This window comes from Melanaphis sacchari, unplaced genomic scaffold (assembly GCF_002803265.2).
Source record: "Melanaphis sacchari strain LSU unplaced genomic scaffold, SCAv2.0 Contig0_pilon_pilon, whole genome shotgun sequence".
NCBI lineage: Eukaryota > Metazoa > Arthropoda > Insecta > Hemiptera > Aphididae > Melanaphis > Melanaphis sacchari.
The window spans coordinates 11,357,099-11,468,030 of NW_020270366.1; the positions used below are offsets into that span (position 1 = coordinate 11,357,099).

At 27.5% G+C, this 110,932-nt stretch overlaps 6 protein-coding genes across 6 annotated transcripts; 3 read left to right on the top strand and 3 right to left on the bottom strand.

The window, feature by feature from the left end:
- The first annotated feature begins 1,133 nt into the window (after nt 1-1,133).
- On the top strand, nt 1,134-3,989 carry LOC112595574 (zinc finger protein 664-like). The gene is made up of 3 exons (XM_025340828.1): nt 1,134-1,627; nt 2,575-2,714; nt 2,911-3,989. Exons 1-3 carry the CDS (start codon nt 1,385-1,387, stop codon nt 3,872-3,874), a joined length of 1,347 nt encoding a protein of 448 aa, XP_025196613.1. The 5' UTR covers nt 1,134-1,384; the 3' UTR covers nt 3,875-3,989.
- A 632-nt stretch (nt 3,990-4,621) lies between these two features.
- LOC112595584 (ubiquitin carboxyl-terminal hydrolase 4-like) lies at nt 4,622-9,555 on the bottom strand. The gene is made up of 10 exons (XM_025340841.1): nt 8,708-9,555; nt 7,486-8,449; nt 7,325-7,418; nt 7,084-7,259; nt 6,872-7,000; nt 5,999-6,654; nt 5,407-5,523; nt 5,216-5,343; nt 5,008-5,151; nt 4,622-4,936 (listed from the first exon to the last, which is right to left on the bottom strand). Exons 1-10 carry the CDS (start codon nt 8,932-8,934, stop codon nt 4,899-4,901), a joined length of 2,673 nt encoding a protein of 890 aa, XP_025196626.1. The 5' UTR covers nt 8,935-9,555; the 3' UTR covers nt 4,622-4,898.
- Nucleotides 9,556-10,082: 527 nt separating this feature from the next.
- LOC112599472 lies at nt 10,083-10,940 on the top strand (the record flags this gene model as incomplete). Its single annotated transcript, XM_025346393.1, has 2 exons — nt 10,083-10,098; nt 10,243-10,940. Coding segments are annotated over exons 1-2 (714 nt in total), but the record flags the coding sequence as incomplete, so codon positions are not given.
- A 1,451-nt stretch (nt 10,941-12,391) lies between these two features.
- On the bottom strand, nt 12,392-19,120 carry LOC112595588 (exocyst complex component 1). Its single transcript, XM_025340854.1, has 15 exons — nt 18,886-19,120; nt 17,437-17,523; nt 17,281-17,376; nt 17,064-17,178; nt 16,839-16,993; nt 16,360-16,587; nt 16,055-16,297; nt 14,947-15,178; nt 14,382-14,611; nt 13,822-14,006; nt 13,527-13,737; nt 13,287-13,440; nt 13,082-13,227; nt 12,783-12,977; nt 12,392-12,612 (listed from the first exon to the last, which is right to left on the bottom strand). Exons 1-15 carry the CDS (start codon nt 19,045-19,047, stop codon nt 12,460-12,462), a joined length of 2,592 nt encoding a protein of 863 aa, XP_025196639.1. The 5' UTR covers nt 19,048-19,120; the 3' UTR covers nt 12,392-12,459.
- Nucleotides 19,121-27,125: 8,005 nt separating this feature from the next.
- Nucleotides 27,126-83,825, bottom strand: LOC112591095 (neuron navigator 3). The gene is made up of 35 exons (XM_025334757.1): nt 83,730-83,825; nt 82,010-82,127; nt 81,062-81,114; nt 68,057-68,262; nt 67,549-67,646; nt 65,364-65,484; nt 65,169-65,290; nt 64,972-65,080; nt 64,744-64,900; nt 64,432-64,677; nt 64,213-64,372; nt 63,830-63,913; nt 63,625-63,730; nt 56,933-57,010; nt 56,599-56,674; nt 56,360-56,538; nt 56,174-56,298; nt 55,928-56,106; nt 55,641-55,854; nt 55,428-55,581; nt 55,273-55,299; nt 54,834-55,084; nt 54,582-54,742; nt 32,999-33,082; nt 32,717-32,864; nt 32,479-32,621; nt 32,021-32,214; nt 31,778-31,946; nt 31,575-31,692; nt 31,312-31,511; nt 30,969-31,216; nt 30,437-30,583; nt 29,934-30,364; nt 29,583-29,854; nt 27,126-27,230 (listed from the first exon to the last, which is right to left on the bottom strand). The coding sequence occupies exons 1-35, from the start codon at nt 83,823-83,825 to the stop codon at nt 27,126-27,128; spliced, it is 5,379 nt and encodes a 1,792-aa protein (XP_025190542.1).
- On the top strand, nt 50,979-54,316 carry LOC112591101 (nardilysin-like). Its single transcript, XM_025334770.1, has 2 exons — nt 50,979-51,654; nt 51,715-54,316. Exons 1-2 carry the CDS (start codon nt 51,056-51,058, stop codon nt 54,083-54,085), a joined length of 2,970 nt encoding a protein of 989 aa, XP_025190555.1. The 5' UTR covers nt 50,979-51,055; the 3' UTR covers nt 54,086-54,316.
- Nucleotides 83,826-110,932: the final 27,107 nt, after the last annotated feature.

Here is a 110,932-nt window from a genome sequence, read left to right on the forward strand (position 1 = left end):
AACTGACACAATTACCTAAAGAAAAAACAATTAGTAGGTTGCTGAGTAGGAACAGCACCGCAGCTTTCTTTGTTATCACACTGACATTCTACAGGGCAAGATAGTCGGTCTCTTTTTTTAAATAAACTAAATCTTATTTCAATAATTCTAAAATGATATCTTCATCAAATATCACTTCTACATTTCAACCATTTCTACAATTCAAGCCGCAAAGTTTTCAGAGGCGTAATTGCAGCATCACTCATATCCAACGTTTCAACAACGAATAAACCTACTTCTTCTTATACTTTTGTCGCTAAATAAGCTAACAACGAAACGATTCTCTCGGTATATAAAGATTCAATAATCGCATTTAATCATTTCCAATTTCATGTATTAAACCTGTTGTCAAAGCTGGAAAGTAAAAAATAATATAAGGCAAATCCAACCACGTCACTTTTGCTCTCAAACTTAAAATATGTCCTCTAATTGCATTTAACAACGTCCGAATTTCAACCTCATTTATTGCAAAATACTTCGATGTCACATCGATAAAAAATCTATTATAGTATAAGCTCATCATAACCAGATCGCCAAGCTTAAACTAAAATACGTTTTCGTATCCTCAAATGTTTCCTAAACTCAAAATTAATTTTTTCACTACACATTAAAATTAAACTTAACCTTTATAATAAATACTCTATGCGATAAGCATTTTTTATGTACTGCGTAAAAATCAAACATACATAAACCAAATACAAATGACTCAAACCAAAATGTTTCGTTTAACAACAAAAATCCTTTCTACATCTCAAATAAAACACTACACTAGCACACATATTTAAAAAATAAAAATGAATATAATATAAAAAAAAAACTGATTATCAACCCTAACACACATTACTACGATCCATTATCCGATCACATCCGAGTATGCTAGCAAAAAAAAAAAAAAAAAAAAAAATAAAATAAAAACATTTGAATATTTCATGTGCGCGGGACGGACGTCCGTGGAGGAAAGAATCAAATCGAACTCGCCGACAACTTTGATGGCCCAACCCACACGAAAGCCGTCGCGCCTATCGCATAACAACTTTAAGACTCTGCGGCCTGCAGCAGCTGTGACGTTATCACGCGCGGTGGCGGTGGAGGTGGTACCCGTTATCAGGTCGGCCGTCAGTCGCCGTCGTCTTGTAAACAACGCGAGCTACGACTGCCGAACTAGAGCAAATGAACGGGAAAAATCAGGAAATCAAGCGATGCTCATTGCCCAGCGCTACTGGCGACGACCGCTGACGACGATCGACATCACATTGCGTCCAGTTGTGACGACGACGCTTCGGTGTTGACCACGTCCGCGACGGTGGCGGTCAATGTCAATGTGACCGGCGGCGGCGACAACGACATGGAGCTGACCAAAGTGTGCCGGCTGTGCCTGTCTGCGGTCGACTGGCCCGTCAGCGTTTTTGACGAACTGGCCGACAAGATAGCCCAATGCCTGAATATCCACATATCCCGCACTGACCAGCTGCCCAAACACGTGTGCGTCAAGTGCAAAGATACCGTCAACGAGTTCTACGCGTATTATACCAACGCGGTCGAGTGCCAGAAACAGCTCGATCAGCTGGCTGACGTCCAGCAGAACATGGTAAGCCGAGCTCATGGCTGGTGCGAACCGTCAGAGTTGCCTTGCGACTGTCTGCTCACAGTCACCAGGCCAATGGTCTTGTTCATATATATTTTAACCACGATCATTAACTCTAATTGCATTAAGTTTTTGATTATTGCTCTGTTTCAACTTTCATTTTTCTCATTTAATTCGTTATTTTTTTCATCGTGTTACTTGAGTAGGTGTACAAGTGATTAAGCCCTTTGTCAACCTGATTTATTCATTCTAAACTATTGATATTTGATATTAATTGATTTTTTTTTTTTTTTAAAGGTGTGTCCATTATCTAACAATGGTCTTTGATAATTAGATAAAATTTATTTCATGAAAACAATTACATGATGTTATTAGAAACAAATTTCTCACATCAATTTATTGACAGAAAAGGTTAATTAGATTTAGGTTAACATGTTTTTAAAAGTTATCTAAAAAAATATTAGATACCCTTAAATATAGTAGGCACAGAAATATTGATAAACAAAATATATTAGGTGCATTATAGATCTGATTATAAAGTTTTATTATTTTAATCTAGTTCTAATATTAATTTATTTAGTTCTAAATATAGTTATACTATCTGACTAATAAATACTTAAATAATGATTGCACAGATCGATTATTTAGCCTACTTTTTACACACTGCTTAACTTATTGTACCTAATAACATTTTATCTTATGTATGTGTTTGTATTTTGTCAGATGTCAACTATTTGTATAAATAATTATTTACAAAATAAATACATTTTCATTTTCAATTCTTCTAAAAAAAAATTTCCATAAAATCCATAATCTACCACAGTAAATATAATTAAATATTATAATATAATAAAAAAAAAAATTAGTAAATTTCACGAAAGATATTTTAATGACAATTCGAGTATTTAATATTTACATTTAATTAATTAAAATGTCTTTATAATCAACAGGCTTCCAGTAGTTTTGAACCTGTGGTGACCATTAATTATGATCAAAATACAGAATACAAATCTGAGTACAACGAACCAGAGAGTTGGTCTGAAAGTAATCAATCAGAAATCGAAACAAAAGACACGGTGAAAATAGATCCGTAAGTTCACTCTTTAGTAATATGCTGCTTTCTAAAATTATTGATCATAATTTATAACATCAGGTATTAATGTAGTAGAAGTTGCTTGTTTGATATGCTATCTAATTAAATATGTACATTCTTAATCTCATAAACAAATAAAATTGTATTACCTGTCATAAATTCATTACATTTATTAATTTATTGTTTTATACAGCACTGAGGAAATCGATGACGACCAAAGATCAGATAGGACTAAAACACCTCGTAGGGTTAAAATAAAATTTTTCAAATGCAGAAAATGTGAAGAATCTTTTAATACTAAACACGCATTAAAAGATCATCAAAATGATGCACATCCGCATTCTGTATATAAGTGCAATTGTTGTGATAAAACATTCGACACAATGTGTGCACGGCAAAAGCACAAAAAAGAAGAACATCCGAGTGTCACTTATTCGTGCGACACATGTGATTATCGTACACCCTATAAAAGTCGAATGCAATATCACGAAAATAGACATAAAAAAGTCTACAGTGTATTCTGTGATACATGCCAAGCCGGTTTTTTTAATAAAGATGAATTAGCTACGCATGAAATTAAAAACCATGGTGCCGAGCCATACCAATGTGATCGTTGCAGCAAATTATGCACGTCAAAGACCAATTTATACAGTCATATGAAAGTACATACAACATCAGCTGAATCAGTTAGCTACCAATGCGAAACCTGTGGGAAAGCGTTTAGACGTATAGGCAGTTACAGACGACACATTCAATCACATTTAGGCCTAAAATTCGAATGCTCCTATTGTAATAAGCTACTGAGTTCAGCACACCATCTGAAACTTCATGTGCGTATACATACTGGTGAGAAAAATCACGTGTGCGAAATGTGTGGCAAAGCATTTACAGTTAGCAAGTACCTAGTTGAACATAAAAGAATACATACAGGTGAGCGACCATTCAAATGCGACTTGTGTTCTAAAGGTTTTACTCAGAAGACGTCTTTACGTATACATACCAGATGGCATACTGGAGACCGACCATATAAATGTGAAGTATGCGACGATAGATTTGTAATCAACACATTTTTGCAAAGGCACATTAAAAAACACCATCCTGACCTTGTAGAACCTGTACAACAAGACCCATGCGCTAACTCTCTTCAAACTTTATGAAGTGTTATTTTAAGGATATTATTTCACTTTTTTTTATGAAATTATTTCTCCATTGTTAATACATATATAATTAACTATATTATTGTAATACACTACTTTTAATAAATTATATAAATACAAAAAAAAAAAAAAATGCTAAGTTAAATAATTTTAATCTTATAGACTTCATTATCTTTCAACTATCTGTATTATATATATATTTTTTTTTTTTTGTAAAAGTGATTATTTATATACATCTATATATATATATATATATATAATTTAGATATTGGCAAGAGAAATAACCAATTAGATTTCATCTTTCATTTGTTAAAAATACACCCAACCACGAATAAACAAATGATGCAATAAGAATCCATTATAATTTGTTTTTTGTTTGATTGATACACATGTAATTTTTAAGAAGAAATTTTACCTTAACTTATGAATTTATGCCTATAAAATTTTTCATTTTTAAGTAAAAAATAATAGTAATTTGTGTTACTAACACATTATTATCAACTGTTATAAGATAACGATAAACAAAAAAACTTGTACAATAAGAACAACTGGCAAACAAATGTATGAACCTTTCTAAGATGTATTATAGAAATATAACTTTTAAGTTAGTGTCATTCAAAGTAACTGATTTAACTTTTATAAACATTATATTATGCACATTCCAACCTTTGTCAATGACAACTAAATAATAATACTATTCATATAGTAAAAAATTAATTCATACAAAATAACATAAAGTTTACTCCATTAAAAAATTTACATATACACATTTTAGAAAGGAATTTTTTCACAAGGGTACTAAAAAAATAATAAATAATTACTAGAAAAAATAATAATTACTAGAAAAAAATAATAATATAAGTAACATCAACAGTAATGAGAATTAAGGACAAGACTTTCAAGATTAAATTTAGCTAGTCCTTTACCTTAAAAATATTCTTTTGTTTAGATCGATAAACATAAGAAAATTATAAAATAGCAATTACTTTTTTATAGATTCTTATTTTATTATTTAAAAATAACTTCATAGTCCTGAGGAATCGGCATCATCATCAGGTAATCCTGTAATAAGATTAAAATATTATTTATGTCATCATATAAAATCAGATAATATGTACAGAAAAACTAAATACCTTGTTTCTTATAGAACAAAATATATGCATTACAATAGTCTTCTTGTCCAGGTATTGTTTTAGTGGCTGATTCGTCATTATAATAATACCATTCTTCTGACTCCACGTGTTTAGTATAAGATGTATAGTGACCCATAGAAGTACCTTAAACAACAGAAATAAATTAATAGATATATTTAATTCAAAATAAAAAATTAATATAACATACTTCCTGTATGACAAACACAAGCATACAAATCATATACTATGTCTTGTTTTATGTCCAATATCAATCCATCTAAAGGAAATACTACACTATCTTGTAATTTTATTCCCCAATTTTCATGAAAAACAAATCTAAAATGATAAAATACCTATTAAATTTATTTTTAAGCATAATTAAATAATATTTTTTTTTACCTTTTTAAGTATACAATGAGACATCTAGGATACTTGGATATAGACAATGTTTTAGTGGCACGCTGATTCTTTTTGCAGAACGGACACCACCAAGGATTATTATCATCTAATAGTTCACTATAAATCAAAACCATTTAATTAATTAATTTAATCTATACTACATACCAGGGTGGCAACATTTTTTTATACAAAAATCTATTAAGAATATAATATTTTCCCTTTTGAAAGCTATAAAGTACATAATTTTTAAGGGGGGGGGGAGGTTACTAAATATAAAATATATTTTAACAAAGAGATCAACTGTAATAGTCTGCAATTGACCATTTGGCATACCATAGTATAAAGAGTAAAGAATATTAATGTTGAATAACATGAATAACAACAATCTGTTAAAAAATTCTTATTTTAAAATATAAAACTGATGAATCAATTATAATTAATAGATAGATAAAGTTAATAAACTTGTCTATCACCACTCTAGCTGTATTAAAAAGTAATTATTCCATGTAATGAAATAGATCAAATAGATTTAACCTTAATTCAGCACTAATATATATAATTTTCTATTAAAAAAATATAATAAAATTATTACCTTTGGCAAAAAGCATTAATACAGTCATATATTGAAAGAGGTTTATTTGATCGCATTTGTTCAGTAGACCCTGGATGTAATGTAGTGTCTAGCAAATATATATCTACAAAATCTTCAAAGGTAACAGCTAGTGTATCACCGCTACGAAACTTGATTATACCATCTTTGGGAATAACACAGCCGCCACAATGTACATCCCACATGCATCTAGAGCACATGGTCCCCTGACCATCAACTAAAGATAGTGAGAACTCTTCAGTGTATGGGTGAAGTTTGGCCACTTCAACATAAAGTACTTCAGCAGGAACTTCACTTGGTAAACGAACCAATGCAGGCCGACCAATTAAATTTTTTCCATCAGCTTGTTTAAACACGATTGGAATAGTCAAACGTCGTATAGCTTGATTTGTATTACCAGCAGGTTGTTCAATTGGAATTAAATCCACCTTAGGGTCTATTCTCACTCTACAAACAGGACAGTCCATTTGATCTTTTTCTCCACTAGAATGAAAACAACTTGATTTAATGCATTCTTCACATAATACACAAGTGCAATCTTTGATATCTTTGTGGAGTACCATATCAGGTTTATACTCTAAGCATATGGTACAAATATCTCCTTGTTCAATAGTTCCAGAGTCTATATCCATTGGTTCCTAGAATAACATAGATATTTTTAAGAAATACAAATCATAACACTTAGAATTCTGTATATTTTAATGAAGACTAAATAATGCTAAAAGGTAGATCATACAACTTTAATATTATTCAATACATTAGATTTAATTTACTAACCACTTAAAAAAAAACTACATGGGTACCTATTGGCTATTTTATACTAAATAAACTAATTATATAATAAAATGTACTTACAATTTGAGTGTTTCCTTCAATTAATACTTCAGTATCACCATTCACGAGGTCCAAACTAATTTCCAACACTTCAAATGCATACAAGTCACGATTATTAGAATCAACACTTCTCACTTGATGGTCATCACTCTAGTTAAATATATTGTTTAATAATAATTACTAAATCAATTAAATAATATTATCACAAATTTAGTATTTCCCAATAAACTTACTAATATTTTTGAAATATGTCTATTAAAAACTTCGGCTACAACCAACATATCAGGGTTTTTATCTTCACCTATCAAATTTACCAACTCACTTTTAACCTTTTTAATATCATCCTGTTTATTAACAGTAATCAAGTATTTCATTGGTGGATTATGTGTAGCACTAACAAATGTTACATCTAATAAAATAAAAAATTAAGCATTAGCATATCAAATAACACTATGATAACTATACTAATCTTACACATTTGTTGTTGAGTAGCATATGGTAGAGGTACAGATAGATACATGAAAGGCTCATGCATAACAGACACATAATTACATTCAAGACAAGTAACCTAAAATAATAATGTTTAATCAAAATATAATTATAACTATTGCTTTATAATATAATTTGTTACTTACAGAACTTTCAAATTGTCCTTGAAATATTTTATTGATAATGGACTCTTGTTGAACACGTTTTTCAAGAACAGTAGATCCTATCGAATCAGCTTCAACAAGTTCTGATTTAGATATTTTATTGTCATCTAATTTTACACGCTTTAAATCCATAAGTCTTGAATCAGATGAGGAATCACAACATATTTCTCTTTTTCCATTCAACAAATCATTAATTTGTACTTTGGCTTTCAGAAGATCAGGTTCACAAGAAGATATGGTACCATCGCTTGGTGACACAAGAATGTCAGAGTCACAATTATTCACTTTCTGTGTCATGAAGTCTTGATTGAAAAGGTCACTTATATTTTGAGGTATTTCATAATCAGACGAACTAATAACAAATTCATCAACTTCACGTGGTAATAGTTTTCTGGGATTTGGAGACTTACGAGTTTTACGTGATGTCACTTTGCTGTGTTTGGCAAAATGCAACAACAGTTCATCATTTAGACTGTCTAATAAAAGAGCCAAGAATTCTTGACAATCATGCTGGCTGCAATCTCGAAACTGTGCGTATCGTTTTCCCAACACATATTTGAACTGATGTGGATTAATAACACTGTACTGTCCATGCCAAAAACGTTTAGCAAGATCAGAAAACTGTCCAATTAATGTGTCTTCAGATCCATCATTGTCAAAGCCCAAAAAATATGATACAAGACTCTCTGTAGATAAGAGAGCTTGTAAGCCAGCACTCATAAAACACGTATTACCAAGATTTCGAAGACCACAAACACCAATTTCAGCAGTTGGATCAGATAAATCAGCATCAGCGGAAAAAATTGTGCTCAACCCTAATACTGGTGATTCAGCTCTAGGAACAGTTTGAATACTATTGAACTCTTCAAAATCACTAGGACCTGGAAGTGCAATAGGAAAACTTGAGTTTGTTGAAGTAGGAAAACATGATGCTGAATCTTCACTCCTAAAAAACAGTAAAAAATTCTTTTAACTCATAGTTGTCATTTTCTGTTATACTATTCTACAAACATCTATTCCATTAATTTTGAACATAAAAATATACTTAAGTGACATTTAATCTACTAGTTTATATATAAATCAGCATCAAAATAAAAATTTATCAGTACAAGTTTTTCAATTATAAACCTAAAAGAGTTTAATTATAATATAATATTTGTTGTTGAAAAGTATAATTTGAATCAACAGGTTTTTGATGACTCACCATGAACTGTCAATAGTCATCATCTGCGATGGTTCGTTGTTGCGCAGATAAGTGTCGCTGTCTGTGATTTCAGACAGTTCGGGCAATGTTTTTGGCAGTTCTTTTTCAAGGTTTTCGGCTAAGAAAGCTGAATCACCAAAACTTTCCTTATCGTCTGCTCTCAAGTAATCGTACCGGTTACTGTGCAACGAACTCAGTATGGACGTGTCAACTTCAGAGGTTTCCATAAGTCAATCAGTCTACGTCTGGTTTATTATGAAAGATATTTTTGAAAAAAAAAGTTTTTAATCCGCAACTGTCTTCTCTCTGCTACTGAAGGCGTCGTCACCCGTCCTAGTTCGGCGCAAGTATACTTTCTCGCCTCTCGGATTATATCGGATGCGGGTCGTCGTCGTCGTCGTCGTCTGTTTCGTCCAGCAAAATATGATAGAATTTGGTCGTTAATACGTGCCAAGCTGATTATCGTCGTGTAGTTTGCTACGTTACACCATAGATGCACTCGAATAGTTCGCAGAAAAACTGACCAACGAACTTATGCGACTAAGAAATTCTGACGTGCGTTTTAACAAGTAACATTAACGTTTCGGATATCAGCAAAACGCGCGATAGCATTGCCGCCACGAAATAATTAACACCAAAACCCAGAACGGAATAAGAAATATTTACGCGATTAATCACACTGAGAGTTGTTTGTTTAAAATTCTGAATTAAGATCTCTGATCGTTCCGGTACGATTTGCGGTGAATACTAAATAGTAAATAGTAAATACTGAACAAAATCGGTGGACACTGGACGGTGATCAGTAGCTTGTTTCTTTTCCCCAAAATTTTCTTGGTTATGCGGTTTCAGAGCGGCAACACACCGGGACCGGGTTTGGTATAGACCAAGTTCACATTATCTATTATCTATTGGTAGTAAGTGCACTCATATTTAACCCATTCTATGGTATGCGCTACCTCCCACTCAACAGCATAGTAGCATCAGCTGTGGTCAGTACTCAGTAAGTTGTAACGTCCTTGTTCGATTATTAATGGGTATTGGATATTGCCATAGACATATAATAGAATAGACCGCGAACCACACATATTACATGTAGAAATTATAGAAGCCAACATATGTGCGAGTGAGAAAGACTCTAAAGAGGTTTTCTCATGGAAAAAAAAACTATTTACTCCATGGCAAAATAATGGTGATAGTGATATTATCATTTTTTTACCATAACAAATAACAATAAACAATAACAAATTGTCGATGAACATATTCTGGTTCTTACGTGAACAGTGAGTTTTTTAGTTGCCTATTGAGCCTTTTTATTTTGATCATTTTGATATAATGGTTCAAAAATGTTATAGTTGTGGTTCTGCTAAGACAGACAATGTCAAACTTCACGGGTAAATATTTTTTTATTCATAATACAGGATGATTCTTTTATCAAAAACTTAATTTTTTCTAAAAAACTTAAAAAACTAACTTTTTATTAAAAAAACTTAAAAAACTAACTTTTTTTATTAAAAAACTTAAAAAATATTAGGGAGGTTTCAATAATAATCCCACTGTAGCACAGTTTGAAGCTGCATACAAATCCATTATAATCAATGCTGAAGTTAAATGTCCATCGACTGCCAACGCTTTAGCATTAGACGACACAAGTATTCTAAGAATATCAAGCGCTCCACCAAAAAAAGAAGATGAGCAATCTGAAATGCTAGATTTGTTATGTGCTGCAGGAACTGAAATAATTGAAACAGAAGATATATTAGACATTTATGAGCACAGAAATTACCTTAATGATGTTGTAACATACATAGCAGGATTTGTTGTTTACAAAATAAAGAAGAAAATTCTATGTACAGTTTGTGAAAAATCTTTGGGAACAAAAGAATCGGGACCTGCTCTAATTGGACGTAAAAATAGAGGTGGTTTAATTATACCGAATCCAGATATCATTGAAATTTGTAAAATAGCTGAACGTGTAATTCGTGGATACCAAAGAATTGATGGGTCAAACGTTGTAAAGAGGATTACAATTGAATGTATGAGAAAGATTAATATTAATAAATATTTTATCTCATTATCAAATCATTTTCTCGAACAAGAACCCTTCAATAATCATCTCCTACAGCTGTTAAAACTAATTATGCACATTTATATTACACTAAGACTTCATCATATTAATTCATCAACAAATTCAATAGATCAAAAAATTAGAACATTCTACACAAAATTAATACTTTTTAAACATCAATAAAATATCATAAAATTAACATAAAATTAACATATTGTTTTACCTTTTTTTTTGTTATTATACCATTTGTACAAAACACATATTATAATATATTAATTGTAATTTGTAATAATTTGTATATTATATACTTTAAAATTTAAAATGTTTAAATTATAAATATATTTTTTTTAAACTTGTAAATTGTCATTGTGTCTAATTAATAATTAGTAATTTTTATATATATTATCTACATCGTGATTCCGCCTCATAATATAATTCAACTGGAAAAAAAAACAGTTTTATTAACTCATCCATGAGAAAACCTCTTATGGTTCTTTCTCTCTCGCACATATCTTGGCTTTGTAGTTCTCTTTCTATTCGCGGTCTATTCTATTATATGTCTATGGATATTGCCGATATTCACGATATTGGATAATGGATGGACATTGGGCACAGTAATATGTGTATGTGCAATAATGAATATTTGAATTTTAATAATTTTATGTTTATATTTATTGTATTTGTATGTAACTATATTGTAAACCGTATTTATAAAAATATTAAATATTTAAGTTTTTATTTCACTGATGATAAGGCTTTGCGGTACATCAACAGAATATATGTATAAGACCCAACGCAATTGATTTGAAGTTTTGCGCAATCTATTTATTATTCAATCTAATCTCAATACAACGTATTTCTTACAGTTTATAGTGTTTATACTTTATTTGCATCGTTCGATGTCCGCGACACGGGCATACCGGCCATATCTACTTTAATCTGTAGCCAGCATCTGATTGTGGACCACAATCAATTATTATCAATTTATCACCGTACTATATGTCACAGTACGTAAATCGAATAAATGGTACATGCTACAAAATGTCCGTTTGCCATCCGAACGTGGCACGTGTTCAACGTGCACATTCAGACATTGTTAATACGAATACAACAATGTTTACATTACTCATTAGGTGCTCTTAAGTTTTGAATATATATATAGATAAATCATAAGCAATATTTTATTTTTACAATAAATTATTGAATGATATACGAGTACATAATTTTTTTCTTGCAACGTTTTGCGCATCTTTATTAGTTTTGCTTATGCCATATGATATAATGGAGAAAATACATTGGCTGTTTATTGTTCAGTCTGTCGGATCGATTAAAAATGTGCTCTGCACTGCATAAAAATCCTGTGCAAGCTAATATACGTTTGTATCGTTATATAAAAAAAAAAAAATATTAGTAATATTTTTTATAGCTACAGATAAAATATAAATAATAAATATATAATTATAATAATTTTAAAATCATTAGTTACATAATTTCATTGCATATATATATATATATATATATATATATAGATAAGGCTTCTGAACATAATGTAACAAAATTGTTATTTCAAAATTCAAATCCTAATTAATTATAAATTATAAACATAAATAAGGTGAAATTAAAATTTATAAGATAATAATACAATGGATAACAAATTTATACATGTTATAGGTTTGATTAAAATATTTTAATGGGATCTAGCAATTTCTGAGAAATACTGTAATAGATCTTCAATGGAAAATTCCAATGAAATCATGGAACCAGGATAGCACCTTTGAATTAAGTCTTCAATATATTTATATTGTTGAATGAATTCTTCTTGCATAGCTCTCCAAACCACCTGAAAGAAAATGATAATAAAATATAGATCAACAAATGTTTATTTTATCAATAAAAAAACAAAATTAGATTTTTTTGGAATTGGACATACTGATTAATTAACAGTATAAAATATACTAAAGCATATATTAAAATTATATTGTAAATTCAATAACAATTAAAAATTATTACTTGTAGTAAATTTTCTTCTTCACTAAGGTGTTTTTCTACTTTTTTATACAAATGATCTAAGCCTTTTTTCACCTCTCGTCCATGGTATTCCTTAGTTACTTTCCTTAATTCTTGTTTACTGAAAGCTACTTGATAACCTACTTCTGATTCTTTAATACCTTGTGCTACCTTAGCTTGCACACCTTCAAAGAACAACTAAATATAAAACAAAGTGTTAAAAATGATTAACTATATAAATACAAAATTAACTTTTAATAGCTTAAAATGTATACTATAATCTATAAATTGATTATACTTGCATTCAGTTTTTCAAGTGGTCTACCAAAATAACGTGTTACATAAGCACTTAATGCTTCACTATATTTTTGTTTTGCATCTTTTCTGAATTGATCCAATATACCAATTTTTAATTGAGACAGCAATGCATACAAATGATGGAAATTTTCTAGACCACGAATTGACTATTAATATTAATTTAGTTACATTTTTTTTTATAGATCTTACCCATTCTGATTACTTCAGCAGGGGTCTTAGGATGTTCACTAGCAATTGAATGAATAGTTTCAAACATTACAATTAAAAGTTTAACATACCATTTATCTAAATCAGTTCGACGCTCAGTTCCTTTAAATATTTGTTCAGCTGTTTTAGCAAAATACTACAACAATAAATAAAATTATACAGCAACTTTAACATAAGATAAGTCAAATTATCAATAAAAATGACAAGTAATATTATATTTACCTCAAAGTTAGCGACAAATGGAAGTATACCACATTTAGACTTTTTAATAATTCTTACATCTTGAATTGATTTTAAGTGTGCGTGCATGAGTTTATCGTAATTTCTTTTTACATGAACTAATGCAGACCCATAAGTCATACTTAAAAAGGAGCCAGTATCATTAGCAGACATAACATGGCGACCTAATCTTACTAAAACAGCCATTGAATAACTAAAATAATATATATATATATAATATGTATTGTATTCATTCTTTATTTTAATTAAAACAAAAAAGATTTATAATCATAGTTACGTGCTATCCATTCTTTCATGATATTGAATAAATCCAATCAACTCTGGTTCTATACAAGCAAAAATTTCACCCATCATTTTTCTAACTTCTTCATTTATTTTTTTTTCAATTTTAGTCTTTGGTAAAGACGGTAATATTTCTTGGTTTGATTTTACATCTGCTCCATCCAAGGTTGTTTGGGTATTCTAAGTACAAAAGTAATAATATCACAAATTAAAGAATAACAATACGTAAAATAAAAATATAAATTATATTTTACAAATGTTTATAAATTAAATAATACTATATTTATCTATATTTGAAACATAATTCTAAAGATAGATTAAAATGTTTTAGTTTTGTCAATTTTTTTTGTAAGGTATTCTAGTTATAGTACTGTACAAAACTTAAATTTGAACAAAAATCTTGATTTATGCATTGCAATTGTTTAGTTAACAAATTTAATCAAACATCTCAAAATGTATTTAAATTTCTTTAAAATAAAAATTTCAACTTAATTTTTAATATTCATTATAAACTAAAACTAAACTAAATAAGAAATAGTATCATCAATTATATACTTTGGTAGTAGAGCAGAGTATATCCAATTGAAAAAATGAAACACAAAAATTTTGTTCAGATAAACAAATTGGTTCAAGTTCAGAAAGAACTGTTTCCAATACTTGGTCAAATCTTTGTCGTTCTTGAGCATCACTTTCTTGAGTCCAAAATTCTTTGTCTACACCTAATAACCAATCTGATGGTGGACCAGTTGACTTTCTAATATCTTCTTTGGAATTAGATAAATGACCTAAGATCAAAACCATTAAACAATACATTATTTGGATGAAATTTTATCATATTTAAAAGTTTTTCAAAGACTAAAATATCAAATTAATTTATTTTCCTAAGAATAATTTATCTAATTTAAATAAATAATTTTTATAAATATTAATTGTTTAATATATCTTTTAAATTATACTTGAAGTTAATACTTACTTAAAGAATAAAATATACTAAATAATAAGTTATATAAAAATTAAATTAAAGTCAAAAAAATTTATGGCAATCGAACTATAAAATAATAAATAATTATAGTAACTAATTTTTTTGTGAACGTAAATTAAATAAATAATTTTAAATTACCAGCATTTATACGCAATTTTGCATCTTCTAAAAATAATTTTATATCTCTTTCATAAAGTTTAGATAAAGATGAAGTATAAACTTTATTAAGTGCCATAAATGATTTTCGATCCATAGCTTTACACCAATGCATGAGTTCTGTATAAGCAGCAAGTTCACGATGCAATGAAGTATGTTTCATGATTGTCAATTCATTATTTGAGTTTCTTTTTGTTTCTCCAATATCATTTCCCTAAAAATTAAGAGTATATACTATTTTATAATATTATATATATACATTATACATATAAAAAAAATATTTACTGAAAGAATATTTTTATTTTTTTTAGTGTGTATGTTAAATATTTGTATTTTGTTTTATTTTTATTATTTGATTAATTTTTCATTAAAATGATGATTTTATTTCTTTATTGATTTGTTTAAACCATAAAATTTATAATTTTCGATTTATGTTACAAATTCTTATTGATTGAAAGGACACTCATACCTAAATGTATTATCTCCGTATAAAAAATTTACAATGTAGTAAATTTTAAATTTTAAAATAATTGTAACTTGCTTAAATATTAAAATATTTATAAAAGCCCTCTATTTAATAATTTTACCTTTAAATGTTATAATAAATCAATTCATTCTAATTTTAAGAATAACAGTAAAATTAATCATTGTGAATATAAAATTTATTATACTGTATGTTTGTAAATACAAAACAACACACGTTAGTAAAAATTTAAACTGAACTATGTGCAAAATGCCCTCTGTGTTTCAGTCACACACTTCGCATTTTAAAAAAATGCCTTGATAAAGAAACCACATTATTCACTAGGCTGAACAATATTTCACTAGGGGACAATTGAAATTCTCAAATTACTCAATCTAACAAAATAAACCATTTTAATATAATATGTCTAATTACCTATCAATGGTTTTAAAAAATATTGGAATCTATTACGCCACACTTTATACATAGTATACATAAAATATAAAACTATTTAAATTTATTAAATGTATTTACAAGTTGGCTGTTTTTTCTCCAATTTCTACCCCTACATCTATATAATATATAAATGTGTATATATAATAATTTATTATTTATTTTCAAACATACCATGTGAATAAACAAATTATTAAGATGTCTAGAAAGAATCTGAGAAAATTTTGCTTTCCATTTTTCAAACCGTCTTCTTTGTTCCTGTATTGCTTTTAACCGAACTAAAGCTGGATGAATTTGAGCATTCATAACTGCTTGTAATTCTTTTGCAGCCTCAATAGCATCTCGTAATCCAGTTGATGTAGTTAAATCAGCATCAGTTAATGCTAATTGATGTTTTGGAGAGAGTTCTAATTGATGCTATTAATTGAATATTTATTTTCAAAAAAATGTTTGGATAAAAGTGATTTATTAGTACTTACAATTACTTTTTGAAGTTCATTAAGTAATTTTTCGTTATTTTTATTAGCTGTTTGAATATTAGCATTTTTCTGATCCATCTTATCAATAGTATCTCGCACATGTCTTAAGGTTTCATCATACATATCTAAAGCTGATTCAACCTTTTCAATTTCTTGAATAGCAGTTTCTAATTGATCCATTAATTTTGTGACTTGCGGTTCTGAAGCAAGAACACTTTGTACATTCTCCTATATTTTAAAATAATTAAATTTTATAACTAAAAAATATTTCATCAAATAATATTAATGACCTTAAATAATCAGGCCTAAATAAAAATGCTTTTATTATAAATGCTTAAAAATATATTGGTCTTTAATGTCTCTTGTAACATTATGCTTTATTACCAATGATCAGCACCATTTAAAAGCAGCCCACAAAAATTTGATATAGTATTACTCAGGTATATTATTACGCTAATTAAAAATAACTAATTACTTACACCATCAAGAGCCATTAATTGAGTGGCTAACATATCAGTAAATGCTTTAGCATCCTTAGCAGCAAATCCACATTCTTTCATTAATAACTCTAGATCTTGTTCTTCTTTTTCTGATAGAGGCTGAAAATCTTCAGCACTAATAATAGGCGATACAGCTACACAATAGAATGTTTAATAAAAAAACTAATTAAAAAAATTATAATATATTTTAATTATAATGCATACCTAGAGAGAGTTTTGATTTACGATCAGCTGGTAGAACAACTAAATCGCCAGATGTCCAGTCAAGAGGTAAATTTTTGAATTCAGGTTTTTTGTCAAATACATAGCTTGCACATTGCTAAAATAATAATTAAATCTTAATAACTACTGTTATAATACATTACAAATCACATTCATTATTTATTAGATATAAAATATTATCTACATAAATTCTAACTACCTTCCATAAAGAAATCAAAAATATTTTACGCTCTTGATTATTAGTTGCTACCCATTTATATGGTTTATCTAATGTCAATTCTATTTCTAAACAATCCTATAACAATAAAAATAATATATTATATTAAAAGTACAAATATATGGAGTATGTTAGTACCTGAGATGAAGTTTTGCCATCAACAGTAATCAATTCATTTAATGACCATATTCTTTTTTTTTTCACAACTTTATTATCAAATTTTATCTGCAAAATAAAATAAAGTTTGTAATATGATGCAAAATTGTATACATACATAAAACAATTTTGTACATTGATACTGTAAAGTTTAATATTGATTTCATATTTAAGTGTATACAACACATATATTTATATAAATACTTTTTTTTTTTTTAACATTTATTTGAATATATACAATCTGTAATAGTAGTTACAATAAGCATATGAGCTGAAAAGTACAGTTGGCAGTGAAATCATGAGGGGAGTAGCTACCCAACAGTAACACTCAACTATATAAATACTAATACTTTTTAAACAAACTACAAGTGTTTATATTGTTTATAATATAATATAGTCTGTATACAACCATTGTACTCTCAAATTTATATTTATGTTTCATTGATCATTAAATTTTGATAGAATGCAATTAATTTTAATAAGTATATACTTAAAAATGTATAATAATAAATTAATATTTTTGATTCAAGATAAATTTAATATGTTTAATAATTATGTTACTATAGTTGCTTTAGTATCTATCATCACAATTTGAGTCAGTAATGTGCTCCAATCAATAATAACAAGGATTGTTTTTGGTAGATAATTAATACTTAGGGAGTTTAAAAGAAAATAATTTCAGTGTTTACCAAATAATTGGGAAAAATAAAAATAAATTAGGGGAAAAGATCATTTTTATGCAAAACAAATTTTAAAAAAATCAAGTTTATTACTTTTTTTTTATGATTCAAAAATGAATAACAATAAACACATTCTATATACCTGATGTTTTTGTCAAATATATTATATTTTAATATTTTTAAGAAGAAAATTCTAATTATTTTGTACCGTTTTGAGCTATATGTCTTTTAAAATTTTAAAATCTTTAGTTTTATTTCATATACATTTTTTGTTTACAATTAAAATAACAAAATTTAGTAAAATTAAACAAAAATTATATAGTTAAAAGTGCATACAATTTTTTATATCTTTTTTTTTTCCGTTTTAAACCAACATCAGAGAAGGATCATTAATATTATATAGCTTTTAATCTTTTTATAATTATTATCCCTATATAATATGAATGAATTTTTTTTATACTGCAATAAATTTAACATTTTATACAGAAAAATATATTGGATATTAATAGAAATAGAAATATTATATACTTAAAAGATAAATCCTTGAAAAATAGACTAACATTGAAAATTGTATTTTGTATACAATAACTTATTATTGAATTCAATTTTAACACGTAAATTAAAGTTACTTATTCAATGATAATGTATAACCTTACTAACTATTATACATAAGTAACTTTCCAATTTTTTTGTTTGAAAAAAGGATAATTTATAAAAATGTATCATCAGCAATGAATAAATTATTGCTAACCTGATGAATATAGATATTCGAAGGAGGTTCCTTGGTGTCTGATAGACACAAGTATCCAAATTTCTTTTTTTTTGAATCATTACTAACACCGACAAATGCCAATAGTTTTTGATCACATTGATCGAATATTTCTTGTTGTAATATCTGTCGAGCAGTAGCCATTTTATAATTTGACACTACGCGTATGATCTAAAAACTATAAATATGTTATTTAATTTTAATTTTGTCCTCAACTAAACAACTTATTAGTTATTACAACAAAATAAAAAATTATTTTATATTAATGTATATTAATTATAGTAGGTACTACAACTATAGTAGTACAGTAAAGTTATAGTGAACTAAACAATTTTATCACAGAATTGATAAAATTTCAACTGATTACTGGTTTAATGATAACACATTGAATTGAATTCACTAAAATAAATAAAATTGATAATAAATGCATAACCAATGAGGTACATAAAAATTAAAAATAGTAATCATAATTCATAACATTCATAACATAAATAAACATAATTATTAATCATTAATTCCGAGTTGCATGAATATCACTAAATATTTTATGAAAATGAACCAACAATGAGCTAATGGCCCTAATGATTCTGTGACCTGTTCAAGATCTAGAGTAATATTTACACTATAAAAGATATTACCTAATTCACAATAAACCATTTTTTAGGGGAATAAATCTTATGCAGTGGTATTAAGCTCTCATAACCTCATATTAATCATATTGCATTTAAAAAATCGAAGAATTGAAAAAAAAATAGTCTAAATTACAAAAAAAAGTTTAAAAACAAGTTATGTTATCCCTACTTTAAAAACTATGACGAAAATGGTGTTTCTATAATTTATTAATACTAAAATATCTTACCGCCCTTAAGAGGACGTCGTACCCGCATATGTTGTCTCCGTCTTACAAATGCGTAACATGGCAAATAGTACTCTCAGAAGATCACGTTTAGCTCCTTCAGCTTGAAAATTAGAATGAATTGACCTCTTTTGAAATTTAAAAGTGAAATTATTATCTAGGGCATCTCATAGGCTTTTTATTATATTTTAATTTTAAAGCAAGTTATGAGTATTTTAAAATTGTAAATTGCTTGCACGTCTTAAAACACACATAACTCGCTTTAAAATTAAAATATAATAAAAAGCCTATGAGATGCCCTAGATAATAATCTCACTTTTAAATTTCAAAAGAGGTCAATTCATTCTAATTTTCAAGCTGAAGGAGCTAAACGTGATCTTCTGAGAGTACTATTTGCCATGTTACGCATTTGTAAGACGGAGACAACATATGCGGGTACAACGTCCTCTTAAGTAGATATAGGTAGTAGGTACCTATACAATATACAATAGGTACATTTATTATCAAAGTTGTATTATTCTTGTTTGTTTAAAATAGCTAGAGTCTATTGTCTATAGTATACCTACCTACCAATGCACCATAGACTAAATGAAATAAACAAAAATAGTAATTCCATCTATTCTATAATTTTAAGCTTTTAATGTCTTTTGCCATCAAAAATAAATAATTTTAAATTCAAATACTATTCGAGACTGACATTGTAAATTTGGTACATCGTTATGAAAAGATTGTTAATTGCAGAAAGTATCAGAAAACTTAGATTATGGTGGAAGTATGTAGGTCAAATAAATAAAGATATTAAAAATGCCCATTCGGCTTTACACGTATGTGATGAAACAATATTTCAAATTCTACGAAAACTTCTAATTATTCTTGTTACTTTACCAATTACCAGTAACGACAGCCACTCTCGAAAAGACTTTTTCAACTCTTCGCTATCTCAAAATCTATCTACGAAATACAACCGGAGAATCTCACTTAAACAAATTAGTAATGTTAAATATTTATCGGGTTATTGAAATCTCAACAGACGTTGTACTTGATGAATAGATAATAAAAAGCATCAAGACGAATTAATATTAAGTTGTAAAATGTTACTTTGTTAGACCATAAAATATACATTTTTTAAAATTTAATTTTACTATATGACCTTTAAATATATAGAGAATACAATTTTATAAACATTTTTTATCCACATATAAGTATATAAACGGTAACCTCTCTCCCCCCCTATAAACAAATTCTGTGTACGCCACTGCTACTTACTAAATACTAATAATAGTGTTTGGAGGGAAGCCTCCTGTATTGTGTCGTTCAGGTTGATATGCGTATAATTAATTCATTAATCGTTAGTGATGTATTTAAGATATGGCCAATATTTTGATTTTTGAATATCATAAAAATATAAAACTTAATACATCCGTCATCCATCATTTACCCAGGTAACTAATACATATAACTATTAACCGCGGTATAGTTCCGTTGGTGTCAGAACTAACATGTTTGTAACTTTGTAAGCGTTTCATGGAATAATGTATAGAAAAAATTTAATTAATCCTTTCAAAGTTTTGGAACATTTAAGACTATATGATTTTTAATACTTCATCACGATTCACGATACGTTAATGTACGTTGTAAATTTAAACTTGAACAGTCTATTCAAATTAAATTCAACTAGCGCAACAGTCATGTTTGAATATTATAGTATGTCATTCATAATATTTATTAATATTACTAGATTTTATTTGTATAATAATTAATAATAAAGAAATAAATATTGAATAATTGATATATAAAAAAATTACATACCTATTATAGGTACTGATTCATTGAAAATTTAATTAGTTCAAAACTTTGCAAAAATATGTTGGAAATACGCTTCTTTTTATTCCAAAAACGGGATTTCTCATGGTTGGAGATGTTTTCATATTTCTTTTTTTACTTGAACAAAATTGTACAAAAATTATATTTTAGGTACTGTCTAGGTTTGGTGTTAAAAATTGAAAATGGCAGTGATGGACAAATTAAGCTCCTAATATATACAATATATACCTGCTAAACTATGTATATTAAATAATATATGTACTATAATGATATGTCACTAAATAGATAAATTAAGTTCAATTATTCAAAAACAAAACAATTTAATGTATTATAATCTATATTTTATAGGCTATAATTTATAGATATAGAATATAATGAATATCTATTACTGGATCGTTAAAAGGCCACAAATATATTTTACATTCTATATTCTATAATATTTATTTGACTTCATTAATAAATAATTAAAAAACATATCCGTCACGCCGTCACGGCATCATTAATGTATATACATGTACAATAATATTTACTCCTTAAAATAAATACTTTATAAGTAGTTTATATTAAATATTATATAACATATTAAGTATTACTTATTAGACATTTGTATTATTTAATATTTACTAAAGGACATAGGACTGTATATTAATTATAAGCCCACACAATTAGAATGTATGAATTTAATTTGATAAGCATAATGAAATGTTAAATCTAAAGTGGTCTGCTGGTTTTGCGTTTAGGCATTTACTTACTTTTTTTTCCACTAAATTAATTTTAATTTTTATAATTGAATTAGCTAATCAACATGAGAGTTTAGTGAAGTGTAACAAAAAAATGTGTAGAGAGTAAAAAATGTTAGAAATTGCAATTAATTTAATTATTCAAAAAAAAAAAAAAAATGTATTTTTTTTTTCTTAAGTTGACAACGTTCAATTGATATACTAAAAAATTAAATACAAATTCGCATTCACAAATAGCAATAGAACAGTTAACATTTACAGGGAATTTAGTATAAACTATTTTTACAAATAACAAAATTGAAAGATTAAAATTGTTTATATTTTCAAATTGCAAATACATTTAATATTAAACAAAATATTAAGAAAGTGTATTTATTTTTAAGTTTTATTCGTAATAAAATTATCATTTTATGTAAACATATTATAAAATTGTATTTTATGCATCAAACAATAACCTCATGGTAAGTTACAAAAAATGTTTTGACTCCTAAATTTGAGTGTGCTAGATACTGTGTTTTGCTAGTACTATTTATAGTACCTAAAATTGAATATTTATATGTAATAATTAATACAAAATATGGTAATGATTTCTCTAGTGCATTTTAAGTACCTTATTATAAAAATATATAATATACCTAATTATCTTTAGATGAAACTGAGTTAGTATCCTTGATGTTGAATAAAGATGAATTTATACTATACATCACACAACAATGTAATAAAAATGATTGCTGTACACCGCTTGAACCAATTATATGGGCAATACATTTTAATATTCCTAAATTCCAAAGATTACCATTATTAGAAAATATATTACTTCGAAGTACGGCATACATAAAAAAAAATTATAGCTTTCTACCAGATAAACAAATAGCCGGAAAAACATATGAAGCTTTAGGAATACCTACAGTTTGTGGTGAACCAGATAAGTAAGTACTGTTTTAGTTATTATTATTTATTTATTTATAATAGTATATACCACACAGCTTTTATAAGCAACAACCAGTAATGCAATTTAAGTAAGTAAATAAAATGTTATATATATAATAGGTAATTAATAATTAGATTGAAACTGCTTAAAAAAAAAGTAAGGGTTCAAATTGGCTAGTAACATCAAGGAATAGAGTAGTTGGTTTTTGTCATAGTAAAAATTGAAGATTTTGATGTAAAATCAAACAAAATGATTTGTGGTGTGAGAAGGTAGGTCCTATTTTAAAATATAATAAAGAATGAGTATTATCAGGTTATGAGTTATGATGAGCTTCTATTTTCTTAATGAAAATGGAACATCATTACGTCCAAGTATTCCATAGTACAAATTGTATCACTTTGTAGCCTAAAATTGTAATTTTAAACGTTAGAAAAAAAAAGTTCAAATTTAAATTAACAAATTCTATACCTTTCTTCTGTAAATTATAACCTTTCTTCTAATTTCCGATATTTAGTTTTCGTCTTGGTTGGCCGATTGCAATATTTTTGTGCTATAGGGCCAAGCTCAAGTTTATTTGCAAATGTTTTAGCTTTTTGATAAAAATAAATATGTTTGGTTTTGGTCAACCAACAGCTTTATTAAGCACTGCATGCCATTTATACATTTTGATTTCTACATAAAAATGATTTTTGTATTTTGTGATCCTACAATTTGTTGGTGAGTTGAGATTTTTTCCATTTTTACCAGAAACCGGTTTTTGCGTCGGCAAAACGAGTAGTCGACGAATCGGGCCTGAATCATGGATTGATATTTAGTAATATTGAATCGACATTTAAATTCTTAGCCTAACTCACTAATCTATTTAGACCATTTAAGAGAACATAATTTTTAGAATTAATACGAAGGAACATTTTTATATCATCAGCAAATCGTAAGAAATCGTATAAATCTGGTGGGCGGTGAACACTAATAATAAAAAAGGAATGGTAGGGAGGATAGTCATTTTGAGGTATACAGAAGACACATTTGTATTAATTATATGATTACATATTTACATGTAGCCTATGTAAGCAGGTAATATAGATAAAACTATAAAGATATTAGGATGATAAAAAAATGAGGTTAACTAAAAAAATATTGTAAGTCAACATTATATTCTATTGTATTATTTGCATTGAATTGAAAAAAAACTCAATACAATTTGGGTTTCCTATAAAAATTATTTAAGTAATATGGTATTATGTAACCTATATATATTTTTTAAGTATTTATTAAAATGTTTGTTGATAACTAAAATAATATTTAATTCAATAAATGCCGATTAATTATTATTATACAATTTAAAATAATTGTTGATTAATAATTTTACCTATTTTTAGATATTTCTTAAATGCTTACAAAAAGTACAAGCCATATTATCCTGTAAGGTATCCGAAAAACGAAAAAAAATTATTATTATGCAATGTTGTTCGTCAATTAGTAGGAATTAAACCTGGTATCTACTTTTAATATATTTTATTTGAATAACTTTGTTACAAAGCCATAAGGATATAACATAAATTACCTTTTTAGGTACAAAATGTAATAGTGTAAATTCTACAGCATCTACAGTAAACCTGGAAATAATTTGTAGTACTCCAAATACTAAAAATGTACACAGTTTCGAAGTTGACCCATTGCTAAGTCCAATAAAAACACAAATTCAAGAAGAAAATCATAATTTGCCAACTAATTTATATCGTAATAATGACAGTGTCTTAATACATAACATCACAAAAAATAATATTGTTCTAGATAATAAACAAATAGTGACATTAAAAAAAATATCAGAACTTAGTGGCATAGAAATGTTAAATACTTCACAACAAACATTATCAAGTATACAAAATAGAGACATATCGAAATTTAATTACTTAAACAATAAAATACAATTTATTAGTGAGGACCCCTATTACTTTCAACATGAAAATTATATTTCAAAGTCCAATAATACTTATTTAAATAACGTGTCAAGTCAAGAAGAATCACATAACAGTAAAAAAATAAAAAATATCAATACAACTACAAATTCGATTTATTTTGAAAACAATCTAAAAAAAAGTGCTAATGTACTAAAACAAAGTTTGAGCGAAAAGATTAAAAAAAATATTTCACTCTTCAAAAAGAAAAAGAAAAAACAAATTAAATATAATATTGAGAAATCAGAATCGTGGACTAGAATCAATGAAACTTTCAAAGATTTTTTGTTTTCTGATTTTGATAAGACATCACAAACACAAATAATAGTAAACCATAATAAAAGTAAGAATATGCATCATAATACAATAGAAGATTCAAGTTTAGAGTATTATAATACTGAAGAAAACAATTTGAACAGTTGGATTGTGGAATCACAGAGTAAAAATAGAGAAGAGGATAGCATATCAAGCATTAATTCTTCAACCAAATCCTCTAATAAACTAAATGATTATGATCATAAAATATATGAACCAAGTATTATTCATTCAAGTTTACCCTCATTTAGTGACATTAGCATTTTTTCATCAAATTCAACAATAAATTCTGATAAATTAGTTTCTATTCAACAGAACTTTATAAACTGGTCACAAGATAATTCCAATACAATTAATTTTGTAGAAGATTACACAAAGCAAAACAATGATACTGCAGTATTCAACAACACACTTTCAGAGGATATAATTCACTTAATAAAAAAATATGTGGTTAGTAATGATTAATTAACATTATTACAATATATTCAGATTTTCATTATTTAATTTTATATCATTTTTCATCAGCAAATAACATATCAGAACAAATATTCTGATATGTATATCAAATAATAATGCAAGTATAAACATTATTATAATTTTATTTTTTATTTGTTTGATGTTATTAAATAGTTAAACATCAAATCTAAGAACAATTTGGAATAAAATATTAGGAAAACTATATTACACAGGAATCATATTAAAAAGTATAACCATCATATTTCTGATAGTATAAACTAGAAGTATAATTTATTTTACTTTTATTAACAAATAAAAATTTGTACTAAATGATATATATAAAAAAAAACATATTAATACAGAATAATATTGTTTATAAATACAAAAGCAATTTTAATATTAACAATAACAGTTTATTAAGCAAGGTAATTATCTACAGTTTTATTTATTAACAAGTAATAATAAGCAAATAAACTATAGTAAGAAAGCACCAGGAAATTTAGATTTAGTAAACAATTTTATAATTGTTTTCTTAACAACTAATAAAGATGTTTTATTTTTCATTTTAATATCTGGAAACAATAGACTAGCAAAATTAATCAATTAAAGAGTTGTAATCAATACAAACATTTAGGTTGATTTTAAAGGGAAAAATTATTGTGTATTTAAATTATTAGAAAAGTACATTTTCGGACGGTTTGTATAAAATAATGTATTTAAATATACAAATAATGTAATATTTTTTGAATTGTCAAATTTGTTTTAAAAATAACCATGACCGTCTTTGAGCATGTTGTATCTGTATTTTGTTTATTATAATAAAAATGTATTTAAAAACTTAAAAGGCAGTCATATAGTCTTTTGAAAACAAAATGTATTGTCTGTACCAAACGGAAATATTAAAAATATAAAAATAAATTAGTTTGTATAAAATGTTGAGCTTAGAAATGTATAATTTTTTTTTTCATTTTTAAGAAACAATAAATTACCACTTATTGGGGCATTTAGATTTATTATTATTATTTGGTAAACATAATGTCTTTAGGACTTGATTACCAAAAAGTAATACATTTTGGTAAACACAATTTAAAAACTATAATAAATAAAATAAAATCACAAATAAATATATTTTATGAGTACATTCACAGTGTTGCCAAAGTTCCATTACTATTAGGCAAGCTAATGTCAGTGTCATTTTGAGGACTAGAGTAATTTGCAGCTTCTCGAAGAGTCATTAACATATTTAACTAAATTAAAAAAAAAATACAATTATTAATATCAACTTGATTAAAAATTATGAATTATATACGAGGCGTGTCCCCATGGGCGCCCATAGGTAATATTTTAGGGGGAGGGGGGGGGTCAAAATAAAAATTTTTTTGAATGTAAGATAATAAAGATTTAATGTTATTTTTCACTTTTAAATGTATACACTATACATGCATGTTATATTTTTATTTGTATATATAGTGTATTAATAATAATTGCCATACAAATAAATAAATAAATAAATAATAATTTTAATAAGTATATAAAAAAATAGAAATTAAATAATATAATTAAGTATACTATTCGGTATCAGTAAATAAGAACTGTAAATTTCTTCGTTTTATTCCAAACATATTAATGACATCCTGAATGAAAGTATCCTTGTTTGCGTTAGGTTAAAATATTTATAGTACCTATATTGTGATCTTTATAGATTTACCACAAATTATCTGCGATAAATAATTTTACGTATAGGTTATATACGGACTTCAGAATACGACTTATCTATGATGTTAATATACGATAACAATGAGTATATTTTTATATTTATTTCATATCTTAAAAGTGATCTCAACAAATAATTTGCCTCGGTAATAAGGTAATATTGTGGTAATATTTTTTTTCCAGGGGGAGGGGGGCAAGTGCCTATGCGGGTCCCAAAAGTAAGGTCTCCATGCTCCTAGAGCTATAAATAAATAAATTTTTCAAAATTTGGTAACGCTGTTGTATAGTGTCAGTCGTACCCTTTCCAACGAAAGGCGGCTTAAGTAGATCTGATGTTTAGTTTGCGTCTGACACGCGTTTAAGGTGAATGTTTCTATGTCGGCCGCCGCCACCTCTATTCCCGTGTATGCTCAATGCGAACTTCGCGCCGTTATTCGTTTTTCGCTTTCAACAGGTGAAACACCAATATCCATTCATCGAAAACTTTGTCAAACATATGGTACGAGTTGCATGTCTTTAAAAAATGTTAGAAAGTGGTGTAGAAAATTTTCAGGAGGTCGGACAGAAGTTCATGATGAACAAAGAAGTGGAAGACCTTCGATTTCAGATGAGTTGAAAGAACAAATTGAAAGAGAGCTTCATGAAGATCGACGAGTGACGGTTCGAGATCTCGAACAAAGATTTGAGTTGTCAAAAAGCACCATTCAAAGGTTTTTTAATGATATGGGCTATCACAAATGTTGTGCTCGACGGGTGCCTAAAATGTTGACCGAGGACCATAAGCGCTAACACATTGAGACTTCTCCAGAATTTTTGTCTCGTTATGCCGAACAAGGAGAGGTTTTTTTAGACTCCATAGTAACGGGTGATGAGACATGGGTTTACCATTTCACCCCTGAGTCCAAACAACAGTCACTAGAGTGGAGACATTCTCGCTCACCGAAAAAAAAGAAAGTTTAAAGTGACGCAATCTACTCGAAAAATCATGGCCACTGTTTTTTGGGACAGGAAAGGAGTTCTGTTGATTGAGTTTATGCCAACTGGGACAACCATTAATGCAGCTTCATATTGTGAGATTTTGAAAAAACTTCGCAGAGCCATCCAAAATCGAAGACGAGGCATGCTGACGAAGGGTGTTTGTCTATTGCATGACAATGCCCGACCCCACGTTGCCCATGACACAAAAGCACTCTTGGAAAAGTTTGGTTGGGATGTGATCTTCCATTCCCCTTATAGTCCAGATCTTGTCCCGTCCGACTACCATTTATTCTTGAACTTAAAGAAACATTTGGGAGGGAAACGGTTAGAGAAAGATGAAGAAGACAGAAGTCACCACCCAATACCTAAATAAGGAGCTGGTGGCGAGTTTCTATGAGGCTGGCATACAAAAACTTCCAGTGCGCCTTGAAAAATGCATCCAAGTAAATGGCGATTATGTGGAAAAATAATTCATAAGTACTGTATATATAACCATGTAAAAAATATTTTGAATAAAGCTTATTTCGATTATTATAATTATGGAGACCTTACTTTTGGGACACGCCTCGTATGTGTGATAAACTGAGCTGGAACTTTATGTATTTGAATTTATGATTGTATGTGTCAAAAATTTATGTGAAAAATATTTATACTTTTAAGTCGATAATAAGATCATGTAATACTTGATCTTAAATAATTAAGAAAACATTAAATAGAGGTATATGTTTCTATAATGCACTTTAACTTAAAATGTATTAACTTAAATTTAATGTATGCTTTTTTTAAATATTATATTTTAAAAGTAAATAACATTATTAATGCACGCACATGTGCATAATATGTATAAATGAAATAATTTTAAACACATTAAGTCCTTGCTACTATAATAAATAATTATTCAACTATACCAATGGATCATTATCCTGTTCTATATCGTAACCAACATCTTCTGGTCGTATTCTAATGAACGTTTCTATGGTTTTGTGCACTGCATTAGACCAAGGATATGACTGAATGACAAATGAAGCTGGGTCTTTCCATGCTGCTCTTTTTCCATACAATCTAATGCCTTCACGAATCATGTCCATTATATAAGGAACTAAAGAATAGTTCCATAAATCTGAAAACCACATTTGAGATGTTTCTAAATCCATTGGACACGAAACAAACAAAATAGGTCCTAAAACGTATAAAAAAAAAAAAAAAATTAGATATACATCATTTGTAGAAATAATATAATCTATTCTTGTGAAAACCACCTAGTGTAACTTCAGATGAACTATGGATCTCAAGCAACTGATTCAAATGGTTTCTAACTTCAGGAATCCATTCTACAATACGTTTTAGCTGCGCATTCCTTTGGCCAAGTCGACATTCATGTTCTACTAGTTTACGTCTCAAATGACGACCAAGGAATCCTTTCATTGGTTCCATGTGGTTGGCACAAAGTACCCATCTAAAATTGTGATGTAATTGGAGACTAGTTGTTGAACATGTTGACTGGTTAATAGTTCCTATTATATAAGGACATTTTGGACTTTGAAAACCATTGAACACATCTGGTAAGGACAATGCTTTATGTAAATTGTCTAAGATCACAACACAAGGAATTTGAGAAGAATCACTATCTGCTTGATCTGATATTTCAGACAAATATTGTTGCAAATTTTTATTATTTGTCTCATCAACACTAAAACAATATTTTAAATAATTTTTATACACTGCAAAATATATTACAATTACTAATAATAATAGGTCTAACCTAAAAGTGACTATAGTTGAAGAATTACACTCTTTTCCCATTTTCATTACTAGGAACTCGGCAAGTTTATTCGATAAATAAGACTTCCCAGTACCACTAGGTCCACATAATATTATTCTATGATGTTCACTTAATAAAGAAACATATCTAAAAAATAAAATACAGAATTATTTTTCTTTTTTATAAATGTTTTTAAATTAGTAAAATACTTATATAAATAAAAAATTTTCTTCAAATTCCAATAAATGAAATTTAAATATAACATAATAAGAAGGGATAACTAACCCAGAGCCTTGGATAATTTATGGCCAGTGAGATTTACCATACTTTTACAAAATATGTTTATTTATATTGGGTCCAAATCTAATAGGGCTGTATAACTTTATATGTGGTCACCATAGGATTATAATATATTTTCCTAAGTTGGCCCACAAGATCATTTGGATTGGCCACTGCTAGTAAATAGCAAATGTATAAAAAAAAATTTCTTTTTATATAAGTATTTTTTTATTCAATTAAATGCAATTAGTACCTCTGGAGAATACTTTTTGGTATGAGAGTATCAAACGCTAAAGCGTCTAAACTTCCTGAATGCATGGCACCTTTGAGACAAATAGAAATATTAGAACCATTAGTCATACATTCGTATGGAGACTTATCAGGAGATTTATATTCTTTTGTGTTTGATATATATCGTGTTATATCTTCAACATGATAGCTCCATATTGAATCAACACAAAGTCCCAGTTTAGTCATTGGATCAATACGTTCCAAATAATCCTTAAAACAAATCAAATGATAACAGTTTAATATAATAATCAAAAATGAAAGAAAGAAGGATATTATTATATTAGTAATAAATATATAATTCTTACTTTGAATCCTTTAACAACAAGGTGATCAACCATATCCCATTTTGATTTTGGTGAAATGGGTAATGAAGATATTATGCACGTTTTAGTCTTATTTTCTTTATACTTGTTGTAACTGCCATGACTACCAAGAAACACGTTAAGTTGGACCAACATGGCATCTGAATCTAATGAAGGTAATAACGCTTCTGTTCCTTCATCACCTAATAAAAAACATCACATAATAACATGCACAAATTTTAAATATTTATCATTTAAATATTTACTTTGAGTGTGATTTGATATAGGTGGAGACTGTAAAGAACTACAACTAGATTGAAGGGATTGATTTGTTACAATTTTTTGTAGTCTCTCATTGTCTTGCTTTAGGTTCAACATTTCATCCTGTAAAAATAATTTCAATATCAAAATAATATACTCACAAGAAAAAAGCGAAAACAATATCAAGAGTTATTATAATGTTATATACCCTCATTTTAATCACTGTGTCCTTTAAGGATTCAAGTTGATGTGCTGAACTCAAAGCTTCTAATCTAATGTCGGTAAGAACGAGATCTTTTTCTCTAAGCTGTTTTCTCAGTTGCTCCACCATTTCTGGACTTGAGTCTTGTTCAGCACGATCGCAATCGTACAAACTCCTAGAAATGTCGATAAAAAAAAAAAACGCAATAAGTATAAATATTGATTAAAAAAAAAAATCTGAAGCACGCACGTCGTAGATGAATGACTCTTAAATCCCAATCCGTTCGTATGTGGAGTATTGAGCATCGGTGATGACGGTGCAGACATGTCAGATAGAAAAGCGCTCTGGTGGTTTCGAGCGATGTGAGCTTCTTCGGCATCTGACAACGAGTTGCTGCGATTCTTTTTAGATCGTGAAAACGCCTTGCTAAATGAGCTGCGCAACTAAAATTTTCAATAGAAAAATAAAATGCATAAGTTATTATAAATCATACTATCCGCCCGTTGCGTTTATTTTCACAGTTCAAAATCGGACGGACGGTGTCAAAACAAAACAGAAAAACCAATCCCGAGCAAAATTTATATATTGGTCTATTATGACTTAAGAGTGCTGAAAAAAAAAAATAAAACCATGTATGTAGAAGAAAAGGGGGAGAATTTCTTAAATTATTTTAACACCGATCATCGATTAAAATCTAGTCATCATACGGATATGTTTGGCCGTACCCATCCTCTTTTCTTCTTCTTGTCGGCCTCGGATTGCTGTGCCGAACTGGACGCACTGCACGCCGACGACAAGGAATTCAAACTTGAAACCGAATCTGTCGACAGTTGACGTGAAATGTTATTACCTATAAAGACGATAGACGGGGGGATAGTTACACGATATAGACAATTTTGGTGGTTAATACTTAATACGGATGGCCGAAAAAAACGAGTAATTTACCAGTGCTAGAATCGGCGACGGAATTGATCGTGTGCCGCCTTTGGTGGTTGTTACTGCTGCCGCCGCCGTTTGGATGGTTTCCCGAATCGGCGGTGCTCTGTTTCCTCAACATCTCGACCGTTTGACGGAGTTCGTGTAGCTCGTGATCCTATAACCAGAAAAGCATACGGTTCAACCATTAATAATAATTAATAATAAACTTGTTTTTTTAAATTTTATTACTTGAATATTAAATTTATCAGAATTTATAGAGAGGGTTGAAAATAAATGAAATATATTTACCTTTTTCTCGGCCGTGGCTGTCAATTGTTGCAGCCTCTGAGTCATGTTAGATAAAGACTGTTCGAATGCAGACACAACGTGCGCCTAGAACAATCATAATTCTTTAATGAGCGCAAATGCGATTATAATTTATAACAATAATACACTCTCTTTAGTTATTACACAAAGAATAAGAACATCACTCGCAATTAGCGGATTATAAACATAGGGTTGTAGTGTATTTAATTTTTACGAAACGTGAACGGTAGTATTTCTGCATAATATTATAATTCGAAAATAAAAAGCGTACCAAAAATCCAACCCAATTTCAATGAATACCATCATATAACATGTACCCATATCGCAAACATTAATATTGTTTGAACCTTATTATTGAGTAAATGTCTTAAAGTAGGTAAATTAATGTAATTTATTTCCATGTAAAAGCTGAATATAATTATATTGATTGTCAACAAAATATTAAGAATGTACCTGTAGTTTGAATGATGTAAACCGTAACATATTACATGATAATATGTATACGAATATGTTTATGTATTATTAAAAATTAAATAGATAAGCATTTATCGAATTATAATAATATAATAACTGGAATTTGAAAAACAAATTATTCGATATTAATAATATTTTAATTCTGGAAAAAAAATATTTTTGTACACCATTCACGATTAAAGTAACAACTAGGCTTTATCAGGTTTATCATTTAAAAGCAAATCGTAGCAATCACATTCGAAATCATCGTTTAGCCGAAAACAACGATCAATGTTTTAATTTTTATTCGTTCCAGTTGCATTCACTTTCAACGAGAACTGATATTATACACGTTGACGATGATTATTATTTGTACTGTCGAATTTATACAGCGAGTAGACAATTCATAAACAATATATAAGTCAAAAATATGCCAAATCACAATATATTATAATATTATTTCACGATGAATACTACAACTGAAGAAATCGAGGAAAACTAAAAAATTGTCGTTAAGTCTTCATCGCACACAATTGCAATTGGTGACTTACTACTATAATTAACAGTTATTACCGGTTGATTTTATTCACATACAACTATACGAATAGACTTCTATCGTCGTATAGCAGTGTAACACCTTACATTAAACGAACGTGAAAGACCTCAATTTTTTTCAAGTCAAGAAAATTACAGGGCACAGACAGAATAGATCAACGTTTCTCAAGCTGTGGGTCGTCGGTCAATTGTTGGCGAGTCGCGAACAATTCTTTAAAAAATACAGATTCCAAGAAATGTATGTTAAATTAATATTAAATATATCATTATTAATAAAAGTATATTTGTAAAAATACATTGATTATAAACCTATGGAATAATAAAAATAATAATTTAAACCTAATAAACAAATTTTGTTAAAAAAAATTGAAATATATTATATTATATTATTTTAAATTAAATTTTTTTTTATTTAACTACTTTTTGAAAAGTGAAACCATATGGGCCACTAAAGATTTTTCGGGGGAAATTTAGGTCGCGATACTAAAAAGATTGAGGACCGCTGGAATAGATCATAGTTTATAGTGTTTATACGTCAAGTTGATAAATATAGTCTACATCGACTATACATTGCACACGACACACATGATAATGAATAATGATCATACGAATCGTCAACATCGAACAAAAATACAACGGTGTATCAGTACGTTATAATATGATAACGTTAAAATCATTATTAATGATACGTTTAATCTAAAAAAAGGCATTGCGAATAATCAAATGCCACAAAATAAATAAACATTTTTGACAGAAGCAACCGAATTCAGGCAAATAAAACAAATTGTCGCACCTGGAAGACTTCGGTTTTATATATACACTGGGTACACATTTTTATACAATTTTTGTACACAATTGTGTACACATTTTTTTAAATTGTTAAACCATACACAGAGTGATTGCAGAGAACAACATAATTTGACTAATTTGAGACTATACAGAGAGCGATAGACTATGTTATTTATAAATCATGTAACAACATATTATGCATAATAAGTAATAACTTATTTATATAATGGAATTGATTTGATATACTAACATAGTAAAAGAAAATAAATACCAACGGTTATGTATATAATATATAAATCTAAAAAACTAAAAATTTGGTTTTATTTAAAACGTGGCAAGTATATTTTTTACCGATTAGGTGGCACACGGACGCGGTCGTTAGTAGGTACGGAATATGAATTATAATATTGACGATGCATGGCAGTATATCACACATCATTTTTTAACCGAAAATTATTATTTACAGTATGTCAGTATAATACTATAATACGCGATGTAAGTTTCGAGGGACGACAGAGCTCTGGCATGAAAACACAAAGTGCAACTGTGTTCTACCATCGAATATTATAACATTAGAGAGTATAATATCATTACTATAATGTGTAATAAAATAATAATAATTTTCGTCCATTACAAAATATCAGACCTATCTTCGAACACCGCCCCAAAGCAGAGCACTTGAACCGCATCTCTATTTTTAAAGCACTACTCTTGACGGCTGCGTTTATGTATAATAATTTATAATAATATGTACAAAATATTTATAATATAAACTATATAAGTACTGTACTTCTATATTTTATAACATAATTATACACATATCGTAAGATGAAAACGTTTTTATCACTGTTTTATAATATTTTATCAAATACCGTAGTGAGTATAACAACTACATAGCACATATAAATAATAAGATTTTGGTTTAGTCGTCGTTATTCCGTTACTCGTTAGCATGAAAATAGTTCCACATGCGTACAAATTTTAGCCGGTGATGTGGTCGATGAAGTCGATAAATGTAAATGGAGAGGAAGTCTCAGCCGTTCCTAGTACAATTAATATACCTAATAACTGTAATCTATGTATATAATTCAAATACCACTCGCTCATCGCTACTTCTTAAAAATGGAATGTATCGATATATCTGATATATTTCATTAGGTATAATATTGAATTAACATAGCTTTATATACTATATAGAATCTATATATTATAGATAGTAATGGAATCGAATGGGGATTATTCCTCATCAATATCGTTGATATTAATAATCATAGAAGAACACACACACACACTATAAATTATAATACATAAAACTATTTTGGAAGGGATACGAAATTTTTCGTAATCATCATATTACTCCTGCTGCGGTAGCACACAATTAACCACAACATACGAACCCGAATTCCAGATGACCGACCATCGACGTGTCTAGATTCTCCGGACGCAATCAATCGTTTCTTTCGAGTGGTTAAATATTATTATATCATACGTAGCTAGTGTTGATCGAGTAACACGAAAAATAAAACGAATAAGATATTGCATTGACAGAACAAATACGCTAGAATTGGAAAAATATTTGCCCAGAAAGTGAGTAGGGTGACAAAAAACCTAAAATCCAATACTAAATTTGAAATAGATACAAGTAATATAATTATATAGATGTGAATTGGCAAGTTTATGTACACGGTTCTATACAATGAAACTTAATCACAAAAAAATAATAATAAACAACATTCCGTTGCACAAGTGGAGTAATAGAAAAATATTTTTATTATTTATATAATATGCATTGTTGATCGTTCAGAATCCAAAACAAATCGGACCGACACTATATCACACTGTCAATCATTCGTGACGGAAGACAGACAAAAATCGGTACGAATAGTTTTACAATATGCGCACACACAGGAAATATATGTACCTACCTATAATACTACATGCGCATAGAACATTATAGATTTTTAACCAGCAAAGAGGCATTTTCACAATAGTTTATGCAAATTTAGTATTATACGATAGAGTTTCGACGTCCACGAGTCAAAGCAAATATACTTATACGACACACAACTGTTTTTGTTTTTAAAACACCCACTCGTCACATACTGTAATTACACAAACATCGAACATCGTGCAGCGATACGCGGAAAAAAATAAAAAACGAGACTAGTCTAAACTCTCGCAAAAGTAAAAACATCGTCACAGCAGTATTATGCGTACACAATGCACAGTACATACACATACCAATTCATCGACAGAGGTATTCCCACAACAATCCTGGGGTCCCTCTATTTATTACTGAACTATAATATTTACCTAATGATAAAAACATTTAAAAAAATTCCACTCCAACACTATAGATCACCCACATCCCCCAATATCTAATATTTCTTTCATGACTCTCCGGGATAACAGCCCTCACACCGCTACTCAAAATGGAATTGGCCACGCGGCCTCCTAAACAAATAAAAATGTATACATATAAATGTAATCAAATCCAATCAAGCTGACGCAGTGTTACTGAACGAACCCTCCCATCATAGCATCCGAAGTTTTTACAGTAATCTCACACAGACATTAACCATTGTTTCATTTCACGTATCGTAAATTTCCTTTATTTACTTTTAGTAAAAAAAATAATACCTTATTAAAAAAGTTTTCTCCGAAATTGTTCACATATACACTCGTCAATTATCAACCACAAAATATTAAATACGCCATAGTTGTAATCGTTGTAAACAATGTAAACATATTGCTTTAATAAATCCGTTCAGGTGCAGCAATAATTTAACATGTACAGTACGCTAAATTGTCGTCTATTGATCTATTCGTGCGTTGTTACCATATTACGAGCGAGGAATATTGATAGAAATAGGCATTTTGTTCTTTAAGAAGAATCGTGAGTGAACTGCATTAAATTAAAAATACACTGTCGGCGTAAGTCGCGCGGTGCCTCTTTGATCCGGGACACCGGTGGCCGCCGACCAATTAGATCGCGCACATCCCTCGGTATTCAGACATTTCATTGACTTCGATTTTTTATCACTGACAACAGCAAAGTATGACTGTATAGTAATATTGTACAAGCTAAATTGTTTCATTTGCGAGAACCTCGCCGTTATAATTGACGGTCCCGTATAAGCCATGTCGTTCTTGGTTTTCTTAGAAAAAGCTGTTAGATAATGACTATGGCCGACACCCCAAGTCGTCAACTAAGCCAAAAGACGGTTAATACCAAAGACGTAGATTAGACGATGCAGCTACCACCTTATAATCTTCATCACATGAAATACATCGGTGTGTGTATAAATACAGCATTTTATCGCGTTTATTTGAACCAAATACTAACCGTTTATCCGTTCCTGTTCCGATATATAATTTCACTTGTACGACAAATAATAATATACTTTTGTTTATATCATCAGGAAAGAAAAACGGAAACTATATTTAAACTAAGATTAACGACGGTACTAATAACATTTAAAACTTCGATACTCAAAGTAGATAATCGTGCTTGGAATTAATATATACTTATTTTGTAGTGTCTTCTCGTACACACTCTCTACCGTATAATGTAGACACGACACTAACAAGTACCAATGATAAATAATAATAACATTAGGATGACGATGAACATTGATCACTATTATTATAAAACCACTACTTTAACGTTTGATATACTTAACAGTATATAATATGTGTATAATACGTATAGATAGGATATAATGCGATATATACAAAGATGTGTGATAGTTGATCTAATTGAATATTATGATATCGCGTGTCTTCGTCCGACCGCTGAGTGAATCCTCTATTTTCAGCTGCTACGACTACCTTTTACTATTATTATTAATATTCATTACTCGTTCCCTTGAGGCCAATTTCCTGTTTTACTGTTGAAGGCACATGCCACACGCACATCGCTGCTGCTACGGATTTTATGTACATATTTGCATATGTACATAAAACATAAGTAATAGTAGTAAAATATGTTACTATAAAAATAAGGAAGTATATTAACAAATTACGTTATCCTCATCACATAATTATATATAATCGATTAAAACGAATGAAAAGAGTAAGTTGATTTATACGATACGGCGCAATTTTCATTTCAAAACAGGGAGGTAATAAAGAAGTTAAGAACCTACCAAAATAATAATAATAATAATAAACGCAGGGACACGCGAGTGAAAACTATTTTTTTCCAGTATACGTTTTCGTGTGTCCGATCCATTAATTTTCAGATACTGCTTTCTAATTTTCCAACACTTTCTCCGAGCACCGGCATCAATTTTCTCGTAATCAAAATCGTTATCATTAAATTATTATTTTCACTGATGGGGAACCGTGCAGCAGACATGAGCATGGATTCTCCTCGCAGTCTTGGTAATATGCCGTACGCCCGTATACTCGTAAATATTATTATAATTCATAATGTTATGTAATAAATATTAAGTGTAGTTGCACTGACGCACGGTGTCGTCGAAAAGCATACGTCAAACGTGAAAGAAAAAAAGTTGTAATTACAAAAAATAAAATAAAAATTATACACATCAATGTGACGACCAATACGTAATAATAATAATACATACATACATAATATTATACTATATTATAATATAATGTATATAAAATACAAATACGATTTCAAAACGGTATTTTATATAACGCTGTTCTTTTTATGATAAACATAATATTATAATGTGTGCAAATCGCACAATAGTCCATATAATTTGACCGCTACTTCTACGACCACCACGATGTGATGTTTGTTGTATATTATATTTCGTTGGTCTCTCTTATCGATCGTGTACGATATTGTATTATATCTCTTTAAGATATTATACATATATGTATGAAGTATAGCACGTAGAGCCGTAGAGGAGATGTGTATACTTAATTTGTTTAAAGCGCGCCCGTAAAATAATTGTTTGACATGTCTTTCGAAAAAAAAGAAAGATTTCGTTTTACGATACCATTGTTGTTGAGAGATAGACCATTATTATTGTATGGCATTAATGACGCATAATATTATTATTGTATAGGTGTATAAACGAAATTTGATTTTATCGGAAACATAACACGCAGTATTTAACTGTATGCCTAAATGTGTATACCTATAAGTTTGAATTTAATTAAATCGCATATGTCAAATCATAAGACATTGTTTTTGTCGATAAGTTTATGATGGAAATACGATAATTTAAAATTATAACATACACGACGACGAATATATCATTACATAAATACACAATAGATAAAATGGTAGTGTACATATAAAATAAAAAAAAAACTAACCCGGAAATATAGAATAGTCAAACAAATAATAAATCATATCAAACTTGTTCCAAATAAGTTTAATAATAATAGTGTATTTAACTCACGTCAAAGTCAACGTTTATGTGATAAGTGATAAATAATGTTAGAAGTTTTATTATCATTGAATATTTTTTGCTCGTATATGATCAATATAGATTACAAACGATAAACAAAAAAAAAAAAAAATTTAATACATAATAGATTGATGCTGTGCCTTTAATATTTCGATATTAATAATTAAATCATTTCATTTTTTTTTTTTTTAATTACTATTTTACTTATTGTTACTCATGTGTATACACCATATAAATACAAGTATAATATAATAGTCACTGTTCCGATTTAGATAATTTTTTTAATTTTAATGAGTAACTACTAATAAAAAAATTTGATTAGAATTTTAGAAATTAATCTTGAAAACGCCATTAGCAATTGTTGATTCACTGCCATAGAACATGTCATTTCAAATTTGAAGGCAATAATATATAATATATTTAACTGATTAATTACAAATTACGATAATATTATTAATGTTATGGAATAGATCAAGTGTCAACATATACAATTTAGTTATTGGTGTATTGCAGATAGATGTATATTATAAAATATAGGCTATAGTACACGACAAAGTGATAGCGTAATTTTTTGTCTGTCATACGTATTGTACAGTTATTATATCAACGCAGTAGCATTGGAGGTGAAATCAAATAATCAAGCAAATTGGTCGTTGTTACACACCATAGTCTATATTGGACTTTTTATAATGATGATCACATCATATTATGTTATATTTGAAAATACAACATTAAAGATTTTTAAAGAACCAAAAACGTTCATTTGCAAAATTTTAATCATTAAATTCACATAAATGTTAAATTATTTCCTAATTATTGCAATAACATACTAACACATTTTACAATATATTATAATAAACATTTCAGGTAATATTTAATTTCCATTGAAATAAATTAAATTATAGTTAGAGTTCTTTTCGTACTTTTTTTAAGTTCATAATAATAAGGAAGAACAACACGTTTTATGAATTTAATTATTTTCAATGCAACATCACAACTTTGACTACTACTAATAAATAATATGAAACACTATTTCCTTTATGTGTGTATAACTCTATCAACAAACGTAGGTAATTTTATTTATTTCGTACCTTTCAAGTTTATTCACATTCATTGTACGTATTTCGAAATATATGTACATACTGAGACCACTCCTATATACAGAGTGATAACTTAACGATAATGTATCAATTCATTACATTATAAACAGTTTATAAAATTAAAAATTAACATAATAATAATAATAATAATTAAGCAATATTATAAATTATAATTTATGAGTTAGTTTGGTACAAGGTATTTACTACTAAAAATCAAAATTAGTTGTTATTCAAGACTTAAAATAAATAAACAAAACAATTTGGAGCTTCTGAAAATATGTTGATTAAATTTTAAAAATATAGGTATAAGCTATCCCTGAGATTTATACATACATATTATATCATGTTTCTGTAAGCAATAATACCTGATAATATTTTACAGATTGGATAAATTCATCGGTTAAACTCAAAAATATTGTCAGTACGATATTATAAATAATACTGTAATTTTTAATTCACTAAAATGACTAAATCTAATAAAATCTTGCAACAATAAAAATAAGTATCTATATATATTATTTGTTTTTAGTTACGTCAAAATAGTTTCCGTTAATAATGCTAAAGTTTTAATTTTAATACTAGTATTATATTTCTATACACCTACAATAATATTGTAAAGTTCCTACGTTTAATACATTTTAAAGCTACACGGATTAAAAATAAATCGGTAACCGCGCTTTGAATTATTTTGATAACTATCGTTTCAAAATGCAGTAACCTTATAAGAAGCCTCAAGCCGTTCGTGAATCGCAACAATATTTATGCGTACCTATATATATAATACACGTTCAAAAACTATAACTGATAATAGATAGATAACATAATGATCCAAGTCCTTTTTATTATAACACATGTCCGACACCGTTATAGATTATAATAAATAATAATACATATAAAATATAATAGAGATCATACATGATTGATAAATTATTTTCGAATTTTCGTCGATGACCGATCTAAGTATTGTTATCCGCTCAGACACACGTACCTGCACGTGCGAAGTATCTTTACGACAGCTCGACAGCATCACATCAATTTACAACATCAGTCGGACATGTTTATATAATCGCCAGTTATTCTTTTCAATTGAAGCAAACACAAACAACATTTAAAAAGATTAATAAAGCTGATTAAAATAACATAAATTAAAATCATTTAACATCTAACAGATTTGCACAACAACTGACCTACAAATTACTGCATACAGTGGTCGAAGAGTTAATGAATTAGTCTATGATAACATGACACAATATAGAACATATGTTGGATACAAACAACAATTAATTGTTCATTTTTTACGAATAATAATAAATTAATGCTTTATAACGTGGGCATTAATAATGATGAAAAAAGTTACCTTTGTTCGATTTAATAAAAATACATATTGAACGGACTAAAACAGATATGGAAGCGTGTGTGAGAGTATATTTTATATTAAATTATTTATAGTCGACAAATCGTACGCATATATTGATGTGCAATACTATAAATATTTAATTAAAAAACGGTTCTTCCAACGATTGAAACGACAACAATTTCGTAGCTTAGTCAATAGTTTACGTAATACTAAATAATAATTAAATAAAAATTATACATATTATGATGTAAGTACATGAATCGAAAATAGAATAATTGATTATAAATGCTATATATTATTGTGACGTTATCGCAGTCGGTATCCGTCTTTATTACGATTTTGATAGAATGCCAACCGATTTTCATACAAAATAATTTTACCCTAGACACGACATAATATCACATATACGATACACCGACCGACCGACAATGACGGCGACTACGCGTAGTAATAGGAATGAGGACGGACTGACAATTGACGGAATACAAAAACATAATAGCGAAATCATTGGCTTTGAAAAAATAAGAAAAGCAATTTAAATCATAGGTACAACAAACCCGTGAAAATAATAATAATAATGCACACCATTACACGAGTGCACGTCACACACACACTCGTAACAACATTTTTTATCATTGTGCGTCTTGAAGGCACCTACATGGCTACCTATATAATAAAAAATGGATTTTCACGCTTTTTACATGTTCAGTATTTATACTAGTAACATATTTTTATATTATGTTGCATCATTGATTGATTGTTACCAGTATGTATTTAAATTTATAATCAATGGTTGCACAAAGTGGTGGAAGGATTTCCGGAAAAAAAAGGATCGAAAATAACAGTCGACAGGTGTCCCATACCAACTCGGTCACCGGATTTGACCGTGGGGGGTAAACTAAACCATTATAATGAATTGTGTAGATACACCAGAATCCAGATCACCTCTGGAGGTTTTGCCAAAAGGACGACCGACAAAATCTCCAAAACGTGTCTGTGCACGAGATGAGGTGACAACAATTTACAGCCCATCAATGGTTTATAGTTGACCTTGTCGAAACACCGGATTTTAAAAGCGCTACCACCATGACAAATCAATGGACTGTGCATCCCCCATATTTTACTAAAGGTTGCTATAAGTGTCAACATTGTTTAAAAGAGAAAGGTAGGTATTTAATATATTTGTGCACATGATTAAATCCAAAGAGTATAGTATCTTTTTCGAGAAAAAAACAATGTTTGTCTCTAGACATTCTTAGCTAACAGTCCATTTTTTTTTTTTTTACAGATATAAAATACAATTATTATAATGACTAATGTGGCTATTACCTCCGGGAAGGCGGAAAATAATAATTAAAAAATTAAAAATAGGGCAGCGCACCTCACGCGTAAAATCACAATTCATCGATCACAGAAAAAAAAACCAATTAATACTTATACTGAAATTTTGGTTTCTTTAGCGGGTTCTGCGATTTTTTATTAATATTAAATTTCACCTTTTCAGTGTCGTCCGACGACGCGGATCCAAAGTCGGCACAACTCTTGGGCCGCCGGCGGGTCGCGATTTCCCACCAGGGCACGTCGGACGGCAGGGGAGGCGGCGCGGTGGCCGGCCCGGTGAACGATTTGGGCCTAAGGCCGGAGTACAGCTGCTGTTGCTCGCCACCGACGTGTTCGCTGACCGGTTCCAGGTGCAAGCCTATGGCCGCGGTGGCCGGTCGCCGCCGTTTGTGGCCGACGTAATGGTGTGGCCGACGGATCGTGGCAAAACCGTCGTGCACTGCGGTGGACGGAGGATCCGCGGCCACGGAAGTACGCGCGATCGTGTTGTTGTTGTGATGGTGGTTCCGATTGTAGAACATCATCGCTCGCGGTTACGATGCGATAATACTGACTACGGCGACGAAGAGCAACTGACGGATGCGTCGCTGCAACGCGGCAAACACGTTCGCGCCGGTCGACCGAACTGAACTGAAGCGACGACGCGACTACAGCCGCGCGGCACGCGGTGCGAGCGCGCGCACGCCGTCAAACGACACGCGGCGACGATTGGCGACGACCGTATGCGAACGACCGGCCCTGCGGTGTTTTTGTTATTATTGTTGTTGTGAATTATTATTATTATTTTTAATGTCGCGATTATATAGTTTTTCGTTTCAGTCAGGAGAAACAGCAATTTCAAGGATAAAACAACACAATATTATACACTACATACAGAATTACACTTAGACCCGCAGGAGCCCCCCCCAAGTGTACGCAATGCAAGACTATATTATTATGACACGTCTGTAAGTAAGGGAGTAAGTCGGCAAGTTGAAGTCACCAACCGACCGATCGCACCGCATTGAGATTGACCGATACACCGGTACGGCGGTGTAAGTGACGTTTATAATAATACATTACATAATATTTGTTGACGCGATGGAGAAAAAAACGAAAACAAACCGTAATGAGCGTCTATTCGACATGTCGACGAGAGTACACGCGACAATACGTTTTGGTAATGACTACATTATTATTATAATAATATACATACGCCATAATAATGTGTAAACCAATACGCCGCCGCCTCATCAATTTACGCGTGTGTGATGTTTACTTGGGTATGTGGTGGAAGGGGTTGTTAACTTATTAATAGTCGAGCGGTTGTTTAAAGGGACGGGTCAGATATCGTCGTACCTCGACTCCAGAGGATAGAGCACATCCGTAAAATTCGCCAACAAGTCCATAGTTTGGAAAAAAAGTAATAATAAAGGCGCTTTTAAAAATGCACTCATATTAAAGTCAAATAACTTAAATGATTATAATAGTAATGACTTAAATAAACTAAATGGTAAACCCAAGAGTGAGTTTTATTTACAAAGGAGAAGTTAAAAAACTTCCAGGCTACTCCCCGGGTACTATAAAGTATGATAGAACGATAATTAATAATAATAATTAATGTATTGTTTTTTTTTTAACTCTTTCTGATCCCTACTATCCGAGGGATATCGATATCGTACATCGTTTCCCGGAGCAGATGGCCATAGGCGTTTGGATTATTTTATTGTTCCAATATTTCGTGTTCTTGGTGTTGTAATCAAAATATTATGTAATCGTAATGCGTATTTTGACAATCGAATCATAATCTTAGTGGAATCGACAACTTATAGTTATAGCTAATTGGTATGACGTAGTTGTTATACAAAAATAATCTTTATATAGTTACGGAACTAAAGAGATATAACGATAAAAGTTATATATGAGTATATGACTATTGTTTAGTTTTTCCATTTTTATCATATCTTAATTTTTGTATAAACGACGAAACTAGAAATTTCTAGATAATTACGATAAATTGATGCACGAAAGAACCCGCGTCAAGCACCACAGGACGCGGGTTTCTTTCACACAATCACGTCTACACGATAGGCCTGAAAACATACCCATTTCAATTATTTAATAGAAAACGAATTCGCTTGAAATTCTTATCGTTTAAGTCATTCATTGTTTTATTTTTAAAAATAGTAATTTTTACAATATATTATACTGTATTCGTGGCAAATATTTGGTAAGTATATGAAATAATAAATATTTAAGAAGGAAATAACTATTAAATAAAATAAAATAAATATTTTATAGGCTTATTTCAACGTTTACGGATAGAACAGCAGCAGTAATACTGTTTTCTAAATATTATTATTCGATTGCCTTAATTAATTCTGAATTTGGTTAAACCATTGTTTAAATGAACAACTTCCTTAATAAAAAAAAATACCATCTATCCAGTTATCTTAAGAATACCTGCGTAACATATATTATAAGTACTAAGTAGCACCGATGTGTTAACAACCTTAAATCTGACAAATCCTAAAATTTTATACTTGACTCGAAGAGACTAAAAACTAAATGAAATACAATAAGGAATTAGTAGTACCTTATATAAATGTAACATTATGTCAGTCACGTTTTTTTCTTCTATAAGATTGAGTTTAGAACAGAAGTTAACACCATACACAACTGTATTATACAGAGGGAAATAATAGCTTCATTATACTATACACACATGCATAAAACACGTTCATAATATTATATGAGCACCTGGCTATAACTGGTGAGTTAATAAATAACGTTTGAACCTTCACGGTCTGTCCATCATGAGCCAAAACAGTCTAATTAAATAAAAACGTATTCACGTAATTATAAGGTTTATGTCTCAAGGAGAAAATTTGAACATCAATCTACCTTTTCCATATCAATATATGTTTTACAATAGTAAATAATGTAATAATTTTAGATTTCTGGCTAGCAAAAGAGCTATCTAAAAATTAAAAGCGATCTACTTTTAGTTATATGTATTATAGTAACATAAAACGGTAAATAATCATTAAATTTAGTTTGTAGTTAGGTTAATCCAACCTTTTTTTATATAACATCGTATCTCATTGGGAATTAATATCGTATTCGACATATTATTTTACTTGTTTTAATAAAACCTTACCATAACCTACGAAAATATAATATACATATAGTACCTATATGATTACATGAATAATTATTTATCGTTTAACGCATTACACAACAATAATAATTAGTATACGACTATAATTTTCATTTTGTGCATATAAACGCAAGATAAATACCTATTATACATTTAAATACACAGCAGCATAGTGCGTAATTGAATCCGATCAGCAGCGGTCTATAACTACTGAGGATAAGTAATATAACCATTAATTATACACAAAACAGTGCGTACATGACGCATGTACACGTTGGCTTTTAAATTGTCTTTAATTATCGTTTCTATTCCCGTTATTAGGCACCATATAATAATATAATTTATATAACACACAATGTCTTGCGTATTAGAATCGTGTGTTCATAAAACGCATCGCCGGTTGAAATGCATATACACCGGCACGAGTGTACGGTAATTGCCCATTTACTATTGTCTATTTAATACGTTGTATTACATATTATTATAATATTATACGTAATATAATATACGCGCAGCATTATCATATTTGCTATTTATTCATTCTTGTATTCACACAAGAGTGCACAATACAGAGTGTATCACAAAAATCATATAAGATGCAGTTAGCATTGGAATTAAATATAATAATAATACATGAGATCTTTTTAACACATTCACTCTGTATAACATTGTATTATATTAAAAGGTCTCAAACTGAGAATCGTTCGACGATCGTATATTATTATCCAAGATCCGCAGTCATATACTGCAGTGCAGAATAGTGCACTGACTACTGACTGTTCGTTCATAATATTATGTGTATAGGAATTTTGCAGCAATATAGACTCGAGTGCACAGACTAGACATACTATACTGTCTATACTACAGCAACAACAATAATAATAATAATAATAATAATAAACGACCGCTGATTTGGTTTTATTATTTTATTATTTCTTTTCCACTAGCACAAAATACGTCTTGTCTAGCATACATATATAGTACCGATATCAGACTATCAGAGTGATGGAAAAAAATCGCCATCGCTACAGAACATCATATCATAGTGTGCTTCGTAGACGCGGCGACGAGTGGGCACGAGGGACGATGGAAGTGATGGAATTATATAGTAAATTGGCTTTGATTGACGGACACCACTAGTTACCGTTGCGACAATAGAGTATGGACAAATACGCAGTGCGGTTACAGTTATCTACGACGTCGACGTGCAATAATGTACATTTTTTTTTCTTACCGAACGTTTCATAATAATATGGAACATCGATGTTGTTTACGACTCAAGTATATATATATTGGAGTATTTCAAATAACATTTTTACGGTTTTCAATTTTTCTTAGTGATATTTTAATAGGAATTTAATAGTTATGTCGGACGCCAAAATAGACTATTATTATATACGGTCTAAATGAACCAGACAATATGATATAATACGACAAAAATATCACAGTCCTACTTCCTATGTGTTATTAATGCATCGGTGACGATTCAATAAATTTTAACATTATTTGGAGTCATTATACTATAAATCTCTACAGCACTAATAGGTCATTATACGATGGTAGTTGATTATAATTTATAATCATCGCATAACCTCCCGCATAATTCCATCCGACGTCCGTCATAATATTTCCATGGATATTTAATAACGATTTTAGACTGCTGGTATCTTGGAAGACCTCACAATATTATAAAATATTAAAAACGATCATGATCCGATAGTAATATTATTTACGAGATCCACATTGTATTCAGAATGGAACGTATTTTTAAGAACGGGCTGTCCATACTAGGCATATTTTAATTTCAACTCAGACAAGGTAAAAAAAAAATGGCGTAGAAACGGAAACCACACCCAGCAACCGAGATGATATAGGTACCCTATTAAAATTATTCCCCTTTTGGCTTTTGGAATATTGCGTGTGATGCCATATAACTGTAACGCACATCATGTCCATTATTATAAAACGCCCTTTAACAAAAAATACCCTGCACCCTATCACAAATTTACAAAAGATACCTGCCGAGGAAAAAAGGGATAGGAAAGTAAATACAATATTATTATGCATGCACAATATATGAACGAACTAATATAACAAATATTTTTCAATAAATTATAGTAATTCATAGTTAAACACGTTTTAACCTAACTAAGTGGCTACTATTTGGATTATATTATAAATTTTAAAATGAATAGATCACAGTGAATCAATGTAAATAACAACTGTTGCGGTTTTGAATTTATAAACAATGATATTAGATTACCTATACTTACTAAATTAGAGCGTAGCTATATGGCTATAATATGTCCTATATATATATATATATATATCCGACATGCATAAATATTAGATATACAGTAGAATATATTATACATGATACTATGATGTATGAGCCATGAGGGGAGGTATATGAAAAAAATAAATAGTATCATTACCTAAGCTATGAAGTTTAGATAAGGCAGTTTTGAAGTAATAAATCATAAACATATAAAATATTGTAAGTACTAAAATTAAAATATATCCTTTTTTTTTTTTAAAATTAACAACGTATATCTTATACACATTATTATAAAATTAATAGGTTATAGGTATTTATTTTTTTTATTTACAGGTATGATTAAAAATAACAAAATACATACTAAAAACGATTGATTAACGGATGAAGTGTCACAAAAAGTTTGTGCACAAAATTATTACAAATGGACAATTTCGAGAGAGAATTATTTATTTTTAAAAGACATAAATACAATGCAAAATAAAAATATTTTATTTAAACATGCATGATTGGTATAATTTGTAATCTCGTGAATTAAAAACAAAATCAACAAAATTAAGTAGAAAATAATACATAATAATATGTTGATGGAAAACAAACGGTATACGATATTACACAAAAATAATCACTTAATAGCTGAATGATTTGTTTATTGAAAATCAATGAAAATTAAATTATCTTTTTCATAAAAGAAAAGAAAAAAAGCTAAAAAATTTTTTTTGCTGTTTTCTAAAAAATATACAAAATTCTATTGCTTTTAATTTATAAGTATAATGGGTATTGGCAGAAAAATTAAAAACACATCGTTAAGTTAGCAGGCGTTGTATTGCTTTTATCGTCGTAGGCGGATTGCCTAGCCAGGAATTGATTTTCACTGGTTGATGGCTGATAGCTAAACACTTAATTACTATTTCGGAACGTATTTGTCTATTTTCCATACATAAAAGCACAGGGCTAAACGTGTATTACATCTGTGATGACTAACAACTAAACACTCAAATCCGACTTTTATAAACTTTTATTATTTACGCGTTCAAAACGACACCGGCAAAGTGTAGAGCCACCAAATCAGAAGTACCAACGTCACAAACGTCGTTATTACCGGTTTCACCTACTTGACTTTTCTAACTGCGGTATTCTAAAGTCCTGCATCCGACCTAGGAAATTCACTTACAGCGAGTTTCACCGGTTCTAGTTTGGATATAAAGAAAATTTCAAAATATAGAATTCCAATATCATTTGTGATAATAATATTATTATTATTATCATCATGAAGATTAGAGATATCTCTAATCTTCATCATTATCATAGTTCAAAATGTTGACATTATTTTAAAATGTTGGTACCACTGTAATAGGTTACGGGAGGTCGCAGCCGCAAATCAAATTATTGATTTCTTATCAAATTTTTATTTTTATGATTAAAAAAAAAATTGAGATTTAACTAGTTTTGGATATAACAAAATCACATATTATGTTTTGTTTTTTGAATTTTAGATTAATGTTTCAATAAATAATATTAGTTTTATTTAACTACACAAAATAAGTTATTATTAAAATCTTTCAGTTTTTAACATTAAACTTTTAACTAGTCAATTAAAATATAATTTATATATCATAGAATATAAAATTCACTTCATGGCTAATGTAGAAAAGATTGTACGCAAAGGTCTAAGTAATAAGAAGGATTATCTGTTGCATACATTAAAAAATGGTATGAAATGTTTGTTAATAAGTCAGCCAGATAATGGATGTAAAACTATTACAAATGTTAAGCCTGAGATCAATAGATTATCTGCTACCAATACAGATGAAAATGATCATTCATCTACTGACGAGTCCTCTTCAAGTGATGAGGAAGAAACACAAAAAGAAAGCGACTCATTTGCAATGTCTTTATGTGTTCACAATGGCAGTTTTAGTGATCCTGTAGAGGCACAAGGACTAGCACATTTATTGGAACACATGGTTTCAATGGGGAGTAAACGTTATCCAGCAGATAATCATTTTGATCGGTTCCTGTATCGAAAAGCAGGCTATTCTAATGCTGAAACTGGATGCGAATATACAAATTATCATTTTGAAGTACCCATGGAATATTCTCAAGAAGCATCAGATATATTTGCTAGTATGTTTCAGGCGCCTAAATTAGCAAAAGAATCAATAGATAAAGAAAAACAAGTTGTAGATTCAGAATTTCAAATGGCTATTTCCGATGATGATAGTCGTATACAAAGGTTTGTATAACAATAATAACAATTTTAAACATAATTCATAATTTTAAAATTTTGAATTAGATTGATATCAATATGTGCTGATAAAGAAAATCCTGCTGGACAATTTTTCTGGGGAAATTTGGATAGTCTAAATCATGAAAATTTGAATGAAATGGTTGTAGATTTTTGGAAAAATCATTACTCGGCCAGCCGCATGACTCTAGCGGTTCAAAGTAAACAATCAACTTATGAAATGGTTGAGTGGATTGATAATTTATTTAGTGAAGTACCAACAGATAACCAACCACCTCCAATATTTAAAATGAGTCAAGATCCATTCTGTCCAGATCTTTTTCATAAAATGTTCAAAATCATATCAGTAAGTTCTACTAAAAGTATAATATTTACTTGGTATTTACCACCAATTATTGAGCTGTATAAAATTAAACCTTTAGAATACATTGCGTGGATTGTAGGTCACGAAGGTAAAGGAACATTGATTAATTATTTAAGGAAGTTAAACTATGCGATGGAACTTGAGGCTGGAGTTGAAGATGACTTTTATAGTAATAGTATTTATAGTTTATTTTCTATAACAATCGAATTGACTGACTTAGGCTTACAGAATGTAAATGAAATAATTGAGCTAACTTTTAGTTATTTAAAATTAATCAAAGAAAAAGGAATATCTGAAGATATTTTTAATCAAATTCAAATTCTGGCAGAAAATGACTTTAATTTTGCTGAAAATAAAACAGCTATAAATCATGTAAAAGAACTTTCTCAAAATATGTTGTGGTATGATGAAGAAGATTATATATGTGGTCCGGCGTTACTCTATGAATATTCACCAGAAACAATTGCAAAGTTTTTAAGCTTACTAACAATAGATCGTGTAGCCATTTTTCTATTGGCCAAGGAATTTGATAACTCTGATGAATTTATAAAGGACCCAATTTTTGGAACAAAATATTTAGCTGAAAGTTTAATAGAATTAGAAAACAAATTGTCAACAATTAAACCACATCCATTTTTTAAGATTCATAATGATAATCAATATTTAACTAAAAACTTTTCAATTTTATCTCAAAGTACGGACAGAAAATATCCAGAAAAAATATTTGAAAACAACCATATTGAATTGTGGTACAAACAAGATAACCAGTTTAAACTACCTAAAAGTTATATCATGTTTTATTTTATTACTAATTTACCTTCAAAATCATTAGATAATTATATGTGTATGGATTTGTTTTTTGATTCTGTTGTATTTTTGTTAAATGAAGAAACATATCCAGCTGTAATGGCACAACTAAATTACAGTATTAGAGTATTTATAACTGGGTTTGAATTAGCTTTTAATGGTTTTAATGAGAAACTACCATTACTTATAGACATAGTAATAAATTGTTTAAATAACTATGCAAGCTTGATGACTGATGAAATATTTATCATGATTAAGTCTAAAGCTATTAATAGACTTAAAAATAATCAGTATGATTTAGATTATGTTCCATCTGATTTAAAAAATAGTTTAATTCAGGATCCTGATTGGTATTTAGATAAACGATTAAATTGCTTAGAAACCTTGGAATATAAGCAAATACTTACATTTTATGAACAACTTAAAACTTTATATTGTAGAGCATTAATTCAAGGAAATATAGATCAGACCCAAGCTATTGAAGTTTCAAAAAAAGTTGTTAGTATGTTAAATTATCAGCCTTTAGCAAAAGAATGTTTTCCAACCGTGCAAATAAAACGTCTTAATCAAGGTGATTTCAGAGTGAAAATGGCAAACTATAATCCAAAAGATAACAACTCTATGGCTTATAAATATTATCAATTTGATAAAAGTGAAATAAATGATTCTGTTAAGTATCATGTGCTACAGTCAATGATGGAAGAATCAGCATTTGATGAATTAAGAACAAAACAATGCCTTGGCTATGATGTACAGCTAAATGTAACAGCTACTTATCACCATTATGGATTTTATTTTAAGGTGGCACATCAAAAGAATAAATTTGATACACAATATGTATTTAAAAGAATGGACGAGTTTTTAAAACAGTTTTGGGAAAACTTCAATGATCCAGATGAAGTTAATAAAGTGAAAGATGCATTAATTGCATTAAAAGCATCGCCTGATGATTGCTTAGGACAAGAATTTAACAGAAATATAAATGAAATTTTGGAAGGGCGTTTCAAATTTAATAGATTAGAATTAGAAATAGAAGCACTAAAGAATATGACATATGCTGATGTTAAAAATTTAAAACAAGGGTTTTTAAATGGTCGGGCATTAAGTGTTGAAATAATCGGTAATTGTAATACAGATAATTTAAATCATGAAAGTCCACCTATTAAAAAAATGTGTCTGAAAGAAAATGATGATTTTATGTATATTGAAAATGTTGAAGAATTCAAAAGCACTTTAAAACCCTTTTAACAGAATCATTAATATAATACATTTGTTATGTTTCTGTAAAATATAATTAATACAAATATATATTTCTATACTTTATTTATACCTATACATTAGTTTTTTTTTTAAATAACATTTAATTGAAACCCATGCTAGTCATAAGTTAGGTTAAGACGGTTAGGTTAAAGTCAGAGATCAATTACAAACACAAAATAAAGTAAGTAGGTGTTATGTAACAGTTAAAAATAGTGTATGAAAACAGTTTTAATAAAATTATAATTGAGATTTTTCCTTCAAAAAATCTTCAAATAAATATTATATTGCATTTTGTGTTAAATACTATATATTCATCTATATAATTTTGCAATTAAAATATATGTCCTTTAGCATATTTACTTAAACAATGTTTGTGGTTAAATGCATATTAATTCCAATCATATTTTAAATTGTTTTAAAGTATTATTATATTTATTTTATAATTTATAAAATAAAATATTTAAAAATTTAACTTATTACTTACATTTGTTGATAATTGACTCGTTAATGTATGAACTTTATCTTGTGCTTCGCTTAAATCTCTTCTCAAACGTCTGACTTCTTGTGCATGTTTTTCATCTGCACCCATTCCACTATACAAAGATGATGATCCTGTCGATATCAGACTCAAAGCTGATCCATGAGCTAATAATAAATACAATTTATTAGATTTACTTTAAGTTTAAATATGTATTTATAAATGCAAATATATAGGTATATATATGTAATAACATACCGTCATCATCTTTTGTATTGATTTTACTCATTATAGAAGCAGCATATGGAGATGAAATTATTGATCTATGGTTTGGTTGAGGGGATTGATAATTATAACGACTTATTGGTGTTGGGCTAGTTGGTTGTGAAGCATGGGGGTAAGTCCGATGATCAGACCGATTAGATGATGCATAAGGTATACTGTAATATGAATCTGGATCATCTGAACGTTGCAACATAGACGGATATAGTTTTTCTGACTTTGTTGATCTAAAAGAATAATTTAAACAATAAATAGTATAAAAATAAATAAATTACATCATTTATAAATTATATTTTAAAACTTATTAGTGATTTAAAAAGCTAAAATAATATTCCTCAGAAGTGAAAAACTGAAAAGCGACAACCGTGTAAAAATATTCAATATTGAAAGTACAATTTTTTGGCTATTTGCCTACCTTGGAAATGTCCGATCTCTTAGGTAGCTACAAATAAATTTACAGCATTAAATTTCCCCAAAATTATTTATTTAGCCATAGGTTATTTATTAAAATTATTATTAATAAATAATTATTTTAAATGTAATTTATCATAAGACAATTTTAATACAAACCTAATGCTATTGCTTCTTGATATTCTATTTGCCTGGCTAGGTGATGGGCTAGTATTTGGAGATGCAGAAGTCATTAATCGTGAATGGGTTAAACTTGCTCTATGATGTAGTTGTGCAGGAAGTGATTCAATACTCTCAGCTTCAATCATACCTCCTAAATCAATGAAATTAAGAAATTATTTTACATTTTTTATTAAATATAAATTGTTGTACCTATAGCACCAGTCCTAGAAGGCAGAGAAGCTGTATAGTGAGGTGGAACAGGACTGTGTCTCATCCATGTTCCATATGGGCTGCTAATTTTAGCTTCTTGTTCTGACTGATTTGCCATAAGTCTTTCCCTTACACTCTGTGACAGTTGAGTAGCACTCGGACCACTAACCGAGTACGTCTTCATATCAGTTTGAGTACCACCAGAAACTTTCACCTTAAATTAATGTTATATTTTATTAACCATATAATTTAATTTATATAAAAGCATAAATGTTATTTTAAATTACTTTAGTCCTAGGAACAGCTGAAACTTGAGCTGTTCTTGGATCTCCTTTACCATTAGAGCTAGATGTGGATCTTTTAACATAACCAAAGCTTTGAGAGACACTACCTCGAGCTTTAGTTTTGTCACTTCTAGACTTTCTTTCCAAATAGTCCATGTTATGTAAGTCTTCACGAGATCCATCTTAATAATATATTTTAAATTTTTTAGTAATTAATTATTTTAATAGCATTAAAGTTTTTTTAATTACCAGTTGATCGTTTTTTATCAGTTCGTCTTGGACTTTGTTTATCCCGTACTCTTTCAAAATCATTTGATCTAATTTGTTCTGCATTTTTGCCAGCTTCAATGTACTTCTTCCATTGTGAAGATTGTCTGTTATTAAATTAAAATTAATAATAATATAATATAGAAAATAGACACATTTTAACTATACCTTAAGCTTGAATTATTTAACTCGGTTTGCTGTCCGCTGTCTGACTTCTTGACATGGTTACGTGTAACCACTTTATAAACAGGGGCTACAGGTGTAGGTTCTGGAGGGCTAGTTGGAGGACTAACATCAGGACCGAGACTTGATGAGCCCCCGTCTGGGCCCACATTGAATCGGTTCAGCTAAAAACAATAAAACAGTTATATAATATATTATTTATTACATACATTTTAACTTTTTACCTTGATTTGTTGTTTAGTTTCCAACTGATTACTTTTATCATTTATATTTGTATCAAGTTCATCAATTGAAGCAGTTCTATCAAAAAAAGTTTAAAAAAATAATAATATAATAATACATAATTGATTTGAATTAATAAACCTAACAAAAGGGCATTTATTAAAAAATCAATTTATATTTTTTTATTAATTTTCATAGCTTATAGAAATTATTATATTATTTAGTTTTAAATTTAAATATAAAAATATTAGACAAGAAAATATTATTTTTAATAATTTTTTTTAAAACCATAAGTACCAAATAAATTATGTTTATTTAAAATGAAAAAAATCTTACCCATGTTTTATATGTATTTTATTATTTGATGGTACATTTTGTTTGACGTTAATAATTGAACTTTGATATCTTAAAGATCTATAACATACAATTAGAATATTGATGTTTAAAAATAAACTATATATATTATTTAAACGTCTACCTTTAAACCATTAATGATACATTTTGTATAATTATTCATAGATAATTAGGAGTTGACTAGGTATTGTTTTACAATTACAACAATAAATAATTTAAACAATGTTAGATGGATGGTATAAAATTACAGTTAAATTAAATTAATCATTAGGAAGGTATTATGTATTTTAATTACTTGACATATTACGCAATGCAATGACCACTAATCCAAAACGTTTTACAACTACTACAGTACTGCTGTTTACATACTACTGTGGACTGAGGTTTAAGCCTTAGGGGTGTGTTGTTAAATCCCGTGCTTGCGTATATCGACACTCATGCAGACGGTGCACAATTAAACGGTGCCTTTGTGCGCCATCTACCGTGCCGGAACAACAACTAAAAGAGAAGGCGGATTGTTTACGATTTTCACAAAAGGCGTTGTGTGTGTCGTTGTACATAAAGAATATCACGAACACAGCATTTTTATTTTCATATGTAAACTTTTATTGTTTCATATGTTTCATATTGAATACAAAAGATCGATAGAACGACAATTGATATTATTGTATTATAGTGTGGTCGTGTTCGTCATTGCATTTGTCCAAGTAGTGGCAAGTACACGGTCGCCAACATTAGGAAGGGTTGGGTGTTGTTCAAGGTCTGGTGAAGGGTGGGAACTGAGGAAATATAATCGATGAAGCCTGAAGGGGCATTCATCCCACCCGCGTGATCGTGAACAAACGATATTAAATGTATATATTTGGCAAATTGCTGTTACAAATTAGATAGGTATTATTATATTGTATACAGTCATAATAAAGTCACATAGCCCACATAGGTAATGTAAAATAGCGAGAAAAAAAGGTTAAAACAATAATTCAATTGGACAAGATGCTTTTAAAATAATAATAATATATAGTATACTTTATATTACATACGATATTGTTAGGGTTAATAATTAAGTTTATTACGTTTCGCTCCTACTAATCTCCAACCGTGATATGCAGTATATTATTTAAGTCTATTAGTAACGATTTCATTTAACAAATTAGGTATACGTATAAATGGCAGAATAATAAATTTAATATCAAAGTTTATATAACAATTGATATTATTTTAGCATTTGGGAATATGGTCAAAATTTTTTTGTAAAAATTAGTTTAACTTAATCCTTACTCGTAAATGTATAAGTAATACACTAAAAGAAAGATAAATTACTAATATGTAAACATTGAGAATATATGAGAATAACAAATGAAAATAGCGGGGAAAAAATGATTCTTATTTACGTTTAAGACTATATTATAGATACTCGACATTTTGACTTAATATATATATATTAAGGTTTTCTTAATATAAGTATTTAAAAAGATTTCTTTTGGGTTATTCGAGAAATAGTCTTTTATATTCTGAATGAAACGATGAATGTATTGATTTTAAGAGTATTTTTTTTTTTGTTTGTCATCACCTTTTGAGACAGTAAAATTGTAAAAATGCTTCGATTTTAAAAATTGGATTAAGTTGGTATTTTTAGAAGCCAAAAATAAAAAATTCCCACTAATTTCAATACTTTTTAATATAACCGAGAGAAAACAAATATCTTAAATTATAATTATATTACCATTGTTTTTTTTGTGTGTAATGTATATATTATACATAATATGTTATTATTATTATAAAATAATAATATATAATATAATTTTTGCACTGTTTTTTTATGACATTATTTGCGACGCTATCTTTAAGACTATTCCTACATGAACTCGGGTGCCTGCTATGCACATCAGCAGAATCGGCCGTTTTTCTACTTCTAGAGGTCCAACTTATGAACTTCATATTTTTTATTGAAATCTTCAAACGTAGGTCGTATACATAGAATTTACAAATAATCGGATTGTATAAAATTAATGAACCCGTGACAGGAAGAGAAACGTAAATAACCTATGCGGCCGCCGTCATTGGTTTCAACAGTTTTGTTATTTAAACGATTCCAACAATTCGACGTCCCGAGTGGGCGGAAGATTGGATTTTAGGTTCTAGTCCAGAGTTGAGTATCTCTACAGACTACAGACAATAATATGACAAGTCTTATACAGAGAAACGCAAAACTGAACTACGAACGGAAATCCAATTTTTCATCCACTTGTACGCGTCAAATCATTGGTGTCGTTTAAAAAACAGAACGGTTGAAACCAACGACGGCGGTCGCAAGGGCCAATTTGAGTTTCTTGTTGTCGATTACAATTTACGGGTTCAATAATGTTATTCGAACGTCGAATACAATCCGATTATTAGTAAATCCTGTATAAACGACCAATTTTGGAAGATTTCAATCAAAAATATCAAGTTCATAAGTTGGACCTCTTGTGCTCTAGAGTCTATAGATATAGAATAACGGCCAATTCTGCTAATAGTGGCATTGCAAGTCCCTCGAGTTCATGCAGGAACAGTCATAGAGTGGAAGAACTTGGAATAACTACACAAATGTTAGTAATTAATATGTTTAATTAGAGTAATAGGTTTAGGTATTACTTATCTTCGTGAATCAAATAGTTAGTTCAAATTGTTCTTATAGCCTGTGATATACGACCTACACACAGTACTACCGTTTTCCACTTTTTTTCTATTTATATTGATACAATTATTGTTTCTAAGAAAAAAAAACTTTAATAGTTTTTTACAAGGGCCAAGATTATCATAAATAATTCTTATAATGGACGAAACATATTGAAAAAACACAAAGTAATAAATAATAATAATTATTAAACGTTTGAATATTAACTTAAAATTTTGACAAAATTGGATGCTAAATTATAAATGGTAGGTTACTTCATTATGATGAGTAATACAATTTTATGTATTCCATGATATTTTATGAAATATAAATTAAATACATCATTTTAAGCTAAAAACACCACGGTCTACGACCCTACCCCTATTCACATCATTTTACACTATGTTTGACTCAGGATTGACTTATAAATTATAACTTAAATGTGATGATTTTAGTAAAAGTTCGTTCAATTTCAAAATCTATATCGATTTAAAAAAAAAAAATTGTAATATTAATATAAAACACATAAGCTATCCTAAGAAATAATCAAGTATAGATGGTGATCCATTCGAAATTAAATTAAATTACAATTTAAAACATAAATATATATCACCTGAACCATTATAAATCCACTTCTATAAAATGGTTAACTATAGTAAATTTAATATTTATTTTTTCATTAACTGATTTATAGTTTAAAATAATTTTTTTTAAGTAGTGAGTACATAATACAACCGCGATTATATTATGGCCAGATCATATATCTACATAATTTATATGACAGTATTATATTGAGGTTTAGGATAATATTTAAGTGTATAAATTAATAATTATAAACATAATTTTATACTATACGTCTCTAGTGCCTCTATAGTTTACCAGTATATTACTATTATACATATAAATACAATATACTATATATTCATCATACTTATACATATTTAAATTTAATTTTGTTACGCATGGGCTGTTTATGAAAGATGACTCATTCAAAGAGGGAGCTCAATTACACCCTTTTCACACACACACACACACACACACACACACACACACACACACACACACACACACACACGTTCTGTTTATAAAAAAAATAAACTGAAAAAGCAAAAAACGAAATTTACACATGAAAAACTTCAAAATCTATAAATCCTAAATAAATATTAATAATATTATATTTAACAAAATAATTGTATCAAATATTATTGACTATTGTCATATTTATCAATAATAAATAATCCTCAATTCAATTAAAATTTTTTTTATTGCTTTTTTTGCAATTATGAATATTTTCCGAATAAGTACGATGTAATTGTTTTTTCCTATTTCTAAGGTATTATTACCACAATTATTTGATTATTTAGAAAATATCACTTGAAAAAAATTAAATCTAAAACATGCTACACCTCCCCTCGACCCCTCCTAAACTTATATACAATAGGATTTGTTTATAAAAACTGTTCTGTCTGCACAAAATAAGACTAGATTTGTAGTTTTGTTTAGATTGATCCAAAATAACTACACCTAATGAACAATATTAAATTCATCACGCGCCGACAACGTATACAGTATACTTACATCAATTATATCAAACAAATGAACTAATTGATTATTTCGTTTTTTATTTATAATACATTTTTTATTTTATTTATAATTTAATTCTATTATTCCTGTTACCCATTTGCTATTTAATGTTATTTTATTAATTAATATAGGCAAAATATTAAATTGAAATTTTAGAGTAAATTATAAGTATATAAAAGTAACAATAAATCAATTGTTGATATTTATTTAAAGATTATTAACCAATGAAATGTTATAATCTGACAGATATTTTAATAGTACATTCGCACACGGAAAATTAATTATAAAAACGATACAACCATGTATTGTATCTAATTGGCATACTTATATACCATCTACTAAATTAATCATTCTGGCATAATTAACTATAGAAAATTAAATTTGTCTACATCTTAGAACTTTATTTATAAAAATTGTACAAGTTTTAATTTATACAATTAAATAAGTTAGAAAATTATATATTAAGATTTAAATGATGATAAAAATTATTTTAAAAATGTTTAAGGTTTTATTTATTTTGAAATAGAATTAATAAATACTAAACAGTATCATAAGAACTTTTAATGTATTAATACATAATACACAAATATAAAAATATATTTTTGTTTAGTTTTTTAAGTAATCATGTTATACTGATTAATGAATAATTACAAATAGTCATTAATGAAAATTAATTGTTTATAAATGATTCTTAAATTATGAAAAAAATGTTTATCCCGAGTATAAATGCTCAATAAATCTACAAATATACTCAATTATGCAATACAAGAATTTTATCATTTCAAGTTTAAGTTTTAAAACATTTTTATTTTATACAATAAATTTAATTCTTTAAATAAAATTTTATTTATTAAACTCTGAAAATAATTGACAAATTTGATCAATCAACGAAAAATAAAATTGAAATGGTACTGAATACTTATAATTATAATTTGAATCATGATGAATTTCAAATTTATTAACAGCTGGATAATACTAGTCTTAGTTGCAAAGCATAAATTAAAATTAAATATTGACGACAGAAGAAATGCTTAGGTACATTTATATCTTGAACTATAATTCATTAAAACTTGAGGAGTCATCCTGTGGTCTTAATGTAGAATAACTATAAAACTAAGAAGTAAGTATCATTAAGGATTTAAGTATTAAGTAATGTTAACATTATTACAGACATTTATATTGAAATAATTTTAATGCATATTGGAAAATGAAATTATAATTAGTGTATTAATGCATTTTTTTCAAGTATTAAAACTTTTAACAACTAAGGTTAAAGATTCCTAGCTATTTGAAACCACAAAGTAAGGTTTTAAAATTTAAATTTACTATTTAATTATGGATAAAAGTCATATTATAACTAAATAAAAAATATTCATTGTCATTCTTATTATATTTTTTAAGTATGTAATACTAACAGTTATAACTTATAATAAGTTATTTAACATTTTAGATATAATTTCTTATTTAGTTTAAATAGGTTATTAAATCAATCAAACATTATAATATTTTATAAGTAGTACTATGCTTTTTTACAAGTATTTTGCAAATTACTGAAATATATAAATATTTAGATTGTAAATTATTTAAAAAATATAAGAATGAATATTTTAATTTTATTTTGAATACATTAATAGATTTGAAACATACATGTATACATTACTGTAATGGTTGTAATATGATCAGTAAAAAATGCTGAATCTATAGTTATAAACATTTTCTAAAATTTTTTCCCATGTAGTACTTTCCACTTTAATTTAAGTAAATATATATATTTTTTAAACATAATCATCATATTGAATTTGAAATATTTTAGTTAAACTATACTATTTATATTCAAATGTATATATTTTATTGTATAATATTATTGTACAAAAAAAATTAAAACAAAATACATTCAGAATTCATATTTCATTTTGAGGTAGTTTGTATGGAAGAATGTAATATAACATCTTGTATTTTCATTAAACTCAAATTTACTCTAAATTTACCAGAAAAAGAATTTATTCCTTAATAATATTTTAGTATTGTATAATTTTTTTGTATGTAGATTCAGTTTATGACAAATAAGAATACACGAGCAATAATAATGTCATTATTATCACATGTTATATAAATATAATAAATAAACTTAATATTGCTATCATAATACGTTCTAGGAACAATAATAATTCAAATACAATCTTCATTTCAACTTTTTTTTTTTGTAATTAATAATAGTAAGATTAACTTAAATCATTTTATTGTAAATAAAAAAAAACCCTTTATTGATATTTTATAAAATGTGTTAATTTTTTTTTTTTTTTTTAATTTGGTATATAAGACTTATGAGTATAAGTAGTTCGCAAAATTTAGAGATATGGATTCAGTGGTTCATGAAGTCCATAAGGTTGGCGACCACTGATCTAAATAATGGTTTTAATTTCTCTATACTTACTTTGAATCATTGTATGCTGGTCCTTCAGACATGTAACCTGGATCTGTTGCTAGAATTTGCCGTGACTGAATGTCATACTGAAGAACATCACCATCAGATACATAACCTATAAGAAAAAACTGGTGTTAGTATCAATTTTTTTTCTATAACAACAATAGTTTTGGTTCTCCATTAAAAATTATTAATTAATTAATTGTCATTTTACCTGAGGATTGTTGTCCATAATCAGAATCTGCAGAAATACGTTTTTCTTGAAAATTACTATTCATACAATTATTTTGAGTTAATCCTGCACAAACCAAACATTAAAAGTATTAAATTTATGAAATATTATCAGTAATATTATACTTTAGAAGTAGCTATAACATAGTGTAGCCACAATTAATTATATCTTAAAAACGGTTAGTTTATTATAGTCTTGGAAGTGAAATATTTTTAAATATTCCAAATACCAAATTTTTAATTTTATTAAATTTATTTTGAAATATAATTATACACTAAATACTACAATTAAATGTAAATATTATAATAAGAAATTGATGAACTTTAATTTTTAGTTTTTATGTATTGTAAATATCATTTCAATACCTAAATCTGATGGTATAGTGCGGTGTTGAGGTACAATGATTGATCTTTTATATCCTCTTAATAATGGTTCCATTGGCTTCACATTTAAAGCTGGATCCTCTTCTTCTGTAAATGAGCTTTGCTTTTCATGTTTTAATTCATTCAGAATTAAACTAGAAGTCTAAAATTATAAAATATAATTAAATTAACTTGTAATTTAAATTTATTTACAGAACTTACATTTTCAGATTTCTTAGGTTCATTACATGTATCAAGTGATTTTACATTGTTTTTTTCTAATGGATCATCAACTTTTTTAAGTTCTGAATTAATTTGTTGCATTGGTGCTACACAGTGTGTAGGTTTTGTCATTCCTTTGACAGTGGCTACTGGTTTTGGGATTCCAGTACCGCTGAGTCTGGATTGACTCTGGGATAATTCCATTGTAGATGAACTAGTTAAATCTTCTTTATCTGAATTTAATAACTATAAAATAATAATAATAATAATTAAAATCATTGAGAAAGTATATAAATGAGTCTCTATATTTACCTCAAAACTTTTTCTTTGTTGATTTTCACATTTAGGAGGCGTAGATGATTTAATACTTATTTTAGAAAGGCGTGATTCAGCTGGTACAGGTGGCCGAACAATTTTTTTTCTTAATACTGGTTTTGACACTTCTATAGAATTTTCTTTTTTATCTAAGCTATAATAAATTCATTAAAATTAAACTTAAAAACTTTTTTTTTATACATATTTTTAGATAAGTTGACATACTTAGGTATTGGTTTTGGTTCATTTGAAAGACTATTTGATGAATCACTACGTTCTGAACGAGCAGAACTAAAACCACTAGAACTAGAAGTTCTTTTGGTACTACTGATTACTAAAACATAAAATTACAAAATATTAGATTATTATTGAACATATTGTATAAATATATCTTATGTGTTGTATTGTTATTTATTAAAAACCTTGTTTGTTGGATTTCTCTTTTTGATTGGAAGCTTTCAACTTTTCCAATAATGCACTGTTTTTTTGTGCTGAACTGTATGGGCTAGCAATGTTAGTTTTAATAGGCATTCCATTTTTTTGACTGAAAAAAAATATATAAATTAAATTTAGGTATTTAAAAGTAAATTAATATGATTGAATTATTATTTTTTTACTTTGTGTTTTTAGGTGAAGCTACTGGTGTTTTAATGATATTTTTTGGTGATGGTATAAATGTATGGGGACTAGTTGATCTGGAACTACTATTTGACGTGCATTTGATTCCAGAATATGGACCTAAAAATTGTAATTAAACATAAGAAATTATATACAATACATTTATGTAAAAATCTCATTTAATATTACTTTGGTCAGAATAGGAGGTATGTAATTTTAATGTATTTATTAAATTAAATAAATAACACAAATATATCATAAAAATAATAAATAATTATTTCCATGATATATTAGTTATTATTTGGTTAACAACCTTTTCCCAGGAAAGACGGTAAAAATAATTATTACTTATAAATTTAAAAATTAAAACATTGATAAACTAATAAGCACAACTTAAACAGTAAACACTAACCCAGTACACCGAGTACAAGGGTTACGGACTGCGCCGACTGCGGTCCACAGCCTACAGACAACGCAGATAAGGTCTGGAAATTAAAGTGAAATATATTATGATAAGAATTAAAAACACAAGAGAAACGTGTGATAAGAAAGCAACAGGCGTATGGCATAATATGCATTGGATGACGTCATCAGAAGGAAATGTAGGGAAGGGTGTGGACGACCGGACTAAACTGAAGGCGGGTAATGATTATGATTTCCATTGAAATATAACAATGGGAGAAAGGGTGACTTGAACTTCAAAGTGAACTAGAAAACATAACGTGGGTTGTACAATTCAATTCAATTAGATTTAAATGTGTTGTTTTTGGAATATTATTATGTTAAAATGTATAAAATACATTATACAATAATGAATAAAGAATAAAAAAATATATTAAACGTGATTATCTAATCGAATTTCTGAATTTACGGACTGAATACATAATACTTTACCTTGAATTTTCGTGCTTGTAAAATTTTTACTCAAAAGCTTAATTTATTTGTGTATCTTGCGAGTTAAGTGTATATAACAAAAAACAATGTATTCTTATAGTATTTTGCACCAAGAATTAGAACATGTTGCAATAAAATATAATATAAATTAATGAATTTTAAATTAAGATTAGTGGGTATGTGGGATTGAAGGATAGTGAAAATAACTTGCATAAGTATTAAAATATAAAAACAAATTGTTTAGCGTGTGCAGTGCACGCATTATAAATAGGTACTAATAACATTTTAGGTAGGTAATAGGTACTTAAGATAATATATTTGTTCAAGGTTAACTTTAACTTTTAAAAGATATAATTTTTTTTTTTTGTCATTTCATAGGTATCATAAATAGATCTTTAATAAATATTGTCTATTGAATACCAACTGCAATTAATGAATTATTTAAAAATATAATAATATGATGCTCGGACACTCGGTAGATTTTTATGTTTTGACTTTTTAAGATGTTGTTTTCAAAATAAAATAAAAGAATATTAAATACGTTGTTTACAGATATAAATATTACTTTATCATGTTTAGATAAAAATCAATAAATATTATCGAAGAAACATTACAAGTTACAACAATTTCCTCGAATTGATAAGTCATAATATAAATAAATATATGACACAGAACTATAGAAAATACAATAATAGTATGCGGTTATAGAAAATAGTAACAAGTACATGAAGTATTCGGTATCTTAAATTTTTAAAATTATATTTATTTAAAAAATAACAAATATAGGCAGTACTTGCCTGGTGCTATACTATTTTACTTTCCGATAATAAAACAACCTAATAGTCAACCTTAGGATTTATTAATTATCAAATACTTAATTGATTTTAAAAATAAACCGTGAAATTCACTAACAAAAAATGTCAAATACCTATTCGTCCTATTCAAATAAAAACTAAAATATTTAATAATACTTCAATTCTCTGTGTATAATAAGTATTGATTATAAAGAGACTTCAACATTTATATGCGTGAATGATGTGTAAAAAATATTTAATAATAATTTATATGCATTAATAATTGTTTGCAATTGTTTATCACAGAATAATTTATAAATTTAGGGTTTAAAACATTCATATATAGTATACATATAATATATATATATATGTATTATGAATTTATAAAGTATAGTAATTAATCAGAAGGTACTATATGATTATGAAATTGAATAGAATTTCCCACGTCCCACTCAAATGCACATTGAGCACGGCAGGTAGGTATACGTATACTCACTGTTGACGGCAGGTGTATTTTGCAATTGATGAAATCTTTGAGCGAACGGGGTCGGTATACTTGTAATACTGCCTGAGTGTAGGGTGGGTCCAGGAAGCCTATAACAATAGAAAATATAAATTAACAATAATTTTATCTGAAATAGTGTGTACATGCGCGTATAAAGAAAACAGCGTATATCAATACGCTAACTATTGTCCATTGTAATAATAATATAATGAGGTGATTTTAACCGGAACCTTAATCTAACTTCAGGAGACGTCGGGACACTCCTGGACTGATTGCGACGCGCACTGTTCGAATTCCCCATTGGAACTGAACACCGTCTGCTGGGGTAAAAAGGGATGAAGGGTCCACGCCCTTCTATATACATCCACAATGACGTAATTTATTTTCATTTTTCCCCCCACTCTTCTAAACATCTTATAATATACATATATATTATATTATTATATACTCTATTATTCGTTCTAACACAATTTATCACTCTAGTTTCGTTGAACATTACCTTGATTGCTTCATATCTGTAGGTATCCTGGACTTGGGGCCCTCAGATTTTTGTTGTTGTTTCTGTTTCTGTTTGTACTTGGAAAGAGCGAAGAATAAACCCAGTATGGCTTTCAAGTTACCTTCTTTGACGTCATGAGCTGTAATGCCATCCAAAGCTACTCCTAGTGTCTCCAAAAGGTCCAAACAGCTCTTGATATTTCCCAGCTGAAATAAATAAATTATGATATCATTAGTGCATTTTAATATAACTTAGAATGTATTACATTATTCTTTCGTAGTTATTTATAATTTATACAAATGTCAAATGTATTCAAATTCATGTTTTGATAATCTATTCTAATATATGTAAATTATTAATTATAATATCATTATTAGAAGTTGGAAGTTTTTGGTATTACTTATCAATTATCATCAATTAATGATTGCTATAATTTAATTTATAATAACTATTAATTAATAATCAATAATCAATATATAGTTAAATAGTAAATATTTAAATATGTTTAGTTTTTTTAAACTTTAAATTATACAGAAATAAAATACTTGAATAAAGTTTTATTCATGTAAGTTTTGTTACAGTACAACTATTTTTAAGTTTACGACTAATTAAATTATATATGTATATAATTTAGAAACGAAAATCTAATATTTTTGTGGTAAATCTTTTCTTTCTTTTTTTTTTTTAATTTAATATTTTTACAATCTATAAATATCTTCTTACGATAAGCATAAATGATGTTCATAATGTTAAAATAAAATAAGATAAAATAAACTAACTAATTTTTATAAAGACTAAGGTTTTGAGTTAAGGATTCATTTAGTGATAGAACTTTGTCAGTAGTTATACTAAAGCTTATTTAGAAAATCTAACTTCACGAATCGAAATAAAACACATGACGTTCTAAACACAAATTTCTATATGACTCTTCTGGCTTCTATACTTATTTAATTATATAAGCCCTATATTAAGACAATATGTAGTTTAAAACCACCAAACATAAAATGATTCAGAAAAAATTGTCATTGAATGTTAAAGTTATCTTATATCTCAGTTTTTTTTATAGACTGTTTATCATACTGTAGTAAACAAATTTCCTATAATGTAATAGGTATTATATTAATAAACATACTTATGTTAATATTATTTTAACATATAATTTTAGCTTATTTTTTAAAAATAATAAATTTATTCTGGAAAATAATTTTTTCAAGAAAGGTAGTAATCAGTTTTAATTATTTTTTCAAGAAAAATTTTCAAAATAAGGATTTTTAATATTTTAACATTTATTGACACATTAGGACTTTATCTTTTCTATTAATAATAAATAATGTATGATAACTAATAAATAATTAACCAATATTATTGTGTTGGAGGTTTTGTTATCAAAGAATTACTATCTACAAAAAAATAAATATGTTTGTTGTATGTTAAAATAGTATGACCAAGTTTTTTGGTTTTAAGATTTAAATATACAAACTTATTAAATAACAATTATAGATAACTGAAATGTTTAGTCAAAATAATTAATAAATATTGTTTTATTTATACAACAATGTAGCGCACTTTGCTATACATAAAAAATATGAAAGTATACTTATTGGCTACTACCTATTAACTATTATTAACTACGTGCTATAACTTTATATTTTATAAACAATCCATGCTTTATTTGTTTAAACTAAAAGAAAATTTGTTTACAATAACAAACGTTACATCCAAATTTAAATAAAAAAATATGTTTGAACTTAATTTATACAAGAACGAGTAAATTTACATCAAGAATTCTTCGTCGATTGAGTAAAATTGGCACTTTCGATATAAAAATAATAATTATTCAGTACACGGTAGATAGTATTATGTCTTAGTTCACAGCGAAAGCGATGGATAAATTATAACTATTCTGTGTATAGAATATTGATTGATGAAATATCATTGAGGAAGAATTTATTTACTTAAAATATTCATAATACGCATAACTGCACGTCTGCACTAACAAAATCATAATAGATCATAATCGCAAAGATTATACAAGCTTATGTAATATGTTGTTTCATATAATTTTTTTACGTGAAATATATTAACTATTGTAAAAACGTGCATGTATATATAGGTCATAGGGTAATAGGTATAATAATATATCTAAATAACTATATATAAATTAATTTTTTTACTAAGCCCAGCAACTATGGCCATTAGCTGTGGTATGGATAGGAACAGTAGATATTTTTTTGTTGTACCTATACAGTTTTATGTTTGTAAGGTTTATTTAGTAGGGTTGGAACACGTGTGTGTAAGTGTGTGCCATAGATAAGTCACTAAGAATTCGGATGGTCACCCATCCGAGAGATAGCGATGCCGGCCGATGCTTTACCTCAAAACACATTAGTGACTGAGGCCAACCACCGCGCCATACCAGGCCACTAAATGACTATTGGTATAAACATATAACTACATAAAAGGTATTAAGATGTTTAATTTAACGCGACAAAAATAAAGATTTGTGCATAGTATTGACATTTTACGATAAACTATGCGCAGAGTTTTTATAATTTTAAATAAGTATACGAAAATTATAACTATTGGCTATTGAAATCAGTAGCCTAGACCGGACTAGTCGCCGGTTTGCTAAGTAGATAGGTACCTATAATTATCTTTGTTATTTTAAAATGAAATTAAATGGAGTTTTAAACCAATCAAAATAAAGTTTTAAATATTAAAATAAATATTAAAAAAAAAAAAAAATATATTATTATTATTATATTATTTATTTAAATATTAAAATAACATAATTGAATATTCTTTGTCTAATGGTTTTTGATAGGATGATTATTCTATTAAAATACAAGCTACGTATACAGAATACCTATATTTTATAATTTATCACAAATCTATATCAACCTTAAAAAACTTAATAACTTCATCAAAGTTTTATTATTATTAGAATATGAAGTTAATTTTACAAACTATTGAGAAAAAAAATCGAATTGTGATTTTTTAAGCCGTTAACTTTTCCATCAAAATAATTGATAAAAATACTATGTTTATCTCAAATTGATACATGATTATTAATTAGTAATTACTAACATATCGAATCGAACATTTATAGCATTTTTTTAAAAGCTTCGCACATTGAATTTATTTTAATTTAATGAAATATTTAGAATATTGTTTAATACAACAATCTTTATATTCATTTATTAGGTAAAAATATTATTTAATTTTAAAATGTTACATTACATTAAAAAAAGTAACTACAGTTCAAACGATGATACATTTTAGATCCGTTTTAAAATTAAATTATTTTAATACTTAACTAAATTTAATACAAGTCTTCAAATGCTTTTGACTTGTAAAAGAACTCGTATTACAATGAAAATATTGTATATTATAATGTAGTTGATTACTTTTGATTAAAAAAAAAGTAATAATATAACCAGTGAAACCTATGCAATGCAATACTAACGAAACAAGTTTTATTTACGTACATGCATTTTTTTATTATACGTATGTAATGACCAATGGTCAATGGACAAAAGAGAACAAAACAATGCATAATGAAGTTTAGATATCCTTTTATTTATTATTATCTCATTTACAATCGACTAACTTAGAAATTAGAGCCTATATCATTATGTATTATTAAACAGTGACTAATTCGACAGAACAAAACCACATAACGAGTAACAGCGACCTTGATAAATGGTAATGATAATGATAATGTATAATATACTCTGTGTTTCTATTGTTTAGGATTTTTAAATTATTTTATTTTTATAAAAATAAATACATATTTGTAGTAGTAAATATATTGCGAGATTGTAATGATTGATATTTGGAAAGCACATGCAGAAAAACGTACTCAACAGTTTTACTATAAATGATTTAATAACGTCTTGAAAAATTATATATATTACGTCGCACACGCACATTAAATTATTAAGACATTTGAAAAGTTAAAAAATCTTTAGACATTAGTTTCATTGGTACTATTGAACATAATCTAATTATAATTTATTGTGTTGTAAAAATAAAATAGTGTTTCAGTTTCGTTGATTTTCCTATACTTAAATCTTAATTTGACTATATACACTATAATATTACATATATATACAACGTACATTTACGACTAAGATCGTTTTATTTTTATCTGCAAATATTTCATTTTTGGTTTAAATATCTAGTACCTATATAGCCTTGAACCAATTCAGTAAAACATAAAAAACTTCCAAATAAATTAAAAAGTATGGGATGTTTATATCGAAATCTACAAAAATCGATGCAGTTGTATATTTTTATTATTTTATTAATACGCTAGGTTACAAGTAATGTATTTATTTTGTATACCAATTATGTAGTTTAATATAGTTTAATTACTTAAAAGTCGTGTTGATAGTTTTTATAAACAAATATCTTTGTTTTTAAAAATTTAAACTAAACATGAAAGATAAAATGTATTAATGACCAATTGTGTTCATAGATATTATAGATACTTAAAATTTTTGAATGACTTTAAAATTTATTTCATGTGCGTGCATATAATGAAAACTCTAAGTTGCCTATTTCCTAGTGAAGCAGACGTCATCAATGTTAAATGTTGAAATACAATTTTTATAATAAGTCATCAATCTTTGATTGCCATTAAGCTCAATACTACAGAATTTAGTCATTGACTATAATATTTAGTTTGATTTACAACCATCTTAAAGAAGTTGAGTAGTTGCCGTTTTCGTCAGAAAAATATTGAGAAAAACAACAATAGGTAGTTAACAAATGTATAAAAATAACGAACAATTATATAAAATTCAGTCTTTCTTCGTTTGGGGATGTTGAAGTGTACGTTTCGGGTTTGCTACAATTTTTAGCAATTTTGGAAACGGGCCGTTAATAACAGAATAATTGTTAGCACAACCTAGTTGAAAATACATACTTTAAAAAAAAAGAAAAAAGTAATCCATCGATTTCTTTGGTAAAAAAAATTAAATTAATTAAAGATTATATTTACAAATTTTTGAAATGTTTTGTGTTATTGAAAAAGTGTCCTGTAGTAATATAAACTTCAGTTTTTTTCTACGAAATCCTCCTTTTTACTATTAATTATTTAGTAGATAATATTTTTGAAAATGTTGATGTACTTAATTGAAAATTTGGACGATATTAGTTTTTCTATTATTAAAAAAATTATGCTTAAGATAATAGTTTAAAAAAATGTATAATAGATGTTTATTGGACCCAGTATATTATAGTATTCATTTTACTTAAATTATTTTTAAAAGTTATAAATGTGGATAGATAACTATGAATCATTTAAGTTTTTAAATCGCACATTATCCAAATCCATTATTGGTATGAATCTAATATATTATGTACAGAAAATTAAATAATTCAAAACCTATTAATTTGAATTTTGATATTTATGCAACAAAAATTTTAGAAAAACTTTTCGTAAAATAATTTACAGTAAAAAATAGAAAAATTCGAATTTGAAATACAGATGTTTGTGTTTCAAAGGACACTCTTCATAAGTCGTTAGTAAATACAAAAAATTATATTTTGTATAAATGCCACTGAATTACTGAAGAAAAAAAGGGAGAGAATACTTAGTGAATCGTCTTGTATATAATAGTAGTAAAACACAATATTCTAAAATTAATATGGTAATAGTAGTCTAACTTATCTATAATGTGCATATATTATAGTTAATGAATACTTTTATAGGTATATGAATTTAAACCGCTTTTTTGATATTGAAGTACCTATGCGTATATAATGAAAATACGACGTGTCTTCTATTTAAATTCGGTTCGTTTCAAGTTTGACACTAGATTTATAACTACTATAGGATGTTTATTTTAGTATTTTTTAATTTTTTTGATTTGATTGCAAAACTGTAATACCTAATTTGTATTTTATACACCTGTGCGTATACGTGATAATGTGATATCATTAGTATCGTAGGTATACGAGATGATTTTTTATATCAAATATGTACGAGCTATTCGATCGTCTACTTGATTATATCGCTAAACTAATTATATTATATTGATTAATAGGTGTTTAGAAAGAGTAAAAAAAAATATATAAAAAAGTATCAAGTTAAACTCAAACGTATCGTATATGACCGAAGGCGCAACGACCTCAGCTGCAGTTAAATCACGATCGGTGGGAAATATTTTGAGGTTATAGGTCACTGGACCGCCGCAAAACAATTGTCTCTACTCTCCATATATGGTCTTAAATTATTTATTCTAATGCATTTTGAGAATAAAATAAATTATATTTAAAATGTTTTAAATCTCGTTAGTTTTATTCAGGGCGTTTTTAAGCCAATGCGATACGTTTAATTATGTTCTTTTGTTCGGAATAAAAGTGAAAATCAATTTTGAGTTAAAATGTATAGATAATATAAGGTAGCTATACTTATAAATTATAATAATTAATGGTTTTAGATCAAAATATTGTTGCCCTACATGAAAATCGAATGGCGTGTGGGTACGGTGATGAATGATGTTGATGTACACGATGTAGTGGCGCCGAGAACCTTTATGTTTTGATGACGAGGCTGATTGTATTATTTTTTTCTACCTCTAGGGAGTCTCCAGCCTTATCCATACTATGCAAAAATAATTTATTGTAATACTATAGTGATTAAGTATAGAGAATTAGGAGTAGGTTAAACTTAAAAATTTGTTATTGTTTACAATCATTTTATACTATACGCTTTATAATTATGTTATATTTTTAAATTTAAATAATCATAGTTACCTAATTATAATGAGTATACAGTTACAACATAATTTACAAAAGTTTTAATCAAAAATTAAAGTGAAATTCAATTTTATTATAATTAATTCAAAAAAAAATTCTTAATTCTAGATAATTTTGTTGAAAAAATCCGAAGTTTATATTAGCATATACTTAATGGTTTTATAACTAATAAATTAAAGAATAATTGTATATTTATAATTTAATTTAAATAAAATAAAACGAAATGTTTAAATAATCTAGATATATAATGTATTTCACAAAGCTATAGTTTATTATAGTCTATATTAATTAGAATATTTGATTTTAATATAGATAAATAAATATTTTATACACTTTTTTATTCTCGAATTAAGTATTTATTTTATTATTGTATTCATCCCGTACTCCTGTTTCCTGATAAATATTCAGTAGGTAATTTATAAACTGCATTATATTATAAGATAATTAGGAATTAAAAAAATGCAATAAGTATTAATAAAAAAAAATAATAATGATTGTATATAAATATATTTTAGTTTTTTAGAAGCAGATATGGAAGTAGACAAAATACTACTTTTTCTACAATACCTAATATGTGTTATGTCTATGCTTTATGTAAATTTTAGTTTATTTATTTTTTTTTTAATAATTCGAAATAAATTTGATTTATTAAGAGCGTTTTTTTTTCAAATTCCAAATGGGTTTGTTTTGAAATATACTATAACTACGATTTGATGATGAGGATTCCATTATAAATCAAAAAAATCGTATAAATTGTACATTTTTTATGAAATAATAATAAATTATGATTATTAGAAAAATTAGTAAGCTATACTTAGAGTATTATTATTTATGGTTTTCTAAAATTAAATAGATACGTTTATGTACGATTACCTAATAGGTACGAGTAATACGACTAGAATAACGGGCTAATATTATTACCGTTACAATTATGTGGACGTTTTCGTGCATGATTTTCACATTAGCTAATATTGTTTTCGCATTATAAACGCAAAGAAAAGATCTTTTTTTTTCTGAGACAAGAAGCAGACTACAATGATGTGGACCGCATAAAAATAAATACCAAGGTTATCCGTGACAAAATTGACAATTATTGTTCTCTCTCTGTGTCTTTTTTTCTGTCTCTCTTGTTCTGTTAATGGCTGCAAAGATGAAGTCGCAGGTTTCCATGTGAAACGTGACAATTGGTAGTATTTGGCAACTAAAAATGTTGTCTTGGTGCAATATTTATTGTTAAGAATCTCGTCTAAGACTCCAAAGTAGTTTTGGTCTCAGTGATATCATATAATATATATTAAACTTCCAAGCACGATAAAATTCTTAAAGTTGACACAAGAAGCACGATCGAAATAACAAATTGTAAATATAAATGAAATTATGTATAATTAATGCAGTTTATTTTGTATACAAAATTCAAACGTAAATGGTATCATATCATGTTATGAGTACCTAAGCTGTAATTTAATATTATATTTCCTCATTTTATACTTGGTCTGATGTATTTTTTTAAAGAGATAGATTAATAGATATTTATTTTTAAAATAATAATTTTGGTATTTGTTAAATTTTAAACTTATGATACTATAGATATATCTATCATTATAATATAATGCTATTATTATTTCTTTTTTAATATCTATTCATTAAATACATACTATTTTTTATCAATTAATTATTATAATTTATAACAATGTTTATATAAATATAGACAATCATTGTACAAAACAGGTGTGTATACTTTGTGCATATATATATTATACATTAATATGCATATTATTATTAAGTATGCATTTGATTTTTAGAATTTGTACTCTATAATAGTACGTGCAATTACTGGTTTGATAAAAACTAATTCATGAATATCTGAATAGTTACTAGTTTTCAAATATAAACAATAATTATTATAACAATATATATATAAAAAGTTCCAATATTGCTTTAGAAGGTCAGGTCACTGGGGCGTGTAGTTTTAATATTTTTATAATCTGAAAGCAATGATGAATGATTATTATTTATTGCAATTAATGCAATTGAAATTTAAATACACTTTTGAATGAAATCTAAAACATCTAAAATAGTCAAGATTTCGTAGTTAAATCTTGAATAATTAGACAATTTATAAAAAATCTGATTTAAATATCCAATCCATGTAGATATCGAAACCTCATATGAAACTTTTTAAAAATATTCGTTACTTTGAGTATTGTTAATCGGAAATAAAACAATGCGATAAATATAAAAGTAATTATAAAATAAATAGTTTCCTTGCCCCATTTAGAATTTATAATCCAAATTCGCATTTTATAATAAAAAAAATAACGGTAAATTTTTTAATATCAATATTTATCTCAAACGACGACGAAATCAAGATTAAAATATAGTTGATATATGTTTGTTGAGATAACAAAAAATACTAAGTACCAATTATTTTAATTTAAAATCTGTATATATCGTATAAGTGTTATAAGAACAATTTTAAATTGTATCAACTCTTATTTTAATTGTTAGAAAATTTACAATAAGTAAAGTGATAAATATAAATAAAAAAGAAATAAGTATTAACATTTAGTTAAATATATGTTATCAAAATAATTCACGATACTTAAAAATTAAACTCGACTTATGATATAAAGTGTATACAATTATATCCTATACTCCTTAATACATAAATTTAAAATCTAACAGACATAAGACTTATTTTTGTATACCATATTAAATTACTATAGTTTCATATAGGTATTAAATGGATCTATTCAGTTATTTAATACAATATTACAAGGTAATGATTTTTAGTTTTTAATTTTAATTTAAAATCATATTACATAAAATTATTAATTAATCGTAATTATATAAATTTATGAATAATTAAATTTAAGAAAAATATGTGTCAAAATATTGTAAAAATATTCAAAAATTATTTAAAATAGATATTATTCATTTACTCTTTCAAAAAAAAAAAGAAAAAGATAATGAAAAATTAAAATTAAAAGTTTTAAGCAGTACAAAATATTAACTAAGTATAATCTTAGGTAAAAATGTGTTATTTTAAAATTTGATATAGTAATTATAAATATGCATATCTACTAAAATATTAAAAATTAATTATTTTATTGTTATGAAATTAATTGTTAATAAAATATAATGTTAAACGAAAATTTTCGTAATTAATGCATTCAAGCTTGTGAATATTAAGTAATTATAATTCTAGTATTTTAACATTTTAAAAATATTTAAATATCTATCAACATTTAAAACCTTTTTCTAAATATTCTTGAATGATTAATTATGTTCTGTTAAATAGTATGAATACATATCATAAGTGTATTATTGTAAATTCTAATAAACTATAATCTATACATTATTTTCTAGATGTGATAATTTTCAGTAAGTTAAAATCGAGTAAGTATATTATAGGTACTTAATTTAATTTTGTTACTTACTTTATTTGTGCATTGTAATGTATATTGTATCAACTGTTCATCTTAAATATCTATTTAATAATATTTTTGATATATTGTTTACACTAAGAATTATAAATTTAATTTAATATTAAATACTTTCAAAATAAGAAATATTTTTATTCACAAACGGATACGCGATTTTAATATTTTATTTTTCATACGAACACGAGAACCGGTCTATCCGCTGGTACAGTTCACAGCACACTGTTTCTCCACGCTATGTTGTAGACCGACACGGACACCGACAACATAATCGTATGGCAGCACCCACTATTATTATTTTTATTATTATTATTGTTTTTTTTAACCGTTCCGTGTGCCTACTTATAAGGATTATTATAACGTAATTTTAAATTTATCGATCGGCTATGCTACGTAGATTTCAACTTTTTGTAACACACTACAAACAATGAACAATAACGCATGTTTAAAAAGAAAAATATAAATATATGTGTTTTACATTTTTAAAGAACAACTTTCGCAAATTTCAACTAGATATTATATAGCTTATGTTTAATTAACATAACAAAAATAAATACAAATAATAAACATTATAATGGGTATATGTATGCATATATATATATATATATGCATACATTTTGTATTTATTTTATATATATTATATAAAAGTACTTATTAATTTGAGCATTTGCATGTTATACTTGATACTATACACATTACAACACACGTGCGAAACAAATTAACATAAAATATGTATACTTGACATTGACCGTTTTGGTAGGTCAGTTTTATTTAATAGTATAGGTATTTGGTTTCCTGAACTTAAACGTGTAACTGTACTCCTATATAAACAATAACAAATCAATAGGCAATAAATAATAATCACGACATCATGTGCATTTTGAGGACTCGGCCTGGTAACCCTCGTGTATTGATTTAACATACGATTACGGTAAATCACGAATGAGCGGTTATTTGGTATTTTTTGCTACGATAACGGACAGATTCTATACATATTACAGACGGAAATGAAAGTTTCAATAACAAATAATATGAATTGAACGTATTTTATGCAATTTAAATGTTCAATAGTTTATATACCCTTATAATATGACGTATAATAAACTAGAGCAGACAATTACGTTTATTTGCATATTTTATCGGCTTGTTAAAATAATAGCTAATTACTACGTACATCAACATGTATTACAATAAATCTCTATGTACACATAATTTTAGGACATATCATATTTTTAATCGTTTCTATTGTATAATTATTATATTGATTAGAATTGTTTATTGTAAATACTACTCGTTTTAATAGTACAATTACTATAATAACTGCATTAATTTACTAATATTAAAGATAAGAAAAATGAAAAAAAAAAAAAAATGATTTCTTTAATATTTGTTTTTTCTTAAAAATGTTTAGTTTAAATATACATCTTATGTCTCATCAGACTTAACACATCATCATACATGACGATTATAAAACGGCTAGGTTTATTTTTAAATCTATTTGCTATAATTATTTATTTAGATAATACGTATTTCTTACGCATATTTCTCCTGTTAATGGTCACACACTCATAAGTCATAAGTCATAATTATGTTTTTGACAGATATAGATACATTCATATTTCATTTGTTTCCAGAGAATTTATATAACATATATTGAGATATATCGCGACGACCGCCTGCCCTAAATCTGCAGTAGGAAACCGTTTAGAAAACGATCGGTTCCGAATTCTAGCTACGTCGTAGGTGTATATATTATCATTACAGGAAAGGAAACGAGAATATTGTTAAAACATATAAGTACGTGCTTGCAGAAGTATAATGTAACACTTTATACGTGTCATAAACACTCACATTGGGACAGGTCGTTTAGTGATTTCCGTTATTGTACATTCGGAATTCAGATACAGCGTTCGCATTTGATTCCGCACAATATCATCGACGTCGCACAACTGCGTATATTTAGGTAGGCCGTGAATTATTGGTCGGCGACAATATTGCGATAATATCACATTGATATACACACGCATGGGCGAACGATTTACTCGATTAGCTTTCTTTCAGACTTAAACGGGCTGATATATACAGGCCTCGTGCACCTATATCCCGCGTATCTCGGACACGTCGTCGGTGGCTCCAGTTGGAGGTCAGGCGGGTCGTTAATCGAATAATATGTTAGCTTCTCCTCGGCGGCCGTTTAACCTTCAAAACGGCACCCAGAAATGTATATAGGTGGATTAGTGACTTAGTGTGCGTGTGAGGTGCGTGCGAGCGAGTTCGTCTGTATGTGTGTATTGCATGGATATAAAAGCATAAACAAAATGCAAGCAGGAGTTTTGTAGGTCAGATGGCAGCGGCTATATAATATACATACACTTGTAATTATATACTCATGTACACGTGAAACTGGTTTGGACACGCGCTTATCATTGTCCCGAGTCAGCTGATCGGTAAAGTGTGTTAAACGTACAAAACGCGTGTCCCCTACGCGAGTATCTTACATGGCTGTGCACGTAATATTTAAATTTATAAATTTTCTTCTACTCTCCTTCCTTGTCATCTCATCCGCCTCTTTCCGTTCTACACCGCCCGCCAGTGTCTCGGAAGTCTACAGTCGCCGGACCGATAAGAAACTGTGCACACGTTATACGCGATAATCTACGATTTTATTTCGTTTTTATCCTCGCACCTGACGTAATAGTGTAATACATTCGTATAGCACCACGATATATAATATAATATAATATGAGTAGTGATTACCTATATAATATAAATATAGTAACACCAAGCTACTTACCATTTGTAAATGGGTTCTTGGTTTCCTGTTCACGTCCGGCAACCGATGATTGCCTGAAAATACGTAAAAGCGACGGGATATAATGTCTTGTATGGATTTTCGGGATTTCCACGTCTAGTATTAAACGTTACGTCGTAAAATCAAAATGCTATAAAGAAATCTGTCACGGTGCCAACCGTCGAGTCAAAATTATATTGTTGATCACTATATTTGTATGATATTTATTCCCTATACCTCATCGAACTAATATGTTCCGAGTTCTTCGACCTTCGTACATATTATATTATTATATTATGTTTAATATTTTTTTTATGGACTCAAATACTGTGTTTAACTCGAACATTTTTTTAATCTGTTTTTTTTTCACTAGAAAAGCAATAAAATTTATTTTTTATAATAAGAAGATTTAAATTTCATTATCTGCAGTGTTAATAAGAAATACATAATGAGCTTATGTTAGCGTTGTATACTAAAACGGTCAGTGTCATTGCGACTAGAAATTAATCAACTACGATTGTTTTCCTTTAAATGATTCGAAAAAACGAGTTTTTTTATTTATGAATCGATTAACTAGAATCGACTGTAGTATACATACAAAAGGCTATTAAGTTAAAATTATAAACAATAAAATTCATAACTTAAAGTTATTAACCTTAAAACTTTGTAATTATAATTATTAATAATTTATAATTTTAATTTATTCATAAACTATTCTATTTATTTAAAATTTTGTTAATATGTATAATACAAAAACCAGTCAGTCGATCTGTTTAGAAATTTATACTTTAATGTACTATTATATAATTTTATATTAATAATTATTGACATCACAATTAATGTTTTTTATATTAATTCATTGCAGGACAACTGGAAGATTTAGTTGATGCATTTGATTTTATAATAATAAATTATGTGTTCAATTTAATTATTGATATTCAATTCACTCACAAATTGTTTCTACGAGATCGGAAAGTAAAACACCATCAGCCAAATCTTGTTGTAAATCTTTAATGTTTTTCTTTGATTTGGCTTTATCTAAATAATGATTTGCCCAGTCTGTATAAACCTGAAATCAGTAAATAATTTAATAACTATCAATTCAATTGTAAATTATAAAGTACACATTAAAAAATGTTATTTGGACAAGTTGTTTTATTGGTTTTAATTACATAAATTAAACTCAGATGAAATTAAAATACTAAAGTAGTAATGTGGTATAAAAAAAAATACCCGAATACAATATAATATGACAGATTTTATAAGCTTATAGCTTAATCAACATGTTACATAATGTAACTTATATTTATAGTATGAGAGAATTTTTTTTTTTTTTGCAAAAATATTATATTTATTAATTTATTACATTATAGAATCGTGTATCAGGTGTTTACAATGAAAAATGTATCGAACAATTATTTTTTATTGTACGTATAAGGGATATCTCAGCTTTTTAATTGGGTGAAAAGGATGCTTACTATATTTCAGCAAAAGCCTTAATTATGAAGACCATTTTAGTATTTTGGATCGTAAATAATGCAAGTTTTTGCTGTAATTAATGTCTAAATGAGATCGTTAATCGCTACCCGGGGAACACTGCCGTTTTTAGACACTCTACCCGTAAATTCCACCGTATCCGACTAACAGTTTCAGAAGTAACGAACAGCATGTAATTAAAAGAAATTATAGAAATTATAGTAATAATAAATTATAATAATTAAAAGCTCGGCATAAAAATACTTGGAATATGAAAAATAATGATATTTTATATCGTTTAAATCTATTATAGCTAAAAATTCAAATTAAAAGTAATCGTGCGATGTTTTAAACTGTGCATTACTATTCAAATTTAATAGTAATTCCATAGCAACTGATATAATAAAATACTGTGACATTAATGTTTACTATAATGCATGCGTGTAGTTTTAGTAACCTAGAATGGAATTTTTCAGGCGTCTGTAGTTTTGTGATTTAGTAAAATACAGTACACACAATACACATATTATTATAACATATAATATTTCAAGTTAACTAGACTAATTTCATCGAATATTCTGTAATTGTATTTAATATTTTATTTAAAAATAAAGCATTATGTATAACAACTTACGGTTTTAACAACGAAAATTCAAATAATTAAAATGTATATAAATATATTAATTCAAATGTTTGTGTTTATAATTGAGTTTATATAATAAGTTTCAACTAAGTATTGAGTCATGATTGAAATAGTAAATTTAATATAAACAATATAATATGCTTACTAGTTTTGCCCGAATAATTTTATTGTAATATTCATATTTTATTTCTATTACATAATTGAAATTTTCAAGACATGTAGGTTATTTTTAAACACATTTTATAATTATTTCAATGAAAAATAGTTTTGTTATAATATATTTTTTGTTATAAATCTCATGGTTTGATTTGAATATATCAAAAATATTTTATTCAATTTGTACGGTCGTATAAAATAATTTTCTCTTTTTTATAACCCTTACTAATCATTTAAAATTATTTATGTAGGGAAGTTTCTGTCATTAATTTTGTGGAAAATATTAGCCTCCAGGGGTATTATTATTATTATTACTCTCCAAAATAATTACTTTTATTTTTATTATTATTATTTTTTTTTTTAATCAAATGAGTTTATTATTTTTAGAAAAATTACCTTAATTATTTGTGCATACTGTTGTTGATGTGTCTGCACTGAGTTATCATTTCGGACTCCCGTCCGGGATACCCTGATGCATCCTGACATTGACATTGATGATGTAAATTTTCTTTAACGAGTTCATTCAACTAAAAATGATAAAAAGTAATATAAATATTTTAACATAAAAAAATAAAATACCAGTTTAAGTCAACATAAATAAAAATTGAAAATATTTAGTTTGAGAAAGTGAAAAATTTCATTAAAAAATAGACTTTGATATTTTTAGTAAAAATTCACAAATCCATTAACGAAATTGGTTGGTAAATTATTAATGATGTACTAAGATAATGTTGTTTTTAGTTTCACTCTATAATAATAACAAAAATAAATAAAAATAATGTAAATTTTATTCGCAAATTGAGTTATACACTTAACCTATATTTAGAAGTGTTTACAAATTTATAAATGTATATATATCAAAGAAGTTAGTGGTTAATAATTTTAAATACTTATTTTATTTAATAAATAATAACTAATTAATAAAATAACTCTTCATAAAAGTCAAAATAAAACTTTTTTTTGCTAATTTGCCAATAAAGTAATGTTTGTAATTATTAAGTCCTAAAAAATAATATTATGCGTGTTAAAGTTAAAGTATAAAAATTCTAAAAATAGATTAGTTTTTTGAAGCGTCAAAATCGAAGGTACCTAGCCAGAATTTATTAAAATTATATGGTACTATCCAGCCATATAACTGTTTAAAAATATAACACGCAGAATGAGCATGTGTGTATGCAGCCTTACCAAAAAGTAATGTTTTTTTTTTTATTTTAGTTTGTTTTTCATGGACGTTGTCCAAGTTATCTCCATTAGATTGCTGGCCATTAGGTGACTGGAGTGAATATTCCTGTAACGAAATAAACAATCGTAAAATAAGTTGTATACTTTTAGTTTAATAGTAAAGTTAAAATAATTAAGGATTATAGAGCTCTAAATATTAATTTGATTTCGTTAATCGTTAACGTTCATACTTGTTTTTTTATTTAAATACATTACTGCAATTAATTCGATGCGGTTTTGAATACAATAATAGTGTCCATAAGAACACTTAAAATAATATAATTTCTAAAAACAGTCATTCGTGATCGGTGTTCATAGAAAATATATACCAGATGGCATAAGGCGTACTGGATAGTACTCTCCAATGGTTTCATTGCAGTTCACACTATAAAATTATATTTATTTATTTTAATAGTTTACTCGAGTTCATTCGCATTTCCGTTAAAAAAAAACACTGTAATATTTTTGTTTTACATATTAAGTATTTGAAATATTCCATAAAAGTTGTTATAATACTGTTTTTTTCACACAATATATCCATAATACATACAATATAAATTTTTTATTATATGATATATTCATTTACAAAAATCTAAATAATAGACACAAAATCAATTATAAAATTTTAATTTAAAAGTTTGAACCCATGTTTGGCTATTATATTAACGACTAAAAATTATTTAAATTCTTTTATAAAAAAACATGTTAACTCTAACTTCTACATTTGTCATAAGTCTACATGAAATTATTGTAGCGCACAAAGATAATTTTATATATTTTTTGTATTTTTTAGGTAACAATAGTATCATCATTCATAAACACTACATGGTTTTGTGGCAGACTAAGACCTAGTGAGTAGTGAGCGTTTATTTCCTTTTTATAGCAAAGGGATATCCGGATATGTAATAGTATATATTATACCACAGCAAATACAGAATATTACACTCAACAGTATATATACACATTAAATTAATCGTTTCATGCTATCATATATATATAATATATATATGATCCCTTCTACAAATTTAGAGTTGCCCCAAACTTACATGCACACCGTATATAGTATACTTACGTATGTACGTATATGTATATTGTATATATCTACCGACATATAATGTTACCAATTTATACATAAATGGTTATATTGATATATTTACGATTACCGCTTTGACTATAGAAATGTGATTATAGTCCCCGTTTTATACCTAAGACGTTTTTCTCTTTTATGAATAAGATTTTTATAGACACATATGTATGATAACAGTTATTTGTTAAACACATTGATATATTTTAATTTAATATTAAAATATTTCAATAAAACACATTTAGGCCATTTATGTAATAATATAGTGTGCATAAAATAACTAATCTTTACAAATTTTATCATTTTAAAGTTTTAGTGGTTTAACGATAATGTTTTTCTTTCTTTTTATAATATAGAATTATTTCTTTGGTAATAAAAATGCCCTAAAGCATTTTTATAGATTTGAAATGGTAAAATCTTATTCTGAGTTGGTACTCTGGAAAGGTCATTTTTGTTGTAGTTTTCTTATAAGTACGAAGAAAAACTACCGACAGACTAAATCTACGAAAAATGTTGGCAATAAAATCTCAGTAAGTGTGGTTTTAAGTTTAGTCTGAGCTCCGATCATAATCATTTGTAGTTCACAAATGAAATAATTTATCATTGTTTTTTAATTTTTATAGTAATAAAAAACAAATAAGTTATAAAACGATATATTTATACTATAATCACTATTTTATTCTATGTCACCGAAATGATTTCTTCAAGAAAAATACGCTCAAATATGTACGCATGGTCTTCACGTGTCTTGTTCAAAAGATTTTTATTTTGTACGTTATACGCACTTTTATTATGTTCGTACAAACTGATAGACAAATAACGACGAAATATACAAATTGCATATTTGAGGTACCTGTGTAAAATGTTAATATCGGATTTCAGGAGTGTTAATACTATAGCTATATACAATACTGCACTTTTCAAAATCATATTTTCCAACCCCATTTGTGACTTGCAGCCAGCGTTCTATGTATAGTATATAATAAACTCAATAATTCCTCTGCACATACACATATACCGCACATACACTACATAACTTTAGTTACACACGACCCTTTTTGTTGACAAAAAAGTGAAGTCTACGTGAAAAAGTATACCTTTCCAAGATGCAAAGAAAAGTTTACTTTTATCCGTAATATTTCTAAAACCAAGCTAGGGAGTAGTATAATCTGGGCCTCAGAAATGGACAGGATGAGGGAAGAGCCGGCGGTGAATTACATTACAAATCGACTGAACTGTTTCTCGTGCAGTGTGTATAAGGTTTTAAGAAATGCCGCCCAGGGTCTTGTAGCTCGCAGTAAAGCCAAGAAACTTTTTATTTTTCACGTTCAAAGGTCGGTTTTACGACCTCAGCAAAAGCACAAGATTTTCTTATTATAGTTTTTTCTTTGGCCTAATCTACTGCACTCGGGTCTACGCTTTTAATCAATTTGGACGTGTATTTTTATTTTTTATTTTTTATAAGGTCTTCCTATAGGGGAGGATAGCCGAAATGTAACAACAGCGAATTATATAGTTTTACAACAAATAATATTTCACGGTTATTTTCTTCACGTCTCGACGATTTGCATTTTCCCTGTTTTTACTCGCTCTCCGAAACCATAAAGAAAAGCGCATTAGCTATACGAAAGAATCCATGAAAAATAAATTACACACGAATAATGGTACCGTAAATAGCCTACGGTTGTGGCATTTATAAAAAGGCTACGCGAACAGTATCTGCTCGAAGCGAGATACTATTTCGAATAAAATATGACTTCTGTTATCTTGTACCACAAACACTCTAGGTATAGTAAGGTAAAATGAAAATATAGCATAAGAATAATGAATCAAAACTTTTTTATACAAGAAACATAATATACGTGTAAATATTAGAACATTTTTATTTAAATAGGTACCTGGTGACATCAACATTCTACGTATATACACTCATTATTATTATTTTATTTTTTGTGCTCGCCAATTCAATATTTGCGTGATGTCTTTACGGGTATTTCGTTTGACGTATGTTTACACGCGATCAGTTAAAGAAACCCTAACAAACACATTTAGTTAGTATACTGTTTGTAGTTATCTATATACTTTATCCAGAATAAATTATTATTTAGGAATACGTATTATAAAAGCATTATTGTTTATAATAATCGCTAGTAGTTTTAATTTAAATTTATTTATGTTACTTGATATTTAATTTACATACTACACACAAAAACATAATTTTAAACCAAAACAAATACATTTTTTTTTTTTATATTACTATTATAAATTTATGCTTATAAGTTAAAATTAACATCGTGTAAAGTACTAAATAAGCAATTATTATAAAAAATAAATTAATTTTTTTTTTATAAAATATAATGTTCTTAAGTATCAATAATTCAACATTTCAATTAATTAAAACTGAAAGATATATCCTTTTTAATATTATGTTTGTATAGTTTACACTATACTATATAGTATGTACGTATATAATATATATATACCCAATAATATTATGCAGGAATAGAATTAGGGCCAAAATAGGAAAAATGTAAGAATAACACAAGCATATTTTTATCAATAATATAATAAAAATATATAGCTAGTTAAGTCTACTTAAAACGAAATTTAAAATTATTTTATTGGATAATGTTTGAGTAGATTAGTTTATAAATTATAACAATTATTAAATAATAATTATAATCATAATATACATATATACTAAAATTAAAAAATAAGTGGGTCAATAATTTAATAGATATTAAAATACAATAATAAGATTCGTATTTTTAGTATAGTATGTGTGTAGAAATAATTTATTAGTAGTTGACTTAATATGATATTATTATATGGATTAATTTTCTTTTGATTTGTAAAATTAAAGATAAACGTAATGAATATCTAGGTAAGTTTAACATAAATAATTATTCAAGTATAAATTAGTGTAATTTCAAGTGTAAATTAATTTTTTCTCTGTTATAGTTTATTAATTTATTTGCTTAATAAAAGAAATTAAATGTAAACATATTATTGATATCATCATAAAGAGAAATGGAGAATACATATATTTATGTATAACGTATTGATCCAAGAAGGACACGTGTTGCGAATAAAACATATTATATACACATGAGACTCACAGTAACTGTAGAATGGAACATATCGTGGAAAATAAACTATAAAGTTTATATTCAGTGAATATGTGTTGGCAACTTTTACAAAACTTTACTACCGTAGAGTTTAAACATACGACAATACGTGCTCGTTAATAATAATTAATCGCCACTATTAGGTTAAAACATGAGATCGGTTTTACCGGAAAAGGTTTTTGAGATTTAACGTATTTTACCGAATTTAGGAGGTATAAATTTCGGTTGAGCGTTTTCACATATTGGCGGTGGTAGAAATTGTAGAGGAAAATCGAGTTTTCTGGGGGCAAAAACGCTGCATGCTCGTAGTTTATTTATTGGACGGTCGAGTTTCTCTCAAGGGAATCAAGTTTTCCCAGGTCCGCTCCAGGCTGATTTAAAAGCACCTGGATGAAGTGTATAGTCCTTTGCACACAACACTTGCTTACAATGCCTCCGTACTTAAACGAAACCAAGCAGTAACAAGGTTTCTCGAGCATATCCAATTATAACTCGTTGATCTGAATTATGGCCCCTGTTTTTCTCCTTTTGGGATAATAATAATCGGTTATTATGATCAAATGCAGATTATACTAAGTGAAGTAGAAAATCAAAATTATACTCTTCAAAAAAAAAGTTTACAGGAACTTTTTTTTTGTTAAAAAAAAATGTATTAAAATATAGCTATATATCTATGTATAGTAAATAGGTATTTAATTTACAATATTTTTTTAAGTGTTCAAAAACATTTTTTTGTAAAATAACCATAACAGTATTTTTCCAACTATGGATACGTATTGAAATACCAACTAAATTTTAAATTTTAGAATCACATAACATCGCAATAAACATCAATAATGAAAAATCGCTATAAATATTTTATATAATTTCGTTGGCTAATAAGCTTTCTGGGTGAATTGGTTAGTTTTCAAAATAAATGAATAAAATTATAATGATCTAAACTATATATATTTAAGTTTGAAAATTATTTTTCTATCGTTTGAGTAACGTAGTATAATAAATAAACAAAATAATAGCCATAGATAAATAAAGAGTAACTTATTTTAAAACTGAGTTTTATTAGATATTCTGAAACTTGGAAACAGTAGAAAGACTAAAAGAATAATAGAGAAATACAAAGACGATAATGGAATTAAAATCGTTGAACGATTTTGAGGGGGAAAAGTCGAAAGACGAACTAGGAAAAGGGCTTGAACTGGAATTAAATGTGATGCGTGTATATAATATAATGATTAATTTGACATGAAAGTGGAAGTAGAAATATCTAGATATCATTAATAAGTATATCAATAATTAAAAATAGAACACTAATATGAAGTATTTAACAAACAACGAAGATGTTATGAATCGTATAAAATAATAAATAATAACATAATATTTTGGAAGTAGGCTATAATATTGTATTTTCTGACAATGATAATTGCAATATTATTTTGTAATTTCAATACATTCTGGTATAACTTTAACATACGAAATAATATAAACCAATATAATAAAAATATATCGTAGGTACATATCAACGCGTAAAACAACTCACTTTACAAAATATATTCTTCAATTTTCTATCAATAATATTATATCTATAGCTATATTGAATAGTAAATATTGAATTATAATTAGGTTAATAATATATATTGTCATTAAATAAAAAAAAATTTAAACATTTACTTTGAAATATTTTTTTACTAAAATGGTTATATTTGTAGCAGAAAATTGATAAATTGATATTTTATTGTTATTTTTTAATCTTAAGCAACAGTATTATAACTGCCATCTGTATAATGAGATTAAATGGATAGCGACATGAAATTGTCTAGTATATTAATATATAAATAAATTAAAATAATTTTTAAAACTATTTTATATTTTAATGAATAAGTTATAAAGCTTATACGTACTGCACCCATATCAGAATTCATAAAATGCACAAACTAATCTAGTAAAAAAAAAGTTAATGTTAGTAGGTTAATTTATTTTAATAATATTCTATTGTTAATGCAAGTGCATTTATAACTCTTGAAAAGACAATAAATTATTACTAGTTATGAACAAAAAACTCGAAGCTAACACGTTGCTACTATAGGTATATACATATAGGTTAGGTATAATATACCTTCTGACATTCATTTGTTTAACGGGAACCAACGCAAGGGGGGAAATAATCGCGCCTACGTTGCCTAAGCTAACATCACAACGTACGATGTATTTCACCTTGTAAAAAAAAAAAACTCCAGTGATTGACTTTCTATATGCTTTGGCTTCGACTCTTCTGCACTCTGTTAAAGTTTTAAAAATACCCAAAAAAATCAATTTTTACTTACCACTACAAATACAGCAATACTTTACTATAATGTTAGACTATTCACCTGCTGCAATATTGTGTGATAGACGGTAGTGGTTGACATTGTACCTACAGCCAGTATATATACCGTCATATCGATTAGGGGAGAAGACGACAGCGTTAGCTAAACGAAAAGTGTGCAGATTGTATACCTGCAGTTCATATAAAATATAATATGACAAATTATCTTGATCCAAGATAAATACACTGCGGTTGGGTACAGAATTAAATGCGTCAAAAATCATAATTCAATATCATGTTTCGTGAATACTGAATACGTATGGTATGCGTGCATACATATAAGTATAACCATTGAGCATGTATAGTATATAATATATATAACCAATGGCATAACGTAAACATTAACTGTAATACATTTTTTTTTATTAAAATAAATTAATAAAATTGATAAACAACTGATTAAACATTGTAAATAAACAAAATAATATGTAAAATTTAGAATTAACCACTAAAGAATTATTTTCACAAGATTTTATATACATGTATAGCAGTTATAAATTTACCATGATTTAAATACTGTTATATAATAATTATTAATTATATACTAATTTTTTTATAAAACCATTTTATTCGTATAAATTATTTATTTAATCGTTAATACAATATAGTTAGTAATTTTTACCAGTATTTTGATATTAAAATAAGATTGGGGCCAGGATCATTTCAAAAAAATATTTTATAATATGTTTTAATTAATAGAATATTTCACTATTCCTATAGGTATTCAAATAAGAGTTATTGTTGAATAATGAATATAATACAAATACGTGATGTAACGCACATATGTCATTTTACTTCTACACGAGTTTTTAGTATTAATATTGAAAATATGTGATGTTTACAGCGATACTAACTTACAAAGAATGTAATCTAAAATTCCAGTTTAAAGGTCGTCAAAACGTATGTTTAGGGTTACTTGTACAACAGTGTTTGTAGGGTAAATGGAAAGGTTGTAAAAGAGCAGCGGTTGGAATTAACCTGGCGACTTTTGGAGGGGTGAAAGACTTTTGACCCGGAGGCGATGAAACTCAATTTGAATAAATCCATTTGGTATATCTACCTACGTTGTTTTCAGTTTCTACTATTCTGAGAAGACCTTTGGGGAATAACATTTTCTTTTTTGACTACAGTAAAATAATAATAGTGGATTCGCAGCTTCTATAAATAGGTAATGGGTGCTGCTATTCTGTTTTCTGGTTAATCGGCACAGTTTTACTGCAAGTTGAAACAGTATTTAGAATAAAATAACAATTCATAGTTGAAAACATACATTTATGTATTTAATTTCCCTAATGTATTTTTGATGTTTAGAAAAATAGTTATTCTTGATATTTTACATATTTTTTAATATTGTTGATCAGCAATTTAAAAAGATAAAAATATATGATGTAAGTTATACAAGTATTGAATAAAAAGTTTATAAAAGTTTGAGAAAAGTTTTTAAAGTAATAACTCATAAATCACTGAAAAATATTTGCACAAATAATATACACTTAAAATATGCACAATATAAATAATATCTTTCGATAATGGCTTTTCATTAATAATATTATTTAAAAATTGTTATTCCCGACTGAATAAACTCATCATCATTAATATTGTAATATAAGTGCCAGTCAACCTGCAGGTTAAAAATATATGAATAATAAAATACATAATATTATACACTTTTTAATTATGAATGTATGTGATATTTGTGGTTAGTGATTAAATACGTATAGAAAATAATTCTATTAAAAAGTCATCGGTCTTTATGTTGAAATGCATATTTAGAAATCATAGATACAGCAAAAAAGGCAATAATTACAATATTATGCTTGTTTATATTTTATTAAGAAATTATATTATTTGAATAGTATTTTATTCACAAAGTATTTCATTATTTTAAAAATGTATAACATATTATTAGTTTTAAAAATTATGTAATACGTATAGTCGAAATAGAAGAACCGGACAACTGTATACCTACTTAATAAGTAATAATAACGGTCTGCGAGAAAAACAACATATGTGTATATTATTATAGTAGTCTGTCATACATAACGAGTAAATAATACACGATACACAACATAACGACATTAGAATGAAATCATGTTTAATTTTTTGGCACAAATTATTCTCTACTTTTCACAACGCTCACAAGTATAGACTAATGTTGAAGTTTATATATTTGAACTTACTAGGAGAGTATGTATATATCCTACTAGAAAAATCATGATTATCGTCATCGTGAACTGCGAGCCTTTCAAGAATTTATGTTAATAAAATATGTAATGGTTTGTAGATGTTTAAAATTTATCTAAAATAAGTTTTTTTCGAAAATTACTAGTAAAATTGAAGCTAAGACGGAACTAAATTATACATGTTAGAATAATAATGCATAATATATTTTCTAGATTATCCAACAAGAATTTTCCTTTATTTACTATGACTATTTTTTTCTTACCTGATACACTCAATTCCCAAGTTAATAATTTTACAAGTAAATAAAATGTATTCGATTACTTTATTATAGTGTTAAAAAACGGATAAACTATATAACCCAGCTAATCACATTAGTCATTAGTATATATTATACTAAGTATACATTTATAATTTAATCTAATAAAATATGTCGGTTAATGTCTGGCCAGAGGCTAAATCAACATTTTAATTCAAGGTACCGGCTACAATAATACACTTAAACCATAAGCTTTTTAGTTCGTAAGCCTAAATTGTTTAAATATTTTTTTATACTATAACAGCCGAGATGTATATGGTATTTTTATGTTCAAACCAGTATACCTATTATAAGCTTATAGTTGAGGTTACAAATTCTTACTAGCGTTGATAAGTTATAACTAAAATCGTCAAAAATCATTTAACAGCAAAACAACTGTAATTAAAACTATACTGCAGTTCAAGGTAATTCTTTATGTAAAAGGTATAAAATAAAGTTAGGTAAGGAAAGAATAATAGTTTATAGTTGAAAATTACATGGTTTTAATTTGCTTAGCACTAATCCATTTCGACAAGAATAAATGTTCTTCGAGACTTTCATTTAATTAAAATTAAGACAATTTAAATGTTTTTTTTTGTATATACTTATATGTTTTAGTCGAATAAAACTTGAAAAACTCTTCTGTTCGAAATCCAATTTATTAACCCCCTCCTGTAACCATTCTGAGTTCGTATTGACGTTTTCTCCGTTTCCCATTTTCTACCGAAAACAATCTTTTCTACGTCTTCCGAGTGTCTTTTATGCGTGTATACCATCGTAAAGTGTCCATATTACATTTTTCCCCTTTTCTCTCTGCCTTTCACTTTTGCCTTATATATACCATATTATAGACATAAAACGATAAAACGGGGGTCGATTGCGAAACTGGGTCTGTAGGCATTTCACCCTTTTCCAGGAGATTAAAGTTTAATGAGCTGCAAGAGCCTAAACAATTTGTCAAAATAGCCAGAGACTAAGGCATATCTGATACTCCTGACTTCCATTATATTTATTACTACACTATGGGCCGCTGTAATTGCCGTTTCACTATGTATATTACACGTATAGAAGTTACCTGTTACCATTAGAAATTATTCATAAGCATAAACTATAAATGTTTTCATTAAAATGATGACAATTCACAAGGGTTTTCAAATCAACAAATCACATGGATAATTATTTAAATAACTTTTAAGTTTTCACTATTTTATGCAAAATATGGAAAATACACCTTAATACCTGAAAAGTAATAATTAGTTCATTAATTGATACATTATACCTATACACAATTATATTCGTCGATTTGTCTTCTCTTTCAGTTTTATGATCACTTATAAAATTGAAAATGGTTAATTTAAAAAAATATTATATTACAATATTGTTGACTTTGACCCTTAAAGAGTTTTCCCATTTGTTGTATGTTATCATAAACATTATTTTGTTGATACTAAATAAAATAAACCATTTAATATAAATTATTACTTTTCCAGTGATGCTTACAAATATAATATTTATACATGCATGTAATATTGAATATATATAACAGCATAAAATCAAGTGTTGTTTAAATGTTTTTACAAGATATTTACCATATACTGTAATAGAGTAAATATAAGTACATATAAAATATGATGAAAAATGTAAAACTTTAAATTGAATAAAATGGTAAGAAAAATTATATCAAAAATTACACAAGGCTAACCTTACTTTACTTTGTATTTTTATTTTCATAATACTAGCCATTTATAGTACCTAAGTATCTAAACAGCAACTATTCATAGATTTTGTGGTTAACATGATAAAATGGGTATCATTATAATTTTCCATAGTATTTTTATTTAAATGAAGTGAATCAAAATGAGAACTTTATCAATCTTGTGACAAATTTTCAAACAAAAAAAAGAATCAAGAATTTGTATTTTATGGTGGATTTTATGAAGAAAAATAATTGTTAAAAATATATGTTTCACATGTGTGAAATTGTTTTTTAAGTAATTAATGAAAACCGTGTGCATTTTAAATATGTATAATATTTTACTTAATAATTATTAAAATCTTCGAATACCCACTAAATTGAAACACGGATGGAAGAATATTATTAACATGTTAAATAATTTTGATGATAAATTAAGTATTGTTTGAGTTGAATTAATCATAATTTATTTATTTTTAATTACCTACATTTTATTACTATAATTTTCTTGAAAAATAATTATTAGCGATTTTAAAATATGTAAATATAGGTACATAATAATTTATGGAGTACAATGCCGTATAGTAGTCCCGATTTTCTAGTATAGCACGTAATATTGGAAGTAAGTCCATTAATGATTAATATTAATATCATATTTTGAATGAATGAAAATAAACTTTAAAATATTAAATTTTTACCAACAGTTTACCTATATTGAAACATACAGATATCTATACTACATTTATAAATTTAGATTATTTATATCTCAATTATAAAATAAATTCAACTTAATTTTGATTAAAGAATTGTGTTTTTGAGTTTGATATACTGGAAGCCATAACCTGTTGACCCTAGGTGCATTTATCATGTTTCCTTTATGTACGCAAGACGCACTCCGCAGATGCAATATCCTGTAAAAGTATCCCTACATTGTGTTGATAAATTTGATATCATTTCCTCCGCAGTAAGGTGATACTCATATATATACCAAAGACACAATAGTAGGCTGAAGATGCCTAACATATTGTAAATTGTTATGTAAGCATTGTAAGCAAAATGTTGTACTTAATATATATGTTAAATTAAATATTATGCAATCATGCATTTAATTTATGACTAAATAATTAATAATTAAATCAGTTATTATTTCTGAAAAAAAGAATTATTAAAAACTTTAATTGCTGTATTCCTGTCTATTTTATTGTATGTATTATTCCAGATTTCTATTGTTATATATATCAACAATTGTTTTAATTGTATTGTTATTTGTTACATTACTGTAAATATTAAAGTAAAAATATAAATAGTGAATAATCATATTAAACATGTGAATTATGGCCTTATTGTCATCGAAGCTAGTTTAAATATAATAAAGAAATACATTCATTGCCTTACTCAGTATCTAAATAAATAATTTAGTTTTTACACTTTTCCTCACGTTATTACTTATTTGTGGTCCATAATAGAACTAGTTATAATATGGAATATGTTATTCGGTTATGGATATTGAATATGACGTCGAGATTTATATAATTTATTATTTGAGTACGTCCGTAGTGTGAAAATGTACGTGGGTTGATGCGTTTAGGTTTATTGTAATGTTTCATAAGCTCAACCGAAAGTGTTATGAATATAAAAAATAATAGCAATATATTTTTAAAATCTGAATAAATATTTTGAAACAAGACTTTAATAGTTTTATTTTGTTTATGTAATTTATACTTTCTTCTTTAGAAATCGGATATATATATTTAAATGTATAACGCTATTTTGTATCACCTTTATTGATACATTTTTAATAACAAACAAATCGATATTAAATTTTTATGATAAAAATATCACAAAACTGTACATTTTAGTTTTTAATTTTAATGAATAGATTCAATAAAAGCATTTAAAAACTATATTATTTCAAAATACATTCAATGATATAATCTCATTTTTATTTGAAAAAATGTTTTTGTTGATAAGTAATAAGAATAAAGTTTTTAAGAAACCTCTTATCATTGGGTTTGAATATTATACACTTTTGTTGCAAGTTTTTTTATGATGCACTTGTCAACATTTTTTTGTAGACATTTTCCATTTAATTTCGAACATAAATATTTTATCAACTTTTTTAAATGTATAAATGTAACATTGTAACTTGTAAGTTCCTGCGGAATGAGGTGTTCGACGTGGAATGACGTATTTAATATTAAAGTAATACATATTTACTTATTTTACATATTATAATATCTATACTATATCCTTAGATTGTATTAAATATTTTTAGTTATAATTCACATTTAGATTAATAGAAGTCATATTGAAAACAACGTCAAATATTTAAATAATTAATTCACAAAAAACTAATTTTTTCTTCATTAAAAACTTGATACGCATCGTATTGACGTAAAAAATATAGGTAATAGTAAGTAGATAAACAATATCGAAAACAATTTTATGACGTTAAAATTGAATGGCTATATTAAATACCAATGTTTGTTACGAGTTTACTGCTTGCGGGCATTTGTATTAAATTTGGTCAATTGTTTTCAGACATGATCTGTGATTCAATTATTAATAATTATAGTATCGAGTAAAATAATAAAAGTACATGTAAGAATGTTGTATTTTAATTTAATTTAAATTTAAAAATAAAAATGATTGTTTAAGTAGTAACTGGTTAGTAACTTGAGAATAATTTATAGCAATATTTAATACGAAATTGTATACTATATATTTATATAATATCATAATAATTTAATATTATATGTAGTACCTAGTATGTATTTTGACAATAATTGACCAAATTATCTGGATTTGACCTTAACATTTTAGAAATCGAAAACATATAAAAACTATAATATGACATTTACAATTTTTGGGCACTGCCGTTAACATTTATAGTACCTATATAAAAATATAATAATGATAAATGTTTACGTTTGTATTGAATATAACGTAATAACGTTAACATAACATAGGTAGAGAGTATACAATATATTAGTACCTACAACCTACGTTTATACTATATAATACATTATTTTAGTACGTATTTGGTATGCATGTACTAATACACGTGCACCGCAGTGATGTCATTATATTGTTTGATGCGAGGGTGTGCGTTTGTATCCCGTGTGATGTATATTTTTTTAATGCCCATATAAATTATGTAAAAATACATATGGCCGTTTTGTAACAAAGTGATTGGTTTCGACGCATTTTGATATTGATTAATTTAAAGACGAGTTTATAATAGAACAACCAGCTGTTATTAACCGCAAAAAAATGGTGTGACATTCAAAAACACCAAAATATTGTAATCAAAATAATAATAGTATTGAAACTTTTATTACTTTATTTCATGCACTCGTGAAACGAATAGCGTGCAATGAACACCAGGCCGATTAACAAGAAAAAAATTTTATACGAACGCTGAAAAACTTGAATTCCTGGTTTATCTTTATGTATAACAATAATTTTGCGTTTGTAATATTTTTTAATTTTTGAAACCACTGAATCAATGACACTAAATTTAACACACATTTTGATTGAAATTTAGGCAGAGTTTACAGCTTCGTTTTTCAACCCATATAGGTTAACTCACATTGGAATTTCGTCTTGATCAACAAAAAAGAATAATTTTTTGATTATATTATTTAAGGTTAATATTGTCTGCAGATATTAAAGAGTCTTTTATCATAAAAAATAGGTATAAATTAATGTATATTTGTAGATAGCTTATTACTCAAAAACTACTGATCAATTTTTCAACGAAAATTTCAGAATGTCCTTAGAGTAGGTACCAAAAAAGTATTGAGACTAGTTTTTAACCACGTTCAAAAATATGGTATATACCAAATGCGCTATATCTAATCCATCATAAAAAAAAAGTGTACTGAGGTACTTACATTACAAAAATAGATATATTTAAGTATACAGCGTCGTGTTTTTATTTGTTCGTTTTGTCCGTACTTATTGGAGTTACAAACATTAGCATATAAACCTAAATAGGTAATCCATTTAACGTAAAATATTCATTATTTAAAAAACTATTTGAAACTTTTCAAAATATTTGTTTTACATGATTCTAAGTCATTGAAAAAAAAAAATTTAAAAAAATTATTTCGGAAAAAATTGTATTTTTACTATTTTGTTGTATTGTTTTAGTTTTTTAAGTTTTTACTAATTTGAATGACGACATACATTTTTAATTTCATATTCTAAAGCAGAATATTATTCAGAGTATTTCGATCTATGAAAATTAAATTTTTGAAAAGTAGTTTATCACTTATCAGTTATGAGTTTAGAATGTTTAGATGATCGGAGTAATGGTACAGAAGTGCTTCACAAAATGTTTGTCTATTATTTCGCTTACCAAAATGTTTAATACTTGATAAACTAATTGTCTGAAATTCGATTATTTTAAATATTTATATATAAATACTCTGACAACATTCTGCTATGGAATATGAAATTAAAAACGTATGTTTTGTCATTCAAAACTGTAAAAACGTTTTCTAAGTATCAACAATAAAAAATAACGAACATATGATATTGTTTTTTTTTTTATATATATATTGTTTTGTAACGACTTCATATCGTGCACAAAATAATTGTTTTCAAAAACGTTTACTTCCTGAAACAATTATTATGTTCTTACGTTAAACGTATCGCTCCACAGTCCGCGTGCATTATAAAATTATAGATCATAATATCGCATTATCATTACTATCGTGTAATTTTTATCGTGCTATTTTCATCCCGCCGAACGCCATACGACGCTCGGTACGATGGCACCGCGCACACGTGTACGCCTAACGCAATAAGAGTGCATGCGGTAGTGTCGCGCGCGTATACGTCTCCGCTACAGATTTCGGAAACGACCGTTTCGCGCGCGTGCATACTGCATACGCGTAAACGGAAACGGCGGCAAAAACGGATACGCGAGGTTCGCGGCTGCTCGTGACTCACGCCGAGAGTGCTGTGCAGGGACGGCGGTGACCGCCGCCAACGCCGTACACCGCGTGCCGTGTACGCACGCGGACCGAACACGCGCGGCTGCGACGTGTTCTTCGTACGTGTTACGGACACACGCGAGACCGGCGGCGTAGGCGGCGGCGGCGCGATAGGTGTTCGCGGGAAAAGACGCGGACGGCCGGGAAAAAAAAAAAGAAGCGCGTGCGTTTTTCATCTCGTCACCGTTGGCAACGGGACGGCGGCGGCAGATGAGTCATAATATATTACTGTACGAGCTTTCCCGACTACCGGATTCCGCCGCCGCGGGGCTTCTCCCGCGGGAAGAGGGTAAAACGCGCGGAACGTTAACCTAATTGCGGGCCCTTTTTCCAAGCGCGCCCCCTCGCGCGCCCGCCCTCGCCGTGCTTAGGATATATCCTATATACATTTCGTGTATTATTATTATTATTATTATTATATGTCATTCCGCCGTTTCCCGGCACTCGAGGCAGCAGGGTCGTGTCACTCGCGCGTCGCGGGCCGAAGCCAATTTGCGTGTTTTCCGTGGCGCCGCCTACACTGCCGCCGCCGTCGCGCAATATAATGCATAACACATATATATATATATATTATGTAATTCTAGATAACTAACCGGCTGCAACGGTCACCAGAATACCGGATATACATTATGTGCGCTCCGCTGGAATGCCTATACACGACATCTTCGATATAACGTGCGTACCTATATATATATATTATAAGTATGTGTTTATATATAATATTAGGTATGTGGTGTATAAAGCTCACCGCCGCCATCGCCGGAAGTGTAATCGGAAGTGTGTAAATTCAAACGAATGGTTGAGGGGGAGAGAGAGAGGGTTAATCTGATATTCCGTTCTCGTTCACGACTCGTCTAGAAACGGCGAAAATTTACTTGTTCGTTAGAGATTTTACGTCTTTGTCAACATTATTGTATAGGTAGATATTAGGTAGGTGTCTATCATACGATAAATGATTGAAACAAAATATTTTATTGTCGTCCATTAATCTTAATTCAGTTTTCTAATAGTTAAAGTGTTTACATGGCTTAATATAGGCGCGGTATGTCAGTATATTTATATTTTATACATATAATATATGCTATCAGTTGAGTAATTAAATCTCAAGAAATGCGTTGAAACCGTAAATTTAATGTAAATTGTGAAGTTATCGGTTTAGACCGGTTTATAGTTTTTTATAAATTCCATCGATGCTTTCTTAAAAGTGTACCTAGTAAATAAACTTCTAATACCTATTATGATTTTTTAGATTTTTTAGTTTTAAGTTCTAATTCAAGAAATATGCAATATACATATTTTACAAACAGGTAATTACTAGAAGTTACTCTACACTGGTGAAATATCGTGTCTTAGAGTTAAAGTACTTATTTTATTTCATAACTAAACAACTTTATGTGTAAAAACACTTAAAACATGTTCATTTTACAAATTTAACCTATACTTTGAAGTTTGATGATTTTAATCAAATTGTAAATATTATTCAATATAATTTTTCATATTGTCAAAAATTATACAATTTTAGTTTATCTGCAAGATTTAATGGCAATAGTTTTTATTTATCCGTAACATTTATTGTTTTCAATCTTTAATCAATTTTGATTCTATAACTAATATTTTCTACAATTGGCGGTGATGATTATAATATAATATTATACTAATTCTATAATGTAGTGTTTACCAATTATTTGTTTTTGAATAGAACATAAAAATTTTGAGTACGCTTAGCATAATATATTGATAAATGATAATACAAGGAATACTTTACAACCCACAGTATCAAATTAGTCTCTCCGATTATACATTTTTACACTAGTAAAACTGTTAGTAATGCTGCTGTTAACTGCTAATAATACATTTGTCAAGTATAACACTTCTATTTAATAATCCGTTTAGACATGCAATATTTTCTTGTGTTATATAGTATTAATTATGTCGCGTTATTTATCTTTCTTATTAACATATTTATGCCATACTATTTTTGCTTCTCTTAAAAACAAAATTACAAGAAAGTTGTGACATTAGACTTACTTAACTTAAGTAAACTAATAATTGCATCTAATTTGATATTTTTATAAGAATAATTAAAATAAATGAATAAATACCGATTACAAAAGTACTGAATATTAAGAGTAGATAACATTATTATTTATTAGGTAGTAATAAAATTACTCGAATTAAAAGACCGTTTTATTGATATTTGGTTCTACAGATGGATAAGTTAAATAATAAATATTATGTCCCGTGACCTTGAATATATTACGTAAATTTTTCTCATGTAATATTACAAAGAACAATTTTATATTTTTTTAATTCAAAAGTTACCCTATTCTCATCATTTATAAACGTCCTTATAATTATTTATAATAAATAATAATGATCCAAGTATACTGTTGAATTTAAAATCAAATAAGTGTTAATTTATGTTTAACGTAGTAAAAAAAATTAATATTGTTAAAAAAAAAAACCAAAAACGTATTATGTTTAAACTTTTCAATATATGAATTACGATTTTGATGATACAAGTTGGAGAAAACACATTCATGAACACAATTTAATAACTAATAACAATCAATTTAATTTAATGTGAATTTAGTACTGTGAATATACGTAGATAAATATTTTTATTTTTTTCAAATTAAATTTACTTTTTTGTTCAAAATATAGTTTGTGTAAATAATGTTATAAATGGACATTCTAATATTATTTATGGTAATGTCATAAACAAAACCATGATAGTATGTTGAATATTTAATATATTAGATAAAATATAAATTTTCTAAAGTTTCATAGTGTAATGTCTATGAAAATGATACTAATAAGTAATAAGTAATAACTAATAAGGTACCATATTGTTAATAACTAATAAGCTATTAAGAAATTGCCTAATTATAAATACAATTCTAAAAATGTGTAGAATTTAATTAAATATTTTTTAATTTGTACTATAATATATCTTAATGTATTTTCTATTGAAAATATTATCTAAAAAATTAGAATATATAAAAAATACAAAATAAAATGTGTTGTTTTTTATTTAAAACAAATAGGATTTCAAAAGTCGAAAATATGTGTTTATAATTTAAGTGCATCAAAATAAATTTAAAGTAAGTATCATTTGTGTACACTGTAGTGCCTATTATAAATTATAATATATTATAATCAATCAGATAAAGTATACTTTAACCACATAAAATACAAAAATTATAGCCGTTGTAACTTGTAAACGTTAGAAATTACAACCATGCAATAGACAATAACCATCGGGTGTTTAACATACGAGTATAATATTTTGTATATATTATATTTTGTATATTTTTTATAATATATCATATATGATTAGTAAACAAATGCAAAAGATTATAAAGATAAAGTAAGTTTATACACACACACTTAAGTGATTGCCAGTAATGAATGTGTTAGATGAAATTTTCCTGGATCCCAAGGGAATATGTATAATAATATGTCTGCGTTTAATTTGAGATGGAAGATGCCAGAGACGGGCGCTTTAAAGGGTTACTGGCCCCTGTATGCACTAAAAATAAATATACCATAGAAAAAAAGTTGCGGCCGACGGGAAATTTCATTGCACAGAATTATATACACATATATATACCTACTATGAACATTTTTATACTAGTTTACTCGTGTGTCTGACAGGTGCATTGAAAACATGTACGAAATTCAAACGTAAATATTACGTATAAACTATTTTTTTAAATATATAAAGACAATTTTATTAGTCTAAAGATATGTCTATATAGTATTCTTAAAGTGTTTTTAACAAACCGATGACATAAATATTTTCCTTTCGTTCTTACTGGCAAACAATAGCAACTGGTTAAGTTTGGGGTTCATAAGTAATTAAACAAAAATTCCACTTATCGTCTTTAGTCCTATTGTTTTTCTATATATATTTTATATTTATACAGTATATACACATGCGTGAGTCTTCTCCGGGCGTGTGTACGAGCGTGGTGGCAGGCAAGGTGATGATATCTTACTCACCCTTCGACATTTTATGTGAACGTTTAAAAACCATTATACACTGGGCACAAACACTAGATTTATTTACCCAATATAAATTGTAAATCCATAGTGTTATCTAATCACGGGATGCTTAAAATTATACAGGCAGATGAGCATATTGTTTCACTCGGGGCTTTTTTAAATACCTTATTTTCCATTTAAATCAATAATATTTTAAGAATAAAATATAAAATATTTTAGAACTGAATTTCAATTCATCAAAAATTAATTTTGTTCATTAATTTAAAATATATTTTTTGTACGATTTATTTCACAATTATTTATATAAAAATTAATAAAATGCATTCAGATTATTCGTAAGACTATGTGCTTATCCTCATAATTTTAAAATAATGTATATTATTGTTGTTAAAAGTGAAGCCAATAATATTTTAAATATTATAGAACCTATACATTATTATAATTCAGAGTATATTAGAAATGTGTAGTTAGCTAATAAAAATAGACGTGAATTTTGATTACTTGACGTGTTTAAATGTTCAGGTATTTACATGGTTAGGTACTTTGTCATATTCTATGTATGTTCAATAACGATTTAAAAAAAATAATTAACAATATTTATAATTGAAAAAAGAATTTTGCTTTTAAATTTTTACATAAAATAAGGAATAAATGAAAAATACAAATTTAAATTACTTTTCTAATTTTTGTATAAGTAATATATTTGATGAATCATACATATGAATATATAATTATTTTATTGTTAACATGTAATCAGTGTTGAATGTATTGTGTATAAAATATAAATAGGTATAATGTTTTTACTAGGTTTTATTTTTCAAAGGGTGGATATATCAATCTTAATGATAAATCTGAGACTGGATTTAGCTATGAAGGGTTCGAGCATTGAGTGTTCAGCGTGGCGTGCTTAATATAGACTGACGTGGAACGTATGCGAGTAAATTGCAAGACCGTCCATAAAGAGATAATTAAAACTTGTCACCCACCAAAGAGAATTCTACTTTAATGTTTCCAAAAAAATTAAAATCATGGTTTAGTTTATTATCTTTAAATGTATATTATTTTACTAGAAATTAAATTCAAAATTTTTACTGTAGCATATTGAAATCATTAGTTCCTTTTACTTACACAAATCATGTATATAATAAATAAATATACATTTTTATATATGTAAATTGATTGATAATAAATAAAAACTTAAGTTAATATCAAGATCTTCAATGCTTATATTAATATTATACATTATTATGTATTAGCAATATAAAAAATGTTAATAATTTTGATTTATGTAGAATACCAAGGAAGTTTCGTTTTATAATGCTATTTAGGCCTTAAAGAATAATGAATTTGTAGGCGTGAAACAATGGAGAAAACATATTATCGAGTGTGTCATCGGCGGGTGTGGACGTTTTAATATCCATAATATAAACAATAAAAAACTGAAAGAGGGAGTGAGAACCCGAAATAGTGCAACCAAAACGAATATTATTATACTTCACAGACACCCTTGTAATTATCGTCACCCCTGATGTTGAAATAGGAAGTCCTCTTAGCACCTCCATGTTAAAAAGTTATGATATGGTGTTTGAATATCTAACTATACAAACAAAAATGGGGGATGTTTATTTGAATATACACAGGAGATAGAATCAATAATAGTTATTACATTCCTCAACAAAAATTGTAAATTGTAAATTTTAAAAGATTGATTATAAAAATTATGAATTATCTTATATAAATGTGGGTATTCGATTTTTATTTATAATAATTTAAATTGAAAAATTCAATAATAATAATATTTTCCATATAAAATTATATATGTATTTGAAATTATGAAAAAAATCTATCCATTAAAAATTATAATAGTTGATAATGAATATATTACTATAATAAACCAATAACTTATATTTCATACATGTTAAGAAATATTGTATTGAAATTTAATCATTAATACCTTCATACTTAGTTATAATTATTACCATTATAGTTTCATCAAATCAAGAAATAATATTAATTATTAGTTAAAATCACTTGATAATATTTAAGGGAAAAGTTAATTAAAAATAAAAATAAATTTTTTTGTTACGAATTTAAAATAATATTACTTTATCATTTAATCATAGTTTTGAAAAATAATAATAATTAAGTTTAAAAACCAAATCGTAAATTATATTTTTATTTCATTAAGTATATTGTTATAATATGTCTACAATCTAATTTATACGTATAGGATAATTAGAGTTTAGAATGTTTGAAGTCATACAATGTAAAGTTTTATATAGACATTTGATTTACATTTAAAAATTTACATATTTAGAATGATTAGTATATTATCTAGCTGTAACGTTTATTTGTACTTGTAAGCACTATTTTTTATGTATCTACTATAGTACCTACTATCTACCGCTACTACGTAATGTCACAGTAAAAAATAGAAATTTCATTAAAAACAATTATAATTTTAACTTTTTAAATGTGTTGATTTATATGAAATTCACTTCTTAAATTATATTTTGAATTTTAATATTTTTTACTGGTATAATATATTATTCATAAAAGGCATAAAATATTAATACACTATAAACTAAATAATTCAATATACATAGCATTGTTTTCTCGATATTTCACAACTTTTTAAAACTTATGTTTTAAAAAAATTTAAACGGGATAAAGTTTTAAATTTTTTTATGAATAATTAACTACTTATTCATTAATTATAAATGTACTAAGTTTAGACAATGTGCAATAAACTTAATGCATAATATGAAATGTTGTACATACTTAAGATTTTGTAAAAACTCTAAGCCTAATAATATATAGGTACTAGGTACCTATAATCTAAATGGCATTTAGATAAAATAGATAAAAAAAAATTCTCTAATACAGTAGTTATACACTATGCATTATTAAGCTATTTAAATCGTTGTCATACAGATAATTGCCGAACTAATAATTATTGTTAGGTGCCCAAATGTCAGGAAAAAACACGTTCTTACAATTTAAATTGTAAATACAATACGTACGTATTCGCATATCGTGATAATATTGGATTCTCTGCTATTTAAAAAAAAAAATAGATACCTACACCTACCTACGAATTTAATAAATCGGTTTCAACTCGATAACCTCCTCGTCGGCAGCGCAAAAGCGTCGAACATAATATAAAATTTTTAGCTATTACATTATTGTTTTCTTTACCTCGATACGTGTCCAAAGTCTCGCACAAGACAACAATACGGGTGTACGTAAACTGCAATATAAATAATGTATATTATGCAAACACCACGAGTCCAAAACGTGTCGGATGTCGTCCGTGTACTCTGTTCGTCGGCGACTGAACTTCGGTTTACCGCCGTAACATACGCCACATACACTGCGCGGACGACGAACACCGGTAGAGACGCGGCAAAGAAGCCGGCGCGCACGGGACTGCACCGTAGTACTATAGGCATTCACGTTTCGGTCGGCGCGTCACGTCGACATTTCGCCCACCCCCGAGCGCCGTCGCCGTCGCCGAGCGGCGCGCATACACGTACTACACACACACACACACGCACACCACTGACAACGTCAAAATTATAATAATATTCCTCTCTTTACAGACCTTAAAATAATAATAATATATATATACACGAGTATTGTACGTATAAAATATTTATATATATATATATATATATACGAGTATAGTACGTATAATATATATATATAAATGAAGTGAAATCAAATATAGTGCGCATATTACGTACATTCATTAATAATAAAATAACAACAACATAATTAGGGCTCGGATGTCATCGCGCTCAAATAACCTATATAAATACGTAATACGATTGATCGAATTTTTACTCGTAAAACACCCAGTTGTTAGGTGTCTCGTGACATAGTAATACAATTTTATTTATGATAGATATCGTGATGGTCGTGAACCGCCACAATAATCGGCCGACCACTATCGCGGTGTACCCATATAGCCTTAGTGTTTAGAACCGTGGTTTGTATTTTGTACTGACGATTACCGCTACGGATACATGACATATACATATGTCAGTGTTAAAAGAATAAATTTAAAGGTATACTAAAAAAAAATATAAGGCTCATTATATTACACCAAACACCTGTTTTTGACAAAATCGATTTTTTTTTTTTTTTTTTGTTGTAATTCAAAAAGAATAAATGTAGCGTTTGAACTATTTATAGATGTTTTAAATTCTCTACTCTTAGAATTATTTTCAATGTGTTGATAACATTTTAAGTCTTAGGTCAAATGGCTTAAAAATGCAATAATATAATAGGCTATTCGTGAGTTTTTCTTACATTGGTTACAAAATAAATTGAAAACACATGTTCACAATTTCTATACGCCATAAATTAATTTTACATTAAGGTTTTAGCGTTTATTAATGGTATGAATTTATCAAACAAAAACCTATTAAATGACTTAACAAAAACATTTATGAATGTCAATCAAATACCTATCAATACAATTATTTACAACAGACATTATAGTTTTTATTTTAATTTTATATTTTTGTGACACTTCCTATCTATAAAATCTTTTTTTAAATTTAAATTTGCTGTAATTCATAATATCCGTGATATATACATAATATAGTAATATTATGCAATAATACATATTATAGAGTTATTATTTTATAATTCGCGCGAGAATGACTATGTTATGTTTTAGCGTTCAACGATTTACAATACTTCCTGACATAAACAAAAACGAAACAGAAAAAAAATTAGTAGGCATATAACTATATTTTAAGACAGCTGCACATTATTTGCATGCAACTATATGTAGAGGTATAGTTAATATAACTAGTAAAAAAAAAGTGAAAATTCAAATAAAATGAAAAATAATCAAGTTCTTAGAAATAATTACTCATTAATCATTATACACGAACTCATCCTTGTGTAATCGTTAAATACAATATTTAATTCGAACGACAATCCTAATGGCGAATTTTAATAATATATGGGGCACCTACATAATAACATAATATTAAATGATGTAATTATATGAATAATGATGTTCGTATAGGTAGTAATAGAAAAACTCTAGTTTCATTTTAATTAACAAACATTCGTATTCATTAGGTATATTTTTCGTGAAAATTATTTACTAGTTATATATGATATACATAATATATTACGACAGTGGCGAACGCTTTGTAGTGACAAATTTATTGAATTATAATTTTTTAAGGGCTAAGAAATATGGTTACAGTTATTTTTGGCTTAATCTGGCCCTCGAATACCTATGCTTAATAAATTGACCATCGGTTTATGCGCACAATGCGACTATTTTACCAAAGGAAATTCTACTTTTTGTGTTTTACATAAACTTATATGCCTACACACATTACATATCGTAAAATATGAGTCAGGTATTTACCTATAGCTCGTGAATTGTTTTGTAGGACGTTTTAATATAATTTATAGATTGCTGATATGGTGTGAAGCGTAGCGACTTATCATTTACCTCGGCGCGTACCATAATCCTCGGAAAATAAGTGACGCGTTTCGACGGACCGTTTCGTTACGGGCGATGACCATCATGATGACTATGACAAGGCTAGCAAATATTCAATAAAAGGCTATTGTCGTTTCACTGGAATATCGTCGTCGCACTGCACAACATTGTTAAATTACACGTCATGATTGAAAATAATACACACTCGCAAACGGTGACGTAAAAATGAAATTCGATTCAACACCAGAACGCCAAGGACGACGATTGCACGTAGAGCGACGGACGGTCGTTTACTTATGAGTTATGACTGACCTATGGAAAATTTCGTTTATTTAACCGCGTGAATTTATAGAATTTCACGGTACCTATGTAATATTATACTTTTCACCGACCACCGACGGATGTATCTGGAGAATTGTCACCAAAATTGATGTTGCGATCTATTGCTACGTACCTTCCTAACGGTTGATTCCCAGATACTTGTTTACTTGAATCGAGACCGTTTAATTAATTTTGGGACACTTAGGAAACCGTATAAGTGTTGATGAATTGATTCCATTTTTGTTGTATATAAGTAGAAAAGGAGGAAAAAGAAATATTCGTGAGACGAATGGAGTACATAAGTGTATAGCTATAGAATCCCATTGGAAAATACCTACCAATTTTTGTAAGCGAAGTGTTTCAAATGTATACGTTCCTTTCAATAGCCCTCTAGTACAAAAGTTACTAACCTATGGATCGCGATCATATTTTTTAAGTGGGTTGAGTTATATTTTTAAATAATACATTTTTTAAACATGTGTTACTTTTTTTAAAATAACTCAAATAACTAAAAAAAAGATCATTAATACTATTGTGGGTTGCCAAAATTTAAATAATTTCCAAAATGAGTCGTGCACTCGTGTCATGAAAAGTTTGAGAACCTTTGTTCTAGTACATGATAAAAACAAACTATAAAATGATTGATAACATTTAATATGCAAGTTTAACCTATACTCTTCAATAGTTATGATAGCATAATGTTATAAAATATAACGATCAAATTTAATAAGTAAATTAACAGTCATTCTTCCCGTCGGTAACGTAAATAAGTAGAAGTTCAAGAATTAATTCACACGCCTGCCAAATGAGCTCGGGAATCAATT

Coding starts and splice junctions, on each gene's coding strand:
- LOC112595584 (XM_025340841.1), bottom strand. CDS start 8,934: ATGGAAACCTCTGAAGTTGACACGTCCATACTGAGTTCGTTGCACAGT. Junction 7,001..7,083: donor GACATATTTCAAAAATATTA/GTAAGTTTATTG, acceptor ATATTTAACTAG/AGTGATGACCATCAAGTGAG. Junction 4,937..5,007: donor TTTGTTCTATAAGAAACAAG/GTATTTAGTTTT, acceptor ATCTTATTACAG/GATTACCTGATGATGATGCC.
- LOC112595574 (XM_025340828.1), top strand. CDS start 1,385: ATGGAGCTGACCAAAGTGTGCCGGCTGTGCCTGTCTGCGGTCGACTGG. Junction 1,628..2,574: donor CTGACGTCCAGCAGAACATG/GTAAGCCGAGCT, acceptor TATAATCAACAG/GCTTCCAGTAGTTTTGAACC. Junction 2,715..2,910: donor GACACGGTGAAAATAGATCC/GTAAGTTCACTC, acceptor TGTTTTATACAG/CACTGAGGAAATCGATGACG.
- LOC112591095 (XM_025334757.1), bottom strand. CDS start 83,825: ATGTCAATGTCAGGATGCATCAGGGTATCCCGGACGGGAGTCCGAAAT. Junction 55,085..55,272: donor AGAGATCGGACATTTCCAAG/GTAGGCAAATAG, acceptor TTATTCTTTTAG/ATCAACAAAGTCAGAAAAAC. Junction 30,584..30,968: donor CCAAAAAGTATTCTCCAGAG/GTACTAATTGCA, acceptor TTTATTTTTTAG/ATATGTTTCTTTATTAAGTG.
- LOC112595588 (XM_025340854.1), bottom strand. CDS start 19,047: ATGGCTACTGCTCGACAGATATTACAACAAGAAATATTCGATCAATGT. Junction 17,179..17,280: donor TTTTGATTTCTTTATGGAAG/GTAGTTAGAATT, acceptor TTATTATTTTAG/CAATGTGCAAGCTATGTATT. Junction 16,588..16,838: donor AATTAATGGCTCTTGATGGT/GTAAGTAATTAG, acceptor TTTAAAATATAG/GAGAATGTACAAAGTGTTCT.
- LOC112591101 (XM_025334770.1), top strand. CDS start 51,056: ATGGCTAATGTAGAAAAGATTGTACGCAAAGGTCTAAGTAATAAGAAG. Junction 51,655..51,714: donor GATGATAGTCGTATACAAAG/GTTTGTATAACA, acceptor ATTTTGAATTAG/ATTGATATCAATATGTGCTG.